The sequence below is a fragment of the Tiliqua scincoides genome, chromosome 4 (genome assembly GCF_035046505.1).
Source record: "Tiliqua scincoides isolate rTilSci1 chromosome 4, rTilSci1.hap2, whole genome shotgun sequence".
Lineage (NCBI taxonomy): Eukaryota > Metazoa > Chordata > Lepidosauria > Squamata > Scincidae > Tiliqua > Tiliqua scincoides.
The window spans coordinates 184373537-184510363 of NC_089824.1; the positions used below are offsets into that span (position 1 = coordinate 184373537).

The 136827-nt window shown below is 44.0% G+C and overlaps 1 protein-coding gene across 2 annotated transcripts; it reads right to left on the reverse strand.

Moving 5' to 3' along the window:
• Window positions 1–4943: 4943 nt before the first annotated feature.
• Window positions 4944–57806, reverse strand: SLC16A1 (solute carrier family 16 member 1). 2 transcript variants are annotated; one of them, XM_066626530.1, is made up of 5 exons: window positions 57715–57806; window positions 27100–27357; window positions 13366–13509; window positions 10801–11667; window positions 4944–9382 (listed from the first exon to the last, which is right to left on the reverse strand). In XM_066626530.1, the coding sequence occupies exons 2-5, from the start codon at window positions 27314–27316 to the stop codon at window positions 9105–9107; spliced, it is 1506 nt and encodes a 501-aa protein (XP_066482627.1). In that variant the 5' UTR covers window positions 27317–27357; window positions 57715–57806; the 3' UTR covers window positions 4944–9104. The 2 variants fall into 2 exon arrangements, with proteins under 2 accessions (XP_066482627.1, XP_066482628.1); XM_066626531.1 differs by lacking the exon at window positions 57715–57806 and adding an exon at window positions 57593–57680.
• Between the last annotated feature and the right edge of the window lie 79021 nt (window positions 57807–136827).

The following is a 136827-nucleotide window of genomic DNA, read 5'->3' on the forward strand; positions in this document are numbered from 1 at the left end:
GTAAAAGTCACAATAGTTAAGTAGCATTAAAATTCTTAAATATATTTTCTGATCATGAATATTCAAACTTGTATTTTAATCTAGTGAACTCTCAGTTTATATCTGATAATTTTAAAGCTTAAAAATTTCTTATTTACTTTTTATATTAATTTTGATGCAAAAAGGAGCTCAGCCAACATATTTCTGAGAGCCACACATTATATGTCAGAGCCGTCTGTGGCTCAAGAGCAACAGTTTGGCCACTCCTGCCCTAGAGACTGCTGCCTGATTAATAAATGCCAAGCAGTGTGGATATAACAGTGATTGGGCAGCGGTGCTCCTACCATAGCAGCTTGTTTAACCGTTGATGCACCTAGCCTAACACAGGCCTACAAAATTGAGGGTCAGAAAAGTTTTTCCCGAACTTTATGGTGGTTTAATATGAATTTGGGGTGCCAATTCCAAAAATGGCATCCGTTTTGCCCTATCACATCTAGTTTTGGAGATACAGTATAGCCTCTTTAGTGAATGGTTCAAGCAGCTTCCTCATGAGGAAGCCATGGTGTAGGCTTCCTCATGAGGCAGCTGCTTGAACTATTCACTAAAGAGACTATGCCGTGTCTCCAAAACTAGATGTGATAAGGCAAAATGGATGCCATTTTGGGGTAACCTTTAAGGAAGCAAAATGTGTGTTGGGCTCTGTAATCTGTGCTACCAGTTTCACAAACCACCATAAATTGAGTCATGACGCACTGATCGCTTTCAGACCCACAGTTTGGAAACAGCTGCTATACCATGGGCCAGAGGTGGATTCTCATGCAACAGCATGGCCCAGATAAGCAGAACAGCTGAACTCCCTTACAAGGGCATTCACAATGAACAGTTGCACACATCAAGATACACACCTTGAGCCGCTCCTTTAAAAATACAGTATCTGCAAACAGACACATCTGTTGGGACAATAAACCACTATCAATGCAGATGGATTTGACTTTAAGACTGTGTATCTATCACCAATTAACCTTACCTTGTCCTTGAACATTCAACTGATACTTAATTCCCAATCTGCATGCTAGAAGGGAGTTATTCAGTATGTTGTTTTAAAAAAAAACTATTCAAAAGGCAACAGTGAGCCCAAAAGTCCCATTCTTGGGAGAAACTGCCCACTGCGCATCTACATGAGAAAGGAAGCATGCCTAGAACAGTAATTTCAGAAACCTGGGGTGTGTATGCACCTAGAAGAAAGCCTCCAGTTTTTTTAACTGTGCTTCAAGCACAGTTCGGGAAACCTTAGTATGGAGATCAACCAGACTTCAAAAATAGTTAAAACCCACCACCACAGAAGGGTTAAAAACACCACCCCAATTGATCAGCATTCACAGACTTAAAAGCAAGTTATGCAAAATAACTCAAGTTTCTTAGAATTTGGATTTTATTACCAATCTACAACATCTTTTTTCCTTCTAACTGGGGAGACTCACCTTTTAAATGTCTCATAGCAGGGCTATTCATTCCAGTATCAGCTAGAGCAGGGGTGCTCACACTTTTTTGGCTTGAGAGCTACTTTGAAACCCAGCAAGGCCTGGAGATCTACCAGAGTTTTTTTACAATGTTCGCGCCATCATAACATATAACATTTATGTGTACAATGTATGTTGGTGTACCTTGCATAACCACATGAGCCAATATTGCACAACACAACATAATTAACTATAAACATTTTTTGTAATTACTTGAGTTTACTTTGATGACTTGCACTGAAGTGAATCAGCCAAGGATGCATAGTCCAGATAGTAGCTGCTGACAGCCAGCCTCAAGCACACTTCCAAATGTTCATCAGTCATGGTGGAATGGTACTTGGACTTAATGATCTTCATGTAGGAAAAGGCTGACTCACATAAATAAGTGGAGCCCTTCCTGCCTCAGGTGCTCTTATATCCCTGAGGGCCCTATTGCCTTCAAGTGGCTGCAGCTGTGCAGCACACTCTGCTGGATGCCCAGGCCTTACCCTTAAAGGGGCCACTGCTGACACCACATCTACCTCTTCACCAGATCTTCCTTGATTCCAATACAAGTGGGGGGGGGGAGCAGATCTCTATACAGACCAGTGCAAAAACAGGGGAAAGGTGTGGGGGAGAGAAGATCTCTATATAGACATCACAGCAAGACCAGTGCAAAACCCCTTGCACACAGAACCAACAGATGGAAGTGGGGGGGGCAGATCTCCATACATACCAGTGCAAAAACAGGGGAAAGGTAAGTCATCCCCAGGAGAGTCAACAGGGCTCACTCCCAGGGATGCGTGGACAGGAGAGAAGCCTGCCAGCGGCTCCTCTCCAGGACTACTCACGAGTCAGCCCCAGTAGAGTCAACGGGGCTCACTCCCAGGGATGCGTGGACGTGAGAGAAGCCTGCGATCTACTCATTTTGCCTGGCAGATCGCAATCAACTTATTGAGCACCCCTGAGCTAGAGTCTCACATGTTTATGATTGGGAACCCCTCTGGGACAGATAATTCTTATATCTTTGCCATGAAAACCACTTTTGTATGGTTTTTCATGGCCAGTAATAATCCAACAATTTAACACGTACAGGTAGAAATATAGTTGAGTCAAAGGATTAAAATCCATGTTGTTAAAAAGGTCCAATGTTTCGTTCTGCAACATTTTCAGAACTTTGTCAGGGAACAAGTCTAGATAGAACACATTGCTAGAGAGGCAGTCAGAAACAGCAGTTAAGAAGCAACACCCTCCTGGCACTTAACAAGAGATAATTGCTTTGCTGTAGATCGCAATCCTAAAACAATATTTACATTTAACTGCCTGAAATTTATTTCCAAGTAAACAGAATTGTGTGGGAAAAGTGTAACACAAGTAGCTTCAGATAAGTGCAGTTCCAGGATGAGCTGCATTCCCACATGGCTATTTTACCAAAGGGCACAAAAAGGATCAACAGGTTGCTATTTTAATCCAGCTCACAGATGTAAACATTTAATCTCTGTTGTGTATATGCAACGTTGGGCAGAAATGGTTTAATATAGCCTCCACAAATCTCAAAGAACTGGTCCCTTTAATAATGAGGGGGCAAGGATGAAGGAGACCATCAGACAGATAGCAGAGAATAAGATGCAGACAGATCAACAACTGAAATGTTACAATGGAAGACCTGAAAAGCCCAAGTAATGTGCAACTTGTATTAAAAATAAAACCAGCAGTAGATATCAAATGTTGGATACACTTGCGTCTTCTATTAGTTGTGGAACAAGCCATGGATTATGCCACAAAAGCTGTTTCTGCATCCCATGTGAATTACATAGTGAAGAGATAAGGCCGTTCTACCTGACTTGCCTCTAAAAGCAAAGGGAAATCTCCCTTGTTAAGGCATACAGCCAATCAATATTGCACACAGACTCAAGGAAGTATTAGGAGCCAGCAGTATTTATCTAATTACTTTATATTCCCTAAAAAATGATCCTTTTACTACATAAACACTTTCCCCAAAGTTTAGTGACAACAGATGCTAGGTATTTTGGCCTGGGGAGGGGGTGTCACACAAATTCCCAGCATTAAAAAAAAAAAAGAAAAGTCTGAAGTCTGCCTCTGCCAGGAGCCTAAAAGCCAATCCTAAGGATTGCCCTGTATAGGATCAGGCTCCGATGTAGTATACATGTGTTTTACAACATTGTTTGCTCACCCTCATAACTTTGTCACATAGGCCATTATTACTGCCCTAATGTTATGGAACAGGAGAAGCTTGCTCAAAAGTACAGGCATCACCCTGTATCAGCCAGTTAACTTATCTGCAGTTCTCTGCCCATTACTAATCTGTAAAAGGGGATACTATACTTACTGTGGCGCCAAGGGCCCATCTCTCTTTCGTTGCAGTCTGTTATAGAATGCTAGAGGAGGAAAGCAAAAAGCAGTCATCCAGAATGTTAGAGGAAGGAAAAATAAGAGAACACTAACAAGAAGCTTCCTATTAGCATTCTCTTCGTCTCCTTTAGTGTTCTGACTGCTTTTATCCAGTTTCAAGGGGATAGCACGGAAGGGGGGGGCACGGAACTCTATCCCCCATGGACATGAGGGGACACCTGTATCTGACAAAATGACTCAAATGGTCACACTGCTGTTCTGGATCAGGATCACTTAGAACCCAACACTATCACTGGATCATATCTAAATTGATATGATTTTGAAAACCAGTCTGATTGAAAACCAGTCTGATTTTTCATTGTAAAAAATGACATCTAGATCTACCCCATAATGGTTAAAATACAAGGAGGGCCCATATCCACATATCCAACCTGGGCCCCCTCTGCACGCACCCCCTCTCCTGCTCCCTTCACCTCTGGAGGGGTTTCTGAGCTCAGTACAGGCTGAGGATGTCCAGCCCTGGCCTCTGTTGGGCTCAGCTTTAGAGCTCAAAACACATGATTTCCAGTATCAAGGAAAAAACAGAAGTGACATTTTTAATGCATTATAAGGTATTAAAAATGACTTCCAGTTTCTCCATGAAACAAAAAAATCACGTTTTGTGCTCTAAAGCTCAGTCTGAGTCTAGCAGAGGCTGAGGACAGACATCCTTAGCCTCTGATAAGCTCAGAAGCCCCTCCGGAGGCTGAAGAGTGGAGCTCCCTTCACCTCTGGAGGGCAGCAGCACCCTGGAACGTGGGGATGATCATTTGCCCATATCCACGGTTTCAGTTATCTTCAGAGGGTTCCAGAACATAGCCCCTGTGGATAAGAGGGTATGCCTGTAAGTTTAATGACAGCAGTACTTGCTAACAGTAGTAGTGCAGCATGTGTGAGAAGAAACAGTAGCACAACAATTTGCTTTTGGATGTTCAAGTTTGCCAATATAAATAATGCTAATTGAACCTGGGAAATATGACATTGAGAGACCAAGAGTGCCTGCATGCAGCAGCTGTTGTAGTGGCACCATAAATGAATATAAACCACACGAGAAACTTTTAATGGTTAGTTTATTGCAATGTGAGCCAGTTATGTGAACCCTTGACACACGGAAGTTCTGAACATACAACTTGGTTTTACAATGTCACAGCTCAGTACAGTACAATAAAATCTGCTTATACAAAATACTCTATTGGCTTTATAAACTTATTCTAAAATATGAAAATACCCTGACCTGTTCCTTTTATGCAATTTTAGAATAGAATGTAAATACAAAATTAAAAAACCCACACATAAACAGTAACTAACTCAGCAGTCAAAACAACAAAATATAGGGCTTCACAGTGAATTGTGTAATACTGTCAAGGGAGTCCAAAAACACCTTTAACAAAGGGAAGGTCACATCAAAATCTACATATCTGGAGATGAAACAAACACAGTTGAAAAAATTAGATTTTATTAACCACAGACCGAGGCCAATTACCAGTACTAACATTTGCATAGCATTCTAAGCAAGGAGACTTGAACTTCAGCAAAACTGTAAGAATTCTCTCTTCAGTAGAAGCTTTGACAAGGCAAGTGTTTCACAGAGAACTAATTTACTTAACAGTGCAATCTACCACCACCCCTGAGCCAGCGCAAATCCCTTGAGCCGGTTCCCACGTGTCACAAATGTTCCGTAAAACACAATCACAGCTACTCAGGAGCAAGCTAGGGCAGAGCACGGACATGCACCAGGAGATGGTCAGTTTTGCCAGCCTGGGCTGGGGAGAGTGGCGGGGGGGGGGCGGGATGGAGGCAGGGAGAGGACATTTTTAGGCAGGAGAAGGGTGGCCTGAGAGGGGGCTGGCAGTGCAGGCCAGATCTTAAGCCCTGGCCCCGGCTCGGCCAGCATTACATAGGCCACTTAGATTTGCACCTGCAAAATTGCAGGCACAGATCCAAGCAGCCCTGTTAGGCAGGCTGGTGCACAACACAGGGTAAGGGGACAAAAGTCTCCTTACTTGGAGTTGTGCCCAAGCCCAGTCCTATCTTGCATGGGATACAGCGCAGGCAATGGGCCTACCTATTCCAGTGCAAGTTAGAATCGCTCCCTAAGAAACTTCTTCAGATCAGAGGTTTAAACATGTTATCAAATTCCTACCCTTTACCATTATGATTAGCATATGACTTTTTGCTGAGGCCAAGGAGTTGTTCGTAAGACAGTCAAAAGCTGTTCAGACTCATTTTTCTCATACTGATATAAACCACCAAGCAAGTACCATGTACTTTCAGGCACAGAACCCTGGCAATTGTACTGCTGTCAATTATTCTCCTACAGCCTACTAGTTTTCATGGTCTAAGTGATTTGTGCCATCACATCTTACTAGTTTACATGCTAGAAGGACAATTCATGTTATCTCCTCACAAGAAGTGCACAAACCATGCCAAGCCTATGGTATTCCCCTCCAAGTTCATGTGGGTCATCCAACGGGCCTGCACAACAACTGAGGATTGTCCTGGGATTCGCACTAGCCTTGTAGACTGCAGAGAGGAGTGGAAGTGTTGATGTGAGGCATTCCTGAACAATGAACCTGCTTTTAGCTAGAACAAAATGGTCCCCTGCAAGGGAACTTCCTGTGCTCCCGGTGTATAGCTAAAGTGCAAAATCAAACACATAGGAAGTTCTTGTGCATATCACTTTAAGAGAGAACACAATTTGAACACTCAGTGTTAGAAGCCGTGATAACAACCTTTCTTCTCCAGTTGGTCAGGCCAAATAAAATTAAAAGCACATTGAGAACACTCATTAGTGCTCTAGCAGCCACTATCTGGAATGAAGCAGTAGTTTGCAGAAAAATAAAAAGAAACACCACTGCACAATTTGGTTCATGCTAAGTCAGGCCCAAATTCACAGAACAAGCTCAAAAGCACTGAAATGTAAATTTTTTCTTTTTCCATATTCTAAGAGTACAAGACAAATGCAACATGTTTCTTTTTTATACATTGAGGATGGAACATAAACATAACAGAGGATGTGTGGCCATCCTCAAAAAAGCAGTCAGACAAAATCTCTTCTTTTCTCCTTCCATGTGTTAATATCAGGTGTCCTGGGAGTTTCCCCAATCCTGTAAGCAGCAGCTAATGAAACTGAGCAGGGCATGGGAACAAGGGGAACAATGAATCAAAGCTGCATATTTTGTATTGCTATGCATTACTGGGAGAGAGGAGAGGATTATGACACAGGCTGTGCTTTTTGGGGCAACCATATATTCTCATTATCTAGCGCTGGTCTACAAATATCTGAATTTTAAACAGTCTGCCTTAGTCTGCAAGATAGCACTGTTCACTTCCCTTTAACATACACTTGGCACACAAGTGAGCATAAGGTATGTTCCTAGAGAAGACTCAAAAACCTGTCTGTCAATCTCTTATAACCTACCAACTTTCACAGAATTGAGTGAACCATGGCACTACATCTCAATGGGATTTCACTTTACACCATCCACATCTGTCTTCTCACAAGACCACCTATGAGATACATATTGTGTGTGCAAGCACCTTGGAATGTGGTTGTGAAACCTTACCTACTATAAGAACAGAGTAGGAAACAAACATCAGCATTTGGTGGGTGTATTATACAAAAGGAATTTATTTGAAGAGTCAGTGTCTTACAGAACTTTTGATTAACTTTGAGCAGAATTGGCCTGTAACCAAGAAGCTCTCCTAATCCTAATCTTTACATGTAAATTGCAGTTTTGAGCAACACTAACAATACATATGTACAAAGAATTTTTGCTATCTTTTACCAAATAAAGTGTCTTATACTGAGCAGCTATGTATCATTTCATATTCTTACCCATTAGGAATAGAGGACCACAATGAGAAGCATAACACACTGAGATCAATAACTCTATCTCCTGTCCAGTTTAGAGTATACGTGCTGTTCTCCAACAAACCCATTATGAGCACAGGTTAGAAAGAGGCAGTGTGTCACTGATGCGGAACTACATTTTCACTGAAGGAAGGGATAATTTCGCCATCAATTTCTTAGTAGTGTCTAGCTAGTGTAACACTTCAGAGGGTTCTCTTTTAAGATGAGAGTACTCTCTGTGAACTACTCTCTTCATAAGTAGGGCACTAGTCTTTTTCTTAGGTAGACCAATATTTAAAGGAACATCAGAACAGAAAAATGCAACCCTTTGGAAGTAGTGGGGCTAGTAACAGCAATACTAGCACATGTGGCAGTGATGTGGACAACCATCACATCCTAAATAAGCTAACTTAGAAGTAAGTTGCATTGATTTCAACATAACTTACTCCTGAGCAAACGTCTTAGGATGACAGCTTTCGTCTTTCCTATTCAAGCTCAGGTATAGAACAAGTTAGAGAGATTAAGAGAGACATGAGAATTTAAGTTATTTAGATTATAATTAAGGCATGTACTAAATGCTTATCCTCTTGTGCCAATATCCATTTCAAAATATTATTCACTCAAGCCAGATCTCCTGGGGTGACAACAACCAAAAGAGCGATGGTTAAAAAAGGAGGTTCCACAACATCAAGTGTAGACAGTATGAAAGTGTCTGCATATTTCACACAGTTCAGAAACTTTAAATTAGGAATTTCTTAAAACATAAGCCTCAGAAACGCTAGACATGTTTTCAAAAGCTGTTAGAAATACAGCTTGAACCTGGCATCCAGAAACGTTATGATTGCAGAACTGTTATTAGACAATCCATCAGGCTTTTCTTCACCCATTTCCCAAAGATATTTGTAATTATACCAAGAGTCTGGCAATAACAGGCTTTTAGAATCATGTGAAACTATAGTGTTCATTTCACACCCAAATAAAGAAGTCAGATATAAGCTAGACAAACTACAAAACTGTAAATAGGACAGTCTGTAGGATGGAGTTAAGGCATTGCAAGAATAGCCTAAATGTGGAAGATCTAAGGCACATATTAGTACATTCACATTACTGTTAAAAAAGCCAGAGTATAAAAACGTCCCTCCCCCCTCAGCTTCCCTCCCCCCCCAATAAAAAGATGGCACTGCCCACTGAGCTCCATTACTCCCAACAAATGCTGATTAAACACACAATTTGCAGCTGTTTAAAGAACAAAAATTCACCTGATTTATACACTTCTCACCATCAGCAGTACTCCCCTGCCCACCCAAACACGGTGTATCATCTTGATAATTTTTTAATCCTTCCCAACTGTATTTAGTTCTTCACATGTGGCTCTCCTCCTCTTTTATACCATCTTCTTTAGTTTTCTGAGGTAGGTTGGCCACATCATTTCTAGGTTCCTTTTGCTTCACAGCCTCATCAATGTTGGTTTCTTCTTCTTTTCCTTCAGCTTTCGACTTCTCTTCAGCCTTCTGCTCTTTTGCCACCAAGTGATAATTGATGCCCATTCCAATGAACAGGAAGATCCCAGAGACTATCAGGATAATGCCACATGCCCAGTAGGTATATTTGTAGTCACCATACATGTCATTGAGTTTACCTAATAAGCCAAAAAAAGATACAGTATAAAATCCTGTCCACCTTTTTATCATTCAAAGTAATTTATGGCTGGTCATACAAGTTCAATCTTAATACTAAAGACAGTAGTACTATCTTCCTTCTTAGAAGGGCAGACTAATCCTAACTAGTGCTGGTGCAGCCAGGCCGCCTGGCCTGCACTGTATCAAGCATTAGTTGGGAGCAGGCTGGAGGTCCCCTCAAGGTAAGGGAAGATTTTTCCCTTTACCCCAAGTAATGTCCCAGCCAAGTCCTACACCTGCTGTTCTCCAACAAACCCATTCTGAGCACAGGTGAGAAAGAGACAGTGTGTCACTGACATAAAAGCACATTTCCACTGAAGGAAGGAAAATTTGGCCATTTGGAACTCTGCCAGGTATTTAGCTGGCTGAAGTCCAAACAGCCCCATGTAGGTTTGCCAGGCCAGGGAAGGTGGTTAGGATACGGTGAAGGGGGCTTATGCCATTTCCATACCCGCCAGGCTGGATCTGTTCCCATTCTGCTGCTGCCCTCAAACACCCCCCACATCCCTGTGTTGCTCAGTGCCTTAGTTGCTTGCACCAGTGGCCTGGGACCAAATATGTGGTGCTGACAGGGCGGTGCAGGTTGCTCCACTGGCACTGCTTACTCTCACTGTGTCACAACATGCCTTATGGTATGTTTGTGCCACCTTCTGCTGGAACAGCAGCTGCTGCACTGGAAGAGTAAGTGTATAGGATTGCACTCTGAGTCTGTGTAGAAGCAAATCCACATTTAGGTTGTTTATCATTATGCAGCTTATGTATATTAATGAGATCTGGGGCCGTTTAACTATAGATCAGTGGTTCTGAGCTGCTCTAAGACCTTGCAGGGGCAGGAGGAGGCAGTGACACAATCCCCAGGATCACATCACTAGTGAAAAAGCAAAGTGGAACACCTCTGGTTTGCACTTCCAAACTGGAAGTGGAGCAGGATTGTTCCACTTCAACTTACTAAGGCTCAGGGAGCCCTGCAGAGGGTCGTGCAGGGCACCCCGCACCCCCCTTAGCGACGCGATCCTGGGGATTACATCACTGTCTCCCCCTGCCCCTTAAGGGGGCAGAGTTCAGGACTCTGTCTGCGGTGTTGCGACGCTCCAGTTTGAGAAGCCCTGCTATAGATGTATGCTAATGTAGAATAAGGTTAAGGATTTGCATTGCCGGCTGAACTGATCACTTTTTTGGCATTTTCACAGTGCCTGAAACAGCATAATTTTCAGCTCACTGCACACTTCTGATTTTAGAGTATAAATAACCCTTTCTGCACTTTTCTCATGTCATACGTGGAACTCCCAAAAGAGTAGATCCAGACCTACTCTTATTTTCTGTCTATTATTACTCTGTCCCCTCTCCACACCCAAGAATAAATACAGAAGTACTGTACCTAAGAGAGGTGGTCCCAACAGCACAGGGCAACATTCCACAATAGTCACCAGACCGACAGCGCTGGAAAACCGTTGAGCCCCAACTAGATCCATCAGGGTTTCAAACAGGACAGAGCTCAGCCAGCCAAAGGCAAATCCAAAGAAGCCAGCATAGATGCAAAAGCCAGCATAGCTGGTGGAGTAAGGGGCCAGAAGGTGGCACACTCCATTATAGACCACTGACACAGCGAAGAAATACTGGATCCTGGGCCTAATCCACTTGGTGTTTGCTACCAAGCCCATGGATGGCCTGGCAACCATATCTACGAAAGCAAGAATGGACAGCAGGAAGGCAGATGATTCTTTAGAGAAATGCTTACTCTTCCCATAATTACTGAGAAAGACTAATGGAGTGAACAGTCCAAAAAACATGACCACATTGCCAAACAGGTAGAGTAAGAAGCCACGATGTGTGAAGAGAGATAAATCCAAAAACTTGTTAATGGTCTGAAAGGCTGTGGTTTTCTGTTTTTTAGTTTTCCCAGCAATAAGATCTGTGCCAACATCGCCTGATCCTTCTTGAACATTTCCTGCTTTACCAGCCTCCTGCAATGCTTCCTTATTAACCTCTTTCTTCATGTCTGGTTTGGCTCCTATTGGTCTCATTAGAGACCCTGCAACACAACAGTTCAGCAAGAGGCCCCCAAGAATTAAGAAGCTCCCTCTCCACCCAAAAATGCCATAGAAGTATTGGTTCAGAGGAGCAAGTGTGGACAGAAACACAGGGCTGCCTGCCATCGCCAGTCCATTTGCCAAGGGACGCCTTTTGTAGAAGTATTTGCCAATCATGGTCAAAGCTGGGTTTAAATTAAATGCAAGTCCGAGACCTACGGAACAGAAGTGAAGAGACAATTAAATTTTTTAAAAAGATATGTAAATTGCTAGTCTTCATGGAAAAGTCAGCTGACCAAAAGGAACAGGGTTATGATATATATAATGCATTTCCTGGGGCTATGGAAGGGGGTGTTTGAGCCAACTATTGAACAATTGACATATTTATGAAATGTGTACAATTTCAAAGCCCTCAAGGTTTAGGCAATAGGCACTTTCAAACCAAGAAGATGAAGTTATTCCCATTAGAGACTTCTTTAACCTGGTAATAAATAGCATGGGGGTGATTAATGGGTGGCTTAAACTGAGTTTTTCCAATCACCCTCCATTTCTTCTCAGGTGAGGATATTAGTATAAAATGCCTCACTTGTTCTTCCTTCAGTCAACCCTCTCATCTCCTGGAAAGGGTATCAACACAACACTGCAACAGTCACACTGCTTGAAAGTGTGCAGAAAGAAGCAACACTGCTTCAGTCACAATTCAGTGTTGGAACAGGTGTTGGTGCCTAGAAGAGTGTTGTGCTGCTTCTTTCATTAGGGGTTCTCCTCATCGAACGGAGTGTCACCACAAAGGACTTCACATTTTGGAGGTGACCTACCAGTTCTTGGAGGGAGGTGCATTTGCTGGGCTGACAACACCATATGTCTTTTTCACAGAAGCCCTGCCAATAGCCAAGCCAGAAAGTGACCTGGCTAAAAGACAACCAAGAAAAATACATGCAGTTTCTAACTCAGCATACATTTCTCTCTCTGGATAAACAGCAGTCACCCAGAAACCTACAGACCATTGGGGCAACCTCATTCCTCTATGGAAACATGGAGGAAACATAAGAACAGCCCCACTGGATCAGGCCATAGGCCCATCTAGTCCAGCTTCCTGTATCTCACAGCGACCCACCAAATGCTCCAGGGAGCACACCAGATAACAAGAGACCTCATTCTGGTGCCCTCCCTTGCATCTGGCATTCTGACATAGCCCATTTCTAAAATCAGGAGGTTGTACATGCACATCATGGCTTGTAAAATGTAACGGATTTTTTCCTCCAGAAACTTGTCCAATCCCCTTTTAAAGGCGTCCAGGCCAGATGCCATCACCACATCCTGCAGCAAGGAGTTCCACAGGCCAACCACACGATGAGTAAAGAAATATTTTCTTTTGTCTGTCCTAACTGTCCCAACACTCAATTTTAGCAGATGTCCCCTGGTTCTGGTGTTATGCGAGAGTGTAAAGAGCATCTCTCTATCCACTCTGTCCATCGCCTGCATAATTTTGTATGTCTCAATCATGTCCCCCCTCAGGCGCCTCTTTTCTAGGCTGAAGAGGCCCAAACGCTGTAGCCTTTCCTCATAAGGAAGGTGCCCCAGCCCGGTAATCATCTTAGTCGCTCTCTTTTGCACCTTTTCCATTTCCACTATGTCTTTTTTGAGATGCAGCGACCAGAACTGGACACAATACTCCAGGTGTGGCCTTACCATTGATTTGTACAATGGTATATTAGCCATTTTGTTCTCAATACCTTTTCTAATGATCCCAAGCATAGAATTGGCCTCCTTTACTGCCGCCGCACATTGAGTTGACACTTTCATCAACCTGTCCACCACCACCCCAAGATCTCTCTCCTATGAGAGAGATGAAACTGTGAACAGGTGCAATACCTTCCCTTCAAAAGGTAAGCCAAGAAGTTGTCACTTACCTCCCACAACCCCAACACAAAAGTAAAGTTCTTCCACGGTATTGCAGAAAGAAGCAGCAATCAAACCACACCCTGACAGGCAACCTCCTGCCATCATGACAGGCCGACTGCCATATTTGTTCACTAGGATGCTACTGATAGGACCTAGGAGAAATTGAACACAGCAATAATTAAAGAATTAACAAAAATATCTTTCTTTGCTTTTGAAAACAGGGATTTGACAAGACAAGCTTTAATTTCTCACGCCTGTGGGTGCTATATATGGATTATCTCATATGGATAGTCCAGCTAGTTTCATACTGGACCAATTCACTGGCTCCACAATCAGAATGCTTTAAATAAAGAGTATTCTGGCTGTAGCTACAGCCTCTGAAAAGGTTGAATGGCATCAAAAATTATACAGATTACAAGCAAATGTTGGGATCCAACCTGTTATATTTTTCAGGTACATGGTTAAACATATGCTTAAAAATGTTAAAGTGCTTTTTAAAGTTGAAGTGAGAATTGCAATTTTTTCAGTTACTCTTGTACTTTAAGCTTAGATATAGTAGGTAGTCTAGACCAGGGATGCTCAAACTTTCAACTTTAGGGATGCTGGACCTTTAACAAGTGTATAGAAGAGAGAATTGCAGCAGGTGCAACTTGTCATCCCATAGAACAGAACTTGGGGCACTGTGGTAATGTTTTTCTTATATGAAAATGTGAAACTGAGTTGCTGTGGGTGTTGATGTTAGTATCTGGGCACGTGATTCTTTTACAAAACAAGTGGGTTAAGCAGAAAGATTTCCAACAGATGTTTTGTTTAAATGTGTGTCACTAATAATGAGGGGATGATGAGCAGGACATGTCTGCCTCAGCTGTTCCTTAAAGACAGATTGGCTAACAATTCAGCTCTGAACAAGTTTGTGTCATGGCACAAGACATGAATGGCTTTCAGAAACAGCAGCAGTTTTACAGTCAAAGTTTGGTTTGACAGACACCAAAGAGAGCTTTGCTCTCTTTGAATCCCATGCTCACTCAAGTGCTATGTATGTTCCAAGAGAAAATACTATGGAGACATTTCCTCTCCCACTCTTTCAACATAAAAGTCAGATTGCTGCTATCTAATCTAAGCTTTCTGGCCCCCTTTTGACCTCAAGGACACAAAATTTTAAATGAATAATGTTGATTGATCCCAGCCATTGGCTTGCCTTTCATTTACAAATGCCTCCTTTTTTGTGTTCCTTGCAGTTTTTAATTAGAACATGTTTTAAATTGTTAGATGCCCTGATTATTGTTAGATGCCCTGACATTGACAGAAGACAAGGAAAACAAAATATTTTAAAATAAAAAATGGTTATTTATGATGTAAGTGGTCGGACAGAAGCCAGAATGGTTTGGGAACCACTGGGCTAGAATGTATATTAATTACCACAGATACTCAGGTATAGTACATGAAATTTTTGCCAAGTAATCAAGCTCCAATTCTCACTTTGCCTTATCTCCGGGTCAATCAGAGGGCAGAGTCTTTCAACTCTGAACAGTCTCACCTAAGCTTAGGCAGGCAGCTAGTTAATTGCTATAGTTACTTTCCTGGGACATTCCAGCCAAAGTTAACCTTTTATTCCCCTCCGTTCCCTTTTGCTGCTGCAACCTGATTCCCTTTTGCAAAGGCTTTGCATTTGGCAGGTCTTTTTTTTTTTTCAACACCAGGGTGGGATCCCCTTTCCATTTGAAGCAACAATTCCCAGGCTACAATTCAATGCATTACTTAAGAATAACACCCATGGAAAGCAGTGGGTCTACTTCTGAGTAAAAAGGGTTGCAAATATATGCAGCTGCATCTCTCTGCTGTGAATTGAATTGCACACTCTCAGTTATGTGCTATGGATTGAAAGCTGCTCAAAACAATAAAGGGAACACTTAAACACATCCGAGATCTGAATGAACGAAATATTCCTATTAAATGCTTTGTTCCTGACATAGTTGAATGTGCTGACAACAAAATCACACAACAATCATAAATGGAAATCACATTTATCAACCCATGGAGGTCTGGGTTTGGTGTCATACTCAAAATTGAAGTGGAAAAACACACTACAGGCTGATCCAACTTCGATGTAATGTCCATACAGCAAGTCAAAATGAGGCTCAGTAGTGTGTGTGGCCTCCACGTGCCTGTATGACCTCCCTACAACGCCTGGGCATGCTCCTGATGAGGTGGCAGACAGTCTCCTGAGGGATCGCCTCCCAGACCTGGACTAAAGCATCCGCCAACTCCTGGACAGTCTATGGTGCAACGTGGCGCTGGTGGATGGAGCGAGACATGATGTCCCAGATGTGCTCAACTGGATTCAGGTCTGGGGAACGGGCGGGCCAGTCCATAGCATCAATGCCTTCATCTTGCAGGAACTGCTGACACACTCCAGCCACATGAGGTCTAGCATCGTCTTGCATTAGGAGGAACCCAGGGCCAACTGCACCAGCATATGGTCTCACAAGGGGTCTGAGGATCTCATCTCGGTACCTAATGGCAGTCAGGCTACCTCTGGCGAGCACATGGAGGGCTGTGTGGCCCCCCCCCAAAGAAATGCCACCCCACACCATTACTGACCCACTGCCAAACCGGTCATGCTGGAGGATGTTGCAGGCAGCAGAACGTTCTCCCTGGCGTCTCCAGACTCTGTCACATCTGTCACATGTGCTCAATGTGAACCTGCTTTCATCTGTGAAGAGCAGAGGGTGCCAGTGGCGAGGCTGCCAATCTTGGTGTTCCCTGGCAAATGCCAAACATCCTGCACAGTGCCGGGCTGTCAGCACAACCCCCACCTGTGGACGTCGGGCCCTCATACCACCCTCATGGAGTCTGTTTCTGACCGTTTGAGCAGACAAATGCACATTTATGGCCTGCTGGAGGTCATTTTGCAGGGCTCTGGCAGTGCTCCTCCTGTTCCTCCTGGCACGAAGGCGGAGGTAGCGGTCCTGATGCTGGGTTGTTGCCCTCCTACGGCCTCCTCCACGTCTCCTGGTGTACTGGCCTGTCTCCTGGTAGCGCCTCCATGCTCTGGACACCACACTGACAGACACAGCAAACCTTCTTGCCACAGCTCGCATTGATGTGCCATCCTGGATGAGCTGCACTACCTGAGCCACTTGTGTGGGTTGCAGACTCCGCCTCATGCTACCACTAGAGTGACAGCACCGCCAGCATTCAAAGGTCACCCAAACATCAGTCAGAAAGCATAGGGACTGCTAAGTGGTCTGTGGTCACCACCTGCAGAACCACTCCTTTATTGGGGGTGTCTTGTTACTTGCCTATGATTTCCACCTGTTGTCTACTCCATTTGTGCAACAGCATGTGAACTTGATTGTCAATCAGTGTGGCTTCCTAGGTGGACAGTTTGATTATATATAGAACTTCTGGTTTAACACACCAGATACCTTAAAGGTGGATTTGATTCATGGTTCTCCTGCAGTGGTTCCCAACCTTTTTCACTTGCATATCCCTTGGCAATAATAAATTGTACCCTTCATATTAGCAAAATGTTTGTAATAATACAAGCCCTCATCTCCTCTCTATGAAAACCCAGACTTCATGTATTCATCGCAGTATTTTCTCTTTTTATCTGTTTGAGGAACAGAAGACTCTGCCTTTGCAGTGTTTTGCACCAGAAGTGTGCTGAGAAATTCTGGGTGATTAATCACTTTCCATATTATGTTTCAGCTTTTTTACTGTGCTGGTTTTCAATCACTGGTTCATACATTAATTGATGACCAAAAACTAGCTGTTGCTGGGGCTTTCAAAGCCAACTAGCTACCTCCCTTCCTGCCTTGCTGGTCTTTGCAAGGTATTCTGGAGCATGACATGCCTTTTTCTACCATTATTCCATTCTTTTTCAAGTACCCCTAAAGGTCCTATTGAGTGTCCCTGGGTGTACATGAATACCAGGTTGGGAACCACTGATTTACTGGTATGTTGTTTACAGTGCACTTACGCTGACAGTGTTTACAAAAAGGTGGTGAAGACCAGAATTTAAAAATAAAAATGTATCTTATGATTTTTACTATGTTTTTAATAAATTAGAGGCTACAGTTCTTAGGTAACAATTAGTGGTAGGTTATTTTTCAGGATCTGGCCTGGGGTAAAATCAGACAAAACTATAGTCAGACACCCCTCTAAGCTTAACCCCCGACTTATCTGAGGGTCACAGAAAATTCCATGATTGTTGGCTCAAGACCCGCCCTCGACTTATCTATGCGGTCGACTTATAGGGCGGGTGTCTGCGGTGAAAGCATCTGCCTGGCTGAAACTGCTACAGGAAAAACAGGCAGTCAAGAATTGGGTTCAATCTCATATGTGGTCTGTAAAGACATGATGCAAAAAAACAGACCAGGTAATGGGCACAGATGCATACAGACCACTTGCCAAGAAGTGGGATAGCTGAGGGGGGCTTTTCCTGTGACAAACACATATTGTAATGACTAGGTCAACTCCAGACAGCTCAGAGTGCTAAATGAAAGAGCAGTTTTGACAGTGGGCATAACAGATGAACAAACAGCCACTAATAAGATAGATTTAGCAAAGGGAGGCTATACTTGTATACTCAATACACAGTCAGTAGCTGTAATCAAAGCTCAAAACCTCTCTAGCAAAACTTTCATGTGCAAATTGTAGTCTTTTAATTACCACCCAAATGTCAAAGTTCAATTAATTCACACTGCAATACATAAAGTACTTCATTTTAGAAAAACCCTAAATCCAAAAGTAAACCGTGATTGGGAATAGTTTGAATGTTCTATAGATACCAAAACCTGTTTAAATAAAACTGAATCTTCATGCCCTCTTGTTTCTCCATTAACAGACAGAAAGGCCATCAGCACAAATTGCTATTCTGCCACATGGTGACCCTTTGACCCATATAACTAAATAAAAGCCAGTTAAGTAGGACCCAGTCATAAGTGAAAAACAAGGAGTTCTGAAATCCAACAATTTCCAATTGGGTTCCAATTGGGTATGCAGTGTCCTGGCTGCTCTGAAGGAGTCATGCAAAAGTAGCGCAGTCCCCTCTAGGTATTCCATAGCATTGGAATGTCTTCTCAAAAAACAACCTTATAAAATCATTAGCCTCATTTTTCAGATAGATGCATGAGAAAGCTCAGAATTTAGTCCAAGATTCTCTCTAAACTTGAGCATATACGAACATATGAAGCTACCTTATGCCAAGGTCATTAGTCCACTTAAGCCAGAACTTTCTGCTCTGAGTAGCATCAGCTCTTCAAGGTCCCTGGCATATTGTATTTCAATATTGATACCAGTTGTTCCTGTAGATGCCAGCGACTAAACCAGGGGTCTCCAAAACCCAGCCCGGGGGCCAGATGCTAGCCTCTATCCAGCCCACGGCCAGCCTCTTGTCCCCTGAAAGCCTTTGGCCCACTTGGCTGAACATGGTGTTGTGCTCTGGTTTCATCTGGAGCAGTGTTCCTCAAACAGTGGGTCGGGGCCCAGTAGGTGGGTCATGAGCCAATTTCAGGTGGGTCCCCATTCATTTCAATATTTTATTTTAATATATTAGACTTGATGCTATCATGGTATGTGACTGCATTTGGGGAACGGTTACAGACCTGTACATTGAACAGGCTACTCTGTATATGCTTCACAATGATGGTAAATGGAACTTACTCCTGGGTAAGTGTGGGCAGGATTGCAGCCTAGAGTTGTGAAAAATTTTCCTGCTTGATGATGTCACTTCTGGTCATGATATCACTTCTGGTGGGTCCTGACAGATTCTCATTCTAAAGAAGTGGATCCCAGTGCTAAAAATGTGAGAACCACTGATCTGGAGGGTGTTCTAAGGGCCAGAGAGTTTGAATGAATGAGCCCATTCATGCATTTGTTCACTCATCTAAGTTCCATTTCTAATTTATATATATATAAATTTTATATTTAATTTTTTTCTGGCCTTCTACACCAGATGTTTGATGCAGCTCTCTGGCCAAGAAGTTTGGAGACCCCTGGACTAAACAAAGCATGTTTTCTACCACCTAGTCACAGCACTTCACCCACCATTTCTCCTTTATGTGATGAATGTTATCCAACTTCTTGAAGAGTTCTTTGATATTATGCCATAGAAGTAGTAATTGAGTTTAGAAAGCTAATGTGTTGCAGTAACCTCTGTCTGTGTAACAGTATGTAGAAAGGTTTCCTTTTATGTATGATAGTCTCCAAACTTAAGCTTAACCCAGATTTTTTCCTTGTACGCAAGCATCCAATGGTGCCACACACTAAAGAACCAGCTATTTAAATTAATTTCTTGGCAGAGGAATGTCTACATGCTTCAGCAGTTATGGTACACCTACACACAACACACAGTACATCTGAAACTGCCACATGATCATTCAATACAGACATTCTGTGTCCATTAAGCGGACACTACTGAATTGTACACTATTATACAAAGGCCATAAATCAAGGCCAGCTGACACAGGGCAAGCACTCAGTCAAATTACATTTGGCTTCATGGAATAAATCTCATCGCTTGAAGGAGTGGCTTATGTAAAGTTTTGCAGAACATGGACATGTTATAGTTATACAAAGCTCTTAAGCAGCAATGCTGCTATCAAGCTTTTCATCATTGTTAAAGCATCCTGGAAAAAAAAATCCATTTCTGAGCAAGTGTATAAAGAACTAATATTAACTGAACAATGGATGGTCAATTCAAGAGTTCAAATGTGCATGTAGAGTAATTCATGGGTTTTTTTGCAGCAACAAGTTGCAAACATACAAATGGGAAGCAATTCAGTAACATTTGTGGAATCTTGGTGCAAAACAAGCAAGAGATGAAAAAGTTGCCCTTGGCAGTCTAGATGCTTTAGAAGTACAGATCAGCTTTGCTACTGAAAGCCATTCTGGCCCTGGTTTAAAACTGATCTCTCATTTCCCCAGTAATTCCAAGCAGAGCTCAGAAAGACTATTAGGTAACATAGCCTATTCACAAAAGGTAAAGGAGAGGCTTTAGGGGGGAAGAATATTGGCAACTACTGTACTGCAGCAACACAGTGTCTCTACAGTTGAGACACCAAACTTCACTCAACCACACATCACAGATGGGTGAATTTGCAGAAATGAACCCAGTCTGACAGTGCAGGCTCCCACAATTTCTGAAGACAATATACATCCCTATACTGCAAAGTTCCAGGACAGATTTATTCTTCAGGATACCTTCAAACCCAGAGTGTTAACACAGATGGTCAGCCCAATCCTGAGCTGCCTGTTGCACCGGGACTGCCGCAGCACCAAAACAGCTGCTGCTGCAGCATCCTGAGTACAACATGAGAAGGGGACTTTCTCCTACTAATAGACCTACAATGGGGCTACTCAATTCTGCAGCAGCCCTTGACTGGCACAGAATCAGGAGCCTCCATGTCGGGACCACAGCCTGACATGGAGGCTCTGAATGCAGCGGAGCAGAGCTTCGCTGGTCCCGCCTCCCTCCTGCCATGCTCCCTCCCCACAGGATGCCTCCTCCACCCACATCCTCACCTACCTCTCCACCACCCCACAGTTCAGGTGACTGCTGATCCATCGGTGGTAGCTTAGCACCAACTGGCGTTGAGGGCTGTGAACGTGCAAATGTGAGTTTGTGAAACTCACCGCCAGCAAAACGCCAGCGGTACAAGCTCAAGATTCGGTTCTTAATCTAATGTTCAGTATTCTTATGGACAGACTATAGATTCATGAATATGAACTGAAGCAGAGTAAGAGTCTATTGTGGGGAAAAATAGGAAGTTCCTTTTTGCAAAACAGAGTTGACTTCCTCTAACAGGTCTTAAGTGTTCCCATTTCTCAGAACAAACCACTACTAAAAACAGTTTGGTTCTTCAGTTACAGTGGCTGGTCCACAGCCCCAAGACACTCAGGACAAGGTGAAATCTGGAACCTCTGTTAATACCGCTTTGTGGCCTAAATTACTACAGTCCTTATCTGGACTACTTGGGACAAGAAGGTGCCTGGATTTCAGAATTGCATAAACATGAGAAATACTACCTCTTGCTCTTCTCACTGTCACCCAAACGGGTGTTGCTCGCTTCTTGGACTTTTTCAACAAGGTCTGTACCTGTACACACCACAGATAAGAGAACTTATAGCCTGCACCTCCACTGCACATGGAAATGAGCACAAGACCTTCTAGTGTTCACACTGCAGAAAGTTTTTAAAAACTCTTGGACGAAAGTGTCTGGATTGCAGATGTACAGATAAATGGTAACCTACCCATTCCTTACTGGCCAAATAACTGTGGCAAGTGGTTTTTTCTCCCCACTGTTTGGGCAATCTCTGAAGTCATTTGCTCCTACCTGAGGCAACACATGACACATAGTTACACATGACAATGTCACTAGTATTACTACTATCAATAAGAATTTAAAAGGCTATCCTTTTGGAACTAGCATTCCCTCTTCTAGTGTCAGGACACAACCTCCTTCACTCCTGGAACTGCTCCTCCACTACAGCAGTACTGATACTAAGCCATGGGTCCAGGTAACAGCTAGGCTTGTAGAATTTTCAGAAAGGTGGAAAACAGCCAATGTTGCTTCACCCCTGAAATCCTCAGTTCAACCTCTTAATTTGTTTTGCACCTGTGCCTATTGTAAATAGGTCTGACTAATGCTTCATGCATTCTATCTTCGGACTGCTACAAACTGCAGACACTGGGGCTTCAACATCTTGCCCATCTTTCTCTCCACCCCACCCTATTTTTCTCTTAACATCTAGGCTGAAGAGTTACTGAGAACTTCAAAGCTTGCCTATTACTTTACAACAGCTTTGTTGGTTCCAATAAAGCTGTGGCCATACTGTGATTTTTGGGATTTTTACTAATCCCTCATTAACCATGCTTCTCATTTCCTCATCTATTGCTAAAAGACGGCAAGCTCCTGGAGCCATATTCTTTTCCATCCACATCACTCTGTGGAGTACTATATAAATTGGATTGTCCTATATGAACAATAAAAATGGTGCTTGGTCAGATTTCTAATAAGAGCTAGCGCTTGTTTAATCACTGTCAGAAAGTCAAATTTTAGTATTCTAGATTTCTAGCCACAGCTCTATAACAACTAAGAAGGTATTCTTACAAGATTCAAGTGTGTCTCCAACCATAGCCTAGTCAATCTTACACAAACCAGTTGTTGTGATGGGCCACTGATGAACCAAACCGCCACCCACTATTTTATAGTACGTTCCCCAGAGAAGTAGGAGAATACAGCTGCCTTATTCTGGGAACAAATGCGTATTGTTAGTACAGTTTTTGTACAATATGGATTCCTTCTTTTCTGCAAGTGAACATTCAAGGGATGAATTCTCTGAACGATTAGAAAACAATTACAGAGGTCTCATTAAGACAGTTAGCTTACGTGCCTGTAACACTGAGGCAGAGAGGTTTGCTAGTTGCCTCACTAACTAAATAAGGACAAAGCAGAGACTGTTCCCTTCCAAGGAAAGGTCTTATGCTCAGTCCACCAACGTCAATTGCTTTTGAGGCACAAATGCAAACAGAAATCAGGCCAATGTTGCAGCGGTACTGAAGCCACCAACAGTTAGTTCTGCTTCCGAAGAGGGGATGAAAGGCACTAGGAGAGGAAAGTAAGGGTAGAGAAAATAAAGTAAATACATATACCCATTTTGTTTTTAAACAGATCATCATGATAATTTGTTTTATTAAAGGGTGGAATATAAGAAAATTTCAAGGAGGGGTCTGCATTAGCCTATAATCCACATTCCATCATGTATTTGTACCTTGAATATGTGGTTATGGAGGAAAAGTGGTACTTTTCTGCTTGATACCATACACAAAGCAGGTCTTCTAAAAGAAAAAAATAAACCTGTTTGCTTTGCTTTGAGGCAGTTTAGCTTGTCCTATTTTACACTGTATAATATTCTAAAAGCAGCAATGTACAATATTTCTTTCTGTTCTTTACATAGTGCTATCAACATGCGTGGCACTTTATAACAGGAGAATAGAAATCCCTGCACCAAGGAGCTCACCATCCAAAAATCAATGTGCTGATTTGCATCAGTCATTTTGGTATATCAAAAAACAGATTTGAGATACTAAGTGGATTCTAGTTGCTTCTGAGGAAGAAACTCTGGATTTGAAAAAGTATTGGGCTTTAAAGCTAATTATCCAACTCAGGCGCATCCTCTTCGCTTTGTTAGGTATGTTAGCATAGTTCTCAAGTCTCAGAGAAAGCAGGAAGAGCTAACAAACATAAAGGACGATATGCAAGGCCTGGCGATATGCCGAACCGAGGAAGCCCACGGACATTGTTGGTGCTGTGTATATGGCTAAGCTGGCATATTCCATTCCTGGGTATACCACAACAAGTACATGAAGCAATTGTTTAAAAAACCAACAACCACCACCTTTCAGATTCAGTATTCTGGGTGCTTCCAATGAAAAGAACTAGCTTTGTCACAAAACTTGTGAGCAGGATGGTTTCATTCCAATTCAAGTATTTAACTTTACATATTATCTCATATTATTTTTGTAATGAGATTTTTCTAAACCGGTGGTTCTCAAGCTTACCTGGGTCACAACATCCCCACAGCCTCTTCACTCTGGTTCAGACAGCCATCACTATATTGCAGGGGTGCCCAAACCCTGGCCCAGGGGCCACTTGTGGCCCTCGGGGGCTCCCAACCCAGCCCTTGGGGAGCCCCCAGTATCCAATGAGCCTCTGGCCCTCCAGAGAGTTGCTGGAGCCCATGCTGGCCTGATGCAACTGCTCTCAGCATGGAGACAACTGTTCAACCTCTCACCTGAGCTCTGGGACGAGGGCTCCCTCCACTACTTGCTGTTTCCTGTCTGTGATGCTGCAGCAGCAGCGAATGAAAGGCCGGTCTTGCTTTGTGCAAGACCTTTTATAAGCCTTGCAGTACTGCAAGACCATTCATTCATTCATATAAGTTTCATCTCTAATAAATTCATTTATGTAAATTTAAATTTAAAATGCAAGTTAATTCTTTTTTTCCCGGCCCCTGACACAGTGTCAGAGAGATGTGGCCCTCCTGCCAAAATGTTTGGACACCCCTGCTATATTGGATCTCATGAGATTTTGCAAGATCCAAGATAGTGATGCCTAGGGAAAAGGTAGGTGGGGCCACCAGGGGCATCCTGCAACACCCCTATGCGTGTGCCTTAGAGCAGTGGTTCTCAAACTTTTAAACACTTTTTAAAAATTGGGACCCACTTTTCAGAATGTGGGACCCATTTTTTAGAATGACAATCTGTCAGGACCCACCAGAAATGATGTCATTAACCTGGAAGTTATGTCATGACCAGAAGTGACCTCAAGCAGGAAAATTTTTAGTGCTCCCATACGACAAAATCAAATAAGTAAAATAATAAGTAAATAAATTTTAATAAGCATAAAAATTTATAAAACTTATAAAAAATATAAGTTTAAAAATGTATTTAAAAAAGAATCACCCTTCTAACCCTCCCAAGCAGTTGCTGATCTGTTTTTAAAAAATTACCCAAACACTCTAAAGGCTGCAATTCTATCAAAACTTACCGGGGGGCTAAGCCCCATTGACTATCATTGTTAAAAACAAACACGTCTGTTCAAAGTACAGATCTGTAAAAACTTCCCCAAATGCAGTCATATACCATGTTAGCAACAAGAATATTAAAAATAAAACACACACTGAAAAGAATGGAGAACTTGAAATTGGCTTGCGACCTACCTAGTGGGTCCCAACCCACAGTCTGAGAAACACACTTGGGAACCACTATTCTAAACAAAGGGCCACTAACTATTTGAAACGGTTATTGAAGCACTGCAAAAACACACATACAAATTTAATATCACTTTGTACATCTTTATACACCTTGTGGAATAGCATGATAGAAATTTTCAACACACTTATTCTCTTCATGTCTCCCTTGCACTTATTCATTTACTGCAGTCTCATGACGAAAGAAATTTATGGGTCAAAGAAAAGCTCCTTTAAGAACAACAAGGTTTGACAATATACAGATGGGCCTCTGTATCTGCTAATCCAGCACCCACCCACCCCCCCCACATGCCCATTAACCTTGTGTAGATCCTTACAGGGGCAAAAAAATCTTGTTTTTACAGGTCTTCCTTAACAGATCTTGCTTTTACAGGACACACAGGCAGGCTGCCTGCAGCCTCCATGCTTGAAGAGATTAAACTGAAAGTTAAGAAGCAGAAGTTAACTGCTTCCTGTTATCAATTTAATCTATTCAAGCATGCAGGCTACCAGCAGCCTGCCCTATGTGTCCTGTACAAGCAAGAATGTCTTAAGGAAGACCTGTAAAAGCAAAAACATTTTCAACATTTTTCAATTTCACTAATCTAAACCAGTGTTTGTCCCCCACTGTAGCATTTTGCATGGTCCACCTACTGGAAGTACTACCAGAAGTAACTGGCAATGACATCATCACCAGTTGTTTCCATATTGGGAGGTCAAGTGTAACACAACAAACACCCATAAGAAGCTCAGGGCAAACGAGAGGGATCTTTCGAGCTTGCGAGAAGTGCACACTAGAGTTCTGCCTCCTGAACCAAGTCTCCTACTGCTGCTTAAAACATTGCATTGCTGGTCTCACTGCCAGGCGGTGGGGGTCCTGCAAGGACTGTACCACCAGACATCATCTCACTAGTGGTAAACTAGTAACACTACTGGTACAAGTACCATTGGTTGAGAAACACTGATCTAAACAGTGTGAATGGGCATGTTGGGGGAGAGAGACCATTTCTACCTCCTGCCACATGCACATTATTCACTGTTATCCACTGTTTCTGTATCTGTTGGGGACCCTGGAACAGACCCCCGCAGGTATAGTGGCCCTGTATAGCAAACTTTTTGAAAAGCAGTCCTTTTTGTTTTCTTCCCTGCCTCTACAAATGACAAAATCCACCCTGTCTCTCCATTTCTTTATTCAGTGGCAAAGTACACTTAATTCCAAAGTGAAAAGAGATTTTTTTCCACTTTGTTTTTATTTGAAATTCTTGAGACAGTAGTAAGGTTGGTATTACCATTTTAGGTATTGTTACAAATAGCTTCAATTAGAAAAAAATAGTTTAAACTACCCTCACAACAGAAAGGAACAAGTAAGAGGTTCCTGGATCTTGAACTTTTGCTTCCTCTTTTAGCAGGGACACACCATCATAAAATGGATACATTCATAGCAGATTGCTTAAGCTCCAAAGACTAGTATAGAGACTTGCCATAGCTAGTCTACTCTGTACCTGGTCACGCTTCTTAGCTGAAGTTGACAAAGACATAGTAGTTTTGAAGACTAATTCTTTCTCGGTTCCTACAGCACATATTCTTGTGACTTATAGGGTTGAGCAGGTATTTCCTTTCCTTATGGTAGCTAACTGTATGAAACATGTCATGTACTTGGTTTAGCTACTTACATGAGACTTCTGGAAAATGATATCAGGGAAACAAGTTGTAATAAGTGCAGAATTATGCAAGTAGTTAATTACCCGGAAAGATTGTATTTACGGCTTTACAAAGAAGCAGGACAGATTAGCTTTTTTCCTATTTTGGGTATTAAAAGTTCATTTAACCACATGGGAAACCAAATAAGGCTACTACAACAAAACCTGTAATGATGCTTTCCTGCCTCTAACTAAAACATAAAACTAAATTAGAAACAGCAATTAAGTCAAGCCTCTGTATCCCACATGATTAAAGCATGCAATTTATTCAATTTGCAAACTTACCTCCTGCATACATAACTGCCAGCATAATGGAGGAGATCCAGGACACTTTGCTGCTAGATGCTTCAAATATGACCTCTATCTCTTTGAAGAATACCGTAATGGATTTCGGGAATGCATAAGAGAAGCCAATAGAGATAAAGGCACCAACAACTACAGCCCAACCCCATCCTCCTTCTGGTGGTGTATATCCCACAGGGCCTCCAATTGCTGGTGGCATCTTGATAGAAGTGGGTAGTAACTCAACTAGCACTCAAAGATCTGCAAAGAAGAGAGAGCATCATAGTTAGGGCTGTAGAGTCCTAAGCATGCGGGAACAATGCTCGATTTCCATTCTGACAGACCACTTCAAACCTCAGTACCGAGAATTGGAAAGTAGCTATCTAAAGAACATGAAACACTACTGAAAGTAAAATACTTTTAGTGATCAGCCGTTGGTAGAAGTTGTGTTCTTACAGTCCTAAACCACTTCATAAACAGCTTCCAAATTATATGCACTTACTTAGAACTTGCCTGATCTCAAGGCTTGGTTTGAAAAGACCAAGTACAAATGTAAAGATTGAAAATCAGATACTACGACTCAAGCTCAAGAAAAACTCATTCATACACCTGTTCTAGGCCAAACTAGTTTAAATGTGAAAGCTTATGAGTACTGCAAGGTTTCATTTTCAGGCTTAGATTTCCTAAGCAGTTAGAAACGAGATGGGATATATATAAGTTTATTTATGCCAATAAAGGTATTGTGAATGAATGAATGAATGACAATTGGTTATCTGAATTTTCCTAAGGAAGAGGAGTAAATTTTAACAATTTGACATATTTCTTTGCTCTGTAGTTTCAGAACTACCATACTCTGGTCTCTACTGCAAATACAGTGCAAGTTGGGCTCTACAGTTAGCTGTACTTACTGAATATCCATCAAGCTGATGTCTTTGTAACTCACTTTTAGATCTTTCATACAGGGTCTGGGAATTGCAAAATAGTCTCAAATTCCTGACACAGAATTGAGGAAATTACAAGATATTTCAAAAGCATTTGGCTGCTGACGGAAAATAGTTCTGCAATAACTGCATTTCAAGGCTACAGCAGCTGGATCATAAAGCAAAACTCATTGTTTATTTTAGATTCCTTCAGAAGGGACAGCCTAGTTTGAATCAGTACACAGTCATCAGTCACACTCATGGGAACGAAATGCCCATGAACAGCTGAGTGAAAAAAGCAGCACAACCAATTATAGGCATTCTGGGTCCTGGATGCACTGCAAACTTAGTCATACAATTCAAATCAAGTTAAACTCTATAGGCCTGATATCGGCTTTACCTATGTTCCAACTCCTGCAAACACATCATATGAACCAGCCGTCAGCCTCATCTCTCAGCAGCTCACTCTCATCATTGGCATCTGCCAGAATGGCTGTCAGTATGCTGTCCTCCCCATCCTATAACTGGCTGCATCATTACACAACAGTGGAAAAGACAGGGCTCATGGTCACAGAGAAGCATACACCTTTTTGAAACTCAGTGAGTCGCAGACTGAGGATGCTGCAGACCCCGAGAGCAAAGAGGACCCTCCACAGCACAGAGTACCACCCCGAGATCAGCTGAGGTTAGAAACAACTATAATGGGAAGAAGGGATGTCTATCTGTTTAAAAAAAAGAGACAAGAACCATGATCAAGTTTTTATTAAACTGTATTTTATTAAATGGTAACAGAGATCAGCATCTGATAGAGAAACACACAAATGAGGTTGCCCACTATCTCCTCCTAGCAAGGCTGTTGTGCCATTGAGGTTTGGCTGCACCAGTTGGTACACTGCAGTGGAGTTTGCAAAGCCACACAGGACTGAGTGGAAGAAACAGGTCAGCAATCTCACAGAGCAGCAGCTGTCTCACAATGGTCACTGCAGGCAGTCAACAGACTTCCCTTGGGGTTTGCATAGTGTCTTTGTCTATGGATAAAGCTGCCTGTGGGGTACAAGAAAAAGAACAGAGAAAGTCGCAAGGGCTTGACGACAGTATCACATGTTGAGATGCATACTCTGTGAGGGAGAGTGGTACCACCAGAGTGTACACACAGTGGTGCCCTGTTGGGGGTGAGAGCATGGTGGATTGGAATATTCCCTTTCCTGCTAGGGAAAAGGGGACGTTGTATTGGAACTCTGTAAAAAAAAAAATGGAATTCTGATGAGTGCTCAGCAATACAAATTCTTGCTGTCTTTAAAATTTACCAAGGAAGAACAGGTACTCCCCACTCTTAGCCATTACCTAACCATTCCTTCTTTTTTCAAACACTGTTTGTAGCAAAGACACATTTGACAATCCTGAAGGTTCAGAGGGGGAACCAATACACGAGACAGAGATGCAGCATCCAAGTGTGGTGGTATGGAATTTCCTTCACTCCTTTGCTTACCTTTGTGGGATGCAGTGCCCTTGCCTCCCCTATTGGGATGGAACATAAAAATTCCAGTTGGGCGTTTGTGTATGGAGGCCTCCTGGGACAGAATATGTGCAATAATTATTCTGAGATGACAAAAATTAACAAAATATTTTGCCATATGTGTGTGAGGAACAACCTGATTGTTGGTGCCAAGTGCTTCCTCTGTGCACAAAGTGCTCTTCCAACATAGTTTCCATTGTGAAAGTTCCCCCTACTGTGATGTGTGTGAACAATAACGTATCAGAGCCCTGTGCCATGTATCCCATCATCTAAGCCAATGATTCCCAAACATTTTCAACTGTCAGCTCCCTTGACCTACTGGGACATTGGCTGCAGCTCCCCATTAGGGCTACAATCCTATACATTGTATCGGGCTGTTGGTTTTATGCAGCTCCCGTGGCTGATTTCCGCAGCTCTGGAGGAGCCACAACTCAGTTTGGGAACCACCGATTTAAGCTATAGTCTCCCTAGAAGAAGGTTTATACATTATTTTTATATACATACATACACACATTGTGTGTGTGTGTGTGTGTGTGTGTGTGTGCGCGCGCGCGCACATATACATAGACAAAAACACATTTTATATATGCTGCCGAATGTTGTCTGTATCCAATGCTGTGTCATAAGAAAGTGGGTGAAGCAGGAAGTGTTGTTTTTCTGGTGTTTTTCCCTCCCCATTGTCTCCTATGGATTTACTCCTTACACCAGCTCTGTCGTTCGCATAGTGTTTCTCTCTCACGAGGTACGGGGGTCCCATATCCACTGTTTCAGCTGTTAGGTGAAACTGTGGCTCGGGTCCACAGATTCCTCCCCCTCACACATTCTTCTCCTTCCCATTTTGGCTTCTTTACCAGCAGAGGTGCACTGGCATCCAAGCTATGTCAGCACAGCATTGCTCCGGTGTTGTACTGGTGTCAAGGGCAAGTCCCCCAGCAGATGAATTTCTGCTCCAGCAGAACTGTCCTTGTGTTGGCATATGTGGACGTACACTCAGAGATCTCAAGCATAGGAAATGGTCATAGAGTTTAATACTTAAATTTTCAATGCTCATGGCTACTGCTACTTATTAAAGTGAAGAAGTAAACTTTACAAATCTTTTATACCACCCCGCAAGCACATAATACATTCTTCCCTCTCAGCCTCCCTTCCCCCCTTTTTAATTCTTTGAACCCACTACTGCTCTAGACAGAAGTCTTCCTAACCTTAGTCCTACAGCCATTTTCTCCTAATGCTCTCTCACTGCTACTCTCACTGACAGCATTTCCCAAATTTTCCACTACCTGATGCTGCATTGCCACCAGTTCTCCAAGGTGCCGTTGCTCACTTTCCTCTATGCCTTCTGCAGTCAGAAGGTTTACATTAAATTCCATGGGTCTCCAAACACCAGCCCAGGGGCCAGATGCGGCCTGTGGCCAGCCTCAAGTTCCCTGAAAGCCTCTGGCCCACTTGGCCAAACATGACTGGAACTGTGCTCTGGTTGCGTCTGGAGGGTGTTCTAAGGGCCAGGGAGTTTGAATGAATGAGCCCATTCATTCATTTATTCACTCATCTAAGTTCCATCTCTAATTTATTTATATTAATTTTATATTTAAATTTTTTCCCCGGTCCTCAACACTGTGCCAGATATTTGATGTGGCCCTCTGGCCAAAATGTTTGGAGACCCCTGCATTAGACTCCTGTTGCTCTGTAACTGCATAGAAAAATATTTTCTAGCTGCATTGACAAATGGTAACCTACTTTGTTTTAAGATGATCCTATTCAATGGAGAAGTAAAAAATTTTTAATGCTCAGTGTAGGCAGCCAAGTTAGAGAGATTAAACACAACTAAATGTGAAAGTTTTACACACTGATTAGCCAGACCATTTCTCAAAAAAAAGATGCTACAAGAATAAAGATCTCCCCATCTTCAACAGAAGACTGCTCTTATCTTTAAAGGCTGATGAATATATTTTTAAAGTGTCAAAAGGAAGCTGTACAATACTAAGGTACTTAAAGCAGGTGAAGCAGAGAGAAAAAAGCACTGGTGAGAACACCAAATTAGAAATACCTTCACTCGTGCAGAATACCACAATACCACATACTCTGCTAGTTACTCCTGAAAGCAAGACTGAAGGTCAGTCAGCTCCTCTAAATTAAGCAGTGACTGATAACACTAAAAAGTTTCAAGAGCTGCCTATGTGCCTTGCACAGGCTTCATGAGATCAAGATACTTATATGCTTGGAATGTAACTCATGCTGCAGATCCCCTACCAGTGCATTACAAACACTGGTGATTTGGGATATACCAAAGACATTTTAATGGATGACACAGTGCAAGGTTTCTTACGTGTCTAACTAGTGTAGTAGGCATCTGGGAATTATAGTTTTTAAAAAGCTTCAAACTTTAGCTACAGGTTTTCATGACGTAAGGCAGGGGTCTCCAAAACCCAGCCCTGAGGCCAGATGCGGCCCGCAACAAGCCTTTATCCAGCCCATGGCAAGTCTCTGGACCCCTGCAAGTCTCTGGCCCGCTCAACTAAATGTGACCAGAGCTGTGCTGCAGTTGCACCTGGAAGCATTCCGAGAGCCAGGGAGGCCATGCGCTTCCCCTCAGAATGCCCTTTAAATCCCTAAAAACATAACTTCCTGGTTTTCCTGAAAAGCCAGAAGGGATGTTTTTAGGCCTTCAGAAGGCATTCTGAGGAGAGCCGCATGGCCTCTCCGGCCCTCAGAACACTCTCCAGGCACAACTGGAGCACAGCACACACGCGCACGTACACACATGCTGAGATTTCTACCAGTTTTTCACAGAAGCATTACTTAGCATTAAGGAGATTGGGAAAGCTGCAACAATAAAAAGCATACAACCAACATGCCTTAAGCCTTGCAACCTGACCACTGCCTGTCTGAGACAGGAGTTTCTCAGATGCCAAGGACTGACCCTGTCATAGATTTCCACTGGAGATTGGTTAATCTCCAGCAGAGTTCTAAGCTTCATGTGAGATTATTTGACTGTATGAAGTGTGGTACAGTACTGTAACAGAGATGAACAATGCACACACATTTTACAATAAGAATTTACAAATATATAGGTGCAACCTATATATACAGATACACCTATATATACACAGATTTTTTATAAACAGATTTGACTCGAATGGCCCCTGTAAATGAGAAGGAACGTGCTGATCCCTGGAGAAGGGGAAAAATGCATCCCTTTAAAATCACAGTTTTAAAAACTGCTTTTTACTGTTGTAGAGAGACAGTCATGCAAGTGACTACAATTATAACCTAATTATCCATGTATTTTTCACCCTTTAAAGGAAAATAGCCTTGTTAATGCAAGAGAGGGCAGCCAGCTGACAATCCATCAGTCATTCTCTCTCCAGGCACAAGAAAAACCCCTCCCTTCCCCCTGAGCACGTGAACTAAGACTAAATGGCAGTGATTAGCACCTTCTCCATTCTTTCCCCCTCACTGTACTCCTAAGTAAAGGGAGGGATTGCTGCCTCCTAGTGAAGCCTAAGTGCCTGAAGAGAGATTGATTGCCTCTGTGTGCATTACAAAAGGTCAGCAAGACTGTTTTTAAGTAACTGGAGCAAAGGGACTTTGTTTTTTAAATGGATGGCAGAAAATGCACTAAAGCAAATCAATGTGAGAAACCCTCCTAAATAATGAGACACAACCTGTATGTTTCATTGATAGCAACTAGCCTGGGTGGTGGGATATATCTTTACCATAGGAAAGGGGTGTTTTTGCTGATTACTCTGCTAATTCCTTCTCTCCAACAGGGTCTTGATGAAGGCACTTCATGAAGAAATTTTAATCATTACATTTGCTGTGAAGAGAACTAACATGGAGCTCTCTTTTCAAGTAGAAGTAAGTAGAACTGAACAATTCAGCAGTACTTAAAGTACTTAAGTAGAACTGAGCAATTTAGGTTCTTTATAAACAACAAAAAAGAGAAAAGTTGGGATCCACAAGATTTTCTTGATTCTCCTCATTCTTTGTCCATGCAAAGACCCTGGTGAGGCCAGCACCATGTGTCCAGAGCTCTAGGAATACGGTACCAGGCTTACTTTAAGTTCTCTCAGCCTGCCCTTCCAAAGGCTTCAGGAGTGAAGTACAGACAGGAGGGCATCTGATGTATGTTGGCAACCTTCAGTCTCGAAAGACTGGTATCGTGCTCTGAATGGTGGTTCTGGAACAGCGTCTAGTGTGGCTGAAAAGGCCAATTCGGGAGTGACAATCCCTCTCTTCCACACTGGGAGCAAGTGCAGTCTGTCCCTGGTCTGTCTCCCTGGCTATGGGCCTTCCTTCTTTGCCTCTTTGCCTCAGACTGTTGGCCAAGTGTCTCTTCAAACTGGGAAAGGCCATGCTGCACAGCCTGCCTCCAAGCGGGCCGCTCAGAGGCCAGGGTTTCCCACTTGTTGAGGTCCACTCCTAAGGCCTTCAGATCCCTCTTGCAGATGTCCTTGTATCGCAGCTGTGGTCTACCTGTAGGGCGCTTTCCTTGCACGAGTTCTCCACAGAGGAGATCCTTTGGGATGCAGCCATCATCCATTCTCACGACATGAGCGAGTCAACGTAGGCATCTGTTTCAGCAGTGCATACATGCTAGGGATTCCAGCACATTCCAGGACTGTGTTGTTTGGAACTTTGTCCTGCCAGGTGATGCCGAGAATGCGTCGGAAGCAGCGCATGTGGAAAGCGTTCAGTTTCCTCTCCTGTTGTGAAACCTTTGTGAAAAATTGGCCTGAGTTCATGAAAGCTATGCTCATCCTCTGAATTCTGAATTCAAGTTACTAGCCTTTGTGATGGGCTCAGGGCTAGGATGTAAAGGATGAAGGGGATTCAGCCCTGCAACTCATATGCAGTGCATCTTTGCTGCCAGGAATTTTTGCCATCCACGTGAGATCTGGGAATGATACTCTTGTGAATAATGAGACTTAACCTGTAGTATTGTGGTATTTGTGAAAAATTTGAAGGCCACACACAGAGAAGGGTTGGGCATACCTAAAGCTTGCTAAAATAAGTGTGCTTAACTCTGTGGTGGACTACAGTCCAAATGTTCACAGAACAAAACTGAACCATGGTATTTATGGTGCACTGGAAGGTTGCATAAACAAGGATCTATTTCCAAAACACACCCCCCCCCAGTTCAATTCATGATTAAAGCCAACTACATAGACCTTTGTAACTATTTGCCTACGACATAGAATTGCAGCATCCATTGGTTAAGTTTATAAATATTGTAGCAGCTGTAACAGATCAGCCCAAACATAATAGATTTCTTAAGGATCAAAATTCTAATATAGAAGAGCAAAGTATTCCAGGTTGTCAGTAGTCTCACTCAACACACTAGAACTACAGTGCTCTACTGAGCAAAGATTTTTGCAAAATCAAGCTTATAAACCCTCACTCCTGTGAGATCACTTCTCTAGGTTCAACAGACATCATCACTACATGAAGTTTAATGCAACATGTATGTCTTTGGTTAGGATCTCTGTGAAAATAAGTGATTTGAGCTACAATTTAGAAACCTTTAAAAGTTAAAACTCAACTTTTCCATCATGCAGTTTAAAGAAAAACAGAGCATCAGTAAATAATCTGAACACATTGAATAGGTATTATATTAAAATATTTTGAGAGTTTTAAGAACTTCACTCCTCTAACCACCATCTTCTATTGATAACAAGACTTCCTGCAGAGTATTTTATATTTCACTTGTTTTGCTATCACAACTATACAAGATTAGCAATTAAATACTCCCCCAACCACTAAAAAAATTGATAAAACCTTTGAAAGCTCATTTTTAGCCACTGGTCATATTTGCCTTGGCTAATTTTGAATACACACACACACAGGGAATTAGAGGGCAGGTCCTCTCATGAATCAGGAACTGGTTGAGGACCAGGAAGCAGAGAGTGGGTGTCAATGGGCAATTTTCACAATAGAGAGGGGAAAGGCAATGTGCCCCAAGGATCTGTCCTAGAACCAGTGCTTTTCAACCTGTTCATAAATGACCTGGGGACAAGGTGAAACAGCAAGGTGGCTAAGTTTGCAGACAACACCAAATTTTGAGTGGTGAAGACCAGAAGAGATTGTGATGAGCTCCAGAAGGATATCTCCTTCTGGGAGAATGGGCAGCAAAATGGCATTTCAATGTAAGTAAGCGTAAAGTAAAGCACATTGGGGCAGAAAAAAAATAAAACTTCATATACAGGCTAATGGGTTGTCTGTGATGGATTAGGAGAGGGATCTTGGGGTACTGGTGGACAGCTCGAGGAAAGTGTCAACTCAGTGTGAGGTGGTGGCAAAGGTCAATTCTACGCTTGGGATCATTAGGAAAGGTTTTAAGAATAAAACGGCTAATATGATGCCATTGTACAAATCAATAGTAAGGCCACACCTGTTCTAGTGGCCACATCTAGTTCTGGTTGCCACATCTCAAAGGCTATAGTAGAAATGGAACAGGTGCAAAAGAGAGTGACTGAAATTATTACTGGGCTTATGAGGAAAGGCTACAGAATTTGGGGCTCTTCAGTCTCTAGAAAAAAGGCACCTGAGTGGGAACATGATTGAGACATACAAAATTATGCAGGGGACGGATAAGGTGGATAGAGAGATGTTCTTTTCCCTCTCACACAACAACAGAACCAGGGGACATTAACTAAAATTGAGTGTTGGGAGAGTTAGGACAGACAAAAGAATATTTCTTTACTCAGTGTGTGGTTGGTCTGTGGAACTCCTTGCCACAGGATGTGGTGATGGCGTCTGGCCTATATGCCTTTAAAAAAGGGAATTGGACAAATTTCTGGAGGAAAAGTCCATTACAGGTTACAAGCCATTATGTGTATGTGCAACCTCCTAATTTAGAAGAGGGTTACCTCAGAATGCCAAATGCAAGGGTGGGCACCAGGAAGCAGGTCTCTTGCTGTCTTGTGTGATCCCTGAGCCATTTGGTGGGCCACTGTGAGATACAGGAAGCTGGATTAGATGAGCCTGTGGCCTGAGCCAGCAGGGCTGTTCTTATGTTCTTAAGAAATTGCGTCAACTCTGTTCCTCAGCACAATTCCTGTTGTATATCAGGCACAGCAGTAACTACAAAATTCATTCAACACAGTATGAAATCTCAAACAGATGCCTCAATGCAAATCAACACACATAGGAGCTTAGCAAAGAGCTCAAATGTTATTATACAAATCTCACAAAGAGTAAAATGAACAATGCACATTCTTGATCATTCTGAATTCTATGAAAATGACCTATTAATGACATTAAATTATGCTTTCTGAAGTATCATTTCTCTGATGAATATGTTTTGCTATTATTCCATTGTCTTGGGACACCTGGTCCACATTTTTCCAAAACACTATCTGATGTATGGGTATATCTAACCTAGCACTGCATTTACTACTTTTTTTTCTTAAACGTCTGAAAATTACCTTATATCTAAAAATCAGAGGGTTAATTTAAGCTAAAAAATAAGCCCTAAATAAACTGCAGTAAAGGGGGATGACACATACATATCCCGGGCTATTTTCACTTCCTCTCTACAACTGCCTCTATCTTCAATTCAGATAGGGTTGGTTGCTTAAGGAGGGTGGGGAAAAAACCTGTCTCATTTAGTTTTTTCTCCAAGTCAAACAGAAAGCTTTGACAGCCTGTCTCTTTGCAAAACAGATATGAATATAACCATTTTTCCAAGCTAGGTTTACTGTGCTTTACTAGTCATTTGAGAATACTCAAAAATCCATTTTCAGTCATCTCCATACACAGACTCTTGTTAGTGTGGTAATAAGCAGACATCATTAGACATTTTAGTAATTATACAATTTTAAGATCTGCTCCTCCCCCTTTCCAGACTGTTTAGCTGAAACAAACAACTCCACATGTTACTCAGAGACTGTTCAGAGAAAATGTACTCATTTGGTTCATTCACAGTCATTCCCCACCTGGCAAGATACCTTACTCTTCCCTTTTTCTCCATAGCAAAGTAACAATTTACATTGCTTTAGAGTTTACACCATCACACAAAACCGTTTCCTTACATGAATTAAGTTCTTTTTGCGTCATTCTATGCAGTTAGTGCAACATGTTGCAATGCAACAACAGAACCAGAAGTTCCCAAGTTGGTCAGAGATTCAGAACATATCACACTATGCTAGTTTTGTAATAATTTTTGTCCTTAGGGTAGACCTCTCTTATACAGTCCTATTTTAGAACCGGGCTTATTTCCACCTCCATGGGAACAGGGAGGAGATGGAAATAGCTAGTTCAAGCCATCAGGTTGATATATAAACTCTCCCCAAAGTCAAAAGCACAGCTTCTAACTGTTCAGTTTCAATGAGAAACCATGCTGCATGTCAGATGTGCTTGGAAGGGAAGTTCGCAGCAGTCATGTCAGCAACCACTTTTGCTATAATAAATACAGAGTCAACTGATGCTGCAAACATCAACATACTCTACCAGACTTAAGAAATGAGCACCCAAAAGCAAACGCTGACTAAATGTTAGCACACAAAAAAGGAAAAATAATTGATTTTAATTTAAACATGGAAAATACACAATCTGAAAACAGGAAGGCAGCACAGTCTGATTTCTGAATTAGTTTTGTGTGGAAAGAAGGCATGCCCAGGATGCTGTTACACAATACAATGAACTTTGCTTATTTAAGAGTCTGACTTAGCAGAATTACACAGGAACTCTCATTTACAAAGTACGGTAAATACAGTGAAATATTTCTCAGGCACAGTGTTATTACAAGGCTTCTTTACATAGACCACCATATTAACAACTTTATCAAATTAAATTCAGGAGGGAACATTCAAAGTTTTAAATAAAGAACACTGTGCAACAGAAAGTATACATCTTACAGACATGCACTTGTGCTTCCCATAGCTGACTGATAGGAATTCAACATCCAGAGCATGATCCTCCAGAAAGCTATTCCATTAATTAAATTTCAGCGGTCTTAATAGATTCACACTGAAGCAAGTTGTTTCACCAAATAACCTACTGAAATTGTATTTAACACATATGAAGTTGAGTTATTCACTGTCACCCAATTATAGAAACTGGACAGCACAGTGTATTCTATGCAAAGTACTTCCCACTGTATTCAATAGCATTCATTCTCAGTAATGTGCACACAGGAGTGCAATCATAGTTAATTCATCAGGTAAAAGCTATAGAATGAAGACTGCATACAGATAAACCCAATGATCCTGGATTTTAAAAGTATATTTTGTTTTCACTTATAGACATCCTGTAGCTGGTACCAATTTTAGAACAAGAAACTCCTCTTATGCAAGAGAAGAGGAAATGTCTCTTGTTCCAAGATGGCACTTATCACCCACTGTTTAACAGTATTTGTACAACAGGTAAATGCAACAAAATGTTGCATCTTCCCAACCAAAATAGGTGTTAAAAACCTATTTTTTAGGTTAAAACAGCTGTTATAAACACCACCACCACCTTGCTCTGCTATTGGTTTCCTAACAACTTCCACCTCAGCTTTCCATAGTTGCTGGGGACCACTGAGCATGCTCAGTCTGCATAAAGATCATCACAAGGGGGGACCTTTACTTTTTCATTTAAGTACATGTAATTCTATGTACCTAGGGAGTTCTCCTGCCCACTGTATGTAGAAATTGTCTTATTTTGAAATGGACCCATTTTGCTTGCAATCTGATCAGGAACCTAGGTTACTGAGTGCCCATTTTTTTAAAAAAAGTATCTTGCCTGATTTGAAAAGGTTTCCCCATTAAACAAACTTTTATACATTTTTTACTCAGAAGTCCTACTGTGTTCAATGAGGCTTACTCCCAGGTAAGCATGCATAGGATTGTCATTTGTATAACTGACAATTTGTATAACTGCGGATTTCAAACTCACCAGGAGTTTGAAACCCGCAGTAAGTCTTTGCGGGGGCGGGGGGGCAGCAGGAGCAGGGGGCGATCCCCAGGATTGCATCACTCAGGGGGCTGCAGGGACTGGGATGCACTCACCAGTCCCTGCAGCAGCCATCCCTGTGTGCGGGGAGCCCTGCGCAAGTGCCTGCAGGGCGACCCAGGTCAGGGAAAGGGAGAGTGGAGCGATCTGCTCTGCCTCCGCAAAAGCGGAAGAGAAGCGTAATCGCCCTACTCTCCCTTTCCCTGACCTGGGGAACCCTGCAGGTGCTCGTGCAGGGCTCCCCACATACAGGGACAGCTGCTGCAGGGACTGGTGAGTGCATCCCAGTCCCTGCAGCCCCCTGAGCGGCGCAATCCTTTCCCCCTGTCTCCTGGCTGCCCCCACCCCTTAAGGGGGCAGAGGCCAGGATCCACAGGCTGGGGCATCGCGACACCCCAGTTTGAATACCACTGGTATAACTCATCAATTTTAATGGATTACAAATTAATCTAACCAATCAACTAAACACCAATGTCCTAATTTGAGTATATACCCAAGCCCCAAATCATTACAATAAGATTCTCTCTCCTAGTAACAGATGTTCTTTCTGGCTACCTACACTAGATTATATCATCAAATACCAAAAATCAGATATAACCAGAGGACAAGGCAACAGCCACTTTTTCATGTAAAGAAAAAAGGGAACAAGAATAACTGAGAAACCACATCTGTATCCTGGCTTTCCTCCAAGAACTCTGGATAATCAATTTTATCCTCACAACAAGTCTGAGATAAGGGCCCAATTCTATCCAATTATCCAGTGCCAGTGCTGCTGTGCCTAAAGGGTATGCACTGCATCTTCTGGTAGGGAAACAGTCCCAGACGCCTCCTCGAGGTATGGGAACATTTGTTCCCATATCTTCGGGCTGCATTGCAGTTGCAGTGCTGGATAGGACTGGACACTAAGTTCAACTGATAGAGGCTTGCTCAAGTTCACTCTGAAAGCAGTTACAAGTGTGCTTTAAGTAAAAAATTCTGGAATTTTTTATTCATCCTTCTAGGATTTTTTTCTATTTTTAAGGCTAAACACGCGGAATTGGGCTTTAATAAAAATGTTATATAACTTGCATCTTTTAGGACAAAAATGAAAAATATGATTTTGGATAGCGATATGCCACTTTTCAAAGGTTGACTTAAGCCAGAGCAGGGCCCCCTCCACTAGCCCAGGAGCGTTGAATGTGCCATAAAGCATGTTTGCAGCTACTTGAGAGCCAGGTAGGCCAGTGCAGAGGCCTGCATTGGCTCCCAGGGGCCAGATCCAGCCCCAGTCAGGGTACCTTTGCACCTGCCCAGGCAGGCCAGGGCAAGGGGGTGGAAGGGCAGGATGGGGGAGGGCGGTCCAGGAGATGCATTGGAACTGGGACAGGGGTGGGACCAGCTGTGACAACCCATGCCAAATTCTAAATTTCTGTGTATGGCCCAGGCAGTCTTACATGGGCTGCATGGATTTATGCCAGTAATTTCACTGGCACAGATCTGAGCAGCCCCATATTCCCATACCCCAAGTTGCTTTCCAGCTACCTTATAACCTGAGCTGGATACAGCGCAGGCTATAATTGGGCTGTAAGCCTACAAAGGCATGCACAAAATGCATTATTGTTTAAGAGGCATATATTCGGGCAACAATGAAGTCTTTCCAAGTTCCATGAGGCACATAGTGGAAGAGACAAGGATTCTGTCAGTTACCTAATATTTTACCTAAATCCAGCTTGTGCCCCTTGCCCCTCCCAACAAGAAATTTGAATTTTGCCATAGTATTTGTTCAACAACTAGTGACCACTTGCTTAGTGAGAGTATGCAAACTCTCACACAAGCAGCCTTAAAAGCCATTTCTGCCCAACGTATATGTATTCTGCCCATATACGCAACAAGAATAAAATGTCTACACCTGTGGGCAAGGCAGAAATGGGTTAATGAGGCCCTATGCCACATTTACTTGCATTTGTGTCACCCTGCACTTGACAAATATTTTGCTCTTAGTACTGCCGCTGAAGCAACACAACTGTCTTTTGTTTGACTTTGTTTTGTGTAATAGCCTTGAACTGAAGTTTCTCAAAGCTCCAATAGGTGCTCTGTTCCTAGGCCAGCTAATGAATATTAGCTGTCTTAAGTACAAAGCCAGGATGAGAGCCAGAACTGTATAATGGATCTGGAGTTGAGAACCATTAGATCTGGAAGAGCCAGGTTCAAATCCCCCTTAGCTTTGAAGCTTCAAGGGTGACCTTGGGCCAGTCACTATCTCTCAGCCTCACTTACCTCACAGTGTTGTTTTAAGGACAAAAGGAGGAGAGGAGGAAATACAGTGGTGCCTTGCAAGACGAAATTAATTCATTCCGCGAGTCATTTCGTATTGTGAAAATTTCGTCTTGCAAGGCATCACTGCAAACTGCAAACAAACCAAAAAAAAATTTGCTAAAAAAATTTGTCTTGCGAGTCACCAAAAAAATTGCAACACAACTTTCATCTTGTGAGTTTCTCGTTGCGCGAGGCATTCGTCTTGCGAGGCACCACTGTATGTTCACCACCCTGAGTTCCTGGTGTTATGTGTAAAACTTGAGTTTGTCTGAGGAGGACTAGAGGGAAAACTGCTGCAGGAGAGGAGGCTGCAGTACCAGGAGGGAAGGTAGAGGCTGCTGTGTGCAGAGACCTATAAAAGGGGCTGCACAAGCAAGGAGCGAGGAGACCACCAGGGAAGAGCTGCTGTGAGGAGCCTTGGAGAGCGAGCTCTACAGAGGAAGGGGACCACCAGGGAAGCTGACCAGAGAAGGAGCTGCAGAAAGGAGCGAGCTGGGGGAGAGCAAGCTGCAGAGCAGAGCTGAAACCTGAGAGCTGAGGAGAGAGTTGCAGCAAGGAGCCCCTGGGAGAGCCTCAGAGATCCAGGGAACAAACATCTAGCCTTTGCCTCAAGTCCTGCTGCCTCCTGCCTGCCTCATGTCCTCTCTCAATTGGGGAAATTTGGAACAAGGTTGTATTTGGTTCAGGTTCCATTCCTCACAATAAAAGCCACCCCAAACTGAGTTCAAGGCTAGATGTTTGTTCCCTAGATCTCTGAGGCTCTCCCAGGGGCTCCTTGCTGCAATTCTCTCCTCAGCAATCAGGTTTCAGCTCCGCTCTGCAGCTTGGTCTCCCAGCTCGCTCCTTCTCTGGTCAGCTTCCCTGGTGGTCCCCTTCCTCTGTAGAGCTCGCTCTCCAAGGCTCCTCACAGCAGCTCTTCCCTGGTGGTCTCCTCGCTCCTTGCTTGTGCAGCCCCTTTTATAGGCCTCTGCACACAGCAGCCTCTACCTTCCCTCTCCTTGGTACTGCAGCCTCCTCTCCTGCAGCAGTTTCCCCTCTGGTCCTCCTTAGACAAACTCAAGTTTTACACATAACACATAAAAATGTGAAAAATAAGGGTATTCACAGAATATATCTATATTCAGAAGCCCAGCTATGAATACCATTCAAAGGCTTACCTGACAGCAGGGACCTCTGAATTCCACCCCCATGGTGCACCAGCATAATCAGCTTGGGTGCTACAGTGGTGAAGCCTTATCTTTCCACTCTGTAGCCTCCTTTCTCTGTGCATGATCTTAACAGAGCCTTTTACTGGGCAGTCACTTCTGCTGTACATCACCCTGGAAGGCTCTGCACCCTGATTTCCTGGGGAAGAGGCTACCCAGCACAAAGTTCTGCTAAGATAAGGCAGAAAGAAAGGAAGCTGCAGGGCAGAATGGCAAGGCTTTGCCACCACCATGCCCGAGCCAGTAATGCTGGAGCACTGGATCTGGACCACACACCAGAGTTTGGAGACCCATGCCTTACAGTAATGTTAGTTAGGACTCTAAAACTAGTCTATAACATGGAGGACAAGCCTCTTTAAAGGTGCAGAGCTAAATATGGCAGAAGTTTGCATTCAATTTCTTGTTCAAACACCTTGTTGACCTCTTCAGTTACAGATGCAGTTTTCAAAAAGAACTGTGCTACCACCACACTATCAACAGAGGAAAGCCTCTCCCTAAATAAGTGAATCAGTTAAAGTTTCACTGTTCCAAACTTTAAGCATAAGTCAGTTTCCTTTTAAACTTTTACAGCCCTAACACACTGTCACCTGGGCCCAGCCCCGTGGCCAGAGTTTCCTCAGGAGCAGGGCTCTCCTCACAGGTAGGGGCCTCCTCGGGGTAAGGCACAAGTACTGCCAGGACTGGGCCCCCAGGTAGGGCATCTCCCAGGTAAGGGGTAGGGCCCAGGGCCTCCTGGGAGCATCAAACAGCCACGTGGCTGTAAAGGGTAGGGGCCAGCTAAGCCAGACACTGGTTTCATAAGCAGCCTAGGCAGCAGCAGAGCTGGAGGGAAGGCCAGAGGGGGTAGCAACCCCTGCCTTATTCTGCTGGTCCATGACCCGAAAGGGAACTTGACTGCCTCGATCCTTGAGAAAGTGAGCCGGGACTGGGAGCCCCCAGATCCAGGACCAGCCGGGGCCCCTGGGGTGACCTCAGGAGAAGCAAGGCCACAGGTCTGAGGACTCCCAGCCAACTCTCCCAATGCTGGCCAGCTGATCAAGGGCCAAACACTGAGGTACCTGGGGTCCTCCTGAGGACATCTGGGCTGGCCCCAAACACCAGTGCTGCAGGCAACCGACCTCTGGGAAACCCATATCCCAGGGCAACAGGCACCGGTTGGGAAGCTTCGCCTGAAACCTTGAGGGGTCAGGAAGGGTTGGGGAACGATCCTAACGTCTGCCAACGGCACAAGTCTATGTAAGCCAAAAGGGCCTGTGACGTAACAGGTCCCATGAATGTTAAACGTCTGACTCAAGTAAATCGCCTGTGCAAAGCGACTGTGTCTGTCTCCTGCCCTTCTCTCCGTCAATGATCGCTCGTCATCAGCAGGGTAAGCCCCCCGCATTTGGTCGCACACCAGGGGGCGGGATCTTTGCCCGCTATGGACATTACACACACTCAGCACTCCTCAGCCCTCAGCACAAAGGCACCTAAGGGCTTCCCGATGTCTTATAAAGCATTAAAATTGTCACTTCCAGTTTCAAGGAGAAATTGGAAGTAGTTTTTTTAAACTGAACAGAGCTCCCTTAACCTCCAGAGGGAGCACATATGGAGGGGTGTGGACTCAATACACAGAGAAGTGAATTCATGTATACAGGATCTACAGATATGACAGCCCCGCTGTACAGGATTTTTTTCCCCAAAACATCAAGCAATTCTACCTATTGCAAGCAAGATATTTCCCCTATTATACCATACTGCCTCTCCCTCACAATAACAGTTGCATCACAATCTAAATAGATTTAAATGCCTATGTACTATTTTCACAAAAAGCTGTGCTAACACCACACTATCTATAGCAAAAGTCTCTCCCTAGAAAAGTGAATCAGTTAAAGTGGAAGACAGTTCAAAGAGAGGAAGAAACTTCTCACTCAACAGCTCCATGAAGAAAATATCTTCGGAGACCACTCTCAGCATTTTTCTAAACAGACATACACTGAGAAAGAACTCTTTATCACAGCCACTTCCCACCCACCTGAACCTGTTTAAATCAACCCTGTTTAAATCAAAAATTAAAGAATTTAGAGTGGAGCTTTATTTAGTTCCCTTGGCCGAGAGTAGTTTGGTTGTGTCTGGTATACGTGACTTTCCAGGCTCATAAGGGTTCTGCACCACACAATAGACGATTGTAGGATTGCTTGGCTATTCCATTGCTCACAGGGTGAACCAAGGTCAGCTACAAGCAGACAGAGGGCTACTGAGGGTTTCTCCTCTAGTGGAAGTGAAACAACATCCCTTTTTACATCAGGGACAGCAGATCCCACAAGCAAATAGAACCACCATGGCAATCCTAGTGTACAAACTGCTCATCACTGACTATGGTCAGATACTCCAAATTCTAAGCACAGTGAATTATGAAGACTGGTAAGACTTTCATGAAGGGCAAAAGAAATTTCTTGAATGTGGCCTACTATTTCTTGAAAAGAAATACAAAACAATTTCTTGAAAGGCAGATAAGAAACCATTTCCAAAACTAAACATAGGCAACTTAATAATGCTATCTGGTGTCTGGGACTTCCGGTAACTTAATCTTTATGCTGTGCTTTGTTTAGACACCTACAAACACAAGACAGAAATATTAAACAATATATTTGTATCTGTCACCTCCCATATCCCCTTAAACAAGTCCTCAACCATAACTGCTAATCAAATTCCTCATCTCAAGTGAATTCATTTCAAGTGAATTTGGTAGACAAAATAAAGCTCTTCCTTCACCCTCTTGATTTAGCAAAGTTTCACAATAATCAATTGTCTTATAGCACAGTCCTATACAATCTACTCAGAAGTAAGGCCCAGGTAAGAGACTTATCCTCAGGTAAGTTTGTGCGGGATTGCAACCTTGATTACTGCAATTTGTTCAAAATATCTAATTTGAAAATATGGCAACCTCCTTGGTTTCAAATTCCTTGTAGCTACCATTACTACTTCTCTTGCTATGAAACCTTTTGGTGCAAAAAAAATCTGTAAACCTGGAAAGTCACTTTGCTGCCAATCAGTACAAGCTGTAACATTTTACTCCTTAAGAGAGTGCATGACTACAGAAGCACCAGGAGGACCTCTGTCTTGTCCAGATTTAATTTCAGCTTGTTCACCCTCATCCAGATCCAAACTGCCTCCAGGCAATGCTCCAGGACAGAGACAGCCATCCTGGAGTCCAGTGGAAAGGGGAGAGAGCTGGGTGTCATCAGCATACTGATGGCACCCAACTCCAAATCCCCGGATGACCTCTCCCAGCGGTTTCATATAGATATTAAATAACATGGGGCACAGTATAAAACCCTGCAGCACGCCACACTCTAAAGGCCAAGGTGCCGAACAGGAGTCTCCCAGGACCACCATCAGGGACCTGTTGGCCAAGAAGGAGCCGAACCACCGCAAAACAGTGCCTCCAATCCCCAACTCAGCCAACTGTCCCAGAAGGACACCATGGTCGATTTTGTCAAAAGCCGCTGAGAGGTCCAGAAGGACCAGCATGGATGTACTCCCACCATCCAGCCCTCAGGGTAGGTCATCCACCAAGGCGACCAAGGCCATCTCTGGCCCAAAGCCCGGCCTGAAGCCAAACTGAAAGGGATCCAGATAATCCACTTCATCCAAGGCCCTCTGGAGCTGAAACGCCACCTCCTGCTTGACCACTTTGCCCAGAAATGGGAGGTTTGATACTGGCCGATAGTTATCTAATATAGATGGGTCCAGAGAGGGCTTTTTCAGGAGGGGGCGAACCACAGTCTGCTTTAAAGCCAGTGGCAACACCCCCTCCCTCAAGGATGAATCTTTTGAAGATATTTAGGAAGATATCCTCTTTGTTTTCTATATCCTGATAATGCACTGTATTGATCCAATAGAGAACAAACAGCTCTAAGCTATTTCAATGGCTGTGCTAAATATCACATCACTATAGTGTTATTTCTGTTTTAAATCATACTGCAACCCCCATATTTAAATTAATTGCTATCACTAATACTTCAAGTGACATTGCAAATGTCTCCTGCAAATAGAGATAAAATGGCCTTGTCTCATCCCACTCATAAATCCAAAGGATTTTGCTCAATTCTAGTAGCATTGTAGTCATTGGACTGAACCTATTTCTTCCACTTAAGACAAACTTTGAACATTAAAGATGGTCAAAACGTGCTACATGAATCACCTTTCTACACAATCAAAATCCCTGCCCCTTTAAAAATAGCAAAAAAGGAGGGGTTCTGAATTTTGTACTGCTTACTTCCTCACCTTTTATTTCACAGGTCTCATGTTTGAATAAAAAGCAATGTTCTCCTTACCATAACTGTAAAGATGTTCCAAATCACTTTTTCACCACAACTTACAGTTTTCTAGAAGTTTAAAAACAAAATAAAACTACCTTTTGCTCTATCCTAGCAACAATTCCTGGATCTTTTAAGACTGACAAATCTGGTCTTTTCCTTTACCATGTATCCAAGCTGAGAACAGCTGAGGCATGATCAGATAATCTCTGAATTAGGCTGCAATCCTATCGCACTTTCCGGGGAGTAAGCCCACTGAACACAATAGGAACTTGCTCCTAAGTAGACATGCATAGGATAGTGCCCTCAGTCCTTTTTCTATGACCTAACTATCTGTGAAACTTTCACTTTTAATTTCACTTTTTATGTGTATAACTATTGCCCATAATTCTCTTCCATCTGTACTTGCAATTCTCCGATTTGATATCTGCTATACAATTCCTTCCATACTCAATTATTCTAACTTGGTCTCTCTCATTTTGTTTCTTGTACAATTCTTGATCTGTGTCTCAGTATAGTCTGAAATTTATGTTCATTCTCTTAATATTTTTCTTCTATGTCTATATGTTAGACAAAACTCTCTGGTAAAGCTATCTCTTATTTTCATTATAAGTGGCAGTGGTCCTGCCTCCTTCTCCTCTTATTTCTGACTTCTTAACTGATGTTTTAGATATTATCCTTGGACAGCAAAATATATCTGTTTGCTTTATCTCTCTCTATATATATTTTTTATAGTATAGTCCCAATTATCCAACCTAAATGGTTGGATTACTGAACTTGCTGAATAATGTGGAAACGGGGGGGGGGGGGAGAGAGAGAAACAATAAAATTACTGGCTTATTCAAGAAACCCTACTGGCTGGCAGAAGACATCTTGCACAGACTGGTTCCTATAATAGTAATCTTTGTATTCCTATCATTAACATCTAGTGCAACACCATTAACAGAGTGCGTAAAGATGCCGGCAAGAACTACACAACGCAGTCATTCTCTGCTTTGCAAAGTGGAGGAATTACTCAGAACAAACATTTGACTTTTGCACCCCACTTCCCTCCACTGAAGCTTCTGCCATGCAGACTAACTGGCTGCTTGTCACATGTTACATTGTCTTTTTCATGTGAAAGCACCAGAGCAACCAATCCCTGCACAAGTGAGACACCTATCAAGTAATCAGTGCTAACCTGTTCTGCTTTTGGAATTAAAATATGTGGGCAAAACAGCATGCATGCATGTGGAGCACATCTATTGGCTATGTCAGATAAAGCAGAATGAAGATTGGTTAATTGGGACATTCACAGTTACAGTTACATTTCACTGACTAACAACCCAAGGAGGCCTACCAGTGGAGGCCTCTCCACTGACAGCACCAGACTCCATGTGGTTGCAATGTGCTTTGCAGCATATTTGCAACTGCATGTTTGCCCATCTGCCAGCAGAAGTCAGCACCTGATTGGGCTGTCAATTCCTATTCATCACCAAATTACTCTCAAACTTACAATGTAATTCATAGAAACCCAGATAAATCTCAGCTAGGTTATGTATTATTTTTGGGAACTACAGCTAGCAATTAGTTCATATCCAGGCATTCTAACACGCTACTCAATTCAAGCTATTATTAAGTACAGGCTGAGATTATTCATGTGGGTTCCATTCAAAGCACTCAAGTGGATGGCAACAAACTATAGCAAATCAATTTAAAAAACAAAGTTTCTTTGCTCCAGTTATTTAAAAACAGCCTTGCTGACCTTTTGACTCTAAGAGTCATTAAGAAGACAATACATCAATCAGTCCTCCTCCAACCCCTTCACTCAGCCCCTCCCTACACCAAAGCAAACATGCTCAGGGGAAGGGAGGGGCCACTGGAGAGAGAAGGATTGATGGATTGTCAGCCAGCTGCCCCCCCTCTCTCATTAAGGAGGCTACTGTTAAAGGACTGTTCAGTTTTTAAAACTGATTTTAAAGGTCTGCATTTTCCCCTTCTCCAGGAATCAGCACATTCCTTCTCATTTGCAGGGGCCATTCATGTTGAGTCAAATCAACATGTATATAAAAACACGTGTATGAAAAATATATCAACATGTGCATAAAAAATTCGTGCATGAATAGGCTGAACCTATATTTTCAAAACAATCCAAAGCAACTAAGATATCTCATTAGACTGATTGAAAGGTTGTAGTCTAACTATAGTTCATAGGTTGCAAGTATAAAGGTTCTGTAGTTTTGTCTAATCTAAACAATCTGATCAAATTCAGTTCATAATGGCCAGTCAGAAATCAGATCACAGTATTCTGTCAAAAAGTTCATAAAGTTCAATCTCATAAGGTACAGTCAAAACTAATATAGTCAATCTAAATCAGTTCCTAGAGTTTAATCACACTTGGTTTATAAAAATCAAAGGCCAGTCCAACAACACTAACACTATCCCCTTTCCTCATTTTCATGAGCTAAAGTGACTAGATATGCCACATATTGTTGAGACACACACAATGAGATTGTGTGGCAGTATACAAAGAATGACACTTGGTTTACAAAAGTATAAGAACCTAGACAAGGAAGATTGTTACATGACTAGGCCAGTGGAATAAAAGGAAGAGGTGAAGACAAGGAGAATGGCCAGAGAACAAAAGGTACACATATACAGGAGCTGCAGAGATTAAGGTGGCTGAAGTTCACATACTGATTTTAAATATGCAACCAAATCTTTTGCTGCAGACCTCAAGTCTAATTCATAAGTGAAGTGTAATGTAAAGAAAATAAATGAGCTTTGCTTCAGTAACTATATGGTTATGGTGGTTTAAACATTCATTGCTATTGAGCATAGCATTTGCAGTACAACAGTTGAACTCACTTGGCCCATGATATAGCCAACATTCATGTACTGTAATATGAATCTTTCCCAGCCATCAAGATCATTACAACATCCAAACCAAATCAAATCCAGGAACAAGTTTTTGTTGTTTTTTTAAAGGGGGGGGGGTCAAGTCCAATCTCTCTGGAAACCAGATATGAAGCACCACCAATGACTACTTTCAAACTGAATTCTATTTTCTGACTTTTCATCTATAGTACCAGGCTTTTAAAATGTTCCACATCAAAGACAGTTTCATTTTAATGGGCAATCTTTTAAACTGCAGTCTGAAGCATGCTATTTGGAAGCAAGCCCACTGAAACCAGTGGGACCTTCTGCTCAGTTAACATGCCTTCTGCTCAGTGGGCTGTCAGTAAAATACGTTGATCCCCCCAGAGTAAAAGAAACCTTGCACAGAATTCTCAGAATAAACTGTCCTCCAACAGCTCACATTTTCTTATCAAATACCAGTACTGACAACACACTTTCACTTCAGTATTGTTCCATCAAAAACCCACCCCATTTCCAGTCAAATAGCTACCTTCTCCAATACAACATAGTGGTTAAACCCAAAGTTAAGAGGGCAACTTACTCTCAAGCTAGTCAGTTTATGGGCAGTGTTCCTTTCCCCGAGGAAGCTAGCAACACTTCTCAGCTGTTTCACAGTCATCCATCCCATCTGCAGTATGAAAAGGCAGCATCAACCAGTAAAGACTGTATTAAAATCATCTGTAACACCTGAGTACAGCCGCAGCTCAATCTTAAAAACAGCCCTACATCGAACACATTAGGGAAAAATACAAACTCTGTTATTCAGATACAAGCTACATGAACAATGCTGAGGAAAGTTTCCCCATTATTTTTAAAGTTGCTTATTAAAAAGGATGATTTCAAGGGAAAGAAAGTGGACAGAAAGCTATAAAGCTGAACATATAACACTTAAACAAGTAGTACAGTGGGCACTGAATAGTGTTAGAGTGGGACCCTCAGACTGAATACTACATTTCCTAACACACATTAAGGGACATGAAGGCATGCAAATTCTGACTCTTGGATTGTTATTCATTATTTCCCATTTTAACTTTGATAAAGCCAGCTCAAAGTTTATGATTAATGGGCCCCCCATTTTACTATGGTGATCCATTCCGGAGACACTGTATCATGACGATATAGCAACATGAACCCAATAACACAGTGTTTCTCAAACTGTGGGTCGGGATCCACTAGGTGGGTCACGAGCTAATTTCAAATGGGTCCCCATTAATTTCAATATTTTATTTTTAATATATTAGACGTGATGCTGCCATGGTATGTGACTGCATTTGGGGAAATGTTACAGACCTACTCTTTTAACAAGCTACTCTGTATATGCTTTTAACAATGATAGTAAATGGGACTTACACCTGGGTAAGTGTGGGTAGGATAACAACCTAGGATTGTTAAAATTTTCCTGTTTGACATCACTTCTGGTGGGTCCTGACAGATTCTCATTCTAAAAAGTGGGTCCCAGTTCTAAATGTGTGAGAACCACTGTAATAACACATTGTTTTTGGCAATTTGTTCCAACAATTCATAAGTTTATGTTTTTGCTGCAGAAATAAGCTATTTTGCTATCCAAAAGGTGCCTATTGCATTCTTCAGGGTACATGGTCATTGGTTTACATAATGTTGTAATTACAAAACACAAGTTACACGGTTGTGTCCTTCCCTCTGTTCTTACAGCTGCAGCTTTAACACTGCTACCCCCAGAGATGCTACCTAGAAGGCTTACATACACATCAGCTATATCCTTCCTTCCATACACGCAGCCATAATGTTAAAAACACTACTACTGGCTGAGATGCTACCAAAAGACGGTGAGTCCATGATAAGTAAATCTTATCTTATTGTGAACTTTGTTTTATAATGGGAAGACCCCTATAAAGTGATTTGATCATAAAGTCAATGAATTGTAAAGTGGGGTACAGTAAAAGAGTTGTAAACAAAATTTCACCAGTGCCTAAAAATTAAGACGACATGTCTTCATTTTCATGACTGTGGACCAAAACTGGAGCAATTCTGCATGCTATATACCAAGCAACACCAGCATAGCTAGCCAAAAACAGAGACAACTATGTATTACTGGTTTATAACAGAAGTACAGGTATAATTTCATTGGAAGAGTGCCATTTATAACCAACGTATTCACAGGAAACACAGTAATAGCGTTCTGGTTTTAACTGTATCTAAACTGAACTACAATTAACATCCACAAACCATCAAACAGCTATTTTATTCAGCAGTTTTTTATCACAACATCTTGGTCAAGAGATTCCTTGAATCACTATTACCAACAAAATAGGCATTCAAGCATTTAAACTCAATCTTGATATTCAATCAATCAATCTACAATCCCATACATGCTTTCCTAGGATTAGGCAACACTGAAAACAGACTTCTAAATAGACCTGCCTAGGATAGGGCTGTTACTCCAATGAATGCACAAGCATCAGCTCAAAACAAATTGCTTTATTTGCATCCCACAACTCAAAGCACAACTTAGATTTTATGTAGCAATGGGAACTAATGGCAACCACATTGCTGATAAAAACTCAGGGGAAAAATGGATGATAAATTATGCCGCAAACGGTATTCAACAGCTACGGAGGACTGTAATAGTTTGAGAAACTCTCATTGCATGTATTCAATCAACATTCATGTATTATTTCTTAATCCAACACTTTTGACTAATCTCTGGGACAGTGGTTCCCAGACTTACCCAGGTCACAATGCCCCTACAGCCCCAGCACAGCCAGACAGCGCCATCTTGGATCTCACAAAAGCTTGTGAGAACCAAGATGGTGGCACCTGGGGAGGACAACAGGTAGAAGGGACAACTGGGGACATACCACAGTGCCCCTGTGTGTATGCCATAACACGCTAATGCACACTCTTGGAATCTTTGCTTTAGGATAGTGGTGCCCAAACCCTGGCCCTGGGGCCACTTGTAGCCCTCGAGGACTCCCAATGCGGCCCTCAGAGAGCCCCCAGTCTCCAATGAGCCTCTGGCCCTCCAGAGATTTGTTGGAGACCGCACTGGCCCGACACAACTGCTTTCAGCATAAGGGCGACTGTTTGACCTCTCGTGTGAGCTGTGGGATGAGGGCTCCCTCCACTGCTTGCTGTTTCACGTCTGTGACGCAGCAGTGGCAGTGAAGGAAAAGCTGGCCTTGCTTTGTGCCAGGCCTTTTATAGGCCTTGAACTATTGCAAGACCTTCATTCATTCATATGTTCATCTTTAATATATTCATTTAAGTAAATTTATTCAAATTTTAAATGTAAATTAATTCTTCCCCCCCCCCGCCCCAACACATTGTCAGAGAGATGATATGGCCCTCCTGCCAAAAACTTTGGACACCCCTGCTTTAGGACAATACATAGTTGTGGATTTTGTTTCTTAAGAGTTGGACACACAAAGATAGTTTATCACATCAATGGTTCATTTACAGCATAATTCTAATCATGCTTACTCATAAGTAAATCCCACCATGTTCAGTGAGGTTTACTCCTAGGTAAATATGCATAGGACTAGTAGACTAGGGCTGCAATCCTATCTCCTCCAATTACCATAGATTCACCTTTCCAAAATACCCAGCAAAAATCTTTCCACTCCACATATCCAAGATCCTTATAAATGGAAACCTGTAAAGTGGACTCTAGTCCATGAAAGTTTATTCCACAATAAGATTATTAGTTTTAATGTGTCACAAGCTGTCACACAGCTATTCAGTAGATTACAATTACAATATTTATATACAATCTCTCAATAGAGACTGTCCCACCATTCCTTATGGGATTTTGTTTCCTATTCATTTTACACAGACATGCCCATTTACCACAGATGTTCCAGTAGGGTCTTCTACAAATTTTCTTGGGTGAGAAGTTGGCTTCTCCTTGCTTAATCACCAGGATTCCAGACCAGCTTGCTTCTTCCTTTAGCATACAACTACGCCGTGTTTTTTTTTTTTTTGGGGGGGGGGGGGGAAGTAAGTAAGAGTAGACAGTTAAAAATGACGTTGCATTTTGTGCAATTGTAAGAAAACTTTAAAAAAATCTGATGCCACAATCCTGAGAAGGAAACTTATGTATATTTAAGATGTATGCAAATGTGTGTCAAGGCACCATGGGTCAAAAACTGAAGTGAAAAAAGTATATGGCAAAGTACACTGGTACAGGCACACCTTTATTTGTACAGAACTTAAACGGCAAACCCAAGGAGTTTCAGGCACTCTGTCAGGATGCAAAAGCTTTATAGAAATGCCAACTGCAGATAAAGGAGGTAAATCAGAAACAGTTTCCTAAAACAAGGAGGTTACTGAAGAGATACTGGTGATGCTAACCCAGATCAACACACCTAGTGACAAGACACAAGGACACAAATCTTACTGATGCAACACAGCCTCAATTCTACCTTGACCTACCTCAATTTCCTTTTACAGCATGAGTCACTACTGAAAGTTATTCCTGACCAGTACAAGATTGCAAGCTGCATTATGGTTACAACTTACGATGAAGACCAAAATGCTCCTTGGCTAGAGTACAGTCACAGACCAGAGGTTAGAAAACTGCTCCCTCCTTTTCACTGACATTCATTTTTCCACAAAAGGTTCTGTCTGCTACAGCAGAATGTAAAATATAGCTCTTAAATGGTTTAAAAGAATAACTAAAGGTTTAAAAAAAAACAACCAAGCATACAATTTGAAGTAACAGTTTAAAAAGTAGACTCTTCTTCCCTCTACTAACAGCCAGCTTAAAAACTAATAGGCCAATACAATGGTTCTCAAACTTTTAGCACTGGGACGCACTTTGTAGAATGAGAATCTGTCAGGGTCCACCGGAACTGATGTCATGATCAGAAGTTACATCATCAAGCAAGAACATTTTTAACAATCATACCTACAAGTTCCCAGGAGTAAGTCCCATTTATTATCATTGTTAAAACATATGCAGAGTAGCCTGTTAAAAGTACAGATCCTTAACATTTCCCCAATGCACTCACATGCCATGGGAGCATCAAGTCTAATATAGTAAAAATTAAATATTTAAATGAATGGGGACCCGGCTGAAATTGGCTCACAACCCTCCTAGTGGGTCCCAACCCACAGTTTGAGAATCGCTGGGCTAAGCATATTGCTATTCCATACTGCAGTACTTAACAGAATAAAAAAAACTTAACAGAATAGACACAGAAAGCATCATGGACTGACTCACAGTGAGGCAGAAAAGAATCACCATCAAATCCTTAGATACAACCAGTGACAGCACACTAGATGACAAGCAATTATCCTGTTGAACTAGCAATGCCTTTAATACAAAGACTACTGAAATTCCAGAACTACAAGATGAAGCCTATGGTTTACAAGCAATTCATTTTCTTCGATGCTATCACAGATGTCTGCATACTTGTAAGATTTTGCCCTTCCAGCTCTTTTTCTGTTGCTACATCACACACTGGAGATTTACTGCTCCATCATTAAAGAAGCAGGTTTGAAGAACTCACTTTGGGAAATAAACACTTCTGAGTTAATAGCGATAGAAAATAATACATGCAATACCAGTCACATTTGATAGCATGAAACTTCCAATCGAAAAAATTGTAAAGAGGCAGAACAGTCTGAAAACAATCCCCACCATTTGGAAATATACTGTACACCAAAATAACCAAGAAATCTTGCAGTTAATATACTGACATGACAGTGACAGACTGAAATTGAAAATGCAAAAGGGACTACTACAATTGTAACTAAATGATCTCTTCTCTGCCATTCTTCTGCAGCAAGCTAAATATTAGTTCAACCAGCTTGCTAGTTCAGCAGGCTAATTATTAGTTACAGAATAAAAGATAATAATGAAAAAGTACAGTAAGAAAGGTAAAGTTCATCCAGGAGGAGAACCTTCTCCTCAGCCAAAGTCTAAAGTGTTTTCTTTTGAAATACTTAGGAACTCGAAAGCAACAAGCATGGCTTTGCTCTCCAATGTTTCATGTCCTCTTCCTGGTATCATGGGTGAGAACAGCATTGGTTATGCATGTCTATTCAGAGGTAAACCCCATTTAGTTCAATGGGACTCCCAGATGTGCATGCAGGATGAGGCTGCAATCCTACACACACTTGCTACGCCCCCATGAACACAAAGGAGTCTGCTTTGAGTTTATGCATGGTTTATACCGTAAAGCAACATTTGATCAATCGCTAGGACAGCACTGGCAAGGTGCCCATAAACCTGTTGAATACTTTTTAATCTCATTCATACACACAGCATCTCTCACAAGCAGTGTCTCTCACAAGCATACTTGTATTCAGGAACCCACTGGCTCTACATTTGAAGCCAAGTCACAAGTTTATCACTTGATGGCTTCACGAGTGTGCAAAAGCCATCACATACACCCCACAAGCAGAACTTTCATGTCGCATGACCAAAAACGCAACCTTTTTCCAGGTAGCTCAACTGAGCTATGAATCAAATGAGGATGAGGATGAATCGAATCAAATGAGGATGATACTTTCAGCGACAAACAAGCACATGGGAATCAACTGACAGAGCCGAATCCTTTGCCTGTGTACTCAGAAGTAAGTCCTATTATAGTCCCTTACTCTCAGAAATGTGTGGATAGGATTGGAGCCACAGGATCTAACAGAACAGAACTTCACTCGTAAGCATTCACAGAAATCAGGAACACAAAAAAGGACCTTAATTTTTATTTGATTTTCTCTGTAAACCACTTTATGAACTTTTCATTGAAAAGCAGTATATAAAAGCTGTTCACAATAATAAAAATTAACAATAATAATAAATAATTGTCATTCTGGGGAGAAATGACCAAGCTAGGCACTGCAAACCAGACACCATCCCTTATCTTTCTCACTCACAAGCCACAGGCACAACCTACACACCCCCAACACACACACCACATCAGAGAGGTATTCATTAAAACCCCTTCCCCCCGCCCCCGCCCCCGCCCCCGCCCCCAAACTCCACCTAGTGAGTTTAAGCATTGAAGGCAACATATGCCCACCTTCCCAGCAAGCAGCAGAGAGAGTGAGGGCACAATCCTGTGCAGGTCTACTCACAAGCAAGTCCCATTGTGTTCAACGGGGCTTACACCCAGGAAAGTGCGGCTAGGACTGCAGCAGCCTGACCTCCCCCCCAAATGGCAAGAGAGCGCCTCAAGCTTTTCCCACGGCCAGGGCGGGGGACGGATGGATGGCCTGCCCAGCTCGGGCCCTCAGCCTGCCCACGAGGTCTGTCCTCCTCCATGGACCCCAAGGCAGCCCCTCGCCTCAGGGCCCGGGACCCTCCCCGGCGCCGAGCCCCGCCAGCCCCTCCAGTGCCCCCCCCCGACCACGTTCCCCTCAGCGCTCCATCCCGGGGCAGGCGACCGAGTGAGAGAGGCAGCCCCACATGGCCCCCTCAGCGGTCCCAGCGCCTCGCCATACCAGCCACGTGGAGCGGCGGCGGCTCCTCCACCGAGTCTGCTGAGGGAGCGCTCCCCCCGCCGAGCGCGAGCCCAACGGTCACTCGCGCCTGTCTCTCTCTCTCCTTCCCCCCCCCCCTTTACCTGCTTCGTTCCCCTTCCACAGACTCCTCGACTCGCGCCGCTGCCGCCCCTCGCGCGCTATAACTGTCCCAGCGGGGAGGAGCTGGGGGCGGGGCGGGTCGCTGCGCTGCGCTGGACCAGCCGCCTGCCCGAGGAGAGGAGGCCGCCCCGTTGGAGAGAGAGGCGCCTTTGTGGGAAAGGGGCTGAGGAGATGGGGTTTCCCGCACGTAGGCAGAGGACGCCTGTGGAGGCGGCACCAGGAGGAGAGAGGGTGGGGGTCGCACGGAGGGGGCGGAGGCCAGGCTGCTGCCACAAGGGGGGGAATATATTCCCCAGGGCTGCTGCTGGATGCTCCTTATGTATGTACACTGCTCTCTTTCCGACCGAAAAGTGACTTTCCTTCAAGTTGCCTCACAGGTCCAGGGACATCGGAGGGTGGGAGGCAGGTGAGGCAGAGCCTCCCCTCTGGAGCCCTTTGAAAAGTGCCGCCGCCGCCGCTGTGTGAGACGCCCAAGCACCCACAACCCACTCGCTCCAGTGGGTGGGAAGGCAAGTGAGGCAGAGCTTCCCCACCAGAGTCCTTGGAAAAGCACCACCACCATGTGGGGCACCGAAGCACTCACAACACATGCGCTCTGTGTTCCGCTCCAGTGGGGAGGCAGGTGAGACAGAGCCTCCCCACCAGAGTTCCTTCAAAAGTGCCGCCACCGTGTAAGGCGCCCAAGCACCCACAACCCATGCACTCCAGTGGGTGGGAAGGCAAGTGAGGCAGAGCCTCCCCACCAGAATCCTTGGAAAAGCACCGCCACCTTGTGGGGCACCCAGGCATCACAACTCATGCGCTCTGTGTTCCGCTTCAGTGGGGAGGCAGGTGAGGCAGAGCCTCCCCACCAGAGACCTTCGAAAAGTGCTGCTGCCACTAGAGGTACCCAAGCACCCACAACCCATGTGCAGGGACACAGGGTGGGTTGGAGGTAGTTGAGGCAGGTAGTTGAGTTAGTCATTCAGAAAGCATCACTGCCATGTGAGGCACTCAAGCCACCCACAGCCCATACGCAGGGATGTGCAGTGGGTGGGGAGGCAGGTGAGGCAGAGCCTCCCCATGGGAGTCCTTCAGAAAGTATTGCTGCCATGTGAGGTGTCCAAGCACCTACAACCCACATGTTCTGCACATGGGGTGTGGGTGCTTGGGCGCCTCACATGGCAGTGGCACTTTTTGAAGGACTCCCGTGGGGAGGCTCTGCCTCCACCTGCCTCCCCACCCACTGCACGTCCCTGCACCAGTCAAACAAAGGGAAATGAAAAAGGGACTGAAGAGCTGGGAGGCTGTAGCCAAAGCAAGGAGGAAAAGAGGGGCTGGCACAGCTGAAAGCTTGGAGAGGTTCGAGCCCAATCTTATGCATGTTTCCTCCAGAAGTAAGCCTCATTATAGTCAGTGAAACTTACTCCCAGGTAAGTATGGATAGGATTGCAGCCTTCGGACAGTGTTTCTCAAGGTTTGTCCTCCGCCATACCACTTCACATAGTCCAACTGTTCAAAGTACCACCAGAAGTAACTGGTGATGACATCATTGCCAGTTACGAGTTACTAGTTACGAGTTACGAGTTACATACATTTGGGTTGGGAGGCCAGATGTGATGCCACAAACATCAGTAAGAGGCTCAGGGTGGATGGGACAGCTCTTTTGAGTGTGGAAAATCATGCTTTGGAGCCTCCTACTGCTGTTTGTTGTATCACATTCCTGGTGTCGCTGCCGGGTGGCAAGGTCCATGGGTCCTGCGAGTACAACCAGACACCAGCTCAAGTACCACTGGTGGTACCCATACCACTGGTAGAGAAACACTAGTTTAGAATATTCTTGGGAAGCTGCTTCATCCTGAATAGAACCAGCAGCCCATCTAAATCTGAATCACCAACACAAGCTGGCAGTGGCTCTCTAGAGCAGTGTTTCTCAACCAGTGGTATTTGTACCATGGGTGGTACTTGAAGTGGTGTCCAGTGGTACAAACAGGATCCCAAGAACCCTGCCACCTGGCAGCAAGACTAGCAAAGCAACACAACAAGCAGTAGTAAGAAGCTCAGCATGGTGAGCGGAGCTCCAGCATGAGCTTTTTGTGCACTCAAAAAAGCACTTGCATCTGTCCTGGGCCCCTTATTAGGCTCATGTATGTCATGTTGCATCTGGCCTCTCAGTCTGGAAGTACTGGTAATGACATAATTGCCAGTTACTTCTGGTGGTATTTCCAGTAGATGGACCATGCAAAGTGGTACAGTGGGTGACAAATGTTGGGAAACTCTGCTCTAGATTTTCAGACAGGAATCTTTTTTCTGTGTGATGATGAGTTAAGCAGTACAGTTCTGTCAGGGGAAAGTAGGAAGCAAATCACAAGGTACGCTGGTGAAATAACCAGCTCATACTGGCAAGCAACCACATGAACATTGAGTCAGGAATAGGGCCAGAGGCTTATGGCTTCTACCTGCAAACCTCCCAGTGAGTTGATTGAAAGTCAGGGAAGGGGCACCATAGTCTTTCCTTGGCAGTCTACTGTTCATGTATGTAGAAGGATGTATGGAATAGTCTAGGACCAGGTGATATAATCTCAGCATTCCTGCTCCAGCTACCTGTCAATTGGTACCTTCCATATATGGCTAATGTTGGAGAGTTTTTAGCAGCATTCCCGCTCTTGCTACCTGTCAGTTGGTACCTTCCATATATGGCTAACGTTGGAGAGTTTTTAGTGAGTATCACCACAGGTGACAAATTGCTGTATTAGATCTCAGATTCCCCTGGGGGCTGGGGATAAGAATAGGCCCTCAGTTTGGCTGTACTTGTCATAAGAGGCGACTAAACAGCCACCAGGTAGGTGGGACTCAGCTTCCTGTATCTCAGCCTGGGAAGGCAGCTCATCTGAGAGAAGGAAAACTCTGATCCCAAACCTCCACTGCCTTGTGGCTACATCCAGTTATGGAAAAGGTTTCAGGAGTCAACCTTGAAGCAAAATCCAGAGCCAGAGTCCCCGAGGCAGTTAATGGCTGAACACAGTCATGTTCTGGCAACTCCTGCGACGCCGCTGGAACCAACCGTATTGGCCTCTGCCTTTCCATTGGACCATTTCAGTGATGTGGAGAGGGGGGATTTAATGCATGGGAAACAGTCTATCTTCCATATCTACTTTACCCAGGCTTCGCGCACTGGAGAGGACACTCTGTTCCAGAACCAGCATTCAGAGCGCGATACCATAGTCTTCCGAGACTGAAGGATGCCAACAGATCTCAGATCTACAGCCATTCATTTGATTTTGACTTTGCCACTTGGGAAATATAGGTTGCAATCCTAACCACACTTTCCTGAGACTAAGCCCCATTGAACAAAATATGACTTACTTCTGAGGAGACCTGGTTAGGATTGTGCCCATAGTGTTCCGACCAAGTGGTACCCAAAGCATAGTGGCAGCAAAACAAGCTTGCACATAAATCTAATTATATTATATTATATAATATAATATATAATATTATAATATTATATATAATATATATATAATATAATATATGGGCAGGAGGTCTGGTCTAGAGGGTAGAGCCTCCATTTGCCTGAAGATTAACATCCACAAGGTCGCCAGTTCGAGGCCACCGGCACCGTGCGACCTTGAAGCAGCTGGCAAGCTGCAGCTGAGCTGTTCCATCTGCTCGGAGCGTGGGAGGATGGAGGCCAGAATGTTAAACCAGATCAGAGTGTAACACCTTGAATGTGGTGGTTCTTGAAAGAGAGAACCTTCTTTCAATTTGTAAAAATCCCTGCGTGGATTTAATAAGCCTGCCTGTGTAAACCGCCTTGAATAAAGTCTTGAATAAAGACCAAGAAAGGCGGTATACAAATACTGTATATTATTATTATATTATTATTATATTGCCCCCAACTTTTGTAGAATCTCTGTAATCCATTCCATTTGTAGTAAGAAATTCTTTGTAGCAATCATGTTCAGCAAGTTTGTCTCACATGTAGGCATGTAAAAGATTGCAGCCTCTTTCAGTCTAGTTAGCTGTTTGTTTTTTTTAGTGTGAGAGTTTGAGAGCCATGTGAGAACAATGTTCTGCCTTCCAGCAAAATTTTGTGTGCTAAGCTAACAGAATTACACAGGCTTGACTTTGATGCCAGTGGCTTGACTTTCTTTCTAGGCCTTGTAAACTAAACATACATCTCTGTAAGTCTGCTTACAAAGACATATGCTTCCTGCTTAAGAACATAAGAACAGCCCCACTGGATCAGGCCATAGTCCCATCTAGTCCAGCTTCCTGTATCTCACAGCGGCCCACCAAATGCCCCAGGTAGCACACCTGATAACAAGAGACCTGCATCCTGGTGCCCTCCCTTGCATCTGGCATTCTGACATAGCCCATTTCTAAAATCAGGAGGTTGCACATACACATCATGGCTTGTAACCCATAATGGATTTTTCCTCCAGAAACTTATCCAATCCCCTTTTAAAGGCATCCAGGCCAGATGCCGTCACCGCATCCTGCGGCAAGGAGTTCCACAGACTGACCACACACTGAGTGAAGAAATATTTTCTTTCTTCCTGCTTCTCTAGGGTTTATTCATTTTTTCTGTCCTTTTATACAGAAAGTAATCATTTCTGGAAAATTACAGTAGAGATTAATTGGTGATTTTAAATCACCCACATGTGTCCAAGGTACACAATATTTAGCCTTTTGAAACCCTGTTAGGAATCTACCAGCTGTTGTCAAACCTAATTATGGGATCTGCATGCACCTGTAATAGTCCAAATTAATACATATGTCTCAGAATGCTGGGCTCAGAGAACAAACTGAAAGAATGTATTGGTGTTTCCTCATTTTTTAAAAATAAATTAGCAGTGGTGATCTGCAGACAAGATTTTTCTAAGTTTCATGAAGTGACTCAAATGCAAACAATTGTTCATGGGCTACCTCTAGCAATTTCTAAATATGTAATGGTTTTCAGAAGTTGTAAGCAAATTCCTTGAGTGTGCATTCTGAATTTTAAAATAACAGTGAGGAGGTGGGTAAGTGTCAGTTTCAACAGTTTCCACAAATTCTAGGGTATCTGACAGTCTCCTCCTATTTCTCAGTGCAAGCTGACTACGATGTGAAAGAAAGAAAGAAAGAAAGAAAGAAAGAAAGAAAGAAAGAAAGAAAGAAAGAAAGAAAGAAAGAAAGAAAGAAAGAAAGAAAATTATACAATGGTAATAATAAGTATTATGTCTAGTAGCACAGCTGCTGCCCAGATCCTGCCAACCAAGCTTTGCCAGACAGTCAGCAACCCCCCACTGCACAGCTGCTGAGCCCATTGCTGGGGTAACCTGAGTGACCAAGAAGAATACTGCCAGCAAACATGCTGTCAACACCACAGCCACCCAGTAAGCCACAATCAGAACCTGTGACTACTTGTGCATCTCCTGAGGCTTCTAGAGCAGGCTTCTTGGTTGCTTGGGCAACAAGAAGACTGGGGGGGGCAGGTTCTGGGTTGGAAAGGAGATGGGGCTGCACATGCCCATAAAGTGAGCTCTAGTACGTATAAAAACTTCTATCAGCCAGAGATAAGGTTGTAGTGGCAGGATGGAAGCCTGAGGACTCTGTCCCTAAAGCCACTGGGAGAGAGAGTAACTGGAAGAGTGTGTGAGCTATTTATTTCCAAGGGAATTTTAGAGAATTTTCTGTCATTACCCTGTATGTAAAAATCACTCCTACATATGTGTGAACATTCCAAAAAGACAAATTGATTTGATCTGAAATTGATGTGTAGCACGATCTCTGTGTCACCATTCACATTTTACCACATATCTGCACCTCTTGTGTTTCATTCTAATATGCTGCTGAACTGCCAAGAGACAGATTGCTAAAACTGTCTATAACTGGGTATGTTGACAGTTTAGTATGTACATTCTCCTAATGCTAGTAAATAAATGCAATTGCCAAAAAGGAAATATTCTTATAAGCTATACAATTGATCATTACAGATGTGTGATGTTCTGTTTATCACAGCTTCAGAAAAACAAAGCATGGGAGAGAGAATAACTACCAAACCAGTACAAGGCTGAAAGCCTGCATCCACTTACTTTGGAGTGAACATTAATATAATTGTGATAGGTCAGTGTAGATATATCCTGAGCCTATCAGACAAAACCAGAGATGGCCTCTGCCTCCCTGCTGCCTGAATCTCCCCCAATTTTACCACCCTGACATTATGTTGTGGGCAGGGGGTCATGTGTGAACATGGACACCCCTGATGCATAATGAGAGGGAAGGGAGGTACACCCATGCCTGCCGCCTCTCTTCTTTTGAGTGCCTTTCAGGGTGCATGCAGCAAGGTGCTCCATGCACTGAAATCATTAAACAGATGCTAGAAAGGGAAATGCTGGAGGGGGCACTACTTTACAGACATAGGATGACCAGGTCCAGAAGGAGGACAGGGCTGTTCTTTCAAGCTCAGAAAAGAGAACTCTTAGCCAAGCCTTGTACAGCTGTACAACACAGCCTCACAAGGTGCACAGAGAGCCAGTGACCACTGTAGCAACCTGTTCTCACTTCTTACTCTCTACACAGGTGCAGGGAGATCTGTCTTTTGTTGGAGCATTCTGGCTTCTCCCAATGTACCAGAGTGGTGCACCCTTCCACTATGGGGTGCCAACATCACTAGTGTCTTCTCTTGGAGAGAAGAAGCATATACTGTATACAGTATTTCAAAAACACATAGGCCTCAAGTTCTCTGTTACAACAATACTTGTCTGGAAGAAAGGGCCCTTTTTCCAAGGGAGGAACAGGGACAAACATGGCAAGTCACAGCTGAACACACGTGGGAGACAATGTTGCTTGCTCCTAGCATAGAATTCTGGGGTGTGAGCCAGGTTTGAGCCTAGTTAAGGGGGAATTGTAGAATTGAAGTTAAGTTCACCATTTACATTACGGGTCAGCACCAGACATGTGAGAGAGAGAAAGAGAGGGCAGGCAGGAGTACAGCTCACACAGCAGCATGCTCTACCACACAGCCACAAATAAGATGAGCACATCATGGGGTGTCATCCAGCCACCAGTCCACAGCCTAGTGTGGGCTGTAGGATTGAGAGCTGCACAAAGAGTTCAGTGGATCAGTACAAGTCTTCATGCAAGAGGTCCAAGGTTGAGACCCTGATAGGCTCTTTCATAGGGAAAGGCTCCTGAGAGTGTGCCATGTCAGAACCAATTGGGGGGAGTACTGCATGGACCAGTTAATGTTTTGGTCCACCCCCCTCCTGCCAACCCTTATGACCATTCTACCTTCTTCCCTTTAACTGTTGGGCTGGTTACTGGGCTTTCTTCTCAGTCCTCCTCCCACCAATTGCCTGATTTATCATAGCAGCAGTAATTGTTCTAAACATGTTAACCTGAAAGAATTGCATTTGCTTCCCTTCTTTACCTCCACCTCAATTCTCTTCCCTCTGCTTTTTCCTTTGTATCAGTGTCTATGTTGTATGTCCCTTAGTGCAGACTTGTCTTTTTTTTTCCCCCTTTTACTCTATGTAAAGTATCAAAATCATCATCAGGGCCACCACCTACATCCTGCTCTGAAGACACTGCTGTTAGCTGTTGAGGGAAGAATGGTTAGTCAAGACAGTTTAGCAAAGACATTGTTAACAGTATGGAAGAGGGAAGAAAGAATGTGGAACAGTAAGATATTGCCACAATCTGAAGGCTACTTCAAGTAGGATTTCTTAACATTCTGAGGGCCCAATCTAACTCTCTAACACCAGTGCAGCCGCAATACAGCCCTGAGATAAGAGAACAAACATTCCCTTACCTTGAGGAGACCTCCAAGGACAGAACCCCCCACTGCAAGATGTCACACATGCCCCATTGGTCCAGCTGCAACTGTACTGGAAAGCTGGATAGGATTGGGCCCTCAGTGTGTAAAGTACTTCATGTATAATCCAAATGAAATCCTTGCAACAAACCTTACAGGAACATGTGTATTATTATCTCTTTATTGCAGCTGAAGTTAAGAAGGAGCAGTTTGCCTGAAGCAATTGACTAAATACATGACAGAGATGGCAGACTGGGAAAGACCAGATTTGCTGCTCAGTCTCTTAGCCACAACACTATGCCATCTCAAAAGTAGCACATTTTCCTGACACAGATTGGCTATGGCTTGCTACAACATCTTCTGCCCACTGTATACACTGTGATCAAATAGAGGTGTGTACAATTATCATATAAAAATTTCTTTGGTATAGGAAAAGCATTATGTTTGCAGTGGCATTAAGGAGGTTAAAGCATTATAATTTTTCATAAAAATATACAGCATAAAAATATTTTTGAGATGGTTATAATGATTGTCAAAGGCTATTTGTCAAGTGCTCTCTACATCTATGATTCACCTGTCAGCGCACGCTGAAATTAGTCTAGGCAGACTCATTTTGCTTTTTTCAAGGCATAAATGTTTAATACCTAGTAATTTATTCAAGATGAGAGAGAAACAGGGAACAAATCCACTACACCATTGACACTGAACAGATGGGACATGGATCTTCTGCCACATCAAAGGGAAAAGTCATTCCCACAGCAGGCAAGATCATTCAAGGGGCATGTCATAAATGCTAAGGCACCAAATGACACTGAAAAGTAAAAGCAAGACCCTGAACAATAATACACTTTGAGCACAATTCTATCCTCCTCCCCCCCCCCCACACACACACAGCAGATGCAGATGCACCAAAACCAAGCATGCTATATTGTTGGGGGGGGGGGGGGATAAGAGGCTTTGGTGGAGAAAGGGGAATTGTTTCCCCTTACCCCTCCATATGCCTACCACTTCACAATGGGTCTCTGTGGACCTGTGCCAGCTCAGTAGCTAGCACAAGTTCAAGGAGAAGAAAGGGGCAGGGAGGCTACAGAAAGAGGGGATAAGTTTTGGTGTGTGCCATCACCACAGGATTCACCCCCTCCTACAGCCTCCCCGCTCCCATTTCTCCCCTCCCGATCCACCATCCACCATTGCCTTACCTGGTTTGGGAGACATGGCAGGAACCAGCAACAGACAGAGCACTGCTACCTTTTGCAGCAGTACTCCCAAAAAGGCCACTGAGGGAGCACTAGGTGCTCCATCAGCAGCCATTGATTGATTTTCCTCTGACAGAACAGATGCCCAAGGCAGCTTACAATATTAATTGTAATATTAATATTATATTACAACCTTCTGCTGTCATAAATCCTTCCCCCTGATGGTCCACTATTATTATCCAGTTTTTGAATGACACCAAACATAGACATAATAACTAGTGGATTGTCCAGGGGTTTTTTTTTTCCCCCTAATGTGTTTTAAAATACGTTTAAGCAATGTCTAAAACAAACAGTACTCAACAATTTGTATTTTGCTTTATCATTTGTATTTTGTGCAAAATGAAAAAAAAACACCTCATAGCTTCATTACACCATTTTGTCAGGTCAATGCAACCTTAGTAAGGGCCTGATCCAGATCTTTGTGTGCCAGCTTACTGCCAGCACATGCTGTCACATACATGCAGTAAGGCACATTTTTGAGCCGTAATGTGTACTTGTCGTAAGAGGCAACTAAACAGCCACCGAGTAGATGGGACTCGTCAGCCTGGGAAGGCAGCTCATCTGAGAGAAGGAAAACTCTGATCCCAAACCTCCACTGCCTTGTGGCTACATCCAGTTATGGAAAAGGCTTCAGGAGTCAACCTCGAGGCAAAATCCGGAGCCGGAGTCCCTGAGGCAGTTCATGGCTGAACACAGTCACGTTCTGGCAACTCCTGCGACGCTGCTGGAACCAACCGTATTGGCTTCTGCCTTTCCATTGGACCATTTCAGCGACGTGGAGAGGGGGGATTTGCTGCATGGGTAACAGCCTATCCTCCATACCTACTTTACCCAGGCTTCGCACACTGGAGAGGACACTCTGTTCCAGAACCACCATTCAGAGTGTGACACCATAGTCTTCCGAGACTGAAGGATGCCAACTGTGGGCACAGTGCTGGAGCTAGCCGGTCTGTGACCTGGCGCTCTGTGGAATGTGCCTAGCAGCAGAGAAGTGAGACAGGGTGGTGGGGAGGTGGCATTCCGGGGTGGGTGGACGGAAGGTGTAGTGTGGGAGGGAGCAGAGCAGGAGGAGGGCAGGAACAACGGAGCTCAACTCCACTGAATCTGGAGCCCCATGTTGGGCTGCATGGCCAGATCGGGACTCCTTGATCCTGATGCTCAGGATGCCGCAGTAGCCATTTTGGCACTGTGGCAGCCTTGCGCACCAGGCAGCTTAGAATTGGGCTGCCCAGCTGCAATCCTATACAGACTTCCCTGGGAGTAAATCCCCATAGAAGAAATGTTTTCTGTACAGGAAAGCATAATGTTTGTAGTGTCTAAAGCATTATGTGATTAAAAAAAAAAATCCAGCATAAAGTATATTTTTGAGATACTTCAAATTTTTTCCTTACTTTTGGGCAGACATGCATAGGACTGTGCTGAGAATTTACCTGAAATGATATATGACTGCGATTAGGAGCTGGCACAGCCACTGAAAAGTTTGGATGGCTTACAAGATAGCTGCACCGTTGAGAAAGGGCAAGCAACACTCATATCTTTCACTCTCACTTGGCTCATTCTGCTAGTTCTGGAAATGACATTTCATTGGCTCAGTAATTTGATGGCATATTCTCATGTTCTAGAGCAGTGTTTCCCAAACTGTGGGTTAGAACCCACCAGTGGGTCGCAAGCTGATTTTTGGTCCCAAAAAGTCTCTGAAATTTTTTTTTTTTTTAAATTTGCAAGCACGCTTGCCTGGTTTACACAAGAAAATTGCAGCAGTGGGCAATCCAGATGGAAAGACTACTCTTGTGGCTGTATGAGATCATCTTCATTCCCTCCAATTAAAATGTTATAATTTCCAATTTGTAAGGATTTGTTTCCAATATGTAAAGTCTCTAGCAGCTTTGGGAGCAGAGGACCCTATTAATTAATTTATTAATTATTAATAAACAAAAATATTATTTCTTTCTTTTTTTGTCTAGTAAAACTAGGTGGGTCCCGATAGAGTGTCATTTTTAAAAGGGGGTCCTGGTGCTGAAACTTTTGGGAACCACTGATCTAGAGTTTTCAGGCTGCCCAAGTCACAGTCAGAAGGTCTCATCCATTTGGAAGATAGGAATCCTCAAGGTGACTGCTGGGTTGTTCAGATAGTTGAATTAGCTTTATCAAAAATGTCATTGTTGAAGAAGATAAGGAATTCTCTTCTAGGTTTCTGGTACCAAATTATATCCTATTTTGACTCACATTAATATTTCACTTGTATTAAAATTACAAACGTGAGTTTGCAGAAAGCAATCAACTCAATGGTATTGACTTCCATGATGTTGCCATTTTTTTATGCGTTACATAAACTGGATTCCCCTCTGAAACAGGAAGCATTTTCTTGACCAAAAAACATATACATACCTTTCAGCTCAACAGCATCTTTACCTATTAACCTGAAGATGTTGTGGAACACAAGTCCTCAACTAACTAGCTGAAAGAATAGCTTTACAGGTCCAGCTTCATGGTGCCTTTACCCAAACATACCATTTTTCCCCCCAAGACGTATCTTTGATCAGTTCATGACTAAGACAGTTTGATGTTTTTTTTCCCCACAACAAAAGCAAAACAGCTAGAATAATCTCTCTCTGGCAAACATTATCCCCAGTCAGAGTAAACTTTGATTATACAGACAATAGAATCTCATGTGTTTGATAAAAACACAAAAACAAAACCTCTTAACTTCAGTTTCTTTAAGATTTCACTTTAAGGTCACACAGAGGTGACCCAATTCAAGAGATCACAGGCCTTTGCAATCAAATATAATATGAATATAGGACAAAAGTGTATAAATCTAGATCTACACTCTACAGCCCTTAGTACAGCTACTTTACATTTTATTTGTTTGCTTATTGCTTTCTTGCTAACAGTCAGTTCCTATAAATAGTGATGAATTAGAATGGGAAGGAGAGAAGATAGGAGTGAACTTAATCCAGTGACGCAGGTGAGCGAGTGAGGGTCTGAACTCTTTCCTGAACCACACTAACAATGATATATTGATGCTCCAGAGTCCAGACTGAGGCTGCAATCCAATATATTCTTACAATAGCCTAATCCTATTGGGCTGCCGGCTGGCTGCGTTCCACCAGCACTGACTGCTGTAAAGCAGTTTCAAAAGGCGCTCTGGCAGCACACAGAGTAGTACACTACAGGAACACCAGCAGGAAGGCCGATGCCTTCCTGCATGTGTCAGTGGAACCACAAAGACCTGATTAGACAGGTAAGAAGGATGGAGATGTGGAAAATGGAATGACACCCAACTCTATCTCTCCTTACCATCCTGCTCTGAGGAAGCTGTGGATGTCCCACGGGTGTTGTCTGAATGCTATTAGGGACTGGATAAAAGCCAATAAAACTAAATCCTGAAAAGATTGAGGTTCTCCAGGTCAAGAAATCCTCAATGCAGGTACTGAATCATCTGCCCACATTGAACGGGGTTGTACTCCCAGCTTAAGCTGGTGCGCCAACTGAGACCATACTTGAGCTGTTTGGGCCTGGCTACGGTGACCCACACTTTAGTAACTTCAAGGCTGGATTACCGCAGTGAGCTCTATGCTGGGCTACCATCTAAAACAGTTTGGAAACTGCAATTATTGCAGAAGGAGGCAGCCTGAGTGTTTACGAGGACCAGGCGTTCTGACTTGGCTGGACCACTGCTTCAGCAGCTACACTGGCTGCCCATATACTTCTGGTTCCAATTCAAGGTACTCGTTCTAACCTTTAGGGTCCTCCATGACCTGGGTTCAGGCTATCTGAAATACCATGTCCTTCCATACATTCCAGCCCGCCCTCCCAGGTCAGCTGAAGTGGCTCTTCTATAAGTGCCACCTTTGTCCCAAGTGAAAGGGGTGGGAAGTCGGGGGCAAACCTTCTCTGTAGTGGCACCACAGCTGTAGAATGCCATCCTGGGAGAACTGAGAACTGCTCCCTCTCTCATGGGTTTTAGGCAAGGGCTCAAAACATATCTGGCATTTGGGTGCTAAGCGGATATGTCCCTCTGTGCCTCTGTCACACTGTTGTGACTTGATGAATTCCCTGGGCTTATCTGTTCTCCACAGGCTCAGTGAGTTCTCTTTTCTCTTTCTCTTAAACTTTGCTCTGTTGTGTATTTGTGGATATTCACCTTGTAATGTTAAAATTAATGTTCTACTGCCTTGTTTGATGTTTTTACTGTTGTAATACTCTGTACTTGACTATAAAGCTTTGTAAGCTGCCTTGGCCATTTGCTTCAGCATGGGAAAGGTAGGGTAGAAATTTCTTAAAATAAAAATTAAATAAAATAAATTCAATCATTATTTGCTACCTTTGTCTTAGTTGCCTCAGGTGTGTGTTGAAACCATTTCAGAGAATGATTCCAGTCTGCAAGAAAACACCCACATTCCATTTTTATGTTTTTAAATCTGCAGATTGGTGAAATTTCTAAAACATGACTCCCTTCTCCCCCCTCTCCCGGTCATTTGCTTACCATCTACCTGATGAAGAGATCTATAAAACTCCAAAGCTCACTATTTGGTGCTTTGTTATTTTTGAGTTGTTTTCAATAATGGATTTTTCTTCTCACAGGTCAACATAATTACCTACAGTTTTGTGATTTTCCAAGTTAATGTGGCATATCTATGAGCTAAATAATGTTAAGGCTAACCTTTTTCTTGCAGCATTGAAATACAATCAGTTCTTCAGGTAAAAAATAGTCACCAACTTGTCCTCTCCAGAATATACTCCTTAACAAAAACTGTGCAGACCACACAGACTCCCCAGAATATAATTTTCCACACTAACATTTGGGATAGGAGAAACTGTGTCTGCCTCTTGAGCAAATTGCTCTGAGATTACTTAAGCAGGCACAAATGGCCAAGAGCTTGGTTGGAGGTCTTGTCCAAACTGCAGATTTAATTGTAATCCCTTGAGGAATTTTTCCTTATAAGGGAAAACGGGATATTCTCAGGATATTCAACAGCAAAGCTCTGCTTTAAAGGTAATGGCAAAAGCAGCCTTACTTGTTTTGCCTTAGTGGTCGCTAAACAAGTTCCATATAATGCACAAGGAACCCATTTTGTTCCCAGAATGGAATGGGAAGTGGTTATAGCCTAATTCACTCATTATAACTGCTGTGACACTTTTTCCCCACCATTATTCACTTTGAATTTCCAATATAACTAGTTTTGACAGGTATGAAGTCTAGGTCGTACCTGTATCGTATGTTCCTGAGCCCTTCTTGCCAAGATCCACTTTCCACTGGATGTCACAGTCATGTATACCAATACACCACTATTGTTCCATGGGAGAACTCATTAATTCCGTTCTCTGTGCATTCAGTCTAATGCAGAAATTTTCAATTGGTGTGCTGTGAATGGTCTGCAGATGTGCCGCGGGAGGGTAATTTATTAATAGGCCCATTGGAAATATGAGCCCCCCCCCCCCCCCACTAGCAGCACAGTGTGCCTTGTCAATTGTCAAAAAATTGACAATATTAGTGCCTTGTTAGTGTGCCATGGGATGACAAAGGTTGAAAATTGCTGGTCTAACTTCTGTATGGTGTATAGAATTTTGCACATGTAAGCCTCTTTCCTTGCTATTGGGACCTCCAAGTATCTAGAACTGGATGGAGAAAGTCCTACACATACAATTGTATGCATATAAACACTACACAGGAATTCAACTTAAAGTACATAGACTGACCTGCTGCCATGATTCTGCTCTCCCCTATACATGCCTTTACTCACCTTGAATGTGTCATGAGAGCAGGGCTATAGGGAATGAATGGCAAATGATAATTCTTATACATACAGTGGATACAGTAGACACATGCTGGAGATCCAGGGTGTCCTGACCTACACTGAACATGTAGAAATGCACACCTGTCCTTCATGGCAAGGAGTACTGGTGTAATAAACATGGTTGCTCATAGGTGGCATCAGACACTGGTGGACACTTACTGGTGGCCTATACACAACTGAGAGCCTACCAGGCCAAGTATCAGCATGCCATCAGGAGGCAGGCAGGGACTGCCATGGCGGAGCAATTCTCGGACTTTGTTCCAGGAGCCCCAGAAACACTGTGCTTAGGATGTGACGTGTCAGGCAGCTCAGTGGAATACCAAAGCAGGAAACCTGTTTCTGAGAATCTTGTTTCCATGCCTAGAAAAAAGGATAAGAACATAAGAACATAAGAACAGCCCCACTGGATCAGGCCATAGGCCCATCTAGTCCAGCTTCCTGTATCTCACAGCGGCCTACCAAATGCCCCAGGGAGCACACCAGATAACAAGAGACCTCATCCTGGTGCTCTCCCCTACATCTGGCATTCTGACTTAACCCATTCCTAAAATCAGGAGGTTGCGCATACACATCATGGCTTGTACCCCATAATGGATTTTTCCTCCAGAAACTCGTCCAATCCCCTTTTAAAGGCGTCTAGGCTAGACGCCAGCACCACATCCTGTGGCAAGGAGTTCCACAGACTGACCACGCGCTGAGTAAAGAAATATTTTCTTTTGTCTGTCCTAACCCGCCCAACACTCAATTTTAGTGGATGTCCCCTGGTTCTGGTATTATGTGAGAGTGTAAAGAGCATCTCCCTATCCACTCTGTCCATCCCCTGCATAATTTTGTATGTCTCAATCATGTCCCCCCTCAAGCGTCTCTTTTCTAGGCTGAAGAGGCCCAAACGCCGTAGCCTTTCCTCATAAGGAAGGTGCCCCAGCCCCGTAATCATCTTAGTCGCTCTCTTTTGCACCTTTTCCATTTCCACTATGTCTTTTTTGAGATGCGGCGACCAGAACTGGACACAATACTCCAGGTGTGGCCTTACCATCGATTTGTACAACGGCATTATAATACTAACCGTTTTGTTCTCAATACCCTTCCTAATGATCCCAAGCATAGAATTGGCCTTCTTCACTGCCGCCGCACATTGGGTCGACACTTTCATCGACCTGTCCACCACCACCCCAAGATCTCTCTCCTGATCTGTCACAGACAGCTCAGAACCCATCAGCCTATATCTAAAGTTTTGATTTTTTGCCCCAATGTGCATGACTTTACACTTACTGACACTGAAGCGCATCTGCCTTCTCAGCGCATCTCAGATCACTTAGACTTAGCCTTTAAATGCTGCCTCACCATTGGAACAGTTCATCTGGCTTGTTGAAATCATAGAAATTAACCAGTACAGGACTGGCAATACCTTTGTCTGGAGACAGGTCTTCCTTGTTACACTTGATGCCATCTTTTTCACTAGAGGAGTAAGAATAACATCTGCTCAAAAGGAGACAATGGGGGAATCCAGGACTTGATTATGACCATGGTGTGGCAGTACAATGCCGTTACCCCACAAGGCACTCCTAAAAATAGAAGCAAAGCATCATTCTAATCCACACTCAGATCATCTTTTGTCTTTAAAATGAAAAATTGGTCTGCCAATGTTTTCTGCACAAAAAGTAGTGAAATAAATGGCTTGATATTTTCACTCTATTGCAGATGGGGGGAAGAGTGAAAACTCAGAATTATTATGAGCTATCATTACTGTGCGCCGGGCATTGTCCAAGTTATTGCCCCCACATTACAGGCTGGAGCAGGGGGAGATTGAGACCAAGAGTCCATGATTTTCAACAATCCTGTGATGTGATCCCATCTTATACCAATGCTTGCAGGTTGGGAAAGGTGTTGCAGCCATCATATGATATTTACATTTCAAACAGGGTGGGGTCTGAGATTGGTAGTGGCTTATAATAACTCTTCTAACAAGAAAGATCACTTCCTTGATCTTTATTACTGGACTATGTTACAGAATGCTGCATATACAATGTTGGCTATAAACATTTTCCTAACAGTAACTATGTATAAATCACCAGGAATCATGGCAGTCATTAAAAAGGGACAGTGCAAACTAGGTATCCCATCAAACATACATTAGCAAAGTTTATTCTGCTTATATTGCACTCTTAAGCCTCTCAGAAACCCCAACCCAACCCTTAATTGAATGCAAATAAGCCCGTGCCTTAGAAACCTGCATGCCCTTACATTGTGTTTAAAAGTGCAAAGTGCAGATCGCAAAGACAAAACTTACTTGCAACTAAAACTAGGTGTCAATCTAATTTTCCTGTCCTATCTCTGGGTCACAGCTATAATGTATGGTTTGATTAGAGAATTCTGGTAGATACTGTAGGGTAATTTGTTTGTTTACTCAGGAGATTATAAAAGACTCTCTCTGAATTCTACAAACTGCCAGGCAGTAAACTTGCTTGACTCTTCAGAAGTCAGAAGAAACTGTTCTTTACAGATTTTTTTTTTTTAAATCCTTTTATTGGCAGTTAATGTTCATCACATCTCTCCCAGGCAGCTTTGATCAGTCAAATTACACTCAAGAGTCCAGGTTCTTTTTTTTTCCCTATTGTATTTTCTACCTGCTATCAGCTCTACAACTACTTTCTTGTTCAGGAGAAAGCCAATCTTTGGAGAGATCTTATCACAAAATGGCCTTAAGTCTCTGGATCCACATACTGATGCCTCCTGTGTTTCTTTTAGCAACTACCTTTGTGCCAATCCTTGTCTCATTCTTCATGCTGATAACATTTAATATCCACTAGACAGTTAATTCATAATTCAAATTCTTTGAACATAGGTGGGGCGGCTAAAGTAAAGTGTGGAAGACAAAAGATGCATGGTGAGAAGCAACAAGCTCATCCAGTTCCAAGGAATTCCTCACCCCTTACCTGCCCCTAGTTTCTGTGGCTCAGTACTCCTCAGTCAACAAGAGCACTTACAATAAAATGGCAACTTGAGACTAGTGTTACATTTAAACAGGCACACTGTTTGTGAACGTTGCTGAATCTCATGAGATGTACCCCCCAAACTTTTCCCCTGCAATTCTCCATATCCAAAGCAAAGGGGGTGCAAAACTGTTCACAAGGATGTCTGTAAAGATCCCAGAGGCTTAAATAGGGAAACTAGCAACAGGGCTGCATACTTTACTATCTGAACCATCAGAACCTCTTTGTGGTGGGGAAAATGTTCTGGGTCTTGCTGCTCCACAGTTTCACCCTTATAGGGACAGGAGAAGATACTACAACTGGTCAAGCCAGAGGAATCGGATCATGTGGACAACCTGTAAAGGCCCTGCTTGTCTTATATTAGGCCTTTGCTTTCCAGTCTTAGTCATTAGTAGCTAAGAATAGCTGCTGCTTGCTTTCTGGACACTTGCCCTCCAGCTGTCTTGTACCTTTTCACCTGCCTCTGTTCTTTGTCTGCCTGCTCAGGAACCTGCCTGTCTGCCTTTGGCCCTTATGTAGCTGTTGCTTTTTCAATTGACCCAATTCTATTCTAGGCCATGCTGTTGACATCTGATCCTGCTGGACTCTAAGGGCTTAAACCAAACCTGCGCTGGTGCAGGCAAGCCAGGAGGCTTGCACTGCATCCAACGCAGGTTTGTTGGCTGCAGCGGCTCAGCCAGGAGCAAGGGGAAGCTCTTCCCCTTACCCCTGGGTCAGGGCTGCTCACCCCAGTGGGTTTCCTCGGAACCTGTGCCACCTCTGGAGGTGGCACAGGTCCGAGGAGAGCAGAGCGGCTTGAAGCCGCTCCGTTCTCCATGGGGCAGGGGTTGGGATCCGGCATAACCACCGGGTCCCGGCCCTGCCCCTGGCTCCCCGGGTGCCTGCCCGTCCCCGGGGCCACCGTTTGCCCACCCTCCCCCTGCCCAGAAACACACCCTTCCTGCCTCCTCCCCGCCCTCCCCACACCTACCATATCTGCTTATGTCTACGCAGGTGCACTGACACTAGCAGCGGTGAGGAAGCCGTTACGGAGGTTTCTGGCGGCCTCCATACATACGCCGATGCAGCTTCCTCCCACCAAGGTGCAAATGTGCTTTACCTGCTGTAAAGCAACCCTGGGGGGGGGGGAACTTAGGGTTGCGCCCTAAGTATCTTAGATTAGTTGTCACAGCCTTCTCATCACATGAATAGGTAAACCTGATGGCTATTATCAAGCAATAAGCTTATCACAGGGTAAAGGCCACCTTGTCTACTTGCATTGAGAATGTGAGTTAAAATGCATTAAATGTTGAAGCCTAAGTAACTGATTGGTGATAAACTGAGGAGCTAGTGTCCTCATCTTTACAACTGGGGACCTTAGCATATGATATGTACAGAACTACTCCATATATTACACCTTTAGCATGTAACTATACAATCCTGTGTGGGACTTGCTCCAGGTAAGATAAAGACTAAAGCCAAAGTCACCTTTCTACTGCTAAGCAGGTGAGATCTGGTAGGTGACTGCTTGGAAATGCCATGTATGGTGTCTTGCACTCTGGCTCTTGTACACTATTTACTTACTTAAAGAATTTATATTTATTGAGCATTATTTTAATTACAGAGAAGCAGGACATGAATATTTCCAGTAAATAAAGTCTCCTAGGCTCAATTGTGTTAAGAAATGGAAAGTGTGGTTTCCAAGTCCACCCAGCCAAAGCTGACTCTTGAATCTTTATCTCCTAAAAGCACATCTCACGTGTATTCTAGTTCAGGGCCAGCTTTTAGGCAACTGGGGCAATTTCGCCCAGTTGGGCTCTGTGCATGGTGGGGGCCCCACACTGCCCTTCTGCCAACTGTTGCTTCCAGTTGGCTTGAAATTGGGTCGCATCAGAAGTAGCTCCTACCCGCTGCTGCTTTGGATTGGCCCAAAATTGGGTCACATCATCTCCCACCCACTGTTCCTTCCATCCTCTCCCTGTCTTGCTCTGGAGGGGGCCTCTGTGAACGGGATGGTGATGGGCGAGAGTTGGGGGGTGCTTCGGGCTGAGTGCAGGCTCCCTTCCTCCCTTAGCCTGATCATCCAGGCGCCTATTCTACACACCACTAAAGGTACAGGAGTCCTATTCACAGAAGTAACAGACGTTTTTGTCTTGACCTGGCTTCCTTCAAGCTAAGAGCTAAAAAAATTAGTAGAGGAGGCCCCGCAAAATTAGAGCAGCCCCCATAAAAGTGTTTCCAGTTGAGCCCCACAGCTCCTAAGGCCGGCCCTGTTCTAGTTCATTCACTCACGTTAACTGCTTCCCCTTTTCTTACATATTTTATGATATGAGGGCCTATCTGTTCTGCGCATACACTGTTATTCAGAATGGATTGAAGGCATCTGATGTAAGTCCATGTGGGATTAAATACATCTTGCCCTGGCCAGCAGTACCTGACTAAGCCAAGTGCAAATTTTGAGGGTGCTTCCATTAAATAAAGGTTAATTGGTAGTCATCAAATTCCCCTAGTTCCTATTTGCAATTTGCATGGAATATTGGCAGATTTGCTTTGGCTGAACTCAGAAGGCACCAGGATACTCTCTGAGTCATTAATTATGTCAAAGAAACCCAGGTCCTGTTTGGGCATTGAAATATAGGCCATCACAAGCAGCTTCTGTTGTTTCCCATGGCAGATTTCCCTTAAAAGTCACAGTAACTAAATGAGAGTTCACTCCATATGTTTCCATGTTGCAACTCTTTTCTCCGCCTCCTCTCCTGATGCTATGCAAAGGGAACTGGCATCCTGACTAAGACAGTGTGATCTTGCCAGCTTCTTGTCTTCCCCCACAAAGCATGAGCTGTTTGCATTCTTGTGTCTTATTCAAAACGAAGCACGTGTTGTCACTATCTCTATACTAGCAGAATAAACATGGAAAACGTTTATCAGAGCCAATTCTGACACAATGCATTTCTCCACATGAATGCTACAGACTTTATTCTAGGAGGAATACTTGGGGAATGTGTTAGGTCAGAAATAAAAACCCTCCTGCCTGTTACGGTTGAAAGATTCAGGGGCAGAAGCCAGCAGGCACATGGCACCCCATTCATGGCTGGAAAACCAGCCATGAATTTTTATTCTGCCATATGTACATTCTACACATATTCCTCTGTGGGATTCATTCCAAAAGCACTCCCAATAAAGGAAAGTATTATGGTATAGTATATCAGAATTGGCCCCCAGTGTACACCCTGGAGCAAGAGCTTTGTGACTGACTGGTAGCACATTAGGCATTGTGCCACATATATAGTACTTCTAACCAAAGGGCATGCCTGCTTGCTCTGTGAGACCTGGTGGAGGATTTTTCAGTTGGAAAGTTATAGCTAGCAGATGGGGTTTGCAAGATCAACAGTTACTAACTGGTTGATCTCATCACTAAATACCAAGTAAGAGACACTACTTCACTGTGGAACATGATTATCAATCAGAAAACTCAGGGCCTTCTTAATGAAAATCATTAAGGCATTGAATTAAACATGCAAATAGGGTGTCTTGTCAAAGCTGAATCACATTCAGTTCTTCTCAAGACTTGGTCAGAGGTGGCATATGGAAAGCTCTGGAATAATTTACCTGCCTGTCTTCTGGAACCAAATGAGAATGTCCCCTCTTGTAAAAAATCCAGTTAGGTTCAGAAGACTTCCATACATCCTGCTTCATTGTCATCAGCGCTTGGTGTGATTCTCCTTTCCTTTAGAGTCTATCTAGAGAAAGAACTTAACTGCTCACAGTGAACTATTTCAGGCAAGGGAAACTTGTGTGCTTGGGTATTAATTGCATAGCTCTCAAATTGCAGTTATCTAGCTCAGCTTTCTCTGACTGCTGTGCAAACCAGCTAACACTTCTTTCAAATGGAATTTAAATTGTTCTTTAACACAGCTTAATCAACTAATATCTGATGCACCATGTGACTGTTGGTGCAATCAGTTATAAAGATGTAATACAGAAAATCAAGTCATTCTTCTCTTATGTTGTTATTGTATGGGTTAAATTTGCTTTCATGAGTTCATTTGGTTACTTGTATGTAACTTTATTAAAATGTAGCCTCCCGCCGCTCAGATTTCAACAAATATTAAACTGTAAAATATTCTCCTTCTCCTGTTTTATACAAAAACAATTTACCCTTCATCAAATTTTCCCCTCCCATCTCTTTGTTTATATCCCACTCTCTTGATTTCAAACTATTAAAAAGATGTGGGAAATGATAGGAATTGTGGCAAACATTTTATAAGGAAAAATTCAGCCTCACAATAATGAACCCAAGACAGGAATAGCTTTTACAGCAGCCAAAAGGATGAAAGGCAAAAGAGGATGAAGCAGTAGATCATGGAAAGATAGGCAGTGAGCAAGGAGACAAACCTGGAAAGATTCCAAGACAGAAACTTCATGACCCTTGGATGACATGCAATCAACACTTCAAGGGTATGGCTGAAACACTGTGACATTCCTTATTGACAAAGAAAGGGAGTGTAGTGTCAGGAGAGTAGCCTCAAGCCAACAGGCTCTGTATTATGTGTTTTACCTTCTAAGAGTTTTGTGATCAGGGTCATGCCTTGGGAAGAGCAACTGCAGCAGCCACCCTGGGTTCTACACCTGGAGGAGGCCCTGCACCTCACTTGTGTTGCTGCCACAAGCAACACAAGGGGAACCTGCACCTCACAACTGTGTTGCTGCCACAAGCAAGCATCATCCCAAGAAACTGCTTCAGGAGCAATGAAGCACAGGGGAAGGCTTGGGCTGGTTGGCACCAGCTTCTGGAGCAAAGCACTGGAGGCTGGGAGGAGTCAGAGAGAAGGAGGAACAATCCTGTTCATGCCTACTCAGAAGGGAGGGGACTAACACAGTGTTTCTGAAACTGTGGGTCGGGACCCACTAGGTGGGTCGCGAGCCAATTTCAGGTAGTCCCCATTCATTTCAATATTTTATTTTTAATATATTAGTCTTGATGCTACCATGGGATGTGACTGGAAATGTTACAGACCTGTACTTTTAACAAGCTACTTTGTATATTCTTTTAACAATGACAGTAAATGGGACTTACTTCTGGGTAAGTATGGGTAGGATTGCAGCCTAGGATTATTAAATTTTCCATCTTGATGATGTCACTTTTGGTCATAACATCACTTCCAGTGGGTCCCAACAGATTCTCATTCTAAAAAGTGGGTCCCAGTGCTAAATGTATGAGAACCACTGAACTAACAGAACATTTATAGGAAGCAGGACATTATACAGTTGTGCGCCACTTAATGATGGGGATTGGGACCGCGATCCCCATTGTCCAGCGGTGCTTGACACAATCTGAACTTTCTACAGGGAAAAAGATGCTCAGCTCCCCTCCCCTCCCCTCCGGAGAGTTGTCTGAACCTGCCTTTGCAAAGCTCAGACTGAGTGAAATAGCTTCTCTCCTTAGACTTCCGGTTTCACGGAGGAACCCAGAAATCATGCAAGAAACATTTCCCTCAGTCTGAGCCTTGCAGAGGCAGCACTTGGACACTTGCTGCCTCTGGGAGGCTCAGACATCCCCCTGGAGCCAAAGGGAGCCAAGTTCCCCTCACATTTGGAGGGTGGAGGTGTGCATCCCTGATGACCACGTAACCACACGTGGTCTTCACATATGTGATCCCAGCATTAGCCGGAATGTCGCTAAGGGGCGCACACTTGTATATATGTGTGTGTACATATGCACTATATGTATATGTCAAAATAGAGGGGGCCCCACACTGGCTGAGTCACCTTGGACCCCACACCCTTCAAGGGACGGCCCTGGTTGTGGTCAATCTTTTGTTCCATAATGTTTTCAAATATTGGTACTGCCATGTTGTGAAGAATGAGCACCTCAGCAGAGGGGAGCTTCTCCTCCAAAATTTCTTACTGCATAATAGTCAACATGCTGTCAGAATAATTTGCCCTATCTGTGCAGGAAAATTGCTTTAGGGTTGTTGTTTTTTTGGTTCCTCTAGCCAAGCAGATAGCCATAGCTTAGAATAGCCCTGGCTGATGACACTGGAATTCAAGATCCTTTTTTGTACCCCTACAAACAACTACAAACAGCCTGGTTACTATGTGCAACATATTTACATGTCTTTACTTGTCCTTTCCTACCATTGGTGAGCTTGTGTGCTTGTACGTGAAGAATTCAAACAGTTTTACTGGGCCAGATGAGAGTCAGACCTGTGGAGCAGCAGCAAACAAACAACTGCACAGGGAGATAAACAAAAACTACACAGAGCAAATGCCTAGCACTGGCCAGAATCCCAGGTCTCACTTTGGTTCTAGATCAGCAGTTCTCAAACTCCCAGGAAGTTTGGATCAAAAACTGGAAGTGGGTTCCAATTGTGATTTTCAGTTTTGGAGGCTTGGGGAGCCCTACAGAGAGCTCTGTGGGGCTCCCTACAACCCATGGAGGCCGGCGCTGGATTCAGTAAGTAGGGGGAAAAAACCCTTGTCCCTGGCAGCACAGAATTCTGGGGATCGCGCTGCTGCCTTCCCCCCTTCCCCACCCTTAAAAGGACAAGGGACAGTGCTTCCTAGGCGGGTGGATCGTGACCCACCCATTTGAGACCACTGTTCTACATCAGTGGTTGAAAACATTTTGGCACAGGAACCCACTTTTTAGAATGACAATCTGTTGGGACCCACTGGAAGTGATGTTATTAACCTGGAAGTGATGTTATGTTTGGAAGTGACATCATCAAGCAGGAAAATTTTTAATATCCCCCGTATGACAAAATCACATTTAAGCAAGTAAATTAAAAGTTTACAGTAAGTATAAGTTTGAAAATTTATTTAAAATAAAGAATAAACCTCCTCACCCTCCCAAGCCATTGCTGATCTGTTTAAAAAAAACTGTCCAAACATTCCAAAGGCTACAATCCTAGCCACACTTATCCAGCAATATACCCCATTGATTATCATTGTTAAAAACATATACATAGTAGCCTGTTAAAAGTACAGATCTGTAACATTTCTGCAAATGCATTAACATACTATGGTAGCATCAAGTTAGACATATCAAAAACAAAATACACATTGAAATTGTGAGGAAGTCTGAGGAAGACTATAGATTCTAGAAGATGATCCAAGTAGAAGACAGCAAGTTATTCCTAAGCCAGGAGACAGTGCCTGCCCAAGCCTTCCTGGCACTTGAAGCAGGGTGTCAAATGCTGCCCCTCTTACCCGGTGATGTGACAACCAGTGGCATACATGGGTCTTGTAGAGCCCAGGGCCATCCCTTCAAATGCTGTCCCCATCACAGAAGTATTTGCAGTGACATTATTATGTCACCACAATTACTTCCAGTTCTGGACCACTCTGAGAGTCTGTCCACTTCTTTCACTTTTTTTTCAAAGCAAAAAAAGTGGAAGTGGGCAACCACTCAGATTGGCACACAACTGCTCCAAAAGTGGCTGCGAGGGGGGGGGGTCCCAACAACAATATGCAGGCAGGTTGTGCAGCATGGTTAATTGCTGTGGAGGCATCATTGTCACCCCCCACAGAGTACTGCCCACAGCACAGCACCCCCTTGTCCTGTCCTCAGCTATACTGGTGGTGCCAGCCTCTGGTCCTCCCACTCCCTGGACTGGCAAAGGAAGTTACCACTCTGTCCCCCTCTTCCTTTTTCAATCCAGGGAGGAGGAGGAACAGCAGAGGGGGTGAGTGGGTGTTTTTCATACATTAAGACAATATGTGTGTGGGGGGGGGAGAATATGCTGTTATGTGTGAAAATCACAACATCATATTTTCTGTTGCCATGGACTGTAGTTGTTTTGAACCAGGCTTCCCTGCACTTCGAAGCTATCCTCACTACTCTGGGCTCCCGCCCTTCTGTTTGGCTTTGCCTGCTGTTGAGAACTGGAGAGAGAACACAGCCAGTAGCAAAAGTGCAGAAACTGGATCAAACTGCAAGGCCATCCTCAAAGGATGCCGGATCATTTCAATAACTGAGAAACTGCAAAGGTCAGACCTGCACTTTTGAAATACAGCAAACACCCAGGTGCTCTCACAGCCCCCACCCCCCAGTGGTATGGCATTTGAAAGACTTAACAGATTTATGGCAGCACACACTTTGATAGAGTAGAGCCCAGTTCATCAGATACATGAAGGGCTGTCCTCTGGGTGGGAACTGTAAATAGTGGGGCCCAAAGGCCATGGAATGTAAGAGGTTCCAGCTTCTATGCAAAGCTCAGACATATGCAAGATAAGCACAGTGACCCTTCACAATAGCTGTAATTGGCGCCAGTATAATCTTCCCAGCTGTGCTATGCTAATTGAACAGAATCTCAAGCAAGGGGTCTGGGCTCACGTCAGCTTTAGCTGCCAGAACAAGGTGAGTGGCTGGAGGGAGAGAGGTGGAATAGAAACATTTGAGAGTAAGGAATAACAATAATAACTCGGTATTTATATACCGCCTTCCTGGTCATCTGATTACTCCTCTGACTTTATTCAAGGCGGTTTACATAGGCAGGCATTTCTAAATCCCTCAAGGGGATTTTTACAATCATAGAGGTTCTCTCTTTCAAGAACCAACAACATTTCAGAATAGATCTTCCTGAATGAATAAAGTCTGAGGAGAAATCTGAGGACCAAGAAAGGCGGTATATAAATACCTGTATTATTATTATTATTATTATCTTCCTGGTTTGGTCTCACTTCTGGCCTCCAGTTTTCCCATGCAGGCTGACAAGCAGCTCCATCTCTCACATGGAGGGCAGCCAAATGATACCTTTTGGGGTCAGAGGACTGGGTCCCATTCTGCAAGGGTTTGACAAGCCCCTGGCAAAAAGAGTTCCCAACTGCTGAAAGCTTTGGATCTGGAACGGATTTTGCAACCCAGCACAATGGGCTCTGAAAGCATCTTGCATGTCACAAGTATGATAAGAGGTAGAGAAAGACATTGGTCCATTTCGGGAAGCAACACATGAGAAGGAACCATGAAAACATACAAGGGACCTAAACACCCTAGCGATAGGTTAGTACAACAGTTCTCAAACTTTTTGGTCTCTGGAGCTCTTTACACTCATTACAAAGGACCCCAGAGCACCAGTGGATGTGCAGAGTGGCTCAGAGCTGAGCCCAATGCCAAATACTAGTGAATAGTTGGAACAGGAGCAGAATGGGGAAAGAGAGCCACAAACAGGGGAGGCAGGAGGGACAGATGAGCAAACTGGGCAAGTGGCAGATGGCAGCCACTTCTGCTATGCTCAGGCAGCCCTGAAGGGGTCCTGGACAGCCCTAGGGCTCCTAGGAGCACACTTTGAGAAACACTGATTTAGTGCATTCTGACACTTGCCTTAGGGCAAATAGAAGCAGACTGCAACTGGCCAAGAGGACCAACAAACCCTCAGTGGCACTGCCAATGCAATTCCTTCATTTATTGTCAGGAGCTTTTACTATGCATATCTACTCAGAAATATGCTCCATTGAATTCAATGGGACTTACTATCAGGTAAATGCATATATGATTACAGCTGCTCAGCAAAAGTTTGTTTTTTTTGTTTTTTTTGTGGTTTTTATTTCTCTGAATTGTCTTCTGTAGTAAGCTATACTTCATAATTTTATTGTAATTTAGCTTAGCATTTTATTGTATTTTAGCTTACACTGTTAGCCACCTTAAGGTCTGCTAATGAAAAATGGGCTGTAAATTTAAAGAAATAATTATGGGGGAAAGACATTATGTGTGTATTGTATTGGCAACCTTCAGTCTCGAAAGACTATGGTATCGCGCTCTGAAAGGTGGTTCTGGCACAGCGTCTAGTGTGGCTGAAAAGGCCAATCTGGGAGTGACAATCCCTTCCACACCGGGAGCAAGTGCAGTCTGTCCCTGGTCTGTATAACCGGTAAACTGCTGCTTCCCGTGTTGTGCCAACGCCGTATGGCGAAGTTGGAGTGTCCTCTCCAGTGCGCGAAGCCTGGGTAAAGAAGGTATGGAGGATAGGCTGTTATCCATGCAGCAAATCCCCCCTCTCCACGTCGCTGGAATGGTCCAATGGAAAGGCAGAAGCCAATACGGTTGGTTCCAGCGGCGTCGCAGGAGTTGCCAGAACGTGACTGTGTTCAGCCATGAACTGCCTAAGGGACTCCGGCTCCTGATTTTGCCTCGAGGTTGACTCCTGAAGCCTTTTCCAGAACTGGATGTAGCCACAAGGCAGTGGAGGTTTGAGGTCAGAGTTTCCTTCTCTTAGATGAGCTGCCTTCCTAGGCTGACGAGGACAGTTTAGTGAATGCTGTTTTCTAAAACATAAATTGATTTTAATGTATGCCTCAAAAACAAAAACTCCTCAGCCAACAAAGAACTTTTCTTTGACCCTACAAGAGTTAAACTATGAAGGCTGACAGTGGTGAAAAGCTGCATTTGACACAGACCTAGACACGCTTTCCTGAGAATAAATCCCACTGAACACAATGGGACTTATTTCTGAGTAAACCAGCATAAGATGGTACTGATGGCTACTCAATACCTGCTGGGAATGAATTGCAGGAAGAACGTCAGCAAGAGAATCCACAGACTAACTGACTGGACAGGAGTTGAGCACAGCCAAGACAAGGAAACAGAAAAAGAACTTTCCTGAATAGTAATGGAGAAAGCTACTTTTTAAGAGTGTTGTGAATGGGGCAGAAGGAGGTACCACATAAGCAATGTCCTGAATGCTGTGATAAACAGATTTAAATCTATTGTTTGGTTGTAAAGACATGGATTTCTCTCATGGAACACTCCCATTGAGTGTTCTTCCTGCTTTTGTGAATGAAGTAGCTGACCAGTCAGCAAAGTAAATAGATGCTATGGCTGTTACCATTCCTTTGTTAGGTAGATTAAGAACATAAGAACAGCCCCACTGGATCAGGCCATTGGCCCATCTAGTCCAGCTTCCTGTACCTCACAGCAGCCCACCAAATGCCCCAGGGAGCACACCAGATAACAAGAGACCTGCATCCTGGTGCCCTCCCTTGCATTGGCATTCTGACATAGCCCATTTCTAAAATCAGGAGGTTGCACATACACATCATGGCTTGTAACCCATAATGGATTTTTCCTCCAGAAACTTGTCCAATCCCCTTTTAAAGGCATCCAGGCCAGATGCCGTCACCACATCCTGTGGCAAGGAGTTCCACAGACTGACCACACGCTGAGTAAAGAAATATTTTATTTAGTCTGTCCTAACCTTCCCAACACTCAATTTTAGTGGATGTGCCCTGGTTCTGGTGTTATGTGAGAGTGTAAAGAGCATCTCTCTATCCACTTTATCCTTCCCATGCATAATTTTGTATGTCTCAATCATGTCCTCTCAGGCATCTATTTTCTAGGCTGAAGATGCCCAAATGCCGTAGCCTTTCTGCATAAGGAAGGTGCCTCAGCCTAGTAATCATCTTAGTCGCTCTCTTTTGCACCTTTTCCATTTCCACTATGTCTTTGCCAGCTATAATAGTCTAGAAAAGGTTGCTGATGTCTCATCAGTAAGAGCTCACTGCTAGAAGTTGGGTTTCGACTGGGTGGGGAGACTTTATTTGAACAATCTACCAGTCAGAGGTCAGAGATCACACACACCTCACACAAACACACCTCCTCTGAAGGGAGAGGACAGGCCTGTGCTCAGAACAAGCAAGCCAGCACAGGTCATTTCCAGGGAGAGTGAACTGAAACCTTGAAGGGCAGCTCAAGACACTTTGCAGGAGATTTGTGACCTTGAGGGAGTTTCCTTCACTTGCCTTCTGCTTGTATACCAAAAAACAAAGCAAGATTTATAAAGATGCCACTACTGCTGTAGTCTCCTGGGGCTTCCCAATCCTCACCCAACTCCCTCTGATAACATTCAGCCCAACTTCACTGGAGAAAAGGGCTGAGGGAAGACATCGGTTTTGCCTCCTAGCCTTCCTGATGGTCCTGCCGGCCACTGGTGACAATGAGACTGCTGCTATTGCCAGCAACAGAGCCACAATAGGATCGGGATCACTTCTCTACTTTTGGAAGCAAAAGTTAGGGGAGTTCAAAAGAGACTGTCTCTCTCCCTCCAGTCTGACTCAGCTCATCTCTGCCCAGCTGAAAAGAGCAGATAAGAGAGGCACTGAGGGAGGGTCCTGTTGTTCAATAGTTGTCTCCCCCACAGCAGGAGGGATGTTCCTGCAGTCCACTAGTGATAACAGCGTTGCTGTTACTGCTGGCCTGGATGATCTCCTAAAGCAGACTGAAACCAACCCAGTTGAAATTTTGGTCTAAAATATTTCTGGATTTGCCTGGATGGATTGGAAGGCGTGTTCGAAGTCTGTTTATAGCTGGTGTTTGGCAAGGCTGTGCAGCAGGGACTTGGGATTTCCTGAAATGAGTTCAGCGGGTTGCAGAAGCCAGTAAGAAGTGGCTCTCTCTTGCTTATTTTGGGAAACTCTAGCTCCCAGAGCTATGATGTCAATAAAAATGACTGTACTGGCAGGCACAGTGGGACTACAGCCATCAGCCCAGCATTCTGTTTAGGCAGCCCCGAGAGGCACCATGAACTTGGCAGAATGGCAAGACTCATGTAAGCTAACAGCTGCAGAGGGATACTTACCTCTCTGCATCCCTAGCTACCTTCTGCATGCAATGTGAAAACCAATTAGTGATCTTTCCAGAGCACTGTCCAGATGAACAGTGAACTGGACAGGCAACAGTTGTGAATTGCCTTCAGACATTCACAGCACAATCCTTTGCATGTTTACTCTGATGTAAGGTCAACTGAATTCAATGGGACTCCCAGGGACATGTGTATAGGATTGTAGCTTCAGTTCCTCCGTCTTCAATAAGTATGTTGTATGTTTGGTTATGACCCAACATCATAATACACAAAGACTATATCTGCAAGATACTGAAATTTTAAAATGAGTGTAGCCATTCCATTCTGTAAACGGTTACCGGCAGGACAAGCTGTCTCAGTGCTGTTACAATAAGAAAGCATGAAGTTTCTCAGATTATTATGTGGGGAAGGTAATAATGAGGCCCCAAGAAATCAGGTTCTGGCACCCAGGAGAGCTGGCTGGCTGCCCAGGTGAACCAGAGGCATTGAATCCAAAACAGATAAGGATCAAGTCCTTGTGCCATAAACAAGGATTCAGAAGCAAGTGTGTCTTTGAAAGTTTGGCAGAAGTTAAGATCCAGTGCACCAAACAAGGCATGTACATGGTCAAAGTTGGGCAGAGGTCAAGATCCAAGGCGAAATCAGGAAACAAGATCAAGAGCTAAGCAGAGTCCTTCAGGCCCAGTCAATGCTGAAGCAGTATCCTTGGAGAGGGGGCATGTTCCCAGATGTGCTGTAAGTCACATGTAGCACACTGCCACAGGGGAAACAGACTACTTGTGCCAGGACTGAGTGCAGTGTTTTTATCGTGGAGATAAAACAATAAATGGGAAAGGGGATCCAAAAGTTAGTGCAGTACAATGTACGCACACACTCACTTGCACAACCAGGCCCTAAGCCTAGACCAACCAAGCAGTCCTGGCCTCCAAAACACACAAGGCTCATATTGAACAAAGGAGGTAGAGATAGAAACTAAGTTTTTTGTCAATTTAACTACACACATGACACAGGAGAAAAAGGGATTTGGGGGCCATGGTGGGTGGTGCCTGTTATGAAGTAGCTACATTTTATGTCTGTTCTATTGTACTTTGGTCCATTTCCTTATTTGCTTAGGCTCCATCTTAACTCAGTCTTAACACTCAATGGTCCAGTCTGTGTCAGACAACTGGAATGCAATTTGCAGGCAGCTTGCTAGACAAAAGAAAAGGAATGCCAATTACAATCAGCAAAACTGATTCATCTGGTTTCACAGGGAGCTGGTCATTGGCTCAGATTCCTTCAGCTGTTGTCCAGGCAGGAAAGATATGACAGCATTTGGGGGGGGGGGAGATATCACAAGCATCACCCTTGGGGTAGGGAAGGACCAGGGGAGATTCCCAAGCCAACCAGGATTTAACCCTCCTCTAGTCTTACACCATCCTGCACAAACCCCCAAGAGCAATGTTTCTTTATTTAGCTTACTCCAAGCCCCAGGTCCTATTAACATACAATTCCTTGGTCAATAATTGCACCCAATTTTTCATATAAAAAATTTTTATTTTAAGGGAGTTTCAGTTACTCCAAAAGACATATTTACATGCATTATAGTAGCTAAAAACAAGAAACTAAAAAGAGGCTAAAATTACCATCATGCAGGTCTCTCAGCATTTTCAGTATAAAAGATGTTAACCCTCAGCTCCCTTCCTCCTGCTGTGTGTGTTTGTGTTTTTTCAGGCACCCACGCCCAGGTTTTATTCTCTAAATTACTGATGCACTACACCTGGGCAGCAAACACCCAACTTAATCCATCTTAAAGGGAAAGGCATTTGCCCCACCCCGTGACTGGGCACACGCCAATGAACCGGAAACTCTCTTCTTTGCTCTGGCAATTGAGAGGGGTTCCAAAGAGGGCCCACCACCCTCCTGGAGGCAAGGCCAAGGCCTGGGAATTCCATCATCTAGTACTCTTAAGGAACAGTATTAGCCAGAAATTGTAAGATTTTATATTGATTTTATGTCTCTTTGTGCTGCATAAGCTCATTCAAAACTCCCAGGATGCTAGCTCTGAGTTACAGTGTAGGAATGAGATTCCACATCGCTTCACGTCATCTGCTGGTGACAGATAGGAATACAGAATTAATCCTTTTTACAAAAGTCAATTCTTTTTACTCTTTTTCTCTTGCTCATTTGATTTTATTTCCTTTTTCTTTTATTAGGATTTTAACAAAAAAATTGTGCATTTTATTCTGCATCTGCCTTGTTCTGGGAAAAATCAGTGGATTGTCACATCTCTTCATAACACTGGTTCCTTTAGCACTTATTTGTTACAGTGCTCTTTATCTTAGTGTGTGACGGCTATTGTAGCCAATGGGTACAGTGCATTCTGGGAAGCTTGCAACCAGTGCATTTTAACAGCGTGAAAGTAGGAAATTGGATTTTGGTGCTTTTTTTTCCTTGTCACAAAGCATTTAAAGGTGGACCCCAGTATCAGTGGTGAGTCAAATTAGTGGATACTGAAGTCCCACCTGTACTCACATTCTGCCTTGGGTCTTACAATGATCTTAGAATTTTGTTGTGGGGGTGCTAGTGCCCCATATCCCTCTGGCATTGCATTTCTTAACCTGATAGCAAGACACTCCATAGCACTGTTGCTTCCATCGCTCACCTTTCTTCAGCACAGGAACAGACTTTGGTAACAGCTTTTTCATCTGACATCTTAACTGTAATAAATGTTTTCTCTCCTATCTATTGCATTTCTACCATTCAGAGCGTGATACCATAGTCTTCCAAGACTGAAGGATGCCAACTATTTCATTTCTTCTACCTTCTCATAGGTTGGTCAGTCTCCTATCAGGCAAAGTCTGGCAACCCAAGAAGCCTTACATGTGACTGTAAGAGTTCAGAGAGGGGGCTGCACAGCCTGGAAGAGCTGCCAGAAAGCAGAGATACCTGTGGCAGCATCCTCCTCCCAGGAACAGGTGTTGACATGTTAATGTTGCACCTGACTGGATCGGTGCATGGTGGAGAGGAGTTCAAACATTACTTCTCATACAGTAGCTGTCAGCTCAGCCAAGGTTTTTTGGTAGCAAATATGCACAGATCAGGCTTTACTCCTTAAGTTTCTAGGCCTGATTACTGCCCAAATTCCACTCCTCCACTGTGAGTAGTTAGACTCTTAAAGGGGACGAATCTTAGCCTAGTTTTGTACTGATTCTTCAGTTCTGAGTGGCCTTTAGGTGTGTCTTCTATTGAAGACAGGGTCAAAGAGATGCATGTGTTTATGGGTGGCTTGTGCATCAGCAGAGAATGTGTTCAGGATCCTGGCTTGGGAGGTTCCAAGTCTCTGGCATTGGGGCACAGTCAGAACTTGAGAACTGCTCCTCAGGGCAACTTGCAGCTTGTTATTCCTGCAAATATACTTTGAATACTGAGAAATGGGACACCCGTGGTAAGCTCATCCATCTCATGGTCACTGTGGATGTTCAAGGACTGGGACATGCCATTTCTTCACTAAGCTGATCTTGAGTTACCTAACTCTAAATGCTACAGGTCCGCAACTGAAAATATCACCAAAGGAACCAAACAGTGCTGTAATAAGTAGGCTCTGGGTCCCCAAAGGATATTGTCAAACACCATTGTTGGCATCCTTCAGTCTCAGAAGACTATGGTGTCACGCTCTGAATGGTGGTTCTGGAACAGAGTGTCCTCTCCAGTGTGCGAAGCCTGGGTAAAGTAGGTATGGAGGATAGGCTGTTACCCATGCAGCAAATCCCCCCTCTCCACGTCACTGAAATGGTCCAATGGAAAGGCAGAGGCCAATACAGTTGGTTCCAGCGGCGTCACAGGAGTTGCCAGAACGTGACTGTGTTCAGCCATGAACTGCCTCAGGGACTCCGGCTCCAGATTTTGCCTCGAGGTTGACTCCTGAAGCCTTTTCCATAACTGGATGTAGCCACAAGGCAGTGGAGGTTTGGGATCAGAGTTTTCCTTCTCTCAGATGAGCTGCCTTCCCAGGCTGATGGGTCCCATCTACCTGGTGGCTGTTTAGTCGCCTCTTACGACAAGTACAGCCAAACACCATTAATACTATTTAAATAAGTGGATGGCAAAACAGTTGATTAAAAACTCCTTAGACATTTTGGCTTCTACCTTTGTCAGTAACATACTATTTTGACTGAAATGTAAGCCACAGTGATGACAATTTGAAGGATGCTGAGGGTGTTGGAATTCTCAACAGAGTGATATGAGCAAAAGAATTGAAAGAGACCTGCCCATGCTAAGTGCTGTCCTTAAGACTGAGGTCATAGAGTGTGTAGTCTTTATATATCCAAGTATTTTTTTTTCTTTCTTCCAATAGTCCAGGACTTAATGTAGGGAATATCTTTAGAGGATATCTCATCCCCTTGATGTAGGGCATATCTTATTATCTTTGAAATGCCACGGCCATCAGAATTAAGATGCAATACTAGCATTCAGTACTGTGATTTCCTTGTCTCTGGAGTCCACTCTCAATGACACCACCTATGCTTTGAGGTCATCTCAGGAAGTTCTGCTGCAGGTGCCATCATCAGTGGAAGTGGGGTTACTGCTAATTCATGACCCTGGCCAACTTTATTTTGGCACCTATCCTGTGGAATACCATATGAGATCAGGACTCTCCCCTCAGTCTTCTGCAAGGTTATTGTTCCTTTTGATTTTTTTTTCTGTTTAAAGCAAGCCTTTAGTTCTTAGTCTCTGTTTAAGTTCAAATGTTGATTTTACTCAGTTGCACCTGGTTGCTTATCTGTGTCGTTTTACTGGACATGCTTTTTATGGTTCTTCATAGTTACTTGTTGGTTTACTTTTTAAAAAAATTGTTAATTTGTTTTGTTTTATACCTGATTGTTTCTAATCTGATGGAAACCACGCTGGGTTTTCCAATGAAGAAAAAACGGTGGGGTATAAACATTTTAAAGCAATCTTATCTACATTTACCTTGGAGTAAGATCCATTAACTATTATGGAACTTACTGCTGAGTAGACATGCATAGGATTGGGCTCTAAATCGCCTTTCTTTGGCCAGTCATCCCTGTGATTGAGAATCTGATCAAACCCTGTCATTTGTCCTCTCACCACATGGACCATTTTCTCTGCCATATTTATTTCTGCATTGCCAGCAACAGCAAAGGGTGTACAGGAAGCAGAAATATACTGTTGGCCAGGAAGGAAGAGCAGTACAATTGCCTGCCTGCTTTGTGGGCAAGCAGCAATTTCCCTACCGACTTGAAACATGTACATCAGCCACCACTGAAGCTTTCCTCCCAGCCTTTAGATGGTTCAGTGGCTGCCAAGGCTGTGTTTATCTTTTCATTTATGCTCGATGAGCAGGAGTCCCAACTTATATATGTAGTTATATATAACATACAGTATATATTTATGTGTTTCACCTGCTCAGGAACATTCAGTGTTCAGGAAAGCGATAGTGTGAGAGGCTTGCTTGCACTTTGAAGGTTGTACTGTACGGCCAATGACAAAAATGGGAACCCCAGAGAAAAATATTATTCTTCTGGCATGTATTTATAGTAAATATAACCTCAAGAGAAGGCACCAACAAAACATTTCTCCCTGTTTTTTCCTTCTCTACTACTGATGTAAACATTTGTCTTCCTAGGGAGGTTAAGACTACTGGGGGATAACACTAGAAGATTTTGAACAATAGAAAAAAAACTATTTCTCTCCCTTTCTCATTGTGAAAGAATGCAGAATAATCACCCACTGAAGCTGCAAAAGAACACAAGTTCTGGGGTTTGTCTCCCATCCCCTGGAGAAGCTCAAATCATACATATGCTGACAACAGAACTGACAGATTGAAAAGAGTCTTTTATGAAAGGGACTGACTGCTATTCAGCTAGTGACAGACAGCCATCATAGATTTGGGATTAACTATTTGTGGCTTGGTTGTTTGGTTAGTTTATCTCAGTGGTTCTCAACTTTTACACAAAGGTTGGGGAACTACTAAGTCAGTAGTTCTCAAACGTTTTAGCACCAGGACCAACTCTGACACTCAATCAGGACGCACTGAGCTTTTACAAGACTTTAGAAAGGTGATCTAGAAAGAAATAATATTTTGTTTGTTTGCAAAAAAAAGCTTAGTCCATTTCCAAGTATGACCCGCTGGTAAGTGAGAAGCCCCCCTTTTTTTCTTGGCGGTGATGCAATCCAGAAGTGCCATTGTCACTGTTCTGTTGTCACTGCTGTCACCGCTCCCCGTAAGGCGGAACGCAGTGGTTCTGGTTGCTCTGGGGGAGTCACGACCCCCAGGTTGGGGGTCTATTGCTATCTATTGTTAAATTGAAATTATCATAGAAAGAAATATGGACTTTTATATCAGCTGTTTTTCAAACCCTCCAATTTACGCTTCAGGCACTGCACCTGCCCTTCAGTGGATGCCATGAGTCTGCCACCTCTAGCTTCAGTCTCAGTTTCATAATCTCTTGCATTGCTCTGCCTCTTCTCTTGGCAGGTGAAGGAGGCATATGCAAAAGAAACACACAGACCAATCCTAAAAGCATCATTGGCGCCGGATGCAGTGGTGCCAAAGTGGTTACCACTGCATCCTGCGGCACTGCGGCAACCGCTGGAGGTCTACTCGGGGGAAGTTCCAAGCCCCATAATGGGGCTTCTGTGCACTGGCTATTTTTGCCAGTGCAGATTTGAGGGACTCTGTCAGGCCTTCTGGCCCAACGTGTAGTTCAGGATCCGGTGGAGCAGAGCTCCACAGATCCAGCTCCCCTCTCCCCCTGGTTCCTTCCCATCCCACCTTCCCCCACCCCAGAACACCTTTCCTATCCAGATTCACCTCTCTGCAGCCTAAAGTTCAGCCTTTGCTCCAGGCGGTGTGCAGCAGGCCTCCGGCTGGTGCTGGCTAAGCGCAGACTGGTGCTGAGCTGGCACCAGTGCTGATCCAGCACTGTCTCAAGGGCGTGCCTTACGGCATGCTTGTGACACTCAGTGCCGGTGAAGGGCAGGTGCTGGATCTTCAGGATCTGGCCCTCAAACCGACTTAGCTTCAGCAAGATCACTGTATCATGTGCCCTCAGACCATACCCTACCTTTCTTCATGATGTTGTGACATGAATTGTGCAAATACAGTGTTTAGTGTGTCCAATACTGATTCCCACACGTTTGCGTTAGAACACCTGGTGGCTCAACTCGCATCATTTCAATGACACCTGAATGCCTTCTGAGACCTTCCTTCTAAAGTAGTTCTTGTTTCCCTTTGTTTTGTTATTCCGGGCATTTCCTGCCCTGCCAGCCAACACTCCTCACCATGGGAGTGAGAAGGCAAAAGACAGACAATGAATTTCTTGTAGGCACTTTTAAGACATGCACTGAGCCATAAATAATGTGGTGTACATATAAAATGAATACAACTCACAATAAATACATCAAAGAACAATACATAGAAGGAACAATAAACCTTTAATCATTAGCCAGAAAGCAACAGCAAGTTACTTGCTAAAACCACAGCAAACCTAAACACATTGGATCAATCCTCCAAAAACACTTTCTGAAAAGACCACGCTTTCCCCCAGTCGATCAGGCTATGAACAAGAAAACATGCTGGGCACATCTACTCTATAACTTTACATGAATTTTATACCAGTTCATGACTTCCTCTAAAGCAGGGGTGCCCAAACCCTAGCCCAGGGGCCACTTGCGGCCCTTGGGGACTCCCAATCCAGCCTGTGGAGAGCCCCCAGTCTCCAATGAGCCTCCGGACCTCCATGCTGGCCTGACACAACTGCTCTCAGCGTGAGAGTAAGTGTTTGACTTCTTGCGTGAGCTGTGGGATGGGGGCTCCCTCCACTACTTGCTGTTTCACATCTGTGATGCAGTAGCAGCAGTGAAGGAAAGGCCAACCTTGCTTTGTGCAAGGCGTTTTATAGGCCTTGAGCTATTGCAAGACCTTCATTCATTCATATAAGTTCCATCTCCAATATATTCATTTATGTAAATTTACGTAAATTTATTCAAATTTGAAATGTAAATAATAATAATAATAATAATAATAATAATAATAATAACTTTATTTTTACCCCGCCTTTCTCCCCGAAGGGACTCAAGGCGGCTTACAACATATTAAAAACAATTTAAAAACAGATAAAAACATATTAACACATCATAAAAAACAGCAGTCAGAGTACAAAAATAGGTAAAAAGAGCATAGAGCAGCAGCAAGTCATAAAAGAATCAGGCCTGTAAAAAATATTAAAAGATGTTAAAAAGATGTTAAAAGGCCGAGAACTCAGAAGGCCTGTTTAAACAGAAGGGTCTTCAGGCCTTGCCGAAAGGTCTCAAGAGAGGGAGCCATTCTTAAGTCAAGGGGAAGGGAGTTCCATAGCGTTGGTGCCACTACTGAGAAGGCCCTATTTCCTAAATTAATTTTGTTTTTTCCCCGGCCCCTGACACAGTGTCAGAGAGATGGTGTGGCCCTCCTGCCAAAAAGTTTGGACACCCCTGCTCTAAAGCAGTGGTTCCCAAACTTTTTAGCATTGGGGACTGTGGTGATGAGGCAGAGGGGACAGGACCCACCCCCCACCCCATGGATCTGGAGTCAGTCAGTGGTCCCTTAAGCCCCAAGAGCAGGCCAAGGGGGAAGGGGCCAACCCAAGAAGCAAGATGGCAGAGGCTGGACACCCAGAGGGGTATGTAAGGAGCCCAGGCGTGTCTGGAAGGGGGGGAGAGGGGGAGGAGCCACCCCAAGGGAAGAGGATGCTGGCCACCTGAATCCTCACCATAGCCCTGGGCTGCACTCACCTTCATCATGGCTAGACCCCAGCCAACTTCACCCTGTTGCCCCTGCCATTGAAGGGTGGCCAGGATGGCCCAACTGAGACGCTGGGCAGAACCTTCCCCAGCCCCTTCCTCTTTTGACGACAGATGTCATGAAACACACCTGGGCATCGGAGCCCCACCCAGGCAACCCGAGGGACTGGAACTGGAAGGAAGCATTGGTGCCCTGCCTCCCTCCTCCCTTAGCTTGTTGTCTGACTAGCGAATGGCAGCACCTGTGCCTTGATGACGAGCCAGGTGAACCCCTGGGACTCTCCTGTGTTGTTCCAGCCAATAAAGCTGTTCATTGGAACAACCTCTGCATGAGCTTCATTCCTGGTAAGACAGCACCCTCTTTACCTGTGCCTGCCACCATGTCCAAGCAAAGCCCTTACAATGCACCCTTGCCCCCTTGGGGGACCAATACCACACCCCAGGATGCAACAGGGACCCACCTAAAAAAATGCTTCACTTTACCAGCCACTCAAGCCCCTGTGGCTATAATGGTGATGGTGCACCAGTGCTCCCCCCAAGTAGAAGGTTTTTTAACCCTTGATGCACATTGTCTAATCTGCCTGTCATTTTCACAACCACCACAAACTGGGTCATGACCCACTTGTGGGCCGTAGACCCACAAGTTTGAGCACCACTGCTGTACAGAATCTTGGAGATTGTAGTTATGCCAAGGCACCAAAAGTTTTTGGTTACAGGTCCATAGCTGCCTCCCCCATCACCAAACTGTAATTTCCACACCCAGAGTCATGCCTGTGAGTAAGAGTTTGCAACACAGCTCTGTTCAGATTTCACTGTTTGTTGAGAAGGTTTGCTAGAGTTCAGAAGAAAAGTCACTGATACTTCCTTGCTTCCCTGGATGAAAGGACACTTCACAGAGTTATTCAAGCAGTCAGAGAACACCAGAAAACAAAGACCAAACAGACTAGTTTCACTTAATTCCAAATAAATATTTATTGAGAAAGTAACTCATTATTTAAGTTTAACTCGGCTGCCTGGGCTTTGGGCTGTGTTCTTAGTAGTTCAATATAGAGCAGAATCAGTAAATGGACAAAAATGGAAGTTTTCTTTCTTAGAAAACCTGGTCAAGCCTGGAACATTCTATCCCAAGTTCCAAAGCACAAAATCTTGGATCCAAGGTTCCTCCTGCCACCAGGGCCAAAGTCTGATACAGCACTTCTTGGGAAAGCTCTTTTATGAGTTCCTTGCTAAAGTCATTTATAAATTGCTCTTTGATCTCTCTCTCTCTCTCTCTCTCTCTCTCTCTCTCTCTCTCTGTCACACACACACACACACACACACACACACACACACACACACACACGGCAGAAAAGGAATTTGGAAAGTTGCTTGTTCAGCTGAGAAAGTTCCATGCTCTGTTGCTTTGCCTGTTTTCTGCAAGGAGTCTTGTTTTTCTAGCAGAATGTGGTTGAGTGATGGCTGATGCAATGTAGTAACTGAGCATGAAAACTGCAAGTCAGGAAGTTCTCCATTTAAACCTCACTGCAACTAAGAACTCACTCAGTGGCCTGAGGCATCTTACTCAGATGTCATCAGTAATAGTGCTGTTGTTTCTGAGCTCAATTCAAATTTTCACTTTTAAAGACTTGAAGTGTTTTGAGTCACCATTGTGGAAACTGGCAAAAAATTTTTTTCAAAGGACTATGTAGTGTTTAGTCATACTGGGCCACTGGCGGGGAAGCTGGAGCAGCCTCCTTTGTACTGGTGGACAAATGAAGACCCGCCAGAGCAAGTAAGGTTGCACAGGGAGTACAACAGGCTGGGGAAGGGTGGAGTAGGGGTGGGCAGGCAAGGGTGGTGATGTGGGTGGGGAAGAGGGTGAATTAGACCTGGGAGGGAGGCAGTTTTGGCATCGGTGGTGTATGCCAAATTCTGACTCCCTTCCCAGGTCTGAACCGCCTTCCCGGGTCAATGAGGACTTGTGCCAGCTTTAAAGCTGGTGCAGGTCCAAGTTGACACACCAGGTTCACAGGGGCTTACTCCAGGGCATGGAAACAAATGTTCACTTACCCCAAGGAGGCATCCCAAAGCCAAAACTCCCCCGTGGGATGTAGTGGAGCCCATGCCAGTGTCACAACATTGCCAAGTGGGGAATTACAGTGAATTGGGCTGAAGAAAAAGGAGTTAGCTTGCTGAGAGTTAGGCAAGAAACATGGATAGCACCCACAATTGCATTGAAACAGAAGCCATGGATCAGATACTAGTAAATATCCCCCAAATTGAAATCACAAGACTGAGATCAAGACAAAGCAGAAAATAAGACTCAAGAAGACAAATCATAGTAGAAGTGAAGTAATCGGAGAATATATAGCGCTGGTATAGGAACAAGGTAGGAGGACAATAACTTGCAAGCCTAAAGATAGTCTACATTTTGCATTCTCAAATCTTTGTTGGCTGCTTGGGGTGCCACCCTCAGCTCACTAACCAAGGGAAGGACAGTTCTGAGGTCTTCACTCCAAGTATTCAGTCATCTCCTATGTTAGGGAAAATAACCACAAGACAGCAGCATAGTAGAATTCCCTACACCAGTGCACGCATAAGATATCCATAGGAACAAAGAATTCCAAAATGTAGAGGGGCTTAATTTCAAATCACCCTTTTTTATTGCTAAAGGGTTTTATTATTTTTTATTTCAAATACACCCATCCAAATAACCTTAAATGACCCTCAGTGTGTTTACTAAAATCCTAATCAATTGGAAGAAACCCATCTAAATTCCTCTCCTATCTATCAAAACATTCCTGTACTTTTTGGAGAGTCTATCTATAAACAGAAAAACAGCAACATAAGGATGGTTAAAAAGCCAAAGTATTGAGGGTGGTCTGTTGATCTTTGAACATTAGTCTTCCTCCAGAGTTCAAGAAATTCAACTGAATTTGGGCCAACTCAATTTATCACCAATGTTAAGGTTTCTAAACACAGATCTGTGCTCTGTTGCAACAATGGCTCCTGGTAGTCATCTCACATTTGTCCACACTGTCCAGGATTGCTTGCCTGTATCATCACAACATCAGCTGTGGATCAACTGGGGTTGATTTTGTGATATGTAGATGTGTAAAAAGAAATAAGATCAAAATGTGGCGCATATCTATTCCCCAAACCCTACCCCATTAAAACTACCAAACCTCTTAGGCTGCAATTCTAAACACACTTTCCTGGGAGTAAATCCCAGTGAACACAATGGGACTTTCTGTATAGACATTCAGACATTCTGTATAGAGATTGTGCTGTTAGGGCCTTTCATGATGCTGTGTTATATAAAGCAGGACGATTCTAGCTTTGTTCACAAGATCAGAATCAGAGAATTAAATAATATTAAGGAAGCTCTGATGTATGTTTATGATGGTTTATGGTTGCTGCTTTTGTATTCTTGAATTTCATGTTATTTTAATGTTGTAGATCTTCTTGAGCACCCGGTGTTGGGAGTAAAGGGGGGTATACATTTTTAAAATAAATATAATAAACCCAACTTTTAAATGACTGGACTCCCTGGTTAGAATTCTCAGTTTTCCTTGCACAGAAGGAAGAATCTATTCTACTGGAGCAAGACCTCTTTCTCCAGAGCAAGGAAACTGTGGATGCTACCCACTATTTCCAAAATACCACTTGGAAGCAGGGATTCAGGCATTCCAGTCGATTTAGCTTTATTCCAACAGCAATAGCAGAGCAACATAATAAAACTCATAGTGTTCAAAAAGTCTTGCTTTAGATTTATTCTGCATTTCCCCAGTCTTGAAAATAGGTCCAGTTGAGTTCATCTTTGTTCCACTTGTTCCTTTCCCCATTCCCCCTTTTCATTTCTTCTTCTCAGTGAAACCAACAAGGTCAGGGCAAAGCCTTGGGTGTTTCATCCAGGCCTTGTTAGTCATCTTAAGTAATGCAGGAGATTGCACATCTCAAAATGCAATGTGTGAGTCAAGCCTGTTTTTCAAATCATGCATGATGAATGAACATACTGTATTTCATATGTGGACTTTGTTGTTTATTCTTGCTAATTGCAGGCCATTGAGGATAGGCAGATGAAACTATTGGTGAAGCAGTGTGCACATGCATAGTTCCAAAGGTCGTACACAAAGCCAAAGGTTTGTGGCTCTTTGGGAGCCAAATGGGAGCCATTGGCTCTTTGGGAGTTTTCTTCAGCCCTGCTGCTACTACTAACAGTGCAACATGTGAAGTATAGTTGCCAGAGTATACTTGCAAGAGGACCAGGTTCAAATTCCTGTCCAGTGGTGTAGCTCACTGTGCAGACCTTGGGTCAGTCAGCTTCACAGGGTTATTGTGTGGATAAAGGAGAGGTGAGACCATGGATGTGACCTGAGCCCCTTACTTGACACCTGGAGCACTGCTGCCAGTCAGTATGTAGACAATACTCACTGAGATTGTCTCTGCCGTCATATGTTCCTGGTTTCTGTCCTGGAATCACAGCAATAAGAATTTTTCCTTATTGGATATTATACTGCCTCAGATACATAATTTTGAGAAAAGCAGTGAACAAACAGTGAATGAGGACCATTTTTCAGTGATCACTGCATCCGTTCATGTGCTCGCCCACATTCAAATTAGATTACAGGCCCTTTAGCCAGATGATTCCCTCTCTAGTGAAACTGATCTCTCCCTCAGTCAAACTAATACCTAGCATGACCCCTTGATGTCTGGAGCCTATTTAAGTAGGATACCATCCTTGCTTAATCACAGTGAGTGAAATCTTGTCCCTGCACAGCACACGCTGATTTAATTGGGATCTGCCTGCTGTTCGGTGTTCCACAGTGTCAGAGGAGACCAGTGCAGAAGGTTATACAGGTTGAGACTAATTATTTGTGTGGGTTCCATTCCAAGCGCTCAGGTGGATGGCAAAAAACGCACTATTTATTTTTTCACATTTTTATACCACCCTTCCTCCAAAGAGCTCAGGGTGGTGTACACAGCTGCTCCCCTCCTTTTTGCCCTCACAACAACCTTGTGAGGTAGGTGAGGCTGAGAAAAAGCAACTGACCCAAGGTTACCCAGGAAGCTTCCTGGCTGAAGGAGGATTTGAACCTGGATCTTCCATGTCTGAGTCCACCTCCCAAACTACTACACCACCCTGGCTCTATAGCAAATCAATTTTAAAAACAAAGTTTCTTTGCTCCAGTGATTTAAAAACAGCCTTGCTGACCTTTGTAATGTAAGATAAGAGTCATTAAGAAGACAATCCATCAATTAGTCATCCTCCAAGAGCTTACAAAGGCACTTCACTCAGCTTCTCCCTTCACCAATGCAAAATGATCACCTTTCTTTCAAGTGCTCAGGGGGAAGGGAGGGGTCAGCTGGAGAGAGAAGGACTGATGGATTGTCAGCCAGCTGCCCCCCCCCTCTCATTAAGGAGGCTATTGTTAAAGGACTGTTCAGTTTTTTAAACTGACTTTAAAGGGATGCATTTGTCCCCTTCTCCAGGGATCAGCACATTCCTTCTCATTTGCAGGGGCCATTCGTGTTGAGTCAAATCCGTGTATAAAAAATCCGTGTATAAATAGGCTGGACCTGTACAGACATGTCATAAATACACATAATGCTAAGCCTTAGATTGAACATCTCCCCAAGTGGCATCCAGAGTGATGCTTGCAGAAGACGTTTTGGCTGAAGTTGTGCTCCACAATGTTTACCAAACAATAGGCAAGAGAACTGAAAACATCAATTTATCCAGATTCCCAGGATAAATGCCTTTATGCAGGTGTCCTCACAAATAGGACAGACTCCTCCCGCCTGCAAGGGGATGCTTTCTCCTGATAGCCCTGGCCAGCACGTCCTCATTTAACCCCAGCCCTTGTTCTGAATAGGGCTTTGGCCACAAGCAAAAGCTTAGGCAGCAGTCAGTGGCCCTTCTCTGCTATGCTGGAGGAGTTGCGGGATAAATCCCAGGAAGAAGAAGAAAAGCTGGGATTTGAGAGAAGAAACGGGCAGAGGAGGTGTCAGATGTGGAAATGGTTATAGTCAATGGTGCTTCTCCCAGGAAAGTGTGGATAGGATGGCGGTCCCAGAGCCCAATACCATGCTCTGCTCAGAAGTAAGTCCCATCATAGTCAATGGGGCTTACTCCCAGGAAAGTGTGGATAGGATTGTAGCCTTAGAGCCCACTCCTAGGCATGTCTACTCAGAAGTAAGTCCCATTCCAGTCAATGGGGCTTACTCCCAGGAAAGTGTGGCCAGGATGGCAGCCTCAGCCTGCTCCCCCTGCGGAAGATGCTGCAGTCCTGCCGGCTGGAGGACGCGGAGCCTCCCGGCCACTCACTCGTGGAAGAAGTAGCCAGCAAGTGGGAGGCGATCATTGCGCGGGGGACGGAGCGGATGCCTGGCAAGCTGCAGTGAAGTGGTTCCCGCGGCCAGTCACCGCCCGCTCCCGTGTGATGTGCCTAGCCCGCTGCCTCCCATTGGCCCCCGTTGGGGGTGTGCGAGGAGGGGGAGGAGCATGGGGCACACACCCTCGGCATGGGGCGGAGGAGGGAGCCTGCCAGGCGCCCGGAGCTGCCCAGCCAGCCTCAGCCCCGATCCTCCACCCTGCAGCCAGCGCGATCCTCACGCACCTTGAGCAGCCTCGTCCCGCAGGCTCGGGGACTCCTGCAAGGGGGCAGAGTTCGGGGGGGGGAAGCCCGGCTGGGTGACTGCGGCTTGCCAGCCCTGTGTGCGTGTGTGTGTCAGTGCCTATAGATGGCTCCATGATCGACTAATTTTGCCTCGGGATCTACTGGTCGATCGCGGTCGATGTATTGGGCAACCCTGGTATAAGTTTTCCCCAGAGTCACCTACTGGCTCTCATCTTAGTGCAACAGGCAGCTTAGCTAGTAGCTTAGCAACAGGGTGACCTTGGGCTCTGCCTGTTTTATTAGCCACCCTGGATTCTCGCCATCCTTCTGCCCTACTCCTTATTGCTGAGCCCCTCATTAGCGCAATTAATAAGCTTGCTTCTGTCAAGGCAATCAAATGTAGGGCTCAACAGCAGCCAACAGCTTTGGCAGATCAAGGGGGGGGGGATTCTGGGTCACGCCAGGGAATTATAGGGAAGGCTTTCATCTCTCCCCATGGGCCCAAACAGGACAGGAATTGTAGGGCTGGGATTCTCTCAGGTCATGTTTATTTAAGCCCGCCTCTTTGGGAGAATAAATCAGTTCCCCCCCCCCCAATCAGTTTGGATAAAGTCACAGGTTCACTGGAGAGAACTTGGCAGGACACCCTGATTTTATTAGTGATGGGATTGACAAAGCCCCATGCAAGATAATGTCTTGGATTCTGCTTTCCTTTGAGATCATGCACATGCTCACATACACACTTGCTGTGCGCACAAGAGGCCTGTGGTTCATCCCAGGGCAGGACCTGAAAGGCATCCTGGGACTCATGGACTCAGAGTGCCACACAAGTGCGCAGAGGTGGGTGGAGCAGTGAGAAATGACATGCTGTGTGTCTTTCATGCCAACCTCAGATGTCGTGAGACCATTAACCCAAATGTATCACTGGACCTAACCTCCACCTCGAAACATGGGCATTCTGAACATCCTACCTGCTCCTAGAAGCCTCCAGGCCTGGAACCATGCAGGGTATCTGCAGGATCTGAACTCCAGCATCTCCCCAGCAAAAATTCTCATCTCTGATGAAGATTGAAAGTAGAACCCCCTACTGCTAAAAGTACTTGTTTGGGTTTTTCTAACATCTTTCTTTCCAGTGGACTAGAATTTGTAATATAGATTTCGGAGAACAGGTATGTTGATACCATCAAAAACAATTTATCACTTTTATTAAGGGCATTTCTCTCCCCCCCCCCCAATTCTAAGGAGTGCAGTAATGTTCAAATCTGCTACCTCCACAAACCCTTTCTGCATATATTTATCCATTGAAGAGCCTCTGCATAACTGCCACACAATTATTTCCACATGAAAGATTGGGGGTAGCATCCCCAGGTAAACTATACAGTCATGCAGATAGATTCATGCAGAATCATGCAGAATGCCATCAGGCCTATTGGGTCTAGCCGTCATACAGCCAGCCAATCCATGACTCACATGTGGCTCATGGCAAGCCGCACATTGGGGGGGGGGGAATGGCTGATTTGGGGTGCCCTTTACCCCAAGTTCGCCACTGCCTCCCTCTAGCCTGCTACAAACTGAGCTGCATCACTCCATTTGCCAACCACTAATCCTCACTCCTATCTCACGCAGTCCCTTTAAGCAAATCTGGAAGTACACTTCCTTGTGAAGGAGTGAGGTGAGTGATTAGGGTAGCAGATCTCCACAGAAAAAAGCTGCACAGGTAGCAGTAATCCACTGCTATATCCACTCACCTCACTTCTTCCTTGTGTGGTCCCTTTAAATAAAACAGTCAAGTGCACCCCCACACTTTTTGTGGTAAAGAATCAGGAAGGAAGGAGTGCCTTGAGAAGGTAATGTGCTGGATTCTTCTGCCTGGGTTTTCTGGTGGGGCGTGTATGTAGTGATGACAGCAGAGGATTGGGCCGGTGTCAGATAGTAGATTACATTGGGCCATCCCTGAGACCTCAGTCCCTGCAAACTATGAGTGCAGCCTAGAACAACCTAAGGCCTTTTCCCCCAGCTGGACTCCAATACTAAGAATGTTTGTTGCTCGGAAGAAAGCACTTGTACAAGGAGCTGTAGAGAGGGGAACTGCACCAACTTTTAAGCTGTGGCAAATCTGAGTATAGGCAGTGGCGTCGCTAGGGGGATGCAGAGAGTGCGGGCCGCACTGGGTGACACCCGGGGGGGGTGATGTGCTAAAATTGCAGCATTAGGAGCTATACCATCATGCCATACACCGTTGGATGCGGAATGTCCAGCAGAATGCAATGCAAAAAACAGAATCAAAATAGTGCCTTTTCTTCAAAAGTTATGGCCAAAAAACCAGAAAGAAAAATGAATGGATCCCTATGGAAAGTAAAAGTAAGCTGTATTGTGCGTTTACTCGTGAGTAGGTGAACTTGCCATAGTCCATCGGAAAGAGAAGGCTGAGAGGACTCCAACAACGCCTGAATGGTCCTGATCCAATGAATGCAGCCCCCAAAAACACCAGAGAAGGAGGTCCTTCCCTCCCAGCTGCGAGTCTATTGAGCCCTATGGAAAGCAAAGCAACCTCACCTTGTGTTTACTCATGAGTAGGCAGACGTGCCTTGTCTGGTGGTCAGGCCAGGCAAAGGGGAATTTGAGGACACCAGAATGGTCCCGATGGAACTGGAGCACAACCAATGCTCCAGAAGGCAGCCCCCCCCCCCACTAAGAAGGACAAAGAAGAGATTTGAGCTGGTAAGGGGAATGTTTTCTATTTTGTACTTACAAAGCCAGGTGGGTCTTTGTATTGATATGACTGAAACAGAAGAACTTTAAACTGGGCACTGGGGAGGGCTGGAAATCTCACTGATTTTTTTTTGGGGGGGGGGTGTAATTGCAGGCAGACTACAGAGTAAGCTCCATTGACCACTATGGGACTTACTTCAGAGTAGACATGCATAGGCTTGGGCTCACAGGCTGCAATCCTACCCACACATTCCTGAGAGTAAGCCCCATTGACCACAATAGGACTTACTTCAGAGTAGATTCACTTGGTGGAACAAGACTGGCTCCCCCTTATTTGATTATTTCTTTTATTTTAATTTAATTATTTATAATTATTTATTTTAATTTGCTTGATGATGTCACTTCTGGCCATGACATCACTTCCAATGGGTCCTGGACAGATTATCATTCTAAAAAGTGGGTCCCAGTGATAAAAGTTTGAGGACTGCTGCAATAAGGTGTTAGTAAGTTGACACAGGGGTGTGTATGTGTGAGACTCTACAAGTTTTCAAAATCACTAAAATCAGAATTTGGAGGAATAATACCATCATGTTATATATCAATCAATGTGTAATTCCATGCAGAATGCAATGAAACAAACCACATTGAAATATCTGTGTTCTATCAAAAGGTACAGCCATGGGGGCGGGGCGATGGTACATCACCACACACACCACCTGGGGTGTTGCCCCGCCCACTGCATGGGGTGACGCGCAGGTCTCCCATACTGGGTGACGCGAATCCTAGTGACACCACTGAGTATAGGCAAGGGGCATGTCAGGAGGGGAAGCTTGGCAGAGCAATTGCTGCCAATACTTGTCTGCTGCCTGCCCTGCCATACCTCCCTGAGGGCCTGATCCTATCCCATTCTGCCCATCCCACTGGCTTACCATTGGTGACAGGGGTAGTTGGGTCCAGTGGCAAGCCTCTGGCAGTGGCACCACCTCTGTTTGCAGTGGCACTTCTAAAATGGCCACTGATGGTATGCAGCATGTGCTACAGAGGACATTGTACAACAGTGGAACTGTGTTCCCCTGTTGTTAAAGCTGGCACAGCCCTAGTTAGATTGGGCTGTGAGTAACAATCAGTGACATTATTATGCTAAACACAAGTGTTACAACACATCTCAAGCAACATCTTGCCACCTGTCCCAAATTTTGCTACCTCCTCCCCCCTCTTTTACTCATAACATGCTTTGCAACCCTCTGCAGACTTTATTTTCAAAGGGTAGTTTATCTCAGGTTTTCCCACATGGAAACCAAGCCAACATAAAGCTGTCAAAGGCAGGTCTTGGGAGAAAGTACAGTGGGCCCTCCTAATCTGTGGGTTTGGCACCTGTGGACTTGACTCAACACGGATGACAACCCAGACAGGTCATGCCCAGCCTCCCCATGCCTCAAAAAGCCTGCTGGAGCCTTCCAGTTTTTTGGGTCCTTAGATGTGATTATCCATGGCAATTGATATCCGCGAGGGGAGGGGTTTTTAGGTACAGATCCCCCCCAGATACCAACGGCCCAATGTAGTGACAACAGGCAGGTATATTGCATTGAAAAGCCAAAAAAACAACAAAAGCTCAGGCAGCAGTTTGCACTAAGGTCTCCAAATACAAATGAAGTAGGATGAGAAAGTGGAGTCTTAACACTCTACAGCCAGATGCCTTTTATTCTCTATTTCCTAGACTGGGGTGCTTTAAAAACAAACAAACAAACCTAGGGTGCTAACCCCTTAAGTCAGTGCTTTCCAGCACTGGCATAGCGGTGCCAATGGGGCATGTGCTGCATCCTGCAGTTGGGTGTCACTCACGGAGGCCTCCTCAAAGTAAGGGACTGTTTGTTCCCTTAACTCAGAGCTTCATTGCCCTTATGTTAGTGCTGACATAAGGGGTTAGGATTGCGCCCTTAGCAACTAAAAATACTGAGCCATAAGGTGCTATAGACATTGACATTGGCCAGGCATGGGATTTGAGTACTTGACTGGTGCATGAAAGTTCAGCTTAATAATGTGTCAGTATCAGCATCTTTCTCCACTGGCCTCACTTGCCAGCCAGGCTTGTCCTCTTACAAATCCAGTCTGGGGGAAACTATGAAAGCTATATACTCCTGTCCTGTGATAGATTATTGCTTACATGTAGCATGTAAATGTAAATATTGTAGCATGCAAAGTAAATATTGCTTACATGTAGATCTCCAGGTTATTCTCTGGACAAAAGGAGGGGATGAAGAAAGTTGCTGCATCATCCTAAGCATGTTTACCTGAAAGTAAGTCCCACTGAATTCAGTGGCATTTACTATCAGGCAAACATACATAGGATTACAGGGGGACAAGCTATCCCCTGAGGGGTGGATCAGGTTCTGAGAACTCAAACTGCTGACTCCAGTTAATTATAGTTTTGGTTTTATAAGTCTACTATTATATCTTTCAAGGGTTGATGTAACACTAGGATTTGTTTATTTTTTAATTAGGATGCCATGCTGAAAATTTTAAACAGGTCACTGGAGTCCACTCAAGATGATCTAACAGTCTATTTACCAAATCATCCAATCTGTACTCCACCCTTCTGCCCTTAAGCAGGCTCTCAGGATATATATGGGCTTAAGGCACACAAACACTTGAGATTCATGAAAGGCAGTTTGTCATTTGGAACCCGTTTGAAGTGGAGTTCCTTAATTTTATTTACTTATTTACTTCATGGATCCCCCACTTGCTTTTCCTAAAAGCTCAAGGCAGCAAACAGTAGAATCTACAAATACAAAATGATCAAAATAGAATGATCAAATAAAAAATTAAATTATCAAAACCAGCAGAGAAAACACAAAAGCAGCAGGCAGTAAAATCTTCAGTTCCTCAATGAAATATACATAGAAAACAGATATACAAGCAGGCACATGCATGTGCACAGAGAAAAAGAAAACCAGTATGTACTGTGCCTATATGCCTAAGGAATTCACGTCATGTATCTGAATGAAGTGGGTTGTAGTTCAGAAAAACAGATGCTGAAAATAACTGGTTAGTGTTTAAGATGCTGCAAGATCCCTCTGTTGTTTTTGCTGCAACAGAACAAGGCTGCAATCCTTCGCACACTTTCCTGGGAGTACGCCCCATTTAATTCAGTTGGACATCTGAGTATACATGTATAGGATTGGGCTGTAAGGCTGCAATCCTAAACTCATTTACCTGAGAGTAAGGTTCACTTAACACAGTGATATCAGTAAGCAGGAATCGACTGTGATGCTGAGACATTCCAAATATGCTGGGGGATGATAATTGGGCAGTGGAGTACATATGCATAGGATTGCGCTGGAATACAACTACCTAGGGCTGAACCATTCATGAAGCTGACGGGCAGCTCAATCCTAACCTGCACTGGTGCAGCCAGGCCACATGGCTGCACTGTATCCAGCTCAGGTTAGGAGATCGCTGGAGGTCCCCTGGAGTAAGGGGATATTTTCCCCATTACCCCCAAAACACCCCATCCAGCCATATGGGGCTACTCAGATCTCTACCACTTATATAGCTGGTGGAAATCCAAGCAGCCTGGTAATCCCAGCTGGCCTTGGAGGTGGGTTAAACTGGGAGAGGGTGACGGAAGGGCATTATGGGGGTGGGAAGGGGGTGGGGGAAGGGCAGAATGGGGCAAATCGGGCCTGGGATCAGCAGAGGAGGCCCTGCCCAGAAATACTCCGCCTCTGTAACGTCTTCCTGCCAGCCCCTGCACCACTCAGTACCTTGTCTTTCTGCACCAGCAGCCCTGGATCTGAGTGCAGCATTTGTGGAGCAGTGCGGGCCACACCTCCAACACTGCTTACTCACTGGGTGTTGCAACATGCCTTATGGCATGTTTGCAACATCTTCCACCAGCATAGGAACCGCTGTGCTGGCAGAGCTCCATGTTAGGATTGGACTGTGAGGCAGTCAACTCAGGTAGTAGATAAGTGAGGGTCTGACCACTTCTGACCACTTGCTCACCTCCAGTGCTCCACCTCCTTCTCCTACTCCTTGAATTGGAAAAGGAAGAAAGAGATGGAAAAGAGAGGGTGTGTTGATGAGAGGAGAATGGTTGGGTAGCATCAGATGCTCTTCCCTATCGCTCTCCTCTCCCTTCTTCTTCTGCTCTGGCTCCCTCTTAAATTTTCCAGCCAGGGAGCAGGGAGAGAAGAGACTGGTGCCTAACCAGGGGAGGGGGGGGCAGCATTTGGCATGCTGCCTCACGTACCAAGTGACTTGCAGCTACCCTTCTGGAAACAGAAAACAATTTCAAACAGGGAAACTTTGCCAAACAAAATTTATTCTTAGCCACTGCAAGGGATACTCCACTTGGATCTCACTGACAAGGAAGTTCTATACCTTTGGGCCCACCACTAAGAAGTTTCTCTCTCTGGCTCCTGCCAAATGTGTCTCTGTCTATGGTGGGCCAAAGAGCGGTGGGCCTTGGTTGCAAATCTCCAAGGCTGGACAAACTGATGTGGGAGGATGCAGTCTTTTAGGTAAGTTGTCTCCAGACTTTACAGTCCAATTCAGGACTTCGATTTGAGCACAGAAGCAAATTAGTAACCAATGTAACCAAATGCAGTGGCCAACAATAGCCAAATGTAAACTGGAGCAAGATAAGTATAATATGCTCCTATCTATAAAACGCTCTGTACTAGTAATGCAGTGGTGGCATTCTGGACCAATTAAAGCTTCCAAACCATGCTCAGGGGCAGAGTGATGTACAGTGTATTAGTCAAGATCAGGATTGTCAAACATAAGGCCCATATATGGCCCACAGAAGCTCTTTATCCAGCCCCCATGATAATTGGGCTCTTCCAGCACCATAGTCAGTTCCTGCTTAATGATATCACTTCTGGCACTGAGCAAGCAGCATGAATGCTATTCGGCCAGCTGTATGAAATGATTTTGACACCCCTGGTCTAGATGTAATTGGCACATTGATAAGTGTGCCTAGATCTAAGCACGCCACAGCTGACTCACTAGCCAAAGCTGATAAAGACTAATTTGTGACACCTGCTGATAAGCAAAGGAATGCAACTGAACCCAAAGCAGGAAGTCAAATTCATAAGGGCCACATGGAATCAGTCTGAGACTCTCTATTCCTAGATTAATGGCTGATCAATTAATTACATTTTGTCACAGAAATTAGGAATCTTAATGTTGTTTCGTTGTATGGATTGTACCTAACAAACTGTTCTGGATTTCCTGACATCCAGGAGGGAAAAAGATAAAGCCCAAAGGCCACTTTGCCAGTGCAATTTGTGTAATGTTTAGCATTTGAACAATGATAAGCAACGTTTGATCACACTTGGGTCCAGCGGGGAAGGGTATATCCAGAGTTAGTGGAGGGTAGTCAAGAGCAACCTGTTTCTCTTGAGGTCAATGCTCAGAACTTTGTAGTGCTGTTTTCTGACAGTCTCCATCAGGAAGAGGCTTACAGCTTCTCTGTCCAACTCATGTCAGTTGTGTATCCTGTTTGGCTGAACTTTGCTCTGGCTTTTATGCTTGTGAAATAAAATGGCCTTTGGATTCTGTTGTGGTTGACTGAAACATTTCAATGAATGGATCTGACCTTACCCTAGTACACTTCTGCCAGTGTCCACAGGTCTACCCTGTGACCCAGTTGATTACAGCCTCTCACTCTAAGGCTATGGTAACCTTTAGGAGACTGCGGACCACTGAGGACAAAATTGGAATTGTCATGGACCATATGCAACCTCCCACTCCCACACAAAAAATACATTTAAATTTGTAATACAGGCAACCCCCATTATCCACGGGAGTTCCATTCCCGGAACCCCTACAGATAAGGAAAAGTGCTGTTATTTGAAAACTGCAGTTTTCACCCCTGCCCGCCTAACCAGAGCTGAGCTCTGGTCAGTCTGGAAACTTTTCTGAAGCACACAGCCTCTACGGGCTTGAGAAGAGTCTCTGGAGGCAAGAGGAGCACAGTTCCTCTCACCTCTAGAGTCTCCAGGTTGGTCCACACCATAGGTTTGGGAACACGCAGATGAAGAAATTCGCAGGTACCAAACCCACGGATAATGTGGGTTGCCTGTAATTAGAAAAGATTTATTACTTATAGAGAAGATTTATGGTTTGCTGCTTTTACTGCCAGCTGCAGGTGGTCCGTTCTCTGCCCTCTCTGGTGACCCACGGGGGACTGCTCGCTCAGAGAGACACTGGAAGTGATCAAAAGCTATTTTTTCCCTGAGACCTCACAGATCACTTCTCAGGGTCTTGCGGACCACAGATTGGGAACCAATTCCCCAAAGCACACAAAATTTCTGTGCAAGAAACAATGTTCTATGTGCCTCTCTCACATAGATCTCCCCAAAGCAGGCATTTTGTGAGAGACAGTGCAGGTGAAAAAACCCACTATGGCTACCTCCTAGATAGGACACTGATTAAGATTCTCTCACTGGTGCAAAATGGAAATGAAAGAGCATTGATCTACATTTGATGGGTCAACAAGCAGAGTTTGACTCATCTTCAGTCTGACGAATCTGGATTTCCAAATTAGTCAGTTTTATTCCTTCGCTACAATTAGCATTCTGTGTAACACTTGCTACTGCAAATGTTATACATAATGAAACTTTATATAATGAACATTTACTTAACACTGTGCAATTCTCATTATCCCTGATTTCAAAATGGTTATTGACCAGAACTGCTTCCCTCCATGTACGTATTCACAGAACACTTTGTTCTTACCAGTGGTCAGTGAGTGCCTCATTTTTAACATTATGTTCAGTGAAGTGAACCATGCTGGGGAGATACGTTGGAGGAGTCACATAAATTCTAAATCCCACCTGAAAAATCAGCTTCTTCATGCCATATGAAGTAGTAAAGTGACCTCAGAAACTCAGATCACAATGAGGGGGGAATTATGATGATACTGTTGTGATGTATCATCAGCCTATTGTGATGATGAGCAACATCGTTACTACTAAATGAGGGATTTGGGAGATTCTGGCAACTGTATGCAGTCATGTATGAGAATGCATTCAGAGCTCATGTAACATGGATATACACATGAACTGTCAGGAAGGGCGCAATCCTAACCCCTTATGTCAGTGCTTTCCAGCACTGACATAAGGGCAATGCAGCTCTGAGGTAAGGGAATAAACATTCCCTTACTTTGAGGAGGCCTCTGTGAGTGACACCCAACTGCAGGATACAGCACATGTCCCATTGGCACCTCTATGCCAGTGCTGGAAAGCACTGACATAAGGGGTTAGGATTGCGCCCGAAGACTTACATGCCAAAGATCAAACTAGAATGTCTGTAATAGTCCCACCCCATCACCGACATCTGCAGGACACTTCATTATCAATTCACTGTATCACTGTCTCTGTTACAGGTCAATGTATGGGATTTAGACAGAAAGTTTTTTTTTCTGTTTTAAACTTCTAAACATCTTCTTCCTGTTGAAATTCTGTTGTGATTGTAGAAATGCAGAATCTGTTAAATTTTTTTTTAAAGATTATTTTTCTAACATCTCCTTTGACTTACATATATCTGAAAAATTACAAAATAGTGGTCATATTTCATGGCGAGATATACTGTTCTCCTTCCTACTGGACTAAATATTAATTTGTCCCTAATTTATTGCTTGTAAAATCCAGTGGTGGGAGATCATTCATTTGCATTTGCCAAGTAATATTTATCTACTTCATCCAGGAACCTTTATCTAAGCAGTATCAGGTGAATAAAAAAGGCAAAATCATTAAAAACTCATGTTGTAATATCAACATAGTCTATGTTCATGACAGCTGGTTTTGCACATGTAGCCAATTCCTTCAGGGTTCAATTGAGCCTTCATAAAGCTTGCTAGTACATTTCCATTATCCACGAATCAGAAAGATCTGCTGTTTCTGTGGTGTTTTCTGGGAGAAGATCAGAGAATCCTCTTCTGATTCCATTGTTGGGACAAATGCCCTAATGTTCATGCCACTTCTTCTTGCTGGGAGATCCTTGTAGGTCCAGCAGCCAATGTGTGTAGACTATTTGGCCAAGACAAGTCATGTTGCCCAGGGTGCACCACAAGGAGGCTAGTCTACATTACACCCCATGCCCTCATGTCCTAATGATCTACAATCATTTGCACCCAGCAGCAAACAGTATACACACAACTATGTGCAAAGTTCTCTGGGTTCTTACTTGTGGAACAGATTATTCCTGTAGGGTGCAGCAGTCCAGAAGTAAGAGTAAAGTTTAAAACTTCAAAATGTTTGAGAACCTGCAGTTCACAGAACTTTTCTAGGTCATGACAGCTTGGTCAAACAGTATGACTTGGCCTTCTAGTGCCACCTACTGGTGACTAGAAGACTCAAAGGAGGGCTCTGCAGCAAATAACATAAAAACTCAAGGCCAATTTGCTTGTAAAATTTTTATGATCAATATGAATTTTCCTTCAAAGTTACACCCTTACCTGAACATGTGCTGTTCTCATGCCTGGGTATAGCAACATAATGGGAGGTAGTTCAGCAGTAACCAGCTCTGAAGTTGTAACATACAGTACATAAATCTTCCCTGCCCAACTAGCTGCAATACTCCTGTGACATGGGAATTTACTGCAGGGAGGACTGCTCAAGGCAGATATTTCAGGAGTGAAGCTTAATTTTCAAAGTCTAGATCCTAAAACATATTTTCCCATGCATGATGTGCAATTTTATTCATTTGTTATAAAAATGTGTGTTCCATTTTCCATGTTGAAACTGACACCCAAGGTGATGTACAAAACATACTGAAAAGTGGACAACAAAATCAGTCCATGAAAACAAAAACAGCTAGCAGTTACTTTAAAAACAGTCAGTAAAATGGCAGGCATCAATAAAATGATAAAAAGCAGACAATGTAGAAATTGAAGAACAAGAGCGTTGTCCAGGAAAGAAAGTCTAGAGCAGGGGTATCCAAAGTTTTTGGCAGGAGGGCCACATTGTCTCTCTGACACTGTGTTGAGGGCTGGGGGGGGAATTAATTTACATTTAAAATTTGAATAAATTTACATAAGTTTACATAAATGAATATATTAAAGATGACTTTATATTAATGAATGAAGGTCTTGCAATAGCTCAAGGCCTATAAAAGGCCTTGCACAAAGCAAGGCTGGCCTTTCCTTTGCTGCCACTGCTGCATCACAGATGTGAAACAGCAAGTAATGGAGGTAGCCCTCGTCCCACAGCTCATGCGAAAGGTCAAACAGTTGGCCATCATGCTGAGAGCAGTTGCATCAGGGCAGTGTGAGCTCCAACAAATCTCAGGAGGGCCAGAGGCTCATTGGAGACTGGGGGCTCCCTGAGGGCTGCATTGAGAGGCCTTGAGGGCCGCAAGTGGTCCCAGGGCTGGGGTTTGGGCACCCTTGGTCTAGAGTGATGGAAGACCAACCAAGAGAAGGGAGTACCATTGGCTGATTCACATCTTGTTTTCTAGACATAGGATTGCTCTTCTGAAAAATCCATTTTCTTTTGTCCTTGAACATGTGCACAAGCAGGATGGCCCAGCCATGAGGTCAGCTATACCTTTGCTTCAGGCAGCCTGTTAGGGAAGGTGGAAAACTGGCAGGGGATGTGACACACCTCACAGCTGCCTGGCCCACTTGCCAGCTCTACCCAATTGCCCCATCCTTCCCTTGCACACTGACCTTGAAGTATGAAGGGAAAAGGTGTGGGGGGGTTCCTCCTCATCCTCCAGATCCTCCACAGTGAATTTTTTTTTGGGGGGGGGGCACTCTCAGACACTTGGAGAAAAAAAACCAGAGCTGGAGCCATAGTCACCTTCACCTCCTTTCTGCCCCAGTGACTGGGTAGAGACGATGCTGGGAGAGGGGAAGATCACCTCCAAGGATACTTCCCACCAGCCACTGTTCAGAAGCTGGAGGCTGAGGAGGATGTGGACAGTGCGGTGTGCACTGGTGGGCCTGGAGATCAGTACTGAGTTGTGCGCCGACAGGTGTAGTTGATTGGTGCAATTTCCAGCAGTGGATCTGCTTAGGCCACCTCTGTGCATAAGTCTCCAAAACTGACTCCCTAAAGACTCATGTCCCTCACAGAGAGTTCAGGAGAGTGAGCCTATGCTTGGCAAACAAAACATGTGAATTGGCTTACATTCTCTTCTCATTCTGGGTGAATACAAATGAACTATTTAACCACATATCCACCCCACATGGGTGCAAAAAGTCTTACCAGTTGGCAGGATAATACAGTCAACTGGCTTACCAATTGATTGCATACACACTGGTGTGAATTACCATTTCTAAATGATCAGCTGTGTCCACCCACCCAGCACTTCTTGCAGGACAGCAAGCATTCCAACCCAGTACTATGTGAGTTCACCCTTTCCTCCTGTTGACACTGGTGAAGAGATGGGTGTGCCTTGTGGCACAATCCTATTATGCCTCTGAACTGGCTTGGTGATTCCAACTCATGATTTTCCATTCTCTATCGATAATCACTGCCTTGATATCATGAAAGTTTATTTGAATTTGAGTTGAAATTCTGACAGTGTTTAGATCTACAGAATACCAAACTAGGGCTGAACTCCTCTGCAGTTATCTGGGTATGTTTCATTGAATACCGTGGGATTTATTTCCACATAAACATGCATAGGATCGAACTTCATATGCCATTAGTGTCAGAGGCAGTTAGGCTCAAAAGTAACAATGGTTGACTGCTCTGCAACATAGCTATTCTTGTGGGTTATTCAGCAGCAAAGATATAACACTGATCCTTCTAGAGTGGAGCTAAAGGCTTCTGGCCTGCCATGGAATTTCACTTTGCCTACACTGTTCCCACAACACCCAATGTATTTTTTTCTCTGTATCTCTGAACCTCTATGTATCTCCCACCTGAGAAACCTGAACTTCAGCCTGTGAAAGCTTATGCCACAACAGATGAAGCTACCCTGGGTTTTACTACTCCTCGGTAATGACAGCAAAGTGTCTTATAGCATCTTAAAGACTAACAGCCCAATCCTATTCTTTGCTGATATGGGCACCAACACACCCTCCACTGCAGGCTGGAAGATAGTAAACTTTTATGCCCCTTCTAGACCCCTATGGCTTAATCAGATCTATGCCAGCTATTTTGCTGGTGTGAATGCGTTAGGTCCAAGAGGACTTATCATACCTGGGATGAGGGTTCTGGATCTCGCAGATAATAATAATAATAATAATAATAATAATAATACAGGTATTTATATACCGCCTTTCTTGGTCTTTGTTCAAGAATTTATTCAAGGTGGTTTACATAGGCAGGCGATTTAAATCCCCGTAGGGATTTTTACAATTGAAAGAAGGTTCTATCTTTCAAGAACCACAACATTCAAGATGTTTCTTTCTTGATCTGGTTTCACATTTTGGCCTCCACTGCCACTGAGATCCACGCCTGGCCTGCCCCCAGCCCAGCCCGATCCACCCCTGCAGCCAATCTGGTGGTCAAACCGCTGCCCACCACTGCTGGCATGGGGCTTACCATCTTCCATGTAATTGGCAGTGAGCTGCCCACTATTGGAGCAGTTTGGGCAATGGCAGCTCATGCGTTACAATGGCAGATTGCAATTACTGCCATCACATCTCAAGGACAGGACCATAATTTCAGCAAAAACTTTCATGGTCTATATCCACATCATCAGATTGTCCACAGCCATGTCATCAGAGCCATGAAGTGAAATTCTCAGTAGGCATACATGGGGACTGAGAAACAGGGGAAAAAGTTGTCAAAGGTGGAGTCAAATGGTTAAGGGATGTAAAGTCTGAGACCATTATTGTGACAATCATCACCCCTTGGGTGACAAATACATCTCTGGAAGTTGTCCTCAGTCATGTAACATTAGCCCTAGAACCAAAACTGGAATGCTCATGCCATCTAGGAGAATAACAATGATCTGACACAAGACTTTTGAAAAGCAAGTTTAGTTTTGTGTAATGGCTGAAATAGATATTGAGTTGCTGTCTCTTCGTGTATTGATAATATTGAATAGAAAACCATTGTCAGATATTATACAATCAACATGAAGAGTTTGCCAATATTCCATGAAAGACTAAGGATCACAAAGACTAACCTTAGGATGGGTAAGACTGACCATTTTCTGGGTTTACAGAAAAAATAAGACGGTCAGGGAAAAAAACAAACCCTCAATCTTCTTAGCATAGACAAAATGAAGCTTTCTTCTGGATTATTCGCATGAGAAATTGAAGATGGTGTTGGACTATACCAAGCAATTCCTTGGCTGCAATGGCCATGCATCTGCTTTACAGATTTTGAACACTGATCAGTTTATTGTAGTATTGCATACACAGACTTGCAGTAGCATTCCAGGATTAGGACAGGGATATTTTCATGTCCTACCTGGAGATGTCAGGGACTGAGCTAGAGACTTCCTGCGTGTCTGCAAAACACATCAAATGGAAGAAGGAATAAATTTTCTCTCAACTGCCTCTGAGAGTTGAACTAAATCAAATTGGTACAAATTGCAGGAGAGGAGATTGTATTGGGTATGGGGAAGAAATTCTTGGTGGTAAGGTAATGACTCCATGATCCTCTGTGCACCATCATTGAGCTGCAACTCCTCCCCTTGGAAAGGAGAATCTACGTCTGAAAGTACAGAATAATCACAATGTTTTCCTTTCAGGAAGATGATGTTCATTGAGGGCACACCAGAGGATAACAGAAGCAGAAAAACCACCAAGGAATATTGGGCTTGGAGGAATGCAACACAAGTGAAACAGCAAACATGTGAAGTTAATAATAAAATTCTGAAGATTTCCTCTTATATGCTTGGAATGTGGTGCTCTCCCACCAGTCAAGAAGGCTATTTCTGCATGTATACAAGAAGATGAGCCAAGCTGCTTATGTGCAAAGCCTCAAGAGGACTTCTTCAGTCTTTAGTATTTATTATAATCTGAAATCTGACTGTATGCTTCTGACTGTTTGACTTAGCAATGTTTTTGTTCTGTATTATGGTTGTGATGCTAATGGTTTTTATTGTTTAATGGGTTTATTATTATACTTTAATAGTAATTATTATTATTATTATTATTATTATTAGTAGTAGTAGTAGTAGTAGTAGTAGTAGTAGTAGTGTTTTTACAGTTCTGTAAGCTGATTGCTAGCTACCAAACAAAAATCAGGATACAAATCTTATTAAATTAATTTGTTGTGATTTTTATGCATTTAATACCCGCCATTATGGATATAATATTCCCAAGGTGGCTGCCAAGTAAATTAAAACCAGGGACTCAACCCATGCATGATTTGGGTTCAGATTCAGTTTAGTACCAATTCAGACACTTCCTTTAGAAAGTGGTTCAGTAACCAGACTCTTTTAATCAGTTTTTCAAGGCAGCACATATCGACATAGGTGCTGCTGCAGCATCAGCATCATTCTGCTAGGAAAGGGAGGAGTGGGGACTAGGATTCACTGGGATTAAGAAGGAATTCAGTGTAGCCTTCTGGTATGTACACACACACACAAGAGAGAGAAAGATGGCATCATAATCTTCCTCCCTAGAGGAACCATTTTAGCTGTTGGCTCTCACCCTGTCCCACCCAAATATTCTAACTCCCTTCTAATGCCTGCTTTTTGGCTAATTAACACCCTTCTCCAAGAACAGCAACTGTGGTATACAAAGGAAATGAACAGAACTCCTTAGTTCGAGTAATTAACAAGAAGTTATTGCTACAAACACAGACACTCCCTGCAATTCCTCTTGTTCAGAGGCTTTCCCCTCCCCAAAACTCCACTTAGTGGGTAAAGGTCTGAAGCCTCCAGTTCACAGTCCAATCTCCAAAGCACAGTCCAGTCTTCCCAGTCCAGTCTTCCCAGTAGCAGCCTAATGCAGCAGAGTCCCTCCTCTGTGTATCCAGCAGAATCTCAGCAGTCCCTTCCTCTCTCTTCTCCAGCAGGGTCCTGACAGTTCCCTCCTCTGAGTCCTCCAGCAGGGTCCTGGCAGTTCCCTTCTCCCTGTGTCCATGTGGGTCCATTCGTGTCCCATAGGTCTGGGTCCTTGTGCCTGCTAAAGTTGCCTTCTATTCCTGTAGGTCCCATTATCCAAGATGCAGCTCAGCTGTGAGCTGCCTCCTTAGTCCATGTCCATTCAAAGTCCCCTCAAGGTCAAATGAAGCTCAGGTGTCCATCCGAGTCTCCATTGGCCTTGATTGATTACAGCTGTGGAACCAGCCCTGCCCTTCCCAGAGCTGTTAACCAGTTGTCAAAACATGGGAATCACTGTCAACACCACATCATCCACCTGATGATCTTCTGATCTTCCATTACACACCTCATTCTCTCATTAATCTTCTCCTTTCTGCCTGCTGTGGGGAAAAACAGAATAGATGGGAAATGAGGATGATTGAGAAGAACAGGGCAAAGAGGTACAGAGCTGTAACCTCACTGTATTGAACCATATAAGTGCCAGCTTCAGGCAAGGACCTGACAACCCTGTGAATAAATGTGTATACATGAATAACGGCAAGTCACTTTTCTTCTCCAAGCAAATGAGAAAACCCGATGTGCCTTTTTGTTGTTGCACCAATCATGGAGCGCATGAAAAATTTACCTGGACGGGACTCTCTGAACATGAGACCCTGAGACTGTTCCCTGTGTTTGCAAGTAATTTTTCTTCTTTTGTCACTTATGTGTTAATGAGTGGACCAGCAAAGTCATGTGATTCCTCATGGTAAGAGTAAGACATTCACAGTCTGACTTCCCAGCTTGTTTTTTCTTCATCAAGGGAACATGAATGGGAATCAGCAAAGTGTGAGTTTGCCAGTTGTGATTTTTTGTGTAGTCACTAGGTGGCAGCATAGATAAAGTTATGTCACGGGTACAAAGAGCTGATTTTAATTGAATGCTGCTGCTCAATACAGCCTCCCCCTCCCCCACACCTTAGGGAAAAGAGTACGAGTCTTGTCCTCTCCGTTTTGTTTTAGTTCTGTAGATGTGGGATTTTAAAAAACAGTTTTGTCCATGGATGATCATTCCAACATGTGAGCCCTAACCTGCTGCCCAAAGTGGTATAGATGTGAAACAAGGTTACTACCTCAGTGAGAAAGAGCTTGCAGATGTAGGCTTCTGCAAACTCCTATAGAGTGCATTCCAGTAAACTTGGTAGAATTTGCTTCTGAGTAAATAGGATAGGCATTTAAAACTCAAAGAGCTGTTGGGGGGAGTATGTGATCAGGATCAGGGCTGTGACATGGGGGGGATTCTGCTTTGATACTGCTGCAGTCCAGATTCAAATTGGGTGGGGCTGTGATTACTATTTGTCCTGAGAGAGAATATTCTATTTGTACCAGTTCTGATTACTGGCTGCTGTATAGCTTCTATTTACATTTTTAAAAGACACATATACAAACAACATATGGCCCATGGATCATTTGGCCTGGACTTCACAAATTAGCTCACATTTGATGACATAGGGCACAATCCTAACCCCTTATGTCAGAGCTTTCCAGCATTGGCATAGCAGTGCCAATGGGACGTGTGCTGCATCCTGCAGTTGGGTGTCACTCATGGAGGCCTCCTCAAAGTAAGGGAATGTTTGTTCCCTTACCTTGGAGCTTCATTGCCCTTATGTCAGTGCCTATGTCATGGGTTAGGATTATGCCCTTAGATGCACAACGTCCTTGGCCTATCTTCAACTTGGATACAATTCAAGCCTAGCAGCACATGCTGAGGCAGGTGGCATGACTGGCAATCAGAACCGGCCCATCTCTGTGGCCGACTGAAGAGGTCGCCTCAGGCAGTAAATGGTGGGTACCCATCTCTGTCCACCTACTTGCCTCCATGGCTTTTCCTTCTCCTTCCACTTCCTGGATTGAATAAGGAAGAGGACAGAGAACTCAGAGAACCCAGTGGAGGGGAGGACCTGCTGAACTAAAATATTAGAGAGTTGAAATGACAGAGGTTGGCAAATCATCAGGTAAGGGGGGCATCAAGAGCTCTTGAGTTGGCCCTGTTGGCAATGGCTAAACTCAATATGCACTGAATGGATCTGTGATTCAGGAAGTTAAATATGATTATTTAACAGTATTTATTAACAGTATTTATATACCGCTTTTCAACTCAAAGTTCACAAAGCGGTTTACAGAGAAAAATCAAATAACTAAATGGCTAAATATGTAAATACATATTACATTTTCCTTTGTTCTCATTGGAGAGGTGGAGTTTGTTACTGGAGACAAGATAATAAGTGTTGGAGACCCAATTACCTGTCGAAGAACTTCATTTCCTTTTCTTTCTTCTATTATTATTTTCTCAGAAACATTTTCTCTGCCTTCACTGTCATGCAGGAGCAGAGGGTAACATTTCTTATAGCCCAATCCTATTCATGACTGCTCAGAAGTAAGTTCCATTAGAGTCAATGGGGCTTACTCCCAGGAAAGCGTGGATAGGATTGGACTGTTGGTCTCCGCCTCAAAAAAGAATTTCTTGCATACTTGATTATGGAAGCACTTATGGTGAATTTGTGGACCAGTGGTCAATTTTAAAGTGCAGGGGCTCATCAATGACATTAATCTTATCACACCCTAATGAGGGGAAAGTTCCACCCTGTATATCAGCTATTCTTTCACATGTCAAAATGACTTCAACACACACACAGAGAGAGAGAGAGAGAGAGAGAGAGAGAGAGAGAAACATGTTAATACAGTCATAGTAAAAAGATTTGTAAATTATTAGGTCATGTGAAATGGCTCATACATTTAAAGCAGCCAATCAATACACTATGAGCAAATGTGACCCTCAAACCACTTACTATTCCACAGGAGCCATACGAACGGATGCAACATCTGCTAGCTGCAGCCTTTCTAATTCAGCAGAGGCACTGGATACCAAGCAGAGGAACAAAAGGTTACAAGCAGCAGAAGAGCTGAATGAAAATGACAGGTTTCAACTTAAATACAGAATCAGCAGATACAAATTAGAATCAGAATCCATAAACCATCCATTTTCCAAAAGGAGTATGAGGAGAATGCATTTTCTCCTTCAGTGATTCAGGAAATGCATGGTTTGAAGAAGGCTTTATCAGGGCTCATAAAAGATGCCTCACTGAAGAATGATGATAGAAAATTGAGCTTGACCCAGAAAAAGAGAAATCAGACAACAGAAATTAATTTGGCCTATACAGAGTGCTGCCTGTGGAGGCAAACGTGATCATAATAACATGGGAGGCACAGGGTCAAACAGAGGGTGTTGTCACATCCTGGGTAGGTTGCCCCACCCCTGAACAGAACCTGAGGGGGGGCGTAGCCTTTTCCTGTGTTTGGAAGCACCTGTCTAGCTTGTCCTGCCAATAAACACTTGCAGGGAACTGTATGGAATGTTGCCTGGGAGGTTCTTGGATAGGGCTTGAAAAGCAGGAAGTAACCTGGGATGACTCACTCACCCATCTTACCTGTAGGCAACAGGACTCATTAGGAAGCTTCATAAAGGATACTTAAAAACTGCAAGCAACACCCCTTACGCTTTCATCTCCTTTTACTGCAGAGCACCAAGAGGGCCACCAGACTTTAGCACGGCCCCCCAAATCTTCACTTTAGGCAGGCCACCACTGGCTCTAATCGCAAATTGGCACAGCTAGCAGTGCAGTAGACATCCCCTGCACAGGAGTTTATAGTATAACAGCAAAACACATAAAAAGCCCAATCCTCTCTGTTTCATCACCCACCCCACGCCGATACAGAGATACAAAGATGGCTACTGCTGCATCCCATGGAGGGAACAGTTGTGGAGGTCTTCTCTGAGTAAGGGAACATTTGTTCCCTGACTTGGGGGTAAGCCACCTTCCCTCCACATTCCCCTGCCTGAACTGCCTGAAATTCCCCTTTGCCTCTGCAGTGCAAAGTTGCTGGTCCAAGTCCACATGGACCCACACCACAGGATCAGATCTGAGAAGGGGGCTAGGATTCAGTCGCTGCTGCTGAACCTACACCCTTCTCAGACCCAACCAGCCATTTCTCCTCCCCATAACTACTTCATTCTGCCCTCCCTCACCTGCTCTACTCTCCTCCACCCCATCCTGCCTCCTCCATTGTCTTACCTGCATCGGTGGGTGGCTGGTGATCCCCTGACATGCATGTGAAGCTCCAGCTTTCCTGCTGGCACTCCAGCAGCACACTAAACAGAAATCTACTAGAAATGCTTTTACAACTGCCACAAGGCAGGTAGTGCTGGCAGAGTATTTGTTCCGCCAGTGCCACAAGCTCATAGGATTGGGTGGACAATCCTTCACATATACAGGTGAGGCCTCGGTATCCATGAGGGATCTGTTCTCACTCTCTCTGCAGATATCGAAATCTGTAGTTTGGGCCCCTTTAAAGCCTTTGAAGACGGCCGGAGCTGTGCTCTGGTTGCCTCTGGAGGGTTTTCTGAAGCCTGCAGAGGCCACATATGTCCGCCCACGGCCTCTGTGGACTTCAGAATGGCTAAAAGGTCAAAAAACACACTACTTTCTGTTTCCCTCCAGAAACTAGAAATAACGTTTTTTCCCAGCCTTTTCAGTCATTGAAGCCTACAGAGGCCGCGGACCAACGTGCGCAGCCACTGTACGCTTCAGAATGCCCTCCAGAGGTGAACAAAACACAGCTCTGGTCACCTTCAGAGGGTTCAGGGGGGACAAAGTGTGGCTTAACACAGGTCTGGGGGACTCAGTTGAGCCAGATCCACAGATATAAAATCCACAGATAAACAGGCTCCACCTGTATAATCAGAGTAAAAACAGGCCACTGGTCATAAAAACACAAGAATGTAAGAACAGCCCCATTGGATCAAGCCATAGGCCCATCTCGTCCAGCTTCCTGTATCTCACAGCGGCCCACCAAATGCCTCAGGGAGCACACCAGACAATAAGAGACCTGCATCCCAGTGCCCTCCCTAGCATACGACATAGCCCATTTCTAAAATCAGGAGGTTGCACATACACATCATGGCTTGTAACCCGTAATGGATTTTTCTTCCAGAAACTCATCCAAACCCCTTTTAATGGCATCTAGGCCAGATGCTGTCACCACATCCTGTGGCAAGGAGTTCCACAGACCAACCACATGCTGAGTAAAGAAATACTTTCTTTTGTCTGTCCTAAACCTCCCAACACTCAATTTTAGTGGATGTCCCCTGGTTCTGGTGTTATGTGAGCATCTCTATGTAAAGAGCATCTCTCTATCCACTTTATCCTTGCTGTACATAATTTTGTATGTCTCAATCATGTCCCCCCCAGGGGTCTCTTTTCTAGGCTGAAGAGGCCCAAATGCCTTTCTTCATAAGGAAGGTGCCCCAGCCCAGTAATCATCTTAGGGAGCAATCCTAACCGGCACTTATGCCGGTATAGGTGCTCCAGAGGAGTCGCAAACGTGCCATAAAGCACGTTCACGCCTCCTTAGGCGGGAGCCGTGTTGGCTCATCAGGATGCGCCAACGCGTGGACGGAGGCAGAAGCCTCTGTTGTGGCTTCAGCACCACCACTTGTGCCGGCACGAGTGCGTCGGCACAAGCAGCAAAGGTAGGCATGGGGGGCGTGGGGAGGGGGCGTTACTGGACAGGGAGTGGGCGGGCACGGGAGCGGGCACGGGGCTGGGACCTGGCAGTTATGCCAAATCCCAACCCCCGTCCCCGGGGCAAGCGGAGTGGCTTCAAGCCACTCCGATCTCCTTGAACTTGCGCCACCTCCGGAGGTGGCACAGGTCTGAGGAGACCCATAGGGGCGCATAGCCCTTACCCGGGGTAAGGGGAAGAGATTCCCCTTGCCCCTGGCTGAACCACCGCTCCCTGCAATACCGCGTTGGATGCAGCACAAGCCTCTTGGCTTGCCTGCTCCAGCATGAGTTAGGATTGCGCCCTTAGTCGCTCTCTTTTGCACTTTTTCCATCTCCACTATGACTTTTTTGAGATGCGGCAACCAGAACTGGACACAATACTCCAGGTGTGGCCTTACCATCGATTTGTACAATGGCATTATAATATTAGCCATTTTGTTCTGAATACCTTTCCTAATGATCCCAAGCACAGAACTGGCCTTCTTCACTGCTGCCGCACATTGGGTCGACACTTTCATCGACCTGTTCACCACCACCACAAGATCTCTCTCCTGATCTCTCACAGACAGCTCAGAACCCATCAGCCTATATATGAAGTTTTGATTTTTTGCCCCAATGTGCATGGCTTTACACTAAGGGCACAATCCTAACTGGCAGTTATGCTGGTATAGGTGGCCCTGGAGGGACGCAAAAGTGCCGTAAAGCACATTTGCACCTCCTTAGGCGGGAGGTGATTCAGCCCATTCAAATGTGCCGGTGCGCAGACGGAGGCAGAAGCTTCCGCCGCGGCTCCTGTGCCGCTGATTGTGTCGGCACGAGCGCGCCAACATAAGTGGCAAAGGTAGGCGTGGGGGCGGGGGGAGGGTGAGGGGAGGGCACGCCTGGGGGCGGGCGAACGGGGTGCTGCGGGCGGGGCTGGGACCCGGTGGTTATGCTGGATCCCAACGCCTGTCCCCAGGGCGAGCGGAGCGGCTTCAAGCCGCTCTGCTCTCCTCGGACTTGCGCCACCTCTGGAGATGGTGCAGGTCCGAGGAGACCCATAGGAGCGCGTAGCCCTTACCCACGGGTAAGGGAAAGAGCTTCCCTTTGCCCGTGGCTGAGCCGCTGCTCGCTGAAATCCTGTGTTGGATGCAGCGCAAGCCTCCTGGCTTGCCTGCTCCAGTGCGGGTTAGGATTGCGCCCTTACTTACATTGAAACACATCTGCCATTTTGCTGCCCATTCTGCCAGTTTGGAGAGATCCTTCTGGAGCTCCTCACAATCACTTGGAAAAGTTTGGTGTCTGCAAAGTTAGCCACCTCGCTGCTCACCCCTGTCTCCAGGTCATTTATGAAGAGGTTGAAAAGCACAGGTCCCAGGAGAGATCCTTGGGGCACACCACTTTTCACCTCTCTCCATTGTGAAAATTGCCCATTGACACCCACTCTCTGTTTCCTGGTCTTCAACCAGTTCCCAATCCATGAGAGGACCTGTCCTCTAATTCCCTGACTGTGGAGTTTTCTCAGTAGCCTGTGGTGAGGGACCGTGTCTTTGCTCCAAGACTTCATGCATTTGCATAAAAATATTTGTACATGGAAACCCCCAGGATGGGTTGCTTATTAGCTCCTTTGTCCCTGCATTCTCTCATTGTGCCAAACCATCTATCACATCGCATCATGCTACCATTCCCAATTTCTTCTCCTACTCTGCCATTAACTTGTTGTTCTCTAACCTCCCCATTCTCGTCCCGTAGGGATGAGGAGTCCGGAACTGTCGGCTTTCCCCCAGGGATCAGTTTAAAAGCTTCTCAGCCACCTTTTTTAATGTTACACCAGCAGTTTGGTTCTATTCTGGTTCGTGAAGCCTGTCCCTCTTGTACAGGCCCCACTTGTTCCAAAACATTCCCCAGTGCCTAACGAATTTCAGCCCCAACTGCATAATGCAGTCATACTGCATTATTAAGAGAATCTGAAGATAGAAAAAATATTTTCCATTGCATGTGAGATTTATTGTGAGGAGGACCAAAGTTAGAGATCGTTGAGGACAAGATGTGGCAAAAACCCTCCATTGTTATATATGGAAATATATTTGGAAATATCATGTACTAATTTTTCAGTATGTACGAATCTTAAGAAAATTCCTTTAAATCTTTGACATACTTACATAATAAATATGCATATAACAAATAAATATATTTAACAATATTATAAAATATGATATAAAAAATACCTCAAAAGAACAGGGACGTACAATCCCATGTGCTTGACACGTCAGAAGGAGAAAGACAGCTGCTACTGTATGTGGTACAACTGCAGAGTAAATCAACAACAACAAATAACAGTCATTATAGTCTCAATACTTGTGGACTGTGCATCTTGGGGTCTCAATACTTGTGGACTGTGCATCTGCAGATCTGCAGATCTGGCTCAGCGCATGTCCCCTGGACCTGTGCTGAGCCAGATTTGGCCTCACCTAAGTTCTGGAAAGGTGATTAAAGGCCCAATCCTATCCAGACCACATGCCAATGTCGCACAAAGGTGTAATGTCCATCATATCTAAACCCCAGCCAGCAAAGGGAAGAGAAGAGGAGTCTGAGCCATGCGGCAAGGAGGCTTGGAACATTATCATTTTTCCTTTCCAGGGCAGTGACCTTCTGTGGAAAATCACTGTTCAGTCCCATGGCACAGCTGTGGTCCTGTGAAGTGAGAGGACTTCATGTGAGTGTTTGGATAGCATGTGCAAAGGATTGGGGTCCCAGGCACTCCTAGGGGCTAGATGCTCCCTGCTTTTGGCCATCAGGATAGGGGGTGGGGCACTGTGTTTGAGCAAGGCTGGGGGCTGTGTTGGGGGACTGTGGGACACAGCCTCAGTGCACTGCCACATGTAATTCACTTTCCCCCTTAGTAAGAAAGCATGCAAAAGGTTGCATGCTTCGTGCAGAAGAGTGATTTAGGAAGGCTAATTTCCATACTATGCTGTACTTTAGAGTGCAATCCTATGCTTGTCTACTCAGAAATAAATCCCACTGTTTCCAATGAGGCTTTCAGGAAAGTGTGCACAGGACTGCAGCCTCAATGATATGCAGATATTAACATAAGCTGTTGTCTGTCTGGACGTGTCATAGAAGGGAGGAGAACAAATTAGGTTAGCAAGAGAGACCGGAAAGATGCAGTTTCACTGTGCAATGTTAGCATCTTTCTTCAACCTAGTTATCTGCATTAATTCTAAGGAGCGGCCACAGTTCACTAGCGATTTGTATTCATTCTTTCCATGTTATTTATTCAGAAATGATAGTCACCTGTAGATTGCAATTGTATTATTGTGCAAGTAAGGAAGTGGTTGCAAAAGACAATTTCTGGTTGCAATTTTTGTTTTGTGAAAATTAATCTGAGAGAACTTAAGAATTCACTAAACATGGCAGCTTGTATATCATGTCCCCTACTGCATGATTTCTCCCTTCCTTTCAACATCTTTATCGTAGCAAGTTTCCCACATTGGTGCAGAGTCCGCTGTTCTGCAATCTGCATGCCATTTGGCACAGTTCAAGGTGTCTTCTGGGGCAATGTCGAATGCGTGCATGTCTTCTTTCAACCAGTTGAGCCACTGCTTCTTCAGTCTTCCTTGCAGATGGTGTTAAAACAACACCATGGGAGGGGAAGGAATTCACAAGGGAGAAAAGAGGCAGTAGCATATCTGGGGAGGGGTCCATGGGTGCAAGTGACTCCAGGCTGCCCACTGCCTCCCCCTGGAGGAGTTCTGAGGTCCAGCTGCTTGCAGCCTTCCCAACCCTCAGAAGGTCTTCTAAAGCCTCTGGAGGGCCTTCAAATGTCACTTCTGGTTTTCGAGTGAAAACCGGAAGTGATGTTTAAAGACCTTCAGAAGGCCTTCTAAGGCCTCTGGAGGACCTTAAAACACCACTTCCAGTTGTTCACAAACTGTGAAGGGCCTTAAAGGTCAATACCAGTATCTTGAATTGGACTGGAAATAGATGGGTAGCCAGGGTAGCTGCTGAAGCAGTGGTCCAACAGAGGCAAATCATCTGGTCCCTGTAACCACACAGGCACCCACTGCATTCTTCAGTTATTTTCACATTATGGGATTCCTAAAACTTTTGGTGACTTGGTGCTTCCAACCCTGTTCTAGGTATATATTAGACACATGACACAGTGAATACTCCATTTCCAAGTTACTTGATGCATTTGAATTAATAAAGTTTTGACAGAAATGGACTGTAGTCCTCATTCCATTATTATTGCTTTGAACTGCTAAAACATGAGACGAGGACTCAGCTAGTCTTAAGACATGCTAACATCTATGAAAAAAAAATTCCCTTGAATGCAAACAGCTAGATTAAATATGAAATGCTCATATTCAGGGCACATGACATGTTTCTTCCAAGAAAAAGCAACAGCACTCTTTGTAATTCTTTGTTAACAAACACGCCTGTTGCAGACTTAACACAGGAAGTCACAATAGGCCAATTTTGATTGTAATTAATTTATAATCCAATTAAGTTGTGAGAAAAAGAAAACACAGAAACTTGACAAATGCATTTGTCATAGGAGGTGGGAAAGAGCTGATTTAGTTGCAATATAACTGCTTTGGGAACTGAATACTATATGTCAGAAAACACTTGACCAATAAAGTGACAAGTGTATACCTGCTAACAACAATTACACCACAAGAGTAAAATTGAATGTACTGTTGCTCAGTGGGAATGTGAAGCTAAGAACGGCTTCTGCTGAAAATAAGTAGAGGAAAGTCAAGAAAGCAGAGAGAATTTGTACTAAAGCAAATTGAGACACTGAGGCTTAAATCAGTGGTTCAACATCCAAGTAGGGAGCCACAGCTAAATTATTGTGTCAAACAGTATACTTTGTATATATGAATATCTAACAATTATATATATTCCTATTTATGTACATAGAGTTCAGTGTAATCAAAGCTACCGTAAGCTCTTTCAGATCCCTTGATTTCTATGACACAACAGAAACCCAATCTTATCCCTTGCCAGGCAATCACATGCAGCAGCATGGGGCGGGAGAAAAATCAGATGACCAATGAGAGATAAGTAAAAAATTTTTTAACTTACCTCCTTTAGGCTGCCTGATCATCTATGGGTCTCCCCAGCTATGTTGCTGGTATAAGTCTGAGGAGAGGAAGAGGGCAGGGCAGTGTGGAAAAATTGGGGACAGGCTCTGGCATGCCCCTTTGCAGCTGAAATTCAATCCTTCCAGCCCGCTTCCCCTGACTCAAACCTCTCTGAACCACCCACAGTCCACCCATTGTCCCTGCTGCCACCACCTTATCTCAGCCAGCAGAGTGTCTGTGTGAGTCTAGCACATCAGCAGTGCCACGGGCCATATCCGCCAGCAGCTCCATTGTGCATAATGGTGGCATAGCTTTCATTCTACCACAATGGGGCCTATAGCAGTGGAACACAAGATCTGTCACCATGGGCCCTTGATAGGATCTCTCTGTAGATCATGTACTTAATACTCTCATTTTGAAATCACCTGAAATGCACAACGTTGACTGCATCAGGTTCTTTGTATTTCTTAAGTTATTAATTTAATTCCTCTCTTCTCCCCAGCCATCTATTCACAGTTATTGTAATTATAAAGTTACCAATTTTTTTAATCTGGCAGGCTCCTGTACCTTTAAAGGGGACACGGTCAAATTCAGCAGGTGAAGTTTTTCTAAGCATGGCAGTAGAGTGATGGGTAATGTCACCTTTTATATATATAGCTGCCATGCAGCAGTTAATGATCTATGAACCCTACCTCCCCCTGCCCCCACCAACTCCAATAAGCATTGATTTGCTTCCTAACCTTGAATAACCTGAAGAGGATAAGAACATAACAACAGCCCCACCGGATCAGGCCATAGGCCCATCTAGCCCAGCTTCCTGTATCTCACAGTGGCCCACCAAATGCCCCAGGGAGCACACCAGACAACAAGAGACCTGCATCCTGGTGACCTCCCTTGCATCTGGCATTCTGATGTAGCCCATTTCTAAGATCAGGAGGTTGCTCATAGACATCATGGCTTGTAACCCGTAATGGATTTTTCCTCCAGAAACTTGTCCAATCCCCTTTTAAAAGCGTCCAGGCCAGATGCCATCACCACATCCTGTGGCAAGGAGTTCCACAGACCAACCATATTGGCATCCTTCAGTCTCGGAAGACTATGGTATCGTGCTCTGAATGCTGGTTCTGGAACAGAGTGTCCTCTCCAGTGCACGAAGCCTGGGTAAGGTAGATATGGAGGATAGAATGTTACCCATGCAGCAAATCCCCCCTCTCCACATCGCTGAAATGGTCCAATGGAAAGGCAGAAGCCAATATGGTTGGTTCCAGCAGCGTCGCAGGAGTTGCCAGAATGTGACTGTGTTGAGCCATGAACTGTCTCAGGGACTCCGGCTCTGGATTTTTCCTCGAGGTTGACTCCTGAAGCCTTTTCCATAACTGGATGTAGCCACAAGGCAGTGGAGGTTTTGGATCAGAGTTTTCCTTCTCTCAGATGAGCTGCCTTCCCAGGCTAGTGAGTCCCATCTACCTGGTGACTGTTTAGTCACCTCTTATGACAAGTACAGCCAAACTGAGGGCCTATTCTTATCCCCCAGCCCCCCGCTGAGTAAAGAAATATTTTCTTTTGTCTGTTCTAACTCTCCCAACACTCAATTTTAGTGGATGTCCCCTGGTTCTGGTGTTATGTGAGAGTGTAAAGAGAATCTCTCTATCCACTCTGTCCATCCCCTGCATAATTTTGTATGTCTCAATCATGTCCCCCCTCAGACGCCTCTTTTCTAGGCTGAAGAGGCCCAAACGCCATAGGCTTTCCTTATAAGGAAGGTGCCCCAGCCCAGTAATCATCTTAGTCGCTCTCTTTTGTACCTTTTCCATTTCCACTATGTCCTTTTTGAGATGCAGCGACCAGAACTGGACACAATACTCCAGGTGTGGCCTTACCATAGATTTGTACAACGGCATTATAATATTAGCCGTTTTGTTCTCAATACCTTTCCTAATGTTCCCAAGCATTGAATTGGCCTTCTTTACTGCGGCCGCACATTGGGTCGACACTTTCATCGACCTGTCCACCACCACCCCAACATCTCTCTCCTGATCTGTCACAGACAGCTCAGAACCCATCAGCCTATATCTAAAGTTTTGATTTTTTGCCCCAATGTGCATGACCTTACACTTACTGACAATGAAGCGCATCTGCCATTTTGCTGCCTATTCTGCCAGTCTGGAGAGATCCTTCTGGAGCTCCCACAATCACTTCTGGTCTTCATCACTTGGAAAAGTTTGGTGTCGTCTGCAAACTTTGCCACCTCACTGCTCAACCCTGTCTCCAGGTCATTTATGAAGAGGTTGAAAAGCACCGGTCCCAGGACAGATCCTTGGGGAATACCGCTTTTCACGTCTCTCCATTGTGAAAATTGCCCATTGACACGCACTCTCTGTTTCCTGTTCTTCAACCAGTTCTCAGTCCTTGAGAGGACCTGTCCTCTAATTCCCTGACTGTGGAGTTTTTTTAGTAGCCTTTGGTGAGGGACCATGTTGAACGCCTTCTGAAAGGATAATCTCATTATCCCATATAATTTACTTTACAACACAGCCACAGTATTTTAGAAACACATGACATTAAAGTGGTGCAAAATCAAGGCTCAAGGTTTATCAGATGCCTTCAAATCTCTTACTGTACAATCCTATACTATTAAGTCCTATATAAACGTTGAAAGGTATTTAGTCCCATGAAAGTGTGTATAGCATTGCAATCTTAATTCATTCCATCACACTATTATTGGAACAAGCTAGATACATGCTGCTGAAATATTCAGATAAGATCACACCCCTCAGATAACTTTCAAAAGCCATTGTAATCAGGTCTAGCCCATCCATGAAGCCATCCACGAAGCATCAGGCAACAGATGGGGGGGGGGGTCTGTCCACTTTCTTGCTTCTATGCCCTCCTTCCACTCCCTGGATTGGAAAAGGAAGAAGGAGACAGAGAGGAAAAAGAAATGTGGAGGGACATGCTGAGCTCAAACATTGGCAAAAAGGAGGAGCAGAGGTTAGCCATTGAGTATGACAGTGCAGTATTTGGCAATGCTTCAGGCACCAGGAGGTCTTGGGTGTAATCCAAAAAGGATCTGGACCATCCCTTGTGTCTGCGATTGTCTATATCCATTTAGAATCATTCTTCTTTTTCCCCAAATCCAGTGACAAGTTAGATTGCATGCTGCTGCTCTTTTACATTCTACAACTAGTCAATATTTTAACTTGAGAAAGTTCATCTCTAACCCATCCTTCTTGGCTATGTAACAGCACTGCAAGATATTCATGGAAGCTCAGACAACTTAAGATTTCACTTGGCTGTGAAAAAAGACATCAGCCTTCTATGAAGAAAATGAAAATTGGTGAAAATCAGCTGGAGTTCAGCCAGTTTGAAAAGCCTGTCATACATGATGTAGTAGGAGGCAACTGACATGGCCCACAACACTTCAGTGCCTAAAGCAGAAAACCCAAACAGAGGCACTAAGATGAAATACTGTAATTAGTTTGACAATACCTGACATTCTGTTGGCTGAAATGAGTCACCTCATCTTGCTGAAGGATAGTGATGACCCTGGATGACAAGACAACATGAAGGGACTGTCACAAGGGATGCTGAAAGAATAAATGAACATTTACAGGCAAAAGTTTGGGAAGTTCTGTTTTAACATAAAATAGCAGCCTGCTATGCAAACTCAACTGCTGAGACTTTCTGGGCCAGTTTGTGTTAAAAAAATAAGTATGATCTCATGTTGTTACCCAGGAGTAGCTCAATACTTCTTGGCTCCTGAGACAAGTGTCCAATACTGCCTCGCTTGCCTAGTGATCCACTACATCTTTTCTCTCAATCCTCCCACTGGACTGGGAAAGAGACTGTAGCCCACCATTCTCCTCCACAATTCCTCTCCATCCTCCTCCTTTTCCAATCTTTGAAATGAGAGGAAGAGAAGTGGCAATAAGCAGATGGGTGGAGATGAGACCTCTCTGCAGATCTGCTACCTGAAGTGATAGTCTTGGTCTCATGGATGAACCAGCCACATTGTTGATGTAGGTTTGACACTAGTGGTCAAAACTGTGAAAACCTTGGTATGTACAAATAAGAGCATCATGTTATACAGGTTAAGTCTTGGTATTCACAAAAGGGTTCCATTCCCAGAACTCACGTGGATGGCAAAAATCACATTAAAGCAAAACTATTTAAAAAACAATGTTGCTTTGCTCAGTGGTTTAAAAACAGCCTTGCTGACCTTTGTCAGCACAACAGACAATCAGTTTTCCTCCAGGTGCTTAGAAAGGCTTCACTCCAAGGTAGCAATCCCTCCCTTCACCAGGAGCCACAGTGCAGGGGGAGGGGGAGAGAATGGAGGAGGTGATAATCACTGCCATTTAGCATTTTTTTCCCCCTGCACATCCCTGATCTTGTCTGATCTTGGAAGCTAAGCAGGGTCAGGCCTGGTTAGTACTTGGATGGGAGACCTCTTGGGAATACCAGGTGCTGTAGGCTTATACCATAGTCTTTCAAGACTGAAGGTTGCCAACCATTATTATTCAGGAGGATGGGAGGGGTCACTTGCCTTAGAATGAAGCTGTTCTAAGTGCCTGGAGAGAGAATGATTGATGGATTGTCAACCAGCTGCCCTCTCTTGCATTAAGGAGGCTATTGTTAAAGGACTTTTCCCCTTTAATTTAAAGGGCCCTTCTCATAGCCTTGAGATAAAACCGCAGGTAAAAAGTGCATGGATAATTAGCTTATACACGTATATCATTGAAAAGGTAATTTAATGCAGAATGCAATGAAACAAATCACATTGGAATATCTGTATTCTATCAAAAATTACAGCCAATTAACCAGAAAATGAAAACTCAACTGCCTTATGGAACAAGAAGTGGATTTCTTTAACTCAAAACTGACTGAGACTAATTGTTCTGAGAACCAATGAGATGTTGTTATGATACAGCATGCAACCAATAAGGAGTTAATATGAGTCAGCTGTATCATAATAGTTACCCCTGCTAACTGGGTAAAGAGGCACTTTTTCAAGTGGTGCTCTTCTTATATTTAGTAGGGGGAGAATAACCATCCCTCTTCAACTCAGCACAGTGTCTCTAACAAGTTTCTGGAGGAAAAATCCATTATGGGTTACAAGCCATGATGTGTATGAGCAACCTCCTGATTTTAGAAATGGGTTATGTCAAATGCAAGGGCGGGCACCAGGATGCAGGTCTCTTGTTGTCTGGTGTACTCCCTGGGGCATTTGGTGAGCCACTGTGAGATACAGGAAGCTGGACTAGATGGCCTATGGCCTGATCCAGTGAGGCTGTTCTTAAGAGCTCAGCACCGGGCTATACAATCATTAGCTACACCACTGCTGCCCTTGTTTAAGTCTTTAGTAAAATGTACTTGGAGTGGATAACTATGATGCTACCTGTTTACTATTTTTCACTATTTACAAAGTATGGGCACAAGAATAGTTTTTTAACACCCACAATCGTTTCTCTTGAAGGAAACAAAAGGAGCAAACAGCAAAGCCACAGGAGCTGTTGGATTTTTGTTCCCACATCTTTTTAAAGAAAGGAAACTAGCACTCAGTTGAACCTCTATGCCAGCAATTTTTAAACTTTGTTGTCTCAGGGCACGCTAGTCAGGCACTAAAATGGTCAAGGCACACCACTGGCTTTTTTGACAACTGACAAGGCACACTGTGCTGCCAGTGGGGGGCTCATATCCCCCAGTGGCCCTACTAATAAATGACCCTCTCCCAAATGCCCACAACACACCTGGGAACCATTCGTGGCACACCAATGTGCCACGGCACAGTGGTTGAAAATGGTTGCTCTACCCTGCCAGGACTCTACACCAGCCAAGGTTAGAGGAGGAGAAGACAAGCCCTCCTCCTCATCTCCACATTCAAGAAGAGAAAGAAGCAGACTTGCTATACAAGTGGAAAAGGGAGGCTTTCTCCTGGGCTTTCTTCTCACCTCCTGGAGTGGCTCCTACAGAGAGGGG

What these genes read in the sequence shown, in the direction of transcription:
- SLC16A1 (XM_066626530.1), bottom strand. Translation starts at nt 27,316, where the DNA reads ATGCCACCAGCAATTGGAGGCCCTGTGGGATATACACCACCAGAAGGA. An exon ending in GGCAGTTATGTATGCAGGAG is followed by an intron (nt 13,510 to 27,099) that starts GTAAGTTTGCAA and finishes AATTTCTCCTAG; the next exon opens with GTCCTATCAGTAGCATCCTA. An exon ending in TTGTGTTGGGGTTGTGGGAG is followed by an intron (nt 11,668 to 13,365) that starts GTAAGTGACAAC and finishes TCTGTTCCGTAG; the next exon opens with GTCTCGGACTTGCATTTAAT.